This window comes from Dipodomys merriami, unplaced genomic scaffold, assembly GCF_024711535.1.
Source record: "Dipodomys merriami isolate MVZ:Mamm:240054 unplaced genomic scaffold, mDipMer1.0.p SCAF_114, whole genome shotgun sequence".
Classification (NCBI taxonomy): Eukaryota; Metazoa; Chordata; class Mammalia; order Rodentia; family Heteromyidae; genus Dipodomys; species Dipodomys merriami.
Window position 1 is genome coordinate 2929811 of NW_027202427.1, and position 139359 is coordinate 3069169.

Sequence of the window (139359 nt, forward strand, 5' to 3'; positions counted from 1 at the left end):
GCCAGGCAAGGAAGTCTGTGAGACTTTTATCTCCAGTTAACCACAAAAAAACTAGAAGTGGAGCTGTGGCTTAAGTGGTAGAGCACCAGCCTTGAGCAAAAAAGCTAAGGAAGAACTAGAGGTTCTTGAGTTCAAGTCCCAGTATGGGGGCAGAGTAGTGATTTATATTTATGCTAACACTGCAAGTATCAGAATCTAAGTTGAAAACTTAGGTGTGAGCTGGAAACATTACACACTAGCAATCTTTTTCTTTGTGTAGGAGGGATTACTTAATCCTGAAAGCAGCCACTGAAAATGTTGAGTCATTCTTACCCAAGGGAAACACAATATTTGGGGTGTGACCAACAGACAGGTTGCTATGGAAACTACATTCTCTCCGTTTCTGCCCAGAGCCTGACAAGCTTCCTAGGGCAAGTGACTGCTTTTTGGGGTTTTGAGGCCAGTTTACGGAGAGAGAACCTATTCAGGCCAATGTCAGTTCCTAGGAAGCATTAAGGAAATCAAACACTTAGATTTTCAGAAATTAATAGGTTTTGGAAAATTATTACTGCCTGTAACAAAGCTGAGAACTTCAAAGTAGGGAGGGGAAAACTCGGTGCCGTGAGTGTGGGCACCTCACCGGCTTGCCCCTCCTGGGTCCTGCAGCAACCCTTGCATGGGAAGAAAGGCATTGTCCACTTCCCACACGAAGCCGAGGCTCTCATCAGTGGAGGCTGGTCTGTGTGAACTCAAGGCCAGTGCCTTGTGCACCAACGCACACTCCACCAGTCCTGGGGCTTGGACTCAGGGCCTAGGCACTTGTCCCTGGGCTGCTTTTGTTCAAGGCCAGCACTCTACCATTTGAGCCACAGCACCACTTCCAGCTTTTTCTGTTTATATGGTACTGAGGAATTGAACCCAGGGCTTCCATGTGTTCTAGGCAAGCACTGTACCACTAAGCCACATTCCCAGCCTTCATACTCCACCTCTTCTAGCACATTCTGAAGGCTCACAAAGCATGAATCATTCATTTTAAATACAGCCAAGACAAAGTAGGCTTTATTTAGTGCAAAAAATATGGAATTGCTCTTTTAAAAAGAATGGAAACCCATTTTAACCACTAAGAACAACCTAGAACTGAAATTCATCCAGTTCCTAAGGTTGATGTCTGAATTTATATGAATGTTAACAAAAATTCCACCAATCACCAAATCAAAAGCAGGCTAATTGCAAAGAATACCCTATGCCAAAAGATATATAGTCATTTATTTCAAAGCCTTATGAAAAATATACAGCTAATACAAATTTTGTGGTGGTTTTCCAAAGTCTTCAGATTATACCTTTTTCTTTTTAAGGACACTTGAAATTGGCAGGTAAGATCCATATAAGGAGAGAAAAAAAACATGAACCGAATCCTAAGGATTTAGTCTTAGCCGTCATTAATGCTGTGCTTATTTTCCAAGAACAGCTTTAAGAGGTTGAAGAGTGCGTCCATGAGCGTGGCGGCAATGAATGCTTGTAGCCCTCACCCAGGTATGTCATTTGTGGAGCTGCCATTTTCTGCAAGAATCCTGATTCATAGCCCAGAGTCTGTAGAACAAGGACCGTGACAGGCCACACTGGCTTCACACGTTTTCATCTTGTTCAGCTACCAAATATTTTGTTGCCAAAGCAACCACTCCCAGCAAAGAACAGAACAGTTTGCAAATAGAAATGAGGGCTGTACCAAGCCTGCTAGCACAGCAGGGTGGCAGCATGCTTTCAAAGGGTGGAAGAGTAATTGGGAAACTTAGAAACTAGGTGAATTAAGTGTGTGAATTTCAGATAGGACAAAGGGATGGGCATTCAGCACCAAAGAAATGACTCAGAAGCTGCCACTGGCGCCGGGGTCACCACCAAGCTCTCCACATGAGGCGTCCAGCCTTGGCCTTAACATGATTGAAGGCATCTTCAAGTGAGTGGGTGTCTTCTGACAACAGGATGACAGGGCCTGCTTCGCCCCTGCCCACAGTGGACACAAATCTGTTGTGACCATCTGTTTCAAAGCACTGCAGAGCGAAGCACACAAGCGACCCCAGGTAACTTTTTAAAGTCCATGAAGTCTACCCAACTGAATACCTTTCCCATTTAGCTCAACTGAAGGGTATTTTCAGTAACATTCTGCCTTGCTAATTGTTCAGTGGGGGGATTATTTTGAGTTTTTTCAACCTTAACTCCTTTGTGAAGTAGGAAAACAGAGCAGCCAAAAAGCAGAGCCAGGGCTGCTGGAGGCTTCGCGATGATTCTGTCAAACTGTGGTGTGAAGTCCAACGAATGTTTTTATCATGATATCTTGAGTATATTTTTTCTGTGTCAGTATTGGGACTTGAACTTCGGGCCTTGAGCTCTCGCTTGGCTTTTTTGCTCACAGCTGGTACCCTACCACTCCCAGCTTTTTGCTGGTTATTTAGAGCTCAGTTTTCAATTTTATCTGCCCTGGCTGGCTTTGAACTGTGATTGTCATATCTCAACCCCCAAGTGGCTAGGATTACAGATGAGGGGCACTTGTGCCCAGCCTTTTTTGGCATCAAATCAAGTTCTACCAGCAGATTTGGTTTTGGCAGCACTCACTGTGCCAGGCTGAAAGAGTGAGTCTTGGCAACCCAGCGCAGCCTGGCAGCGGTGGAGGCCGCCCTGAGGCTCGTGTGCAGCCATGGCACTTGTTTTGGGGGAGGAGGTGACAGGGCCGAGCACTTCACTAGCAGGTCTGGGCTGACAGCCGAGTGAAATGCCAACACCCACTCAGGCTGGTGAGGTTGGGTCACCGTGCTCACGTGGGTCCTGCCACCGGCGCCGCATACTATCAAGAAAAGGGGCGGGAAAGATGCGTGCTGGCCAACACCAAATCTGACACGCAAGTTGCCAGTGTGGCCCGTGAAGAGTGAGGTTCAAAGGGCTGTTCCGGTAGGGAGCTGAGCAGAGATGAAGGGAGGCCCTGAGGCTCACGCAGGTGTTGGTGGGTGCCAGGCTTCCTTCACTCCAGCTTTTTGGCTGGCACCCGGGTCCGGGCAATGATGATAGGCACCAGGGCGAGACAGCCGAACAGAAGGGCCCACAGGGGCCGGTAGAAGAGCCAGCCAGCAGCCACGGTCAGCAGGGTCAGCGAGGTGGCCATGCAGAACGCAAAGGCCTTCAGGCCAATGTTGACCAGATCTCGGAAGACGGGAAACCAGTCCACTGTGGAGGGAAGAAGGACTGTGAGGCCCAGAGACCATGTCCGCACCTCCCGTCTGGTCACCACCCTGTGTGGGAGGGGCAGGTGGGGAGGCAGGAGAGGTACAGCCCCTGCACCACCTGCTCTGCCCAGTCCCAGAAAAGGAGAAATGTGGAGTCCGTCTGGATTCCAAAGCTCATGCTGCCGTTAGTCTGAGGCCAGTGTTCTTGGCCGCACCATCTCCTGCGTGGTCAGAGGCCAGGACTGAGTCACACTGCTACACCTGCGGAGGTCAGGCCTTGTCTGTCCTGCTCACTGAGGTCTGGGGCTGGAGCAGAGTCTGACAGCACGTGGCTGCTGTGTACCCCACTCCTGCGGGCCCCTCCTGCTCTGCTACTGCCTGAGAGCAACGCCGCACGCAACATGCGAGGAGGGCATCCGAGCCAACGGAGGGGCCCCCGGCGCCAGCAGGAAGTGGCCTGTCCCCAGTCACATGGCCAACACAGGACTGGGGCCCCAGGGGGGGCTGGGCTCAAGCACAAGGAAGCCGCCAATGAAGCCTCCGTGAGAGAGGGAGGCCTAGCGTGTGCCGCAACCCGGCTGCTTCCCTGGCCTGTGCTGGCACCCAGGGAAGGCTGGGCGGAGCACAATGAGGCAAAGGGGGCAGTCCCCTCGGTCCACCGTCTCCTACACCAACCGTCTTGACTCAGAACACACCCCACAGCCTGGGCACTGGGTACCACACCGGCTGGTCACTTGGACTCAGTGGGCTCCCTGGTGCCAGCCAGCCTCAGGCCGTCAAGCAAGCCCACGCACTTCCTCCTCTACCCATTCTTGCTGGCCACCCGCACCTGGTCCGGGCTGTTGCAGGGAGGAACCACAGCAGTTTTTGAGGGTTTATTTGCCAAGCATGTCACGAATCTCCCAAGGTAGATAGGAGGGAAGAAACGCTCCAACTAGAGACAGCATGGCCTGGGTAGCCGGAGCTGACTGGACAGCGTTCAAACAGCCCCAGCTCCCTCCAGAGCTGGCCAGCGTGGTCACCGTGGCTGTGACTGTGAAGCAAAGGAATGAGGCGAGCGAGCCAGACCTTCAGATCACAGGAGCCAGGGCAGCCTCCCCAGAGGCGGCCAGCCTGTCCCTCTGCTGCCTTTCCCTGCTGTCACCTCAAAGCTAGTGGGGACAGAGGACCATCTGCCGTCTCTAACCATCAGGCCAGAAAGGCTCAGAGGAGTATGATACGTACAGGGTCTGTGGGAAGGGGGCTCCCTGGCCTTCACCCCACCTTGCACCTACCCAGGGTATAGAGGATCCGCGTCATGAGGTTGAGGCCCAGGAACATAGCCGTCCAGCCCGCCGCCCGCAGGCCCCATGTCTTCATGGAATTGCTCTTTTGTTCTCTACGAAACACCTCCTGCAGGACAAGGTGGACAGTGTCAGGACCGTGAGGGGTGCTGAGGGAGCTGTGCCATTTGTGAACAGACCACGGAGATGGCAAGCCGCCCACCCACTGCTAAGTGTTGTCCACGTGGCACAGGACATGGCACAGGAGACCTTGGTAGAAGGCACTTGCCTCTCCAGGGGAGCTCACCTGTACTCCCTGGGGATGAGTGCCACCCTCTGCCACACAGCAGCGGTCTCCTAGGGGCCACCACCCACCTTCCCTGAGCAGGTGACACAGGTGCATGCTGGCCCTGGGCCGTGCTGCAGAGCTGAGGCCCCCACCTCAGCCCACCTCGGCCACACACCTGAACAAGCTGAACCCGTGGGCTGCACACGGCCTGCTTCTCCCCTCACATGCCAAGGGGCCATCCGGGTCCTGTTAGCTGTCTGTATCCACATCCCATGAGCCTCTCCTCTGCCCACCCCAGCCTACTCCCTCACCGTTCTGCTCTTAGCCCCCACACGGCCCCCTGCATGCTCTGCCTGCCACGTTCCACACCCAGCAGCCTCCCCAGGCCCTGCCACCCTCCAGTCCCACGGGCAGCCTGTGCCAGACCAGGTCATGTGTCCAGTCACCTCTGGGCCTCTGCACAGGTTGACTGCTTTGCCTATCATGCTCACCCACAGCCGTGCCCAGGAGCTGCGCACAGGCCCCCAGCTCAACTCAAAATGCATTTCCTCAGAGCCTTCCCTCACCTACATCATACCTGTTTCCTGTCCAGTTCTCTACGCCAATGGTAAAAGCAGCGACCTGTCACTTGACTAACCAACACTGTCACTAGCTCCTCAGAATAACTCAACACTAGGAGCTGAGTCCTCAGCTCACTTGACATGAGATGAGGCTTGGAGAGGACTAGCAAGCAAGAGGCCAGTGCTCCTGGCAGTGGGGCCAGGGCTGGGGCACCCCTGGTGTTCAACACACAGCTGAGTGGACAGCCCTCAAACAAGGCAGGGCCGGGGCTGCTGCTTGGCAAGCCTTGTGTACAGGTGACGAAACCGCCTGGAGAAGACAAGAAGGGGAGAGTGGCTTGGGGGCCCCTGGCCTCTTGATTTGGGAGTGGGGGCTCTCTCAGGACCCTCTGCAGTGGAGAGCCGTCCCTCTGCGAGTCACGCAGCTAGCTCCACACCTCACTCTGAGGGCAGCTGAGACCTGGGGCTGTCCAAGCCCCCGGAGAGAACAGGGACCTAATTTTAGAACAGCCCTGGTGACTCACGGCCCACCAGGCTGGCAAGTGGCAGCCCCACCCTGAGCCTGGTAACTAAGCCCTGCGCAACAGCATCACCGCACCGCACCCTGTCCCGGCCAGGTCAGGAGCGAGGCTGATGGGATGTCAGATGCAGCCGAGGGCCCAGTAACAGGAACAAGAGGGCTCAGCTAATCCCTGACGCTTGCACACGTTTACCAAGGAGCCAGCACCACGCTTTTCTTCCTGCCCAGCAGGGGCTCTCCACCTCTTCCACCTTTGCCACAGCGAGGTGGCGGCTCTCTGCCCGTCCTGCTACCACGCAGGTGAGCAGGCAGCGGTGACTCACCTCTGCCGAGAAGTCACCATGGTGCAGCAGCAGCAAGGTCTCCCCAGACTTGGTGGAGTACGGGACCAGCTGGTCACCCCGCTGCCGGGCAATCACGGTGACCTGGCCAGAGAAGTCAGGGTTACGAGATGAGTGGGTTGGGGGGGAACCAAAGGATGGGGCACAGGGCCGCACCAGAGCCCAACCCCTGGCTCTGTCACCCAGGGAAGGCAGTGGGGAGCCTGTCTTCACATTGCTGTTCTCCCTGTCCTGGGAGAACAGCCGAGGCCCGGGGCTGTCGTGGGCAGGGAGGGGCAGGCTCTGGGACAGTGGGTGCAGATGTGGGGTGTGCATGGCGGGGCAGGGCCGTCATCCCGGAGCTGGCGGTGGGTAGGACGCAGCGCCGTGGCAGGGCGGCCAGTGCAGCCTGGCCAAGCCCACATCGCCACCTCTCCTCCGTCACCTGGCCAATCTGGGCCCCAGGTGTGCTCTGCTGTTTCCTGGGTCAGATCCGGGTGGACTTCCTGACTACATTCCCAGGGTTGGGGACCAATTATGTGTTCACAGGTGACATTTGGGCTGGGGGAAGGGTCTCGTGTGCCTGAATTGAGTCAGGTGGAATTCCGAGGCAGATTCCTCAGGAACAGCCGCGCTCGGCTCGGGGCCAGCAATGCGTGTGGGGAGGACGAGGACTCTGAGGCTGACTGTGTGAAGGTGAGTGGCATGTGCGTTCCCCAGGGAGGCCCACAGTGCACAGGGGCGGCGCCCAGGGGTGCTGTGAAGCCCTCAGCTGCCCCCAGGAAGCCAGGTTACCACATGGGCTGGGCCCAGGGCTGGATCATCGCTGCTGAGTCCTGCGTAGGAGAAGTAGACGCGCACATCACCGACCTGGGGGAAACAAAGTGAGGGGGCTGAGGAGCAGCCACTTCTGCCCAGGCTCCCCTTCTACCTCCAATGTCACCGGCCCGCCCGGGCTTGGTGCCCCATGCTGGCCTTGGGGGAGGCTGCTAAGCCCTGGCTCCTGGCCTCTGCCCGATGGGCAGCCTGTGCCTCCCAGCCTCCGCCAGTGGGCAGCCATGGCTCCTGGTACCTCCGGGTACTTGGGATTTTCACTGTGGTAGAAGTAGTCTCCCCGGCGAAGGATGTCCACATGGGGGTCCTCCAGCTTGGCCAGGCTCAGTGGCTTGAAGTTGTCGATCTTGTCAATGAGGCCTAAGAGAAAAGTAGGTAGAAGCCATGGGGCCCATCGAGAACTCCCCAATCTGCAAGCCCTGCAACTTACGCCTTCCTGAGCCAGCCATCACGGCCAGGCCACCTCTCCCCAGCCCTTCACAGACACGCCTCTCCCACCTTTCTTATTATTGTTACTTATTTTTGAGACAGAGTCTAGACCACGTGCCCACGCTGACTTGGAATTTCCCATCTTCCCACCTTGGCTTCCCAAGTACTGGGACTGCAGGTGTGTACGACCACACACAGCTGGAGGACTTGTTTCTGAGTCCGTGCTCCCAGGGTTTCCCAGTGCCCAAGGCAGGCCATCTCCTCTACCAGCCCCGCATGGCAGTGCCCCTGCACCCTTTCCCTCCCAGGCCAACTGCCCCAGGGCCTCCGGGCTGCACGGGGTCACAGGGCAGAGACTTACCCGCCGAGAGGAAGAACCTGCCGATTTGGACGAAGGGGGCTGTTGCGGTGAAGGATTCCACTGCCATGGCACTGTGGGGGAGGGGGCATCGTGCTGGGCATGGTAGGAGCTGCCAAGCTCCTGTGCTTGTGTGTGCTGGGAGCCCCGCCCCGGGCTTCTTCACATCTACACCACCTCTGAGGGCTCCTGTCCCTGCCCTGGGCTGAACACCCCGGCTCTGTCCCCGTCCCCTAGAACTTCATGTCACCCTCCTTTGCAGAAGCACTGGCCATGGCCACGAGTGGCACGCTCGCTATTCCTGAGCAAGTCACTGCCCAGGCTGCAGAGCCTCACAAGGCCCCAGTGCGTGCCGCCACCGCCTCAAGGCTGGGCAGGGCTGAGGTGCTGAGCATCCTTCTACAGGATCGCCTGGCTGACCCTTAACAAAATGCTTTCCTAGACTACAATCCCGTCAGGCTTGGTGATTGTTGGGAGAACCCTGTTTGGGCCTGTAAGGTCAGGTCTCATTTAGCTCGGGCTTGGCCTTAAAACCACGTCATACACCCTCACCACTGCACGAGGCAGGACTGACTCAGCCAGAGTTGGATGAAGAAACTGAGGCTCCCGTAGAGGGAAAGGCTGGGCCTGAGCTCGGGCCAGTGCATACCTGGGGTTTTTATGGCCAATCTCTCGGTCAAAGTTTTTGCTGTTGACGACTTCTGACCTCCATTCCGTGTCTGCTCGGGGAGAGAGACAACTCAGAAGCAGGTAAGAGTGCTACGTGGCTGCCACCGACCCGCCCAGGTCCTAATTGAATCTCTAGCACTTGGGGGCCAGGGGTCAGCTTGTGGGATGTCCTGGAGGGCTGGCCCCTAGGGCGTCCCAAGGCTGGGGCTGTGCTCAAGCCCCACTGTCTTCCCCCATTGCCAGCCTCATTGATGGGCAGACTGCAGATGCGTGGGCGCGTGCCACGGCCTCGGCGGGGCCAGTACTCACTGTAGGAGTACCTTGTCTCCTTCTTCACCTGCCCGTCCTCCGTGTACTCCCTGCAGAGAGCACAGACACCGCGAGTCAGCCAGGCATCGCCAGACAGGAGCCACGCTTAGGGCCACAGGAAGAAGCAGCCCTGCCTGCAGGAGCCCAGCACGGATGCCCTCCTCCTGTTGCAGGTCAGACTGGATCCCCCCCACCCCCAGCTGAGATCTGGCCCGCCCTTAGCTCCTAAACAGCCCGGCAGGGGCTCCAGGGTGAGGCCCCAAGGGCTGCCCTTCTCCAGCCTCCAGCCATTCCCACACGGCCCAGGAGGGGCTATGCTCCACGCCAGCCCCTGAGAACCTGCCCCGGGCCTCCCAGTCACACTGGAGCCGGCTGTGGGAGGGGGCTGGGACCCCTGAGCGCAGCGGGGCGCCGCGAGCACGCTCACCGTGCCGGGCCTGGGTTCAGTCATGCCTCCAGCTGTGTGTCCTTGTGATCTGGAGCCACTCTGCACTGGACTTTTTTTTTGCCACCTCCAAAAAATATCACTGGTACTAATTTTGGAACAGTTGACTTTTTTTTTTCTAATAGGAAATTTGGAGGTGTCAAAATAAAAGCCATTTCATTTTATCCTAGTGCTTGCATCTCCTCTACCCCAACTGATGCTTCTCTTCTGGCGCCTCACCTGGACTCTTCCGACTCCACCCACTGGTACATCTCCACGTGCCGCCGCAACTTCACAGCTGGAAGATGGACCCCATAGTTTGGGTCAGACAAGAGCTTCAAAAGGAATCAAACCAGAAAAATAAAGGTAAGACTCCCAGCAGCCAGAATCCCTGTTTTACAGGAAGCCAGAGAGGAGACACAGAGGCAGGGAATAGGACCAAGAATGAACAGCCACACGTGGGAGGACCCAGTGGAGCTGCGTGCCCCAGGCTCCACACGCCAGGCAATGAGTGTCATCCTGGAATATCAGGCCGGGCTGTGTGCACCCCAGAGCATCGCCAGCAAGTACTGGGCACTGAGGTTACTGCAGAGCTGCAGGAGCCAGAGCAGTTCCCCTACCCCACCACGGAGGTGGTGCCACCTCGGACACTGGCGCCATCCCCCTACAGACCCCATCTGACGGGAGCCACACCCATGCCCTGAGCCGAGGTGCCAGCAGCCTACCTTGGACGTTCGCAGGGCCCCAATGATGTGCACCAGCCTCCCCTCATTTTCAGGAGCCACGACGTGGATGCTGTCAGGAGACACCACGAGCGACAGCCCCTCCGCCAGTGAAGTGGCTGTCTTCAACGCACGGCCCTGCGGGCGGAGTAGAGCAGGAATGGCTGACACTGCGACTGCTTTGCCGCCTCAGGAGCACAGACCCAGCTCCCCATTCTATTGTGAACTGAGGCCCACCAAGTGCAGAGTCAACAGTGGAACCCAGGATTCCTGGCAGACCCCTCCCCTCTGCCCCCTGGCTTGGCACTGCACTCATGTTGGGAAGGACTGGTGGTTCTGTTGCCCAGTGCTCACCCCACCTTTCCTCTGCTTTCTACAGTCCCACGTGGCTTACACCAGCCAGCCTGAATCATTGTCTGGATCACGTGACCTGAGCTCCATCCATCAGAACACGTGCCCCCTGGCCACAGCACTAGTTCAGAGGACTAGCCCCAAACAGGGCCACTGGGAGCCCCTAGAACTTCCAAGAAACTGACTTAGAGATAGAGATGACAGTGCCTCTTTTCTCCAGGACTTCTAGGCAACCTGGATATGAGCCTAGAAAGGTCTGCTCAAGAAAAATGCCACAGCAGATTTTTGAAATCATGGAGATTCCTGGTGACCAGGCAAAAACACTCTGATCCAGCCAGGTGGGAAGTGGGGTTTTCAGGCGTGTGAGCCATTAACCCCTTCCTCACTGCCGTTTGTTATGAGGTGGGTCACAACTGGAAGAATCAAGATCCATTCGCCCTCCTCTTCCTTGTCTGGGAAACCTAGGCCTGTTATTACCAGGTGCAAACTTTGGGTTCAAAGCCTTTGTTCCCTGAATCTGTGGGGACCCTCACTCCACACAGGGGCACCCCAGACATTTTACCTCATTAGTGAAAATTAAGTAGAAAGAGAGCAGGAAGGTCATGAGCCCCACAAACATGCCTCCCGAGGTCTCACTCAGCCGCTCCAGAAAGCCTGGCTGGGGGTCGGACGTAGTTTTGACATGTTCTCTCCTGGGACCAGTACTGGAATACTAAGGAAAACAAGCACGTTAGGAAGTCTCCCTCACACACACCAAAAAGGAAGCAAGAAACCACGGTCCTACTGTGTGCTCACCTAGCACTGAGACGACCTAGCTTCCATCCCAGCGTCAACACAGCTCATCAGAATGGTACTTTAAAAAAGCACTGGTAGCTCATGCATGTGACCAGAAAAGGCTGGGTTGGAGGTATGGCTCAAGAGGCAAAGCATCAACTGCAAGCCCAGCAAGCTTCGTGTGTGTGTGTGTGTGTGTGTGTGTGTGTGTGTGTGTGTGTGTGTGTGTGTGTGTGTGTGTGTGTGTGTGTGCGCGTGTGTGATTGTGTATGTTCACATGTGCATGCTCTTTATTTACATTGCTTCTCTTAGATTAAGTTCTAATTACACACAATAAAAGCATACACACAGTGTATAATGGGTGGATTTTGATCATAGATTAGGGGACCAGCAGGGGCTCCTGAAACAAGCACCCTGAAGACATCAAGCGATGACACTCCTGGCAGTGGACCTGCTGTGACTGGCCGGGGCACCAAGAGGATGTGCTTATTTAAGAAGCTGCCAAGCTATTTTACAAAGAGATTGCTGGAAATGTGTTCTTACTGAAATTGGACAAGTACTGGCTATGCTTTCTAAGGCTGTGCCACCCCTGTGGGGTCAGAAACAGACAGGTGACAGCTACAACCAACACCAGGAGGCCATGCTGAGAGAGGTAGCCCGTGCAGGGGAGTCCCTTCCAGCTGGATGGCAGGCAGGCTGACTGGAGGAGGGGGGCAGTGGGTGGGATGAAGAGGTAACCCCTGGGGATGGATACCTGGCAGGGGAAGTGAGGGAGCAGGGAGTGGTCTGGGGAGCAGTGCTATCTGTCTGGCTGGTTGTGGAAAGTGGGCGGGAGATAGGGCAACCCGGCATGTCTGGGCAGCTCCTGGTAGGCCTCACACTTCAGGTCAGTGGCTCAGGCTCTGCCCAGACTGTACCAGGGGCAGGACTGGAGTTTGGTCTGCCGCTGATCATAGGGTCATCACAAAGGGCAAAATGCCTGAGCTTAGATCCTTGTGCACACTGGTACAGGCCGAGAACCTGAGTGTACCATTACTAGGCATTCTCGGCCCCACACCTGGTAAGTCCTGTGTAAGAACTAGCTAGCAGGAATGTTGTCAGATTCTTCACAACTGGGTCTGAGGCTGGCAGCCAGGCTGGGGGTGTGCTGACAAAAACCACAAAGATGCAAAGAGGTTCCCAGGTAAGCAGGCAATCATGGCACCAGGTGGGGTAGTGTCAAGAGCAAGGACTCGAGTTAGTCTGTGAGCAAAACCGGTGCTATCTTCTCCTAACTGTCCTGACCACCACCAGCTAGGGCCTGCCAGGGGCAGACAGCCACAGCACCAGATGAGCAAATCCCTGCCCAGCAAGTAACTGACCACATGGTCACTAAGGAGGGCAAGGGGTACAAATCTTGGCAGACGCGTCACTCTCCTCTCCCCTTCTCCAGACTGCCTCATCTCTTGGGCTGTAATGTCAGTGGTACTTTGGGTGTCAGTTGTAGAAGGCACCCCTTCCTCCTGGTCCCTCCTCAGCCAACACCAAAACAAGGGAGTTTGGATAGTAAGCACACCTTGCAGGGCAATTGTCATGCTAAATTAATTCAGTGCCTCTGCTCCACCCTCTGTCTTCAGATCTTCCCACAGATGTGCCCAGCTACTGGAGGGACGGGCACACATGTGCCCAAGTCCAAACACATCCCAGATGCGGTCTCTGCCAGGACCGCGGGTGCTAGCCTGTGAGGACGGCTCACACACAGAGTAGCCGCCACGCTCAGCATCCTGGCTAGAACGTCACAGCCACAGATCCCATGAAGGAACACACACAGCTGTGGAGTGGAGAGTTAAGAGTCGCCCCCGAGGCTGCCTTTGGCACATTCCCATGCCCAGCTGGCTGAGGCACCGACGGGGCAAATTCTCCCTCTCAAGTCCGGTGGTGGCAGGAGGGGGGTGGGGGGCGGGCGGCGGGCACCGCTGGGACCCTGGGAGTCCACGATGCTGGAGACCCCGAGTCTCACAGGCCAAGCTTCTAGACCCTCGAGGGTTCTGCAGGTGGGGCGGCCAGGGCAGAGGTGGGGCAAACCCTGGCCCCCCCCGGAGGCGCGGGCCGAGCGGCCCGGGAAAGCGGGTGTAGCCAGCCAGGGAGGGCGCGTCCGGGCTGGCGGCGCTCCGAGCTGGCTCCGGGGCTCTCCTCGGAGGCGGCCTGAGTCACCGGCCTCCCCCAGGCCCCGCGCCCGGCTGCGGTGCGGCTTCGTGGGTTGAATGAACAAGCAGGAGGTCGGGCGGGCAGCCCCGAGGAGACCCCGGGCCGCGGGCGGCCGGGCAGGGTCCGCTCTCGCGGGCGCCCGGCCTGGTGGGCTCCGGGCCGGCCGCGGCCCGGGCAGCTCCGACGCTCCGGCAGGGCGGGGACGGCGGCGGGCCCGGGGCCGCACGCACCGACCAGCCGGCCGCGGGGCGGCCACGGCCGCAGCCCCGGCGACCGGGCTCTGGGCGAGGTCCGGAGACCCGGAGACACTTACGTTCGCCGCCATGCTGGGCCTCGGCTCGCCGCTGTCCGCACTGCTCCGCCAGGCAACGAAATGACCGACGGCCGGAGCGCGGGGACGCACGGCTCCCCGCCCGCCTCAGAGCTGCAGAGCTGCTCGTGGAATCCGGGACTAGGCGGGACCCGGGACTAGGCGGGACCCACTGGCCGTTGCCGCCCCACGGGCGCCGCGGTGTCGCTGCGCACGCGCGCCGCCAGGCCTCCTGGAAAATGTAGTCGGGGGGGGGGGGGGGGAGGTGGTCAGGTGCTTTCGACACAAAATTGCGACCCGCTCCGTAACCCATGGATGTGCCTGCGCGCCTCAGGGTTTCTGGGAAATGTAGTTCGTGCGGCCAGGAAAGCCGCCGAGCGGCGCGCGGCCTGCTGGGAAGTGTAGTTCCCGTCGGAGGGTCCGGGCCGGGGCTGTGAAGGTGTGGCGGCAGGCGCACGGCCTGCTGGGAAGTGTAGTTCCCGTCGGAGGGGCCGGGCCGGGGCTGTGAAGGCGCGGCGGCAGGCGCGCGGCGGGCAGGCCTGGAGGGGGCGGAGGCGCGCGGGCCTCTGAGCCGCCCGCGGTGCCGGAGGAGAGCGAGGTCACGGCGCCCAAGTGTATCCGCTCCGGCCGCCAGAACCGCCGCCTCTGCGAGGTCCCAGCGCCAGGCGCAGCCATGGCCTACTGTCGGCAGGAAGGTAGGTCGGGCGGCTGCCATGGAGAAGACCCGCGGTCCGTTCGACCCGCTCAGGCCCCTCAGCCCCTCGGCCGGGCGGGCGACCGGGGCGCCGCCACCGCCGGGACCCTCGAGACCCTGCGGCGGGGCCGGGCGGCGGGGTCGCCTCCGCGTTGGACCGGCGAGAAAACCGACGTTCCGGAAGGAACCGGCTGGCCCAAGGTCACGGCGGGCCGCGGGCCGGGCCTCGGGGCCGCACGTGGGGCCGCCCCAGCCGGGCCGCGGGGCGCGGGGCGCGCGGGCGCCGCCGGGAGAGGTTTGGGGCGAACCGCTGCGGACCCGCGGCGCCACGTGCGTCCGCGCCGCGCCGGCCCCGTAACCGCCGGGGAGGCGGCGCGGCCGCGGCGCCGCGGGGCGTCCGTTGCGCTCCGCCTCGGGCCGGGCGCGGCTCACCTGCGCGGAGCCGCTGCGCGCCGCCCCGCCGGGCTGTCGGCGTCCACGCGTCGGGGAGGCCGGAAGCCGGGCTGTGCGGGGCCGTCCGCCGTCCGGGTCGGACACCGCCCCCCGCACCCCTTAACGGAGTTGGGGCCTCAGGTCTCCTCGCGGCTTCCCTCCACCCGGCGGCGCGGGAGAATCGGACTGCCACCGGGCCCGCTCCCGCTCCCAGTCTCGGGTCTGGCGAATCGAGAGGTCGGGAGCCATTCACTTAGCAGAATGAGCTCCTGGCCGATAGTCCGACGCGGCAGTTTAAGGTAGCGAAACTGAAACCCGCAGCGCGAGGCGACCCCCGGAGGTCACCCAGCCAGTTCGAGCCCGCGCCGGCCGAGCCTGCCTGCAGACCTGCCCCCTTCCCCCACCGCCCCCTTAGGTCTCTAGCCTCCGTTCTTACTTGGTCTCTCCAAATCTAACTAACTTCCTCTGCTGGCGGGTTGATTTTGAGTCTTTGCATCAATGGGCTCTGCACTTAAGGATTTCCCCTCCTTTTCTTGGAGGGTTTTAGAGTCTTCATTCTCTGGAAAGGAGGACCGGGTCCGGCTGGCTGCTAACACAGCAGAGATCAAGAGGGAAACACTCACCTAGGGGCTGGGAGCCTGGCCAAGTCATAAAACCCTTGGGTCCCAAGTTCAATTCCACCAGCAAACAGGATAGAACTGCTCACTTGTAGACCTTCCCTAGCTTTTGTCTTGTCCTTAGAAAGTGCTTTTTCTTGTTCTGCTTGGTAATCTTTTTTCTTTCCTGTGGGATTTAAGAAAGCGCTTGCCTGCCTGCCTCTCAGCCTTACCCTTTCCCACTGTCTACCACTTGGTCTTTTTTGCCAGTGCATCCTTTCCCGAACTCTTCCTACTTTGGACCCTGTTCTTTAATGTCTAACTAGTTTAGATGTCTCCTCCTCACCCTTTGTGTCTCTCATGGCTTTTTTTCTGTTTTTTCTGTGTTACTGGGGCTTAAACTCTGGGCTTTGCTCTGTCATGAGCCATGCCCCCAGCCCTGTGTCTTTTATGAGAATCCTAAATTCTGAAATTATCTTGTATATTTCTTTTTATTTCCTTTTAAAAAATTTAGGCTTCATTATTTATTGGAGGCAGAGAGATTTCACTGTTATCTTTCTACCCTGCAGACTTCTTGTCACTGCACCTCCTGCCTCTCCTCTACCAAGCTGAGGGCTAGCCAGTGAGGGCTTCCCCTAGAAGCAGGGCACAGAAGATAAAATGTCAGCACTTCCCAATATTGTTGTTGGAATCTGCCCCTGGGGCCGCGAGGGTAGCTGAGGTATCCTGGGCTGTGGTCCTCCCTCCCTTCTGGCCATGATTAGTTTGCTTCCAGTGCAGTCTTGACCCTGGATGTCTGTCCCTCCTGTGGCCTATTCCTTTCCGAGGTGGGTCCTGGGGCATTTCCCATAGGCTGGCTTCCTACAGGAGTAGTGCTGGGTGGGCTGCGTGGCTGGCAGCCCGGCCTCCACATCACCATACACTTAGTTTGTCCAGGTTCTCAGCCATCTTCAGGCTTTCTGAACCCTGTGGGAAAACTCCAGGGGTACCAGAGAGCACATTTTTCCCTTTTTTTGTTCCAGATTGACACCATGCTTTGAGTTGCCTGTGCAAAGGAAAACAGTGGACATCTCTGTCATATTCATGTGAAAGTACTAAGGGTGTGCATTCTGTAGAACTGTCTCATGCTTATTTTGTATCCTGAGGGTTGAACACTTTCAGTATAATAGTATAGCTTTTTGGGTTGTGTCTGCTTAAAATCCTGAACCAGATGAATGGGTCTAATGAAAGAACTTTGAAGTCAAGGAATGTCACAAACTAAAACCGTAATTTCCATCCTCCCTTCTGTCCCCTCCCTCTCCTTCTTCCTCTCCCCCTCTTCCTCTCCCTCTCCCCCTCCCTATCTCTCTCCCTTTTTTGAGACTGGGACTTGGGCTTGCTATCTGACTCTTTCACTTAGTGGCTGGCACTCTACTACCTGGGCCACATCTCCAGCCCCCTGATTTTATTTGGTCTCTCAGCCCTTCTCTCCAGCCTGGGGAGTACCGGGTGCAGCACTGCCAAACCGGGTGCTTGGCTACAGGCCCTCTGAACATCCCTGGCCCTTCATCTCCAAAGGTGGGGAGGGTTGCCTGCTGGCAGCTTGGAGCAGAGCAAGGAAGGAGGGTCACGGTGGGGAGGACAGCCACAGGGCCTTGGGAATTTTCCATGGTTCTCTTTTGGGAAGAGGGGAGCACTAGTCCTTTCTTGGTGGAAGAGAAAAAGACTTGTCATTGGAGAGCCAATGCCAAGTTTGGGGGATCAGCGTTGGCTGGATTGAGATTCATCTGCTGCCTTCCTCCACGCCCACGACTGTGGTGGAGTTTTGGTTTCAGGCGAGGCTCCTAGGGGTGTGGTTTGATCAGAGGCCCCTTCTGGGGGCTACGCATGGGACAGTCCTAGACTTAAGTAAACTTCCTGCTCTCAAATGAAATGTCTCTTCTGTTCTCCACACACCAGGGAAAGATCGAATCATATTTGTGACCAAAGAAGACCACGAAGCTCCCAGCAGTGCAGAGCTGGTGGCTGACGATCCCAACGACCCGTATGAGGAGCACGGTGAGTGACCCGGGGCCTCCTAGGGAACCACGACACATTCTGAGCAAGGTATGGTGTTGACAGTTCTACTGCCTCCTTAGCCAGGCTGGTCCGTGGCCCCATCCCAGCCCTGACCGGCTCTGGTCCCGCGGGCACCGCAGGTGCTCTGCTGCCTCCCTCCAAGCCAGCTGTCGGGCAGCAATCTCTCCATGCTGAGACATTCACACCTCTTCTTTCCCCAGGGTCTGCAGGTTGCATGCTTCATGCTGATTAAGTTTGGGGGGAGTTAGTTACAGGTAGCTTATGGTGACAAGGATCCATCTGCCTGCTTAAGTGACCTTGAATTCTGCACTGGCATGCAAGTGAGGTACAGAGCCTGCTTTTTCCTGTGAAGTGGGTCACGCCACACAGCTGCAGGCCTCAGCCAAGCCAGTCATACTTCTGTGTGTTCCTTGGTAACCAAATATAGAGGTGGCCATGTGGGCCTAGAACGTCATCTGCTGGAATCCCAGCTGCTTCTCACCTGTAGAGAGTGATGGTGTGCGCAGTATCCACAGATGTCCACACATCCTCAACAGTACTCAGTTCGTGCCAGTGCCTGTGGCTCACGCCTGTAATTCTAGCTACGTAGGAGGCTGAGATCTGAGGATCACAGTTAGAAGCCAGCCCAGGCAAGAAGGCTCCGAGACTTTTATCTCCAGTTAGCCACCAGAAAACTGGAAGTGACACTGTGGCTCAAGAGGTAAAACACTGACCTTGAGTAAAAGACCTCAGGAACGGCGCCCAGGCCCCACGTTCAAGTCCCATAACCAAAAAACAGGAAATGCCCCCAAAATGTACTTGGTTTATCCACCAAAAACACACCTGACACCTATGGTATTAATTCAGGCTTCCAGAGCCAAGTGCTGAGAAGTCAGTGAAAGCTTGAAGCAGCAGCCCCCAGGATGTAGGCTCTTGGATGGAACTCTCGTTACCCCGCTCCTCCTGGGGTAGGGCAAAGCCGAGGACACATAGCTAGCACCGTCAACAACGGTGGAGCGTACAGACTCCACACAGAGCCAGAGAGCTCCAAAATGATCGCTAGAAGAGTAACAACTACAATGTGAGGCAGACCCTTGACCCCAAGTAGATCTCTCATTTTTGCTCAGATTTGACCTTGGACTATGATCCTCCTCACCTATAGCCTTCTGCCTAGCCAGGATCCCAGGCTTGTATCATCATGCCCAGCTTGTTGTTGGAGAAGGAACTCTCACAGTTTGCCCACGCTGACCTCAAACCACAATCTTCCTACTAATCTCTACCTCCTGAGTAGCTGGGTTTACAGGTGTGAGCCACTGTACGTGCTGATTCAGCATTTTATAAACAAAAATAAATCCCTTGTCAATCGCTCATCTTTAAGTCCAAATTAGTTAAGCACGCTTCACTATTTGATTGAGAGGTCAGCAGGACAAGTCAGAGTTTGCTTTGCTAGCCTCTCAGTGTTTAAAATGTATGTCTGAACTTCACTTCTGAAGCCACCATCACGTGGATTGATACTGAGTCCCTGATGAAAACTGATAGCCCGTGCTCTGTGTAAGATGCTCTCGTTCCAGCCCACTCACCCTGAATCATGAAGAGGGACATCTGCAGACCTGGTTATAATTTTTTTTTTTTTGGTCCGGTCGTGGGGCCTGAACTCTGGGCCTGGGCGCTGTCCCTCAGCTCTTTAGCTCAAGGCTAGCGCTCTACCACTTGAGCCACAGCGCCACTTCTGGCTTTTTTCTTTTTGCTTATGTGGTGCTGAGGGATCGAACCCAGGGCCTCATGCATGCAAGGCAAGTGCTCTACCACTGAGCCACCTTCCCAGCCCCTGGTTGTAATTTTAAGTGTCAATATTACTTCTTTGGGAAACTGATTGTACAGGGTTATTAGCAGATTTGAGTCTGAAGCAGAAGTGGCAGACGATGAGCTGTGTGCTTGAGAAGAGTTGCCCTGCGGCTGTTGTGGTCAGAGGCAGGACCACTGCTGTCTCCGCTGTGACTCCTCTTCATAAGGAAGGAGCAGTGGCAGCAGCTGTGGATGATCAGCCACGGTTCCCAAGCTGGAATTAGGAGGTGGGGCTCATCCTTGGACTTGGGCACAGAGTACTATGCTAAGCTCTCCCTGCGGTGAAGGATAATGCGTGCTTCCAGTGGACATTTTCAGTGCTTTCTTAGAGAGCATCTTCTGGAGTGTATGAATCACTTTTCTGTGTCAAAGCCATCATCTTAAAAGCATTAGGAAAGCCAGGAAATATTTTGATGTGTACAAAGTTCAAAGTAGATAGGACAAAGAGTCCCATATAACACAAACTAAAAACACTTCCCTAATCTTACTCCCTTCCAACAAGTGTGTGACATGTTGTTTGTCTGTTATAGGCTGGGGGTGAATCTAAGGGCCTCGTGCATGCCAGGCAACGGCTCTACCACTGAGCTGTGTACCAGCCCTCAAACGGTTTTTGTTGTTGGTCGTGGGGCTTGAACTCATTTCCTGGACTGTCCTTGAACTCCTTTTGCTCAAGTCTAGTGCTGTACCACTTTGAGCCACAGCTCCACTTCCAGTTTTCTGGTGGTTAATTGGAGGTAAGAGTCTTACGGACTTTCTTGGCCGGGCTGGCTTTGAACCGTGATCCTCAGATCTCAGCCTCCTGAGTGGCTAGGATTATAGGAATGAGCAACCTGGTACCCAGCTTGATATTTTCATTTTTATCCTTTATTTTGCTAGCATAGTTATAGAGGAGCATTTCATTGCTACATTTCCACATTTTCACAGTGTATTCCAGTCTTACCCCTTTATGGCTCTCCCTTCTCTCGGTCCTTTCTTTCCAGAATTTCAACACTGGCATATTATTCAGCAGTGCCACTGGTTTTTCATGGTATACCATAAGGATTATCGTCTTCCTCGTCTCTCCCCAGACTGCAGAGCAAGAGGCAGTAAAGGCAGGGAGCTGGGGGCGTCTGGTCCCCATGGTCTGTGTGGGAGGTGGCAGAGCAGGGCTGCTCCACCTAAGACACTGCTTCCTCTTTGGAGTAGAGGATTGCTAGCCTTGAATTCGGTAACTCAGCTCATAGCACTGGGAGGCGGTGTAGAGTACAGATCAGTGCTGCCTGTGGGAAGGATGCTGGTGGGCGCCCTGCTAAACCGAGGCGTGCTGGGTTTGTCCCAGGTGTCTAAACCTGATCCAAATGGAGAGGTAGGTCCCAAGGGAGTACCCTGCAGGCACTGTGAGGACTGGACTGGCTTTGCCTGTTTGAAACCAGAGAGAACATCTCACCTTCTCCTCGCCCATCTTCCTGTTCCAGGACTGATACTGCCAAACGGAGACATTAACTGGAACTGCCCATGCCTCGGGGGGATGGCCAGCGGCCCCTGTGGGGAGCAGTTCAAGTCGGCCTTCTCCTGCTTCCACTACAGCACAGAAGATATCAAGGGGTCAGACTGTGTAAACCAGTTCCGGGCCATGCAGGAATGCATGCAGAAGTACCCTGACCTCTATCCCCAAGATGATGATGACGACGAGGAAGGGGAAGAGAAGCCAGTGGAACGTGGTCAGGAAACGGCCCCTACTGAGGCTGCTGCCACCCAGGAGCAGGGGTCAAGCTAATGAAGGCCACAGGCACTGAGTTCCACCCTCCATGTCACAGGACACGAACCTTTCACAATGCCTTTCAGTCACCCTCTGAGAAGAAGGTGTCTTTCCCTCTTGTTCTGTGCACTGTAATGTTCAAAGTAATTTATTTTGATGATGGAGTCTTGGCTCCTTGCCATATACACTGAAAAAAAGGAGGGTTGTGTGTCTGTGTCTCTTGCACAGACCTGTCAGTGAGTGTGGCTGCCCCAAGTTCTCAGACGGCCCTGACGTTTCCAGTGTGGAATAATGTGCTGAATACCTCAGCAAGCAGAAGTCATTATAGGAGCATTTCTGTTGAGTGAACCTATTTGTTCTGATTGTGTTCCCTGTTGTAGATTTTATACCTCTCTGGGAAATGAAATAGAAGCAAAACGTTTCCTTTGCACATGCCGGCATGGGCCGCTCCTGTTGGAGGAGGTCAGCGGTCAGTGGTCAATGCATTTCTCAAGATCTGTCTTGCTCTGGAGTGTGGGAGAGGCAACTTCATTCCTGGAACATTACTTTCCTTGTTTGTATTGAGCTCTAGGCTCCAGGTTCTCTGATTCCAAATCTCTTTGTGAGTAGGGGGAAAGGTGGTTTTGCTATTCCTTGTTTTCCTGTTCTGATTGCCCTGGCTTGGGGCCTGTTCACGCAGCGTGCAGTCCTGTCGGGCATCTTCCTGAGAGTGGGGACCTCATTGTTGCCAGAACAGCAGCCAAAGAGGAAGCCGTGTGAATGAGATACTTAATTAAAAGCCAATGTGATTTCTAACTGACTTTGATAAGTCTTTTTTCTCACTAGTTGGAATTTCTGTTTGAATTCTAGGCCTTAAACATACATTCCTCTCCTGACTGGTCACCTCAAGTAGCTGAGATTACGGTGTGTCCCACATGCCCTGTTTTGATGTAAGGAAATACAAATTAGGAAAAACTCAACTGAGATTCCTCTGTAAAGATCCTAATAAACTGGCTTGAGTCTGCTAATGTGTGTGGAGTTCAAAACCAGCCAGGTTTTCTTTGCTGAGCGGTAAGGCAGGGTAGGTCCTTCCCAATGAAAAGGAGCTGCAGCACCCCCCTTCCCCCCCCCCCCCCCCCCCCGCAGGTCAGGGTAACTGCTGGGTAGTTTCAGGCCATGCCTCCTGTGACCTGAGGGGAGTAGTTACTTCCTAAAACTTAGCTGGGAACCACAAGCGCTGTCTCCATTCCCTGCAGCTCTGAGTCCTAGGCTGGTTTCCGGGGTCTCTAGCACACCCTCGTAGTAGGCTTGTTGTGGTTGCTTCCTGGTTTCACAGGGCTTTCCCAACACTGCTGGTCTGTGGCGGGATCCCAGTACACGGAATCTTGGATTGAGGGCCTGAGTTACCCATTGGTTATTGGCCAGAGACCTCCCTCAGTTCCCTGCCCGGTAGTTGGACCTCCTCACCTTAGGTCAGCTCACAACTTGGCATGTGGCTTCTACCAAGCAAGTGAGAGCAAACTGGAAGCCATGGCCGTTTTGTAACCTGGGCTAAAACCACCAAGCCACACCTCCTGTCACAGCCATATTCGAGTTGAGTGTGGCGCACAGCCCACACAAGTGCTAGCACACCAGAGAAGTGCCACCATGCTCAAGCATGCACCCCACACCGACTGGACTGGAAGGTCTGTGCTCCCACGGTTAAGAGGCGTGTGTGGCACCTCCCTGTACCTCCACATGTTCAGCACCCTACCCTGCCCCGATTTTACAGATGCTTCATTATGGAATCATGACTGGCTTAATGTTTGGCCTTCAGCCACTCATTAATACACCAAAAAATACTTAGCGGTTGCCAGGGGTTGAGGAGATAAAAACGGAGTGTTTCTTACATAAATCACAGTGCCACAATCTTCTCATCTTGACCATTATCATTAACTTAGTGGTCCTTCTGATTAAGTAGAAATAAACACTGGGCATGGCTGTGCACACCTATAAACACTGCACTGGGAAGGCTAGGCGCCAGTTACTGAGGAAGCTGTCTTCAGTGCGTTTGGGGCACCTTTGTTGAAAATCAGATGGCCATACTTGTGGGGGTTTTTTTCTGGATGTCTTGGTCTGTGTGTGTGTGTTTTTGTCAGTGCCCTGCTGTGTTCATTATGACTGGATTAGTGACAGCTGTTATTGTCATCACACCTCCAGTATTGTTCTTTGTCTTTCATGTTACCACATGATCGTGTGTGTGTGTGTGTGTGTGTGCGCGCGCGCATGTGTGTGTGTGTGTGTGTGCGCGCGCGCGCATGCCTGCACATGCTAGTCCTGAGGTTTGAACTCAGGACCTGGGCGCTGTCCCTGAACTTTTTTTTTTTTCTTGCCAGTCCTGAGGCTTGAACTAAGGGCCTGGGTGCTGGGTGCTGTCCCTGAGCTCCTTTTGCTCGTGTCTAGTACTCTACAACTTTTTCTGTGATTGGAGATAAGAGTCTCATAGACTTTCCTGCCCTGGGTGGCTTTGAACCACTGTCCTCCGATAGCAGCCTCCAGGTAACTAGGATTACAGGCTGGGCTGCTGGCACCTGACTCGGGAGCTTTTTTTGTTCAAGGCCTGGGGCTTTTCCACTTGACTCATACCACTTCTGGCTTTTTGCTGGTTAATTGGAGATGAGTCTCCTGGGCTTTTCTGCTCCAGGCTGGCTTAGAACTGTGATCCTCAGATCTCAGCCTCCTGAGTAGCTAGGATTATAGGTGTGAGCCATTGGCTCCCAGCTTCACATGAATTTTTAAGGGTTTTGATTTTTTTCTATTTCTGTGAAGGATGACACTGAGAATTTGATGGCTTTCACTGAATCTAGATTTCTTTCAATAGTGTGGCTGTTTTTACAATATAGAGTCTACTGATCTATGAACACAGGATGTCTTTCTATCTACTAGTGCCTTCTCTAATTTCTTCAATGGCTTATAAGTTTTCATTGTAGAACTCTTTCACTTCTTTAGTTAAGGTTTTCTTTACATATTTAATTTTTTAATAAAATACTACAATGGTCTCTGTGATACAAACTAAAGAGATAGAGGTCCTATTTTTTCATTGTGCATTAGATATATAACAAGTGCTCTGTATTTGGGTAAGTATTAAGGAAATGTATTGTGATACACTAATATTTCTCTAGAGTTAACAGTTTCTAAGTCTGTCACTCATAGGAGGTGGGGTTTTTTTGTTTCTAATATTTTTATCTTTAAGTAGTTGTACAAAGGAGTTGCTGTTTACTGAAGCAGTTTATGAGTACAGTGCATCTTGACCAATGCCACTCCTTTCAGCCTTCTTACCCACCCCTTATCTGTCTTTTTTGGGGGAGGGGGTAGTCATGGGGCTTGAACTCTGGGCCTGGGAGCTGTCCCTCAGCTCTTCAGCTCAAGGCTAGCGCTCTACCACTTGAGCCACAGCCACTTTCGGGTTTTTTTTGAGTGGTTTATTGGAGATAAGAGTCTCACAGACTTTCCTGCCCAGGCTGGCTTTGAACAAGATCCTCAGATCTCAGCCTCCTGAGTAGCTAGGATTACAGGCGTGAGCCACTAGCGCTTGGCACGTAGTCTTTCTTATAGGTGAAGATTTGTATTTGTCTGAAAGTTCTAATTCATCCGCTTTGTCTTCAAACCTGATATTCTGTCTTACTTCATCTGATTTATTTGAGAGACTTTCAACTGAATTTTTAATTGACTTACTGAGATTTCAGAAAATAGTATTTTTTTTTTTTTTTTTGCCAGTCAGGGCCTGGGCACTGTTCCTGAGCTTCTTTTCCTCAAGGCTAGCACTCTACCATTTGAACCACAGCACTATTTCTGGCCTTTTCTGTTTATGTGGTACTGAGGAACCCAGAGCTTCATGCATGCTAGGCAAACACTCAACACTAAGCCACATTCCCAGCCCAGAAGATTGTATTTTGATGCATTTAGAATCTTGTCTTATTTTTTAATTTCAGGGAATTGTTTTACACAGATGCTTATACACAGATGCAACTTTAGAACTTTAAGGTATATTTTTTGTACAGCTTCATGGGTGCACTGTGGTAATTTAGTATACATATATAGTGTGTAACAGTCAAGTGATAGCAATAACATTTGTCTCTTCCACCATGGGTTATTTTTGTGTGTTGGAAATGTCATGCACTTGGGCAGTTTTGCAGTGTATGGTAAGTTCTGTTAGCCATGCCAAAGAGGAACCAGCGGTGATTCCTTCTGTGTGTTCCATGCTCCCTGGGGAGCTTCATCCTGTCCCTTCCTGTGCTTCCCAGTCTGCAGTGACCACTTTCACAGAACAGGGATGACTTACATCTGACTTGTTTCATTTAACATAAAGGCCAGTGGAAACATTTATTGAACAAAGAGCATAGCATTTTAGCCATTTTAAGAGGACAGGTCAAGGGTATTAAGCACATTCATATTACTGTAAGACAAACTCTCCAGCCAGCTCTAGTGACTTTTTTCCCTACCAAACAAGAATTCCTAATCTTTCCACGTCCTGTACCCTCAACAGCTGTCATCCTGTTTTCTCTGTAAGCTACACTTTCAATTCCACCTTCTCATGCACATTCAGTGTTTGTTTTCTTGTGACTGACAGTGTACTTGAAATAACATTTTCAGTGTTTGTCTTTGGTGAACCATAAGAATTTCCTTTTAGTTTGAAACTGTATAATATTCTATGTACAATATTCCTGTATAATATTCAGGCTGTATTGGATTTATGATTCATCTGCTTATTGGCATTGAGTTTCCATTCTTGATTATTATAAATCATGCTATATACGGGCATTAGAGCTCAAATCGTCGTTTCAGCTACTATGTGCAGTTCATTTTGTCGTATCTGTAAAAGTATATCCATGGGTCACATGGTACTTTGTGGCATATTTAGCTAGACAAAATAGAGGTCACTGAGGTGACTGAGTTACTGAGGAGCACTGTGCACTATCACTATCTGTAGGTGTGTGGATCAACCCAGGACACAAAGTTTCCCTTGCCAACAGCAAAAATGTGCAGCCATGATGTTACCTGAGATAGGTTAGTAGGTAGACTGGGTCAGCAATCATATCCCCACTCATCTAACCCAGAGCTTATGTACTGCCTCAGGACTAATACTTGCAAAGCCGTGTATGAGCTGATCAGGAGAACTTCATCACTCGGCTCATCATTAAAACATTTCCTCTTGATCCCCACAAAGATTTAAAAAGTTAATCACTCGTTTGTCAGGACAGATGAACAAGCCATTGGCCACCTTCATCTGGACACAGAGACAAATTGAGTCGTTGTTCTTCATAATTCTTGAGGAGTAGACTACACAATCCAAGCATTACATGACTACAAAGAAACCCATGAGCAGCAGAATGGTCCGGTGGCCCTTTGCTCTGGGGCTGCTCTTGGAGAAAGGCTGGTGCGGTGAAGATGCTGGACCGCCTCTTGTGCCTGCACAGGAGAGTCACCATGTACCCACTGGAGAGGCCCCGGAGCCCTGGAAACGGTGCATCTCGGAATATCCTAATACAGACAACAAGGGCCTGAGGAAATAACTCATGGGTAAGATGGCTCAGGATTCAGTGATAAATATTGGACTGTGTGAGGTCAAGTTGGGGGCAGCAACAGCAGAGATAGAGGTGTGTGCGCTGAAGGACATGTGGAAGACCCACAGCACCAGAAGGAAGCAGGCTGTGGAGGGAGGATTTGCATTTGAACTTGGCCATGCGGGAGCCCCTGGGGCTGAGGGTGGCGGCCTGGGGGACACTCGGCAGGCAGCTGGCACAGTTGGCAGATGGACAGGCCTCCCGTCGACGTGTGCATGTGGGCGCAAGATTGACATTTGGTGTCATCCCCAAAACTGTGAGTCACAGAAATGTCCATAGCTACGGATCCCATGATCAGCAGCATCCCGAGGTGTGTGAGGGCCTAGAGACCAACAGGCAGGTCAGCGGGCCTCGGCCTGCACTCAAGGAGCAAGCCGAGGACACGGGAGAGAAGGGGGGTGGCATGGGCCAAGATTCCAATGCCAACCTCAGAGAAAAGGATGTTTCTCACGTTAATAATGCCATGGACTTTTTTTTTAATCTCTTGGAGCAAGTAATTATATAGTAAATGTCTGGGGAGAAAAGCAAGGGGCATTCTTTATTGCTAATATCAGCTGTCATTAATGTCAGCCAGCACTGTTGCCATCGAGAACGATGCGTCCTGTCCCTTCCACAGGCCACCCCGCCACTTCCCGGCCACAGGGGATTGTGTCTCTATGGCGAGGCGTGTTGAAATGACCACATATCACATACATCCTTACTCTACCTCATCTTGAAGGGTTTTTTGGTGGGAGTAATGTATCATTTGCTTTCATCTTGGTCATCTTGATTGTCAGGTACATAAGAAAAGCTCTACAGGGCTGGGAAGGTGGCTCAGTGGTAGAGTGCTTGCCTTGCATGCATGAGGCCCTGGGTTCGATTCCTCAGCACCACATAAGCAAAAAGAAAAAAGCCGGAAGTGGCGCTGTGGCTCAAGTGGTAGAGTGCTAGCCTTGAGCTGAAGAGCTGAGGGAAAGCGCCCAGGCCCAGAGTTCAGGCCCCACGACCGGACCAAAAAAAAAAAGAAAAAGAAAAAGAAAAGCTCTACAGTATTTGCTAATTTTATTGTAAAGACTGTAGAGAGAGGTTACAGTTACGTGAGTGAGGTAATGAGTGCATTTCCTTCCGAGCGTTGTTCCCCCTCACACTTGGGAGGGGTGTGTAAAAGGGGAGAATTAAAACCTCCGAAACACTATGTGGATCACACATCCACATCCATGTATTAATTGGTGCTGTCGTTCTGGCTATTCACTACCGTATCAGATTTAAAATATGTCAGTTGAGCAAATGTCTGTAATACTGGCTTTAAAAATAAGTTTTTTGTTAAGAACTGTGGTCTTCCATTTAGTCCAAGTTTAGCTTTGAACAGTCTCTGATGCTACACTCTGTGTATGCTGTGTGCGCTCCAATGCTTCTCCTTGCCCTTCTCACCGTGTTCTTAACACATAGAGAAGCTAGCATTCTCATGTTCCTCGGCTCACCATAACTACATGAAAAACATACTTGGGAGAAATCTGAGTAGGCATAGGCACCAGGGCAGGCCAGTGTTCCGCGGCCCAAGTTCACCTGCACACATGTTCAGAAAAATTGGAAGGGGAATTTTTTTCATGGATTAAAACACACACACAAAAAAAGATTAATCTTTTGAAGCTAGGCAGGGGAAATACCATTGTGTTTAGTGTATTCAGCACGGAATGCACTTGCCCGTCAACACCCCACCCGCTCCGTGAACGCTCCTAACAGGAGTTGGAGAGCCCAGGCTAAAGGCCAACAATGTTCTTTTGTAATTTCTGAAGTTAAAACTAGGGCAGAGAACACACTAGTGGGTATTTACCATAATGTGGGTTTAGCCTCGTGAGCTGGGGTGCTGAACAGACCGCCTCACTGCCTTCTAAAGCTTAAAAACCTTCCACTACTCAAACTATAAAGTCATTTCGGTCAATAATAGCTCTGAATAATGATGATGACAGAAGTAAAACTACGTGTATTTAATAAAAATGTTAAAACATTTCTTTCCTAATAATCAGAATATAGATAAGGAATGTTAGAAATCTCTGGATAATATATGGTTTATAACTTGAGTGCTGACATAGCTAGTTAGTGGAGGTCATTTAATTCAGAAAAGTAAATGCAAACCAAAAATTAATTAGTACTCCCTGTTAAAAATGGAATAATTTTTGGAATCTCCATATAAGGGAAATAATATCCTTAGCACACCTGCCTTGAACAGAACCCTGTGCTCTGGGCTGAGTCTGATAGAGCTACATGGCCCTTCTGTTGCTGTGGAAACTGTGGCTGGCCATCCCAGGTTTCCTCTGTCCCAGCCTGCCTAGGACCTGCCCACACGCTCTTCTCCTTCTGTGTTCAGCACACTTACCCAGACAGATGTGAACGGGAGGCCTCGCTGCACCGGAGAGGAACCTTGCAGGGCTGGGTAAAGAGCATTTTGACTCAGCTCTCCACGGGCCACACTGTCAGTGTGTGTGGGAAGGCCACAGGTCCCGCTGGGGAGCACAGGCCTGTGGCATGCCCGGTGGGCATTTCACCTGCATGCTGACTTCATTTCACTCCCTCCTGGATAATAGCAGTCTAGGGAGATCTGGGGTGAAAAGTTTTCCAAGTTCCCTTGCCGCATGTGGGTGAGGGGTTAGAAGGATCCCAGTCATGGAGACAGTACCAATTCTTATCAGATCAGGTTATACTTTTTTTGTCACAGGGCTTGAACTCAGGCTCTGGGCACTGCCCTTGGGTATTTTTGTTTTGTTTTGTTTTGCTCAAGGCTAGAACTCTACCACTTTGCACCACAGCTTCACTTCTGGTTTTCTGGTCTTTAACTGGAGATAAGAATTACTCTAATTGTAGATGTAAAGAAAGTAGAAATGGGGAAGGACAATGGAGGGGGGAGAGGACATGGTTAAAGTGTTGAAAAGCATGTGTTGTGCCTCATATTACTGCAGTAAAAGGGACAGAAGGCAGAACAAAAAATAACATACCAAAATGAACTAACATTTTCATAAATACAGAAAACCAAGAAGCATTTTTTTTCTTGCTCCCCCACTACATCAGTTTTTTTTCTTAAAAATTTTAAATTATTATTGTTTGGGACTTATGAGTTCCTTTAGCATTTATTGTGAATGTTTTTTATTTTCCAACAATTCTAAAGGATATTATAAAGGTGATGTACAGAAAGGTTACATAGGTAAAAAGTACATTTCTTTTGGGACAATATCACCCTTTCTCCTGCTCTGTCCCAGTTGTCTCTTACTTTTTAACAGTATAAACTGGTTAGTACAGTGAGGACAACCTGATTTAGGGTTTCTCTCAGTGGCAAGGTAGCTGCTCAAAGCTGTGGGCTTTTTCCTCACATGAAGGAAAGTAGAGGTAGAGTTCTCATTAATAGGCTCTCACAGTAAAGCAGGAGCCTGGGCTCTCCTAGCCACCACCAGTCTCCTGTTTTTCTCCATTTGACATGTGGTATGCTCCTTCTGTCTCTTAAGTCTCCTATCGACTCACTTTCTTGTTTTCTAAGACAGGCTCCCTTTCACTCCTTTGTTATATTTGTGTGTGTGTGCAGGGCCAGTAGCTTGAACTTTTTTGCTCAAGGCTACCTCTCTACACCTTTAACCACAGCTCCACTTCTAGTTTTTTACTGGTTAATTCAAGATAAGAGTCTCATAGATTTTCCTTCCCAGGCTGGCTTTGAATCACAGTCTTCAGATCTTAGCTTCCTGATTATCTAGGATTACAGGCATGAGCCATCAGAGCCTGGCCGCTTTATTAGCTTTTTATTTGAATGACTTATCTATGGGTGAAAGTGAGGATATTGAATTCTCTCATTATATCCATGCTAACATCTGTCATTGCTTGCAAGTCCAGAAGCCTTGGTTTGAGTGCACAACTATGTTGAAAACAGCAATTTCCTCTTAGTGCCTCATTTCTTTTATTAATGTGAAGTAACCCTTTTATCTTCTAACATTTTAGCTTGAAGTCTACTTTATCCAGTGTAAGTATGACTACTTCTATCTACTTTGGGGGAGTCCGTTTGCTTGGAAGATCCTTTCCCATCCTTTCACAGTAAGTCTGTTTTGCCTTTCCAGTAAGATGTGTTTCTTGCAGGCAACAAAAGGTTGGATCTTATTTTTTGCCATTCTACATCTTTTGATTGGAGAGTTGAGCCCATTGGCTTTTTTTTTTTTTTTTTTTGGTCCAGTCGTGGGGCCTGAACTCTGGGCCTGGGCGCTGTCCCTCAGCTCTTCAGCTCAAGGCTAGCGCTCTACCACTTGAGCCACAGCGCCACTCCCGGCTTTTTTCTTTTTGCTTATGTGGTGCTGAGGAATCGAACCCAGGGCCTCAGGCATGCAAGGCAAGCGCTCTACCACTGAGCCACCTTCCCAGCCCCCCGCCCATTGGCTTTTAATGTTACTATTGAGAATTGTGTTGTATTCTCTGATATTTTGTGCTGCTTGCTTCTTTCCTTTTCTTCCTTTGATAATCTACTTTTCTAGTAGGGTTTATTTTTTCTTGTACTGCTTTCCTTTTTTATTTTCTTCTGGTCCTGGAGCTTGAACTCAAGGCCTGGCATTGTCCCTGAGCTTCCTTTGATCATGGCTAGCACACTACCACTTGACCCACAGCACCACTTCTGACTTTTTCTGAGTGGCTTATTGGAAATATGAGTCTCATAGACTTTCCTGCCCAGGCTGGCTTCAAACTGTAATCCTCAGATCTCAGCCTCCTTAGTAACTAGGATTACAGATGTGAGCCACCAGCACCAGCTGATTTACTTTTTGATTATCTCCTTCAGAGGCTAGGGTTCCCTTAAATATCTTTTCTAGTGCTGCTCTAGTATTATAAGTTCCTTTAGCATTTAGTTGTGAATGTTTTTATTTTCCATCAATTCTGAAGGATAAATTCACTGGGTACAGTAGTCTAGCTTGGCACTTACTGTTTTTCAGGTCTTGAATTATATCTGTTTATGCCCTCCTTGAATTTAGTGTTGGTATCAAGAAATCTGCTGTTTTACTGATGGGCTTCTCATTTTAAGTTACTTGTAACCTCTCTTTTTAAGCTTTTAGTATTTTTCTTCATTCTACATATTTATGGTTTTTATTTTTTGTTTTGGTTTTTCACTATAATCTGTTTAGAACATTTATTTTCTCTGGTATTGTATGGACTTATATATGCCTCCATCATGTGGATGATATTTTCTTGAGTTTGGGGAAGTTTGCTGCCATTTTTTTAATGAATAATTTCTAGATGCCTTTTGTTTAGTTTTTTGGTGTGTGTGTGTGTGTGTGTGTGTGTGTGTGTGTGTGTGTGTGTGTGTGTGTGTGTGTGTGTGTGTGTGTGTGTGTGTGTGTGTGTGTTGTGTTGCCAGTATTAGGGCTTGAACTCAGTGCTTCCAGCTTTGCACAGCTTTTTTGCTCAAGACTGATACTCTATCTCTTGACCCACACATCCACATTTGGCTTTTAGTTGCTTAATTGGATATATAAGAGTCTCTTAGATTCATCTTCATCAGCTGGCTTTGATCATCATATCTCAGCCTCATGAATACCTAGGATTACAGGTGTGATTCAGTTGGGCCACACTGCCGTTAGTTTTTATTTCTTCCTGGTCTATGCCCATCACTAGTAGGTTTAGTCTTTTTGGTGGAGTGGTCTTATAAGTTCCCTTGGTATATTCTAAGTGGGTTTTTTTCTATTTCTTTGATTGTTTTCTCTAGCTCTTGTGCTTTGATACTCAGTTTGGTTTTGTTTTACTTCTTCTGTTCTATTACCTAGGATTTCTCTTTTGTTGTTTTTGGTTGACAGGCTTGAACTTATGTCCCTGAGCTCTTTTGCTCAAGGCTAGCACTCTACCACTTGAGCTACAGCACCACTTGTGGTTTTCTGGTGATTAATAGGAGATAAGAGTCTCACAGACTTTCCTGCCTGAGCTGACTGTGGTCAGAACTGCTGTCCCCAGATCTCAACCTCTTAAGTAGCTAGGATTATAGGCATGAGCCACCAGCACCTGACTTACCTAGTATTTAGACTGAGTTTTTGACTAATTGAGCTATTCAGTTCCTGGATTTGAGTGGGTTTTTTTTAAATTTTCAGCTCTTTATTGAATAATTCACATATACTACATTGCCTTCTTTATTATGCTGTTTGTTTTTATGATCTTTTTGTTCTTTTCATTTTTTTCTTGTTGCTTGTTTGAATTATCTTGGAACTTGTCCAGTTTATAAAGTATCTGTTTCTCAGCTGGGTGCTAGTGGCTCACACCTGTAATCCTAGCTACTCAGAAGGCTGAGATCTGAGGATCACTGTTCAAAGCCAGGCAGGCAGGAAAGTCCGTGAGACTCTTATCTCTGATAAACCACTCAAAACCAGAAGTGGTACTCTGACTCAAGAGGTAAAGTGCTAGCCTTGAGCTAAAGAGCTGAGGGACAGCACTCAGGCCGAGTTCAAGACCCTCAACCGACAAAGAAAGAAAAAGAAAGGCAGAAAGAAAGGCAGAAAGAAAGGCAGAAAGAAAGGCAGAAAGAAAGGCAGAAAGAAAGAAAGAAAGAAAGAAAGAAAGAAAGAAAGAAAGAAAGAAAGAAAGAAAGAAAGAAAGAAGGAAAGAAAGAAGGAAAGAAAGAAGGAAAGAAAGAGAAAGAAAGAAAGAAAGAAAGAAAGAAAGAAAGAAAGAATCTTTCTCAAAGCAAGGCTGTCCACTCTCTCCACTCCTCTTCAAACATTTCTAGAATTTCAATCAAGAGCAATGAGACAAGAAAAAGACATAAAAGGTATTCCAATAGGGAAATAAATCAGACTATCCCTATTTTCAGATGACATGATCTTTTATCTAAATGACCCCAAAGACTCCATCCCCACGCTTGTAGAACTGATCAATAACTTTGGCAAAATAACAGAATACAAAATTAATCCACAAAAATCAGTAGCCTTTCTGTATACCAACAATGTACAAGCAGAGAGGGAAGTCAGGAAAACAACTCCATTTATAATAGCCTTAAAAAAATGAAGTATTTTGTAGTAAACCTAACCATGGAAACAAAAGACAAATTTGAAGAAAGAAATAGAAGATGACATTAGAAAATGGAAAGACCTCTGGTATTCACAGATAGGTAGAAACCATTCTGTGAAAATGGCCATACTGCCAAAAATGATCTACAAATTTAATGCAACCCCTATCAAAATCCCATTTCTTTTTACCAGGATAGAGAAAACAATCCAGAATTTCATATGGAACAACAAAAGACCTCAAATAGCCAAAGAAATAAGAGGCAAGAAAAAGCAATTATGGGTGATATCACAATCCAAGACCTCAAGCTCTATTACAGAACTGTAACAGCAAAAACAGCTTGGTATTGGCACACAAAAAAATAGACCTGAAGATCAATGTAATGGACTAAAAGCCCTGGAAATAAAACCATATACTTAGAGAGTTATCTGATATTTAATAAGGGAGCCAGAGATCACCTCTTCAATAATTGGTGTTGGAAATATTGGGCACCCATATTCAGAAAACTAAAAGTGGATCCCTGTTTGTCATCATGCACTAATATCAACTCAAAGGGGATCAAAGACCTCAGTGTCTTTGAAATTACTGCAGGAGGGAGTAGGAGAAACACTAGAATTTATAGGTATAGGCAGAAACTTTTTGAAAAGAGTCCCAGAAGCACAGTAAATAGGAGAGAGACTTGACAAATGAGATTACATCAAAACGAAAAGTTTCTGCACTAGAAAGACAGCCAAAAGATGAGGAGAAAATCTTTACCATCAATACATTTGACACAGACCTAATATCTAAAATATACAAGGAGGTCAAAAAACTAATCCTTCCCAAAGCTAATAATCAGCCAATCAATAAATGGGCAGAGGAGCTAAGGAGAGACCTCTCAGAAGAAGAAAGAATGGCAAAGAAACACATGAGGAAATGCTTATCATCTTTGGCCACAAAGGAAATGCAAATCAAAACAACTCTGAGATTCCGCCTCACCCCAGTTAGATTAGCCAACATTGTGAATTTGAATAACAGCAAATGTTGGTGTGGATGTGGGGAAAAATGAACCCTACTGCACTGTTGGTGGGGATGTAAATTGGTACGACCATCCTGAACAGCAGTCTGGAGGTTCCTAAAAAAAAAAAACTAAACATAGACCTTCCCTGCGACCCAACCATACCACTATTGGGCATCTACCCAGATCGTCACAGTCAGGACACTATAAAGACACTTGCACATCTATGTTCAATGTTGCACTATGCATAATAGCCAAACTATGGAAACAGCCCAGATGCCCCCCAGTAGATGAGTGAGTCCAAAAAATGTAATCCCCTGTACACAATGGAATTGTACACAGCCATTAGAAAGAGTAGTATGTGTCATCTGCAAGGAAATGGATGGACCTAGAACAAACCATGGTAAGTGAGGTAAGACGAATGTATGTCTCAGAGAGACGGTGTATGTTTTCTCTTAGATGAGGAAGCTAGAGCTAACGTACATGGGGACATAATAAATTATATAGGACTCTAGGCATTCACACACAGCAAGACCAAAGGGGAAGAACACAAGGTGCAATGCCCATGTGCATCTAATCACATAAAATAATAGTTATTGAAATGAACTCCAAAAATGAAAATGAAGTTTTTCCATTGTTGTTTGTCTTGTTCATTTATCTGTCTTTGGGAGGGTAAAGGGAAGCACAGAAATGGAGAGACAAAGGTGAACATACAACAGAGGTACTCACTAGACACTGTTGAAAATGAACAGTTCAACTTGTGGGTAGGGACAGGAGGGAAAACCTGCAAGAGAGTGAGGAAAGGGGTGACACTGTCCAAAAAGAAATGTGCTCTTTACCTGACTTACATAACTGTAAACCTCTGCACATCACCTTTGCAGTAACAATACAAATGTACAAAAGAAATATACTCAGTACAAGACTATGTAACTCCTCTGTGCATCACCTTTATAAAAACAAAAATTTTTAATCTGTTTATTTTAGTAGCAATTTTATTGCTTGTTTATTGAGCTCATTGTTTACATTTTCTTCCTTTTCATTCTCACTTACGACCTTCATTGTAACCTATTGTTTTTGATGTTGATACGTTGTCTTTTTTTTTTTTCCGGTGGTGGGACTTGAGCCCTGAGCTCTTCAGCTCAAGGCGAGCGCTCTACCACTTGAGCCACAGCGCCACTTCCAGTGTTCTGGTGGTTTATTGGAGATAAGAGTCTCATGGACTTTCCCACCCAGGCTGGCTTTAAACCAGGATCCTCACATCTCAGCCTCCTGAGTAGTTAGGATTATAAGAGTGAGTCACCAGCACCCGGCTATGTGGTCTTTTTAAATAATGAATTTCACGGTCTTTCAGTGATATTTGTGCATCTGTGTCCAGAATTTGTGAATGTTTCAGTATATATGTTGCTGCATGTTATGCATTGCTGATTTCTTGAACTTCATTAAGGTGGGGTGACGGCTGCTGGGTGTAGAGTATGGCTAGGGAGTGTCAGTCTTGGTTGAAAAATAGATTACTTCAGTGCTTGAGAGACTACATGAGACTCATCCTCTCAGGATGAGAGCCTGGTTTTAAAGGTTTCTGTAGGTGGTAAATTCAGACTCATATCTGAGCAGGCTTCTAAAGAAGATGAGTTACAGGGGCTGGGAATGTGGCTTAGTGGTAAAGTGCTTGCCTAGCATGCATGAAGCCCTGGGTTCCATTCCACATACACAGAAAAAGCCAGAAGTGGCGCTGTGGCTTAAGTGATAAGAGTGTTAGCCTTGAACAAAAGAAGCTCAGTGACAGTGCCCAGGCCCTGAGTTCAAGCCCCAGGACCTCCACAGCTTGCCATCTGCAGCTGAGTCCGATCCGCAGCTGCATTCGCTGTCCGTGGTGCTGAAGGGTGGAGAGGAAGGTTCGGGCTGCGTCCTCCCCTGTCCTGGCGCAGGTTGCGCGCCTGCGCAGTCTTTGCAGCCAGGGCATTCTTTATGAAGCCGGTGATCTCTGTGGTCTGTACTTGGCCTCGCGCTGTGTAATAACACACTGTCTGGTGGGTAGAGAGCAGCCTGTGCCTGTTTTCCAGTTCCCTTCTCGCAAAGTTTAATAAAACACAGAAAGCGGAGTCGTTCAGTCTTCTGATGTATTTGCTCCCATACAGTGTTCAGCTCGGTTCCTCTCCTGTTTTTGTCCTGAGGGCTCAGGGCTTGGCTCCCAGGGCTTCGGCCTCAGAGCAAAAGGCCCCCGGCTCCTCTCAGAGCTGTGAGCCAGCTCAGCAGGAGTCTGGGGTCTCGCCGGCAATCCCTGCAATCTACCCCAGAACGATTTCAGTGTCTTGTCAGCCTGGGACAGAGCTTTAAGCCCAACACTGAGTTTTGAAATCTTGAAGGACACCGGCCAGGGAGACTGGAGCCACAAACCTAAGAAGAGGGCAGGCCGCAGGGAGAAGACACCCAAAGCCTCGGGAGTCCACTTGAGGTGCCAGAGTCACTCCCCCAGAGGGAGAAATCACAAAGCGAGAAACGACTTTGGACTCATTTGGCAGTGTGATCAACAAGAGCACTTGGGCTCTCCCCGGAGGGGACTCCTCTGCTCCCTCTCCCACATGTGGCAAGGGAAGCTAGAGAAAAGTTCTGAGCACAGCTCTCCCCGATCGCCATGTCTGGGAGAGAGGGAAGTAAACCGCGAGCAGGTGAAAGGTCCCCCTGGGGGCACCAAGGCCTGCGCTCCCCGGCGAGATCTTGTCACGGACTGACAGAGGACTACAATTAGAGGCTGCAGGGGGATGAGCCAACCACCTCACGCCCTTAAAGCTGCGCGGCTCCTCTCAGCGCACAGACTCCCTCGCGCCTCAGGTCGTCGGTGCTGCTCTGTGTGTCAGGTGGAGGGTGCCGGGCAGGTGGGGCCCCTGTGCGGGACGGGAAGGGAAGTGCGTGTTGGGTGTCGGGCCTCAGATTCAGCCTCCATCTCTGAAAGTCCTCATGGCTCAGAGGACGTGTCCTCTAGAATGCAGACGGAACATTTCTTCTTAGGACATCTAGACCTTAAATTTGGTAGCTCATAATATTAGTAGACTCTTTCCCTAGGTAAGAGGCAATTTCTATTTTTCTGGCTTACATGATTTTAATTGACTTGCACTCAAATGATTAATTTCCTTTTTATTATGTAGGAGTTTTAAACTAGTAAACACTATTCATACACATATTACCTGGAAAACCATGTCTTCATTTCACATGATTATTAAATATTCTCAGGTTGAATCCTCTTCACATGTCAGAACAGTTAACGATGTGTGTATGTTATAGTAGGACAATAACGAGTAATTCTAGATTATTTAGAAGAAAATGAGGTTCTTTGTTCAAGACCTCGTCGCATGGAGCCTAACCTCATACTGCCGCAGATATCTCCTAGTAGTTCTCATGCAATCTTGTTTGTTTGTTTGCTTGCTTGCTTAAACTCAGGGTTTAGGTGCTATCTCTGAGCAACTTTTTTGCTCATCGCTAGTGTTCTACCACTTGTGCCACAGTGCCACTTCTGGCTTTTTCTTTGATTAATTGGAGATAAGAGGCTCATAGATTTTCCTATCTGGGCTGGTTTTGAACTGCAATCCTCAGATCTCAGCCTCCTGAGTAGCTGGGATGACAGGCGTGAGCTCCTGCAATCTTGTGCATGTGGTTCTGTCTGGTACTGAGGCTTCAACTCAGTCTTGTGCTCTTGCTTGGCTTGCTTGCTAATGACTGGTGCTCTGCCTTCAGCCATGCCTCTAGCCCAGCTTTTAGCTGGTTAATTGGAGCTGGAGTCTCTTGTACTTTCCAACCCAAACTGGTTTCAAATTGTGATCTTCCAGGTCTCAGTCTTCTGAGTAGCTAGGATTACAGGACTGGCTCTGAGGAAATCTTCCTTGTCTCCATCTTATTTTCATAAGTTACAGATCAGTGGAGTTGGCCTTCAGTGTGCTCCCGACTCGGTCAGCAATGTCAGGTGAGAGTGGTGTGGAGCTTGGGGCCAGGGCACCGCATGTTACACAGGCCAAGGGAAGAGGTGGCAGTCTCTTCTGACCGCCACCGACTCAGGAATGTGAGTCCTGTAACATTTCCTCCGTGCACAACTCATTTAGAAATACCTCTTCCCTCAGCTGTAATAATGGATATGCCTTAATGCATTGCACTTGAAGGAGAATGGAAAAAAGTTGTGCCCTGTCCCCTCTCTGCTGAGGTTTTCTTTTTTCCAAACTATGTTTTCATGAGCATATCTGTATGCATGGATAAATATAAACCAACTTCTGGGAATAAGATGCAGTGAGTTTGATAAGAAGGGAAGGCCAAGGCTGTTTAGCAAGAATGCATTTTGCCTCTGATTCATCCCTGGGCTTCTCAGGAAGCAGCTGTCTGCAGGTCTGTCTGGGTTTCCCAGGCCACAGCCTCCTGTCAGGGATGGCACTCCTCCGGCTTCCGGTCTTCCCTATCGAGAACTCTTCTATGGACGTCTCCCAGAGCAGTTTCACACATTAACGCTATAGATAAAGTGTGAGCCCTGAGTTATTCTTTACCATTCTGTCAGCTTACAAAGTCGTGCACATTCTCATCCTGTTTTTCAGAACTAGCTGAAAAACCAACCATTTTCCGGACATTTCTCTGGTTATTGCCCCTTACCGGCCGGGCTTCCCTTGTGGCCTCTCTGGGCACAGGGCTGGTGTCTGGCGGGTGTTTTTCCTTCCAAGGGCTGGAGCCATCTCTCCCAGGTGCTCTTCTAGTTTCCAGGGTCACCCGTGTGAGGCTGGCAGGATCGCCTTCGTTTGTGAGGTTATGGTGCTGGTGTCAGTGGTGAAGCGGAGCTGTGGTGGTGCCAGGAACGTGTGTGCTTTGTGGTGTGCCTGGGTAGACGTGAGTTCTGTCACTCTCCTGAATGTCATCTGCAGTAGCATCTTTATTTACCCAGCGGATAAGCGCAATTATGTTGGTATTGCAGACGAGAAGCAGGTGTGCCTCCCTCCCTCTCTCCATGCTGCAGTCTGTCCCCGCAGACGTCCCCGCCGTGCCCGCAGTGCCGAGGCAGCCATCCTCCGCCTCCCGACGCTCAGGGCGCTGCCCCGGGCCTCCACCCCAGAGCATTTCATAAGCTTGCCTTTGAACACAATGACGTCCCGCAGCCCCAGTTCTCAGCTGAAACTTGCTAGAGTTTTATGAAGAGTTGTATTTATTTATTTTTTCATCGATTGTGGGGCTTGACCTCAGAGCCTGGGCACTGTCCCTGAGCCTCTTTGAGCTCAAGGCTAGCTCTCTACCTTGAGCCATAAGGCCACTTCCAGTTTTTTTGAGTGATTAATTGGAGGTAAGAGTTGCACAGGGAAGCGGGGCACCGGTGGTTCATGCCTTTAATCCTAAGTACTCAGGAGGCTGAGATCTGAGGATCACGGTTCAAAGTCAGCCCGGGCAGGAAATTCCGTGAGAGTCTTCCAATAAACCACTGGAAAACCAGAAGTGGCGCAGTGGCTCAAGCAGTAGAGTGCTTGCCTTGAGCTGAAGAGCTCAGGGACAGCGCCCAAGCCCAGAGTTCAAGCCCCATGACCGACCAAAAAAAAAAAAAAAAAAAAGAGTTGCACGGGGACTTTCCTGCCCGGGCTGGCTTCAAACCACGATCCTCAGATCTCAGCCTCCTGAGTAGCTAGGATGACAGGCGTGAGCCACCAGCATGTGCCTTGTGTTTGTAAGGCTCCAGTGTTTAATTTTAGAACAGTTAGAATTCCACTTGTTAAACCCTTGTGTGTACCTGTTTTCTTTTAAAGCACTGTCAGTGTATATTTTACGTGGTACGGAATTGATGTCCAGACTCAGTGAGCCCTATCATAAGCACACAGACTTCTCCGAATCTCCTTTAGAACTGTGTTCCAGTGATTGCGTGTCACCTTAAAGCGCAAGTAATACTTCTGTGCTGTGTTCTCTGGTTTCATGGGAACTAACCCAAATATGCTGAGTGTGTGAATGAAGCATCTTGATCACTTTTTGGGAAATGGTTAACATTTTATAGTATTACTATGATACATTTCATTTTAGAAAATTCATGTCTCACTATTTTAACCCTGAGTTCACCTCAGCTCCAGATTCTGAAATGGAATTCCATGGTAGTAAGTCTTTCCTGTTTCTGCCTTTGTATTATATGTTATATTGTACAACTATAGGATTTAAGGGACCATGCAGTAATTCCACTCTATATCTTTATATCTCATATTTAAAGGATTAAGTGTATAGTTATGTTACAGAGATACTACACAAGTCCACCATCATCAAATGATCTCAGAGAATTCATCCATGGGCCTCTTGAGACTGGAAACATGTCTCAGCCCCCTGAAAGGGAGATGGAGGCTGATTCCTGGGAGAATGTCAGGGCTGATTGGAGACATGTCTTTAATCACCCCTGGAAGCGGAATAGCCTGAATCTATTTTAATTGTGGCTCCACAAACTTCCCTGACTCCACCTGCCTTCATAGGAAAGACTTTGGCATAAGTACCGATGAATGTTTGACAAGACCCTGCTCACATAGGAAAATTGTTCTGGCACACTGATGACAATGTAAGATGTGTAGTTACTTTGTAGTGTTCAGAGAAAGGTCCTGGAGCTCACTACTGTAGAGCTACTCAAGTTTATGCTGGTAGCAAATGGCAGGTGTTAGGTATGACTTCAGGCCACCTATCTTCACCGTCTACCTGTATCAATCCTTGCTTTCTTCATATATTAAGGACGTTGGGTCTGACACTTAAGTGAACCGGGGAACAGGGAATAACCCTGTGTGTGTCCAACCTGTGGAGTCCTTTTGCTGCAGAGGTCTCCCTGCCACTTCTGTGCAATCCTCATTCTAACTCACCAAATTTGTAGAGCACACACTAGATATTGCACCCAAGGCGATGCAGATTGGATGTTGGGGTATGGTAGTGACAGAGTGATTGCCCGCATGCACGCAAAGGCAGATTCTTGCCCAGTACAGAAAAAGATGCTGCATATGAAGCCCAGCAGAAACATTGCTCTCAACCCAGAAAAAGCTCACGAATGACAGAATGAAAGGAAATAAGTTCCGCAGCACACCGCGTCTAATGTTCCAGTGATCTTCTGTAGCTAGGGGACCCAGCAATGTGTGTATATATCTGCCCAATCTGGAAGAGGCGCGACTTCCGGAGGCATGAGATTCACTTGAGTATTAATGGAAAAGTGTGTGAAAACATTTAATGTGCGGTGATTGCATTCATGCTCTGAATCACGCTTTCTTAACTTCCGAACCTCCACCTCCCTCTTTTAAAAGTTTTTAGTGGTTTCTTTATGCTAGTTTCATGCACACATGCGGTATCCTTTGATCATACTTAAACCCCTTCACACACTCCTTTCTCCCGCCTCTTCCCACTGGTTCCCTTCAGATAGCCTCTTACTGCCATGTCTTCTTCCTCCTTTTTCATTCCTTCTCCTCCTCCACATCCTCCTTGTTGTCTTCTTCCTCCTCCTCCTGCTTCCTCCTCTTTCTTATTTCTCTTTTTTCTTCTTCCTCCTCTTCCTTCTTCTTCCTCCTGTGTTTCCTATTCCTCCTCCTCCTCCTTCTCCCTACTCTTCCTTTCCTTCTCCCTTTTTCTTTTTCTCCTTCACTTGATTATATTACTATTTTGTCTATATTCCACATGCAAGCAAACACATGTGATATTTGTCTTTCTGAACTTGGCTATCTTATCTAGCATGTTGATCCACATATTTTGACAAAGTAATCGATGTTAGTTATGATTAACTCGTGGTTATATTTGTCATAATAAAACATTCTTTTTCTCCACAGACATCCAATATATGTTTCTTTGTCATATAAGATGATTAAATACAAACTATACCACAATGCTGCTGTAAGAAGCACTCTTTTCACTGAAGTTGCCATTGGAATCTTGACCAACATCATTCTTCTCTTCCACATCTTCTTCCTTCTTGAACACAGGCTGAGTCCCACCAAGCTGTTCATTGGGCTCCTGGCCCTCACCCACCTAATGATGCTGATAATCATGGGGATCATAGCTACAGATATTTTTATGCCTTGGAAGAGCTTCTGGAATACTATCATGTGTAAATCACTTGTCTACTTATACAGGTTGGTCAGGGGCCTGTCTGTTTGTGTCACCTGCCTGCTGAGTGTCCTCCAGGCCATCACCCTCAGCCCCAGAAGCTCCTGTTTGGCAAAGTTCAAGCGCACATCCCCACATCCCTCCCTGTGTGCGCTTGTTGTGCTGTGGGTCTTGTACATGTCAGTGAGCAGTCACATCTTCATCTCCATCATCGCAACCCCCAATCTGACCTCAGACAGCCTTATCTATGTCACTGAATCCTGCTCTGTCTTGCCCATTTCTTACACTCTCAGGCAGGTGTTTTCCTCACTTCTGACCTTCCGGGAATTCCTCCTCATGGGCCTCACGTTCCTCTCTAATGGATACATGGTCCTTCTCCTGTGTAGACACAAGAGGCGGTCCCAGCATCTTCACAGTGCCAGCATTTCTCTGAAAGCATCCCCAGAGCAAAGGGCCACCCGGACCATTCTGATGCTCACAAGTTTCTTTCTGGTGATGTCCATTTTAGACTACAGCATCTCTGCTTCAAGAATTATGTGGAACAATGACCCAGTTCTGTACTATGTTATTGTTCTGGTGGACCATAGCTATGCTGCAGTAAGTCCACTGGTGCTGATGAGTACTGACAAACATGTGATCATCTTTGTGAGAACTGTGTGGGGAAGGACAGTAAATGTCTATTCAGGAATGGATATAGTCTCAAAGTAGTGGAATGAACTGGCTGTAGAATAACTGAGAATGAAATATACCGTATGCTCTAATAGGAAGTTGTGCTTTTCCCATTAAACTTATTTTGTATGTATGAACGGCAAATATATAAAGACAATCAAAACATACCTGTCTTGAAATACATTTTTTTTCCTAAATGGGTCTTCAGTGGGAACCTATCAAAACTCAGGTTAGCCCATTGCTATAGTTCAGACCTGAACTATCCCCAATGTACCATGTTTTAGCTTTCTCTAGCACAAGACATTATTAAGAGGGTGGGCCTGGTGAGAGGAGGTCAGCTGCTGGGCCAGTACCTATTATGGAATAATAGAACACTAGCTGCTTCCCTCTTTTTGTTTCTCATATATAAGAAAGAAGAAATTTTACCCTACCACTCTGCTCTGGTTACTGCGCTACCACAGGCTCAGAACAACAAGGCCAAGAAAGCATGGACTGAGTCCTTGAGCCAAAATATGTATCTCTTATTGACTGTCTCAGGCATTTAGTTCCAGCAACAGGAAGTGGACTAGCTGACTCACACTGTGAATGGATAGGTGCGAGTTTATGGTGACAGTTAACTCAGTAGTCTTTGTGATCTCCATTTTATCTACCAGGAGCATGAACAGAATCATTACCATATAATCCAGCATAGGAAGCCATGGGGTTTCAAGCAGGAGTGTACATCAATGCTCATAGTACTTGACTTGTTATAATCACACTCACCGTTGGGGAAATAGTCCAATGACATGAACAAATTGGCCCAGAGCATAGGGTAAAACATTAGTAAGATTCACAAAAATTATGGCCTATGGTTCAACACAGATGGAGCTTCCAGATATAATGCTGATTGAAATTAGTTGCTTCTTGAAATTACTTATAGAAGGCAGTAAGATTCATAAAACAGAAAATAGAATGGCCAGGGGATAATGAGAATGGGGAGTTCTTTTTGTTGTTGTTGGTGGTGGTGGTCATGGGGCTTGAACTCTGGGCCTGGGCACTGTCCTTCAGCCCTTCATCTCAAGACAAGCACTCTACCACTTGAGCCACAGCAGCACTTCTGGTTTTCTGGTGGTTTATTGGAGATCAGAGTCTCACTGTCTGCCCCGGCTGGCTTTGAGCCATGATCCTCAAATCTCAGCCTTCTGAGTAGCTAGGATTACAAGTGTGAGCCACCAGCACCCAGTGAGATTTCTTCTTTAGTGGGCACAACATCATTTCAAAAAGAAAAAGTTTCCAGAGGTGGATGTTCTAATGATTGCTTCATAATGTGAATATACCAACTCCAATGAGTTGTACCTTAGACATTATTAAAGTAGCAAATTTTGTTGTCTACTTTATACAGCGCATTGTTTTCAATGATCTGTGGTCAACCATGAAAAAAATAATCACTCTGAAATTAAAAAAAGAAAATTAAGTCAAGAGATTGTAAATTTTCCAAAGTAGTATTTTCTAATAATTAAAAACAGTAAACTTATGCTGAACAAAATAATATTTTTATACAGGTCCAAATCTTATTTTTACTTTCTGCAAAAAAAAGAGAGATTATCCTGGTATGGGTTCAGCCATTTTCCACCCTGTGATTGTTGGTAGTAGTTCTAATCTTTTAACTTTCTAGATAATGTGTTTATACTATTGCACATCCCTGATTTAAACAGTAATGTAGTGCACAGAAATTACTTAGTCTGATACATGTTCAAGACATGGAATTTAGGGCCTCAAAATGTTCTCTTTAATTAGTAAATGATATGATGACATAAATAATATCAGGTTGTGCTTTTATCAGGTTGTGGCTAACATTATAAGTCTTTCAGTATTTCAAAAGAACTCTCGGGGAAATTTTGCAAAACCAGATACCTTACATTCAATCATTCCTCCTGCTTTCTTCTGGGTAAACAGTGGGGAGGACATAGTTAGCATATTCTCTACATTTTCAAGTGATCAGAGCATAGTCAGAGCACTGAGTTAAGAAACTGGAATTCTGCTAACTAGTTCCCATCAAAGAACACCGGGCAGCCATTGGAATGCCAAGAAGGCATCTCCATGAGAGGAGCAAACAATACCTCTGATTGCTGAAGAGAAAACACTGAACAGAGTCTTCACAGCTGACAGACGCAGGGAAAGATGTTTAGGGAACACCGACAGTAAGACTGCAGCTAGGAGCTCATGCCCTCCCCACAGTACCCACGCCAAATACTGCTGGTGCGCTTACAAGGGTTTCACGGGATTGTAGGTGGGATACCAAATGATGTCATCTTTCAGGAAAACAGTGTCCAGCTTTTTATCCTTAACCCTGTGATCTTATGATGCAATAGCCATATGTCTGTATTTTACCCAAATTAACTGAAAACTTGGGCCCACAAATACACTGTATCTTAATCTTTATAGTGGCATCATTAATAATCATGATACATTGATAAACTGATGAGTAATCTAGTTTGACAGTTATTTTATTTGAAGTTTTGCCATACATCACTTAATGCTCTTCTTGCTTTTAAAGTGTCTATTAAGAAATCTGTGCTGGGCGGTAGTGGCTCACGCCTGTAATCCTAGCTACTCAGGAGGCTGAGATCTGAGGATCATGGTTCAAAGCCAGCCCTGGCAGGAAAGTCGATGAGATTCTTATCTCCAATAAACCACTAGAAAACTGGAAGTGGCGCTGTGGCTCAAGTGGTAGATCACTCACCTTGAGCTGAAGAGCTAAGGGATAGCACCCAAGCCCAGAGTTCAAGCCCCACGACTGACAAAAAAAAAAGGAAAAAAGAAAAAAGAAATCTGTTATGCTGATGGTTCTGACTTCATATGTGACTTACTTCTTTTTTGCAACTTGTAATATTCTTTCTTTGTTGTAACTAATGTTTTAGTAATAATGCACAGTGAGCTAGGCACTGGTGGCTCATGCCTGTGATTGGAGCTATTCAGGAAGCTGAGGTGTATATTTCGAAGCCAGCTTACACAGGAAAGTTCATGAGACTCTTCTCCAATTAACCACCAGAAAACCAGAAGTGGAGCTGTGGCTCAAAGTGGTAGAATGCTAGCTTTGAGCAAAATTGCTCAGGGACAGCAACCAGGCCCTGGGTTAAAGCCTCATGACTGACAGAAAAATACACTGTGGACAAGTCTGGTCTTGTTTGTGGTACCAGGATGACCATCTCTTTTTGAATTTTTGGGTTTCACTGATTTTCTATACCTTTTCCTTGAACCTCTTCTCCTCTTAATATGCCTATGATTTGGTCTTTTAATGGTGTCTTAAAAGTCTTGTATGTGCATTCATACATCTTTAGATTTTTTTTAATCTTTGGCTGTATGTTTTAAAATAATTACCCTAACCACTTTGTCTTCACATCTGATAGTCTGTCTTCAGTTTGATCTAGTCTGTTGATCAGGTTTTCAACTCAGTTTCACCTTTCATGTACTTAGCTGTATATGTACAGAGTTTCAATGTCTTTGTTGATTCCATGTCTGGCACCTGCATTTTCTCCCTTATTCATTGTACTCCTTGGGTTTCCTTGGAATCCAAGTTTTTCTCTCTTCTTTAATTCTACAAATCATTCTTATATTCATTCTTTTGAATTCTTCAAGATTTCATTAGTTTATTACTGTAGAGTTGTTGAGTTTGGAAAGAGTCAATATTATCTAGTTTTTCATTCTGTTTGTGCACTGGAATTTGTGCACCTGAGGTCTAGTCATTGGTTGGAAGTTTTTGTTTGAAAAAGTCTCAGTGTTCATGCAGGTTGTTTAGTGGCTGTGTTGAGATGCCCTTCCTTACTACTGGACTGGTGCATGGCTTGGTAGCCAATCATTCTCTCACTTGCTGAGGGCACTGGACCTGGTGCCCAGTATCATTCCAACTGAGGACAACTAGTAGGGTCTCCATAGTGGTGTCAATTTTCCCATTCTGCACTCACAGTAGGAGCTTTCCTTCCTGGTATACTTGAAGCTGCTGCTACTGGCAGGGAGCTTTGCAATCTTCTCATCAAGTAGATTTCCTCTTGTTCCCTGAATCCCTACTTTGTATCTCAGGGCTAGGGGGATCCCAAATTCACTGAGTGGAGCAGCAGACAGAGCAGTGAGTCCTGCACTGCCTCCAGGGAAAGTGAGGAGCCCGGGCACTTTCCTTGCTAGTCCCCACGTGTGCAGCCCCGTCCAGCAGTCTTCACTGAGGGGGGGGGGGTAGCTGAGGACCTCCTTTGAATCAGAGTGTCTAGATCACAGACACAGAACGTGCACTGCGATGCAAATGTCAGTGGTATGAAATATAAATGTACACGAGGGAGTATTATATATCCGATACAACAGGTGGAAATTTAGTTCAGAAACAATTGGAAACTTTGATGAACTAAATGGAAGCATAATTATGTCATCCCTTGAATCTGATCCTCAGACAGAACTAGTTCAAATCTATTTCATACTTTGTGCTACCTCTGCTCTGGGGTGTGGCCTTCCTTGTGGCTGCCATGAGATGGGCCCGCCACACAACACACAGCAGGCCACGATTCCCCGAGCGTTCTTACATGGAGGACCTGGTTTCCAGGTAATGATGACTCTGAGGGTTGAAATGAGTTGCTGTCTCCATGACTGGGATCCTTCTAACCCCTCACCCACACGCGGCAAGGGAACTTGGAAAACTTTTCACCCCAGATTTCCCCAGACTGCTATTATCCAGGAGGGAGTGAAATGAAGTCAGCATGCAGGTGAAATGCCCACCGGGCATGCCACAGGCCTGTGCTCCCCAGCGGGACCTGTGGCCTTCCCACACACACTGACAGTGTGGCCCGTGGAGAGCTGAGTCAAAATGCTCTTTACCCAGCCCTGCAAGGTTCCTCTCCGGTGCAGCGAGGCCTCCCGTTCACATCTGTCTGGGTAAGTGTGCTGAACACAGAAGGAGAAGAGCGTGTGGGCAGGTCCTAGGCAGGCTGGGACAGAGGAAACCTGGGATGGCCAGCCACAGTTTCCACAGCAACAGAAGGGCCATGTAGCTCTATCAGACTCAGCCCAGAGCACAGGGTTCTGTTCAAGGCAGGTGTGCTAAGGATATTATTTCCCTTATATGGAGATTCCAAAAATTAACAGGGAGTACTAATTAATTTTCGGTTTGCATTTACTTTTCTGAACTAGATGGCCTCCACTGATGGGCTATGGCCACACCCACGTCACATGCGGTACATTGTTAGTTATTTAAGACACGTAGTCTTCAACTGATTGATATTTTAATTTCATATTTTAACTAACTGCCCTCATCCTTGCTTAGAACCTTTACAAGTCAAATAGAACTATTAGTTCTATTATTAGTCTAAGTGAATTCTGTGGTTTGAGTAATTTAAAATAACTGAGTTTTTAGAAATAAATGAAATATTCCTTCAAAACTTCGTAAGAAGGCAACCTCGCATTTCTACAGAGTCACTAACATTTGTTGCCCTGATTTAGTTCCATAAATTACAAATTAATGGGGGCCTTTGGTGTGCTTTCCAGTGGTCAGAAACTCAGAGACAATGGAGATGCGCTGATGAGATTGCAAGGTCACCAAATATGAAGTAAATGAATGAATGTGAGGGCACTCTCCACTTCCTGGCTCCAAAGGACCCAGGAATATAATTTGCAGGAGCCCTACAGAAACAGTATTTGTCTTCGTTAAATTTTTCTCCATAAAATGTTCATCAAAAAACAAACCATTTTAATTTCTCTGATAAATAGAAATGCCCAAATCTCATTTTGTTTGGTGGAAATTTGGGGGTCAGTGCCCAGTCCTTGAGTTCAAGCCTCAGGACTGGCACAAAAATAAGCCCTGAGCGGCAGCCACAATCTTTATAAGTTACAAAAAATGAAAACGTAATTATCACCCTATTTTCCAGAAACAGCTGCCGTTCATCTGCCCAAATCCCCTCAAGCCTTTGTCCACTGCGGTCTGGGCTCGGCTTGCTTTGTGGGGCGCTGACGTGGGTGACAGGTTTGTCTTTCCTGGGTGCAGCCATCTCCCCTCGTCCCATCCTGGCTTCCAGTGGAAGCTGAGCCACAGGGGGCAGGGCCAGCGTGCACTTCATCCCCACGCCTGCACAGAAAGCAGGTCCAGCCTCGCCTCCGAGGCTTCGCTGCCCACTCTTACACTAGTGATAACAAAGGTGGTAGTGCCCAGCCGTGTGTGTGTGTGTGTGTGTGTGTGTGTGTGTGTGTGTGTGTGTGTGTGTGTGTGTGTGTGTGTGTACTGGGGCTTGTATTCACAGCCTTGTATTCTTGCTTGGCTTTTTAGCTTTTTTTTTTTTTTTTTTTTTTTTTGCCAGTCCTGAGTCTTGAACTCAGGGCCTGGCCACTATACCTGAGCTTCTTTTGCACAAGGCTAGCACTCTGCCACTAGAGCCACAGCGCCACTTCTGGCCTTTTCTGTATGTGTAGTACTGAGGAATTGAACCCAGGGCTTCATTCATTCTCGGCAAGCACTCGACCACTGAGCCACCTTCCCAGCCCTTTTTAAAATTTTTTTTATTTTATTTATTTATTTTGTAAATATTTTATTGTTATTACCCAGGTGATATACAGAGGCGTTACAGTTACATAAGTCAGCTACAGTGTATACTTCTTTTTGGACAATGTCACCCCTTTCCCCTTCTCTCCCAGTTTTCCCCTCCTGTCCCACCTGTATAGTTCACTCTCAACATGGTCTAGTGAGTACCACTGCTGTGTTTGAGAAACTCACATTCTTAAATGCTTTACCAGCTACCCCCTCAGCTCTGAATCTAAGTGCTTTCCCACACTTGTGAATGCTTCACGTTTTTGCTTCCCTTCGCATCTTATTTAACACAGCCACATGGTCTAAGCAGCCTCAAAATGATCATACCTTACACCTGCGAACTTCACAAATGTGTGACTGAAAACATTTACAATATTTTGTACCTTACATGTACGATGAGTCACCTTGAGCAAATGCATGCATGCTACAAGAAATATTCTACCAGTAGATCATTCACCAAATTTCCTAGCATAACTTCTATGACAGGCCTCTTGAGTCTGGAGAGCAGTGCATATTTGAAGGAGAAACGAGATCTTACATTTGTGTGAGACCTGTCTTTCAAGCTTTAGTTGAACACCTTTCCTTTAACTAGAGCCTCAAAGTAGAATGACTGACCCTCCGTCTATTCAATTATATTTCGACTTACCGTTCTATTTCACATGCCTGACAAGGAAGAATTGGCATCTGTCCCTGCTTGTACTTGATAACTGGCCTCTTCCTGCGCTAGCTAGTTACGTTGGCCCGGCATCAAAGCAAACACAGGACACACGCCATTCCATCGGGAGATTCAAAAGAAAGATTGAAAGTCCCACCAGAGCTTTTGAATGGGGATTGCTCAGATATTCTACTGTTTTTGAATGTTTATCTTTTCCGTTTCAGGAAGAGACAGAGCTGATCAATCATTAAAATAACTGCATTAATCCTCCCAGATCACATGCCTGAGGAACTGCATGGTGATAAAAACAATTGGCATCAACATGTGCCAGAAACACCTCCAGGTTTGGTATGCACACTTCATCTTCTCCCATGCAGAAAGTCTCCAGGATGTAGCCAATAAAGCCAGCCATATTTTGTAGAGCCTCACAGAGGCAGATCCTAGTTGTAAATGTGGGCAGTCGTATTTCAGAGTTTACATTCGGCACTATATGCCCTGCTAGAATATTCTTAACAAGCAACAGTCTGACAACAGCCAACAGCATACAGTCAGCCCCGAGGGAAGGTCACCTGACGCGGGCCAAGCCCATAAATGTGTCTTTGAGACGATTTTGCTCTTTTATGTCATCCTTCTCATCCCAATTCACCAAAATCTGTAGAGCCACAACCTGCCAGAAGCTCGGGCCGCGCAGGGGAGACGCCGAGCTTGCCTCAGGAAAACTTGTGCGGAAATCTTTGCAATGAGACGGCAATTTTAAAAGATCTTCATTTTCATTAGCATGTATGAGTTGTACGAGGGAGTTTCGTGGAGTCCCGCCCTGCCTCCCCCTTGCCGGTCCCCCCACCCCACCCGGCCTCCCCTTATTAGACCATCCCAGCAGGCTTCACCAGCTCCCACGCGGCTCACCCTCTTCGACCCTCCCTCTCCTGCTGACACTCACCCCCCCCCCCCAGCCTGCTCTGCTCCGGTCCTGCATTTTTGATATGTATGCTAATTGTATCAGGCATTTGTCTATTATCTGCCATTCCCATCTATTCGATTGTTATCAGAATAACCTCTCTAGTGTGTTCTCCCCACGCTCCCTGCCACTCTGTTGTTCAACATCTCCCAGTGAGATTTTTTAGGACGTCCTCATCCGTGGACGTGATGCTCCACGGTGTAGATGCGCACGGGTGTGTGCACATGCCTTTTAGGTCTACCGTGTACGAGTGAGAATAAATGACTTTTTGATCTTAGCTTATCCCACTCATGATAATCTCCATGGTCATCCATTTCTTGCAAATGACATAATTTCATTTCCTTTACAGCTTTGTAATGTACCATGTTCTCTTTATCTGTTCATCAGTAGTTGGACACCTCAGCTGACTCAACAATTTGGCTATTATGGACAAAGTCACTGCAAACCAGGGTATGCAGGTATCTCTCTTGTGCACTGATTTATACTTCTTGGCATACATTCCCAAGTGCAGTCTGGTAGGGTCATACTGTGGTTCTCTTTTTAGCATTTTGGGAGCCTCCATACTAATCTCTAGAGTGGATGTACTAGCTCACCATCCACTGGTGTGGCTGCGGGTTGCTATTTCCCCCACATCCTTCTCTGTATTGGTTATGGTTTGTGTTTTGATGATTGCTATTCTGCCTGGGATGAGATGGAATTTTAGTGTAATTTTGATTTGCATTTCTCTTATGGCTCAGGATGTTCAACATTTAAAAAATATATCTATTTGTATGTCTTTTCTGAGAATTGTCTTCTCAATTCATTGTAACATTTATTGGTTGGACTATTTGTTCTTTTCTCATTTAGGTTTTGAGTTCCCTATATATTCTGGATATTAATTCTTTGTCCAATGAATAGTTGGCCAAGATTTTTCTACCATTCTGTGGGCTGTTTCTTAATCATGGTAATTGTTTCTTCTGATGTGTAGAAACTTTTTGATTTGATGCTGTCCCATCTGTCAATTTTTGCACTAATTTACCAAGCAATTGGACTCCTATTCAAAAGACAGTAATTCCCTGTGCCTATATCTTCTAGAGTTTCCCCTCGGTTTTCCTGTGATCGTTTCAGTTTCGGAGCTTACATGCTGATCTTTAACCAGTTTGCAGTCGGCTTTTGCACAGCAAGTGAGACAGTGTCTAGCTTTAGTCTCCAGCATAAGTTGTGACCAGTTTTACCAGCAATGATTATTGAAGGGGCTGTATTATTTTTTCCAGAGGATTGTGGGGGGGGAGGGTTGGTTGTGTGTGTGTGTGTGTGTGTGTGTGTGTGTGCATGTGTGGTATGTTTGTTTTTGGTTTTTTGATCCTATCAAAAGCTAGATGACTGGAGCTGTGTGGTTTTATTTACAAGTCTTCTATTCTGTTTCTTCATGTCCACTTTTGCCACTACCATGCCGATATGTTACTAGAGTTCTATAGTATAATTGGAAGTCTAGTATCATGATACCTCTAGCATTGCTCTTTTTGCTCAAGATTGTTTTTGCTATCTGGTGTCTTTTATGTTCTCTTACTAACTTTTGGATTGATTTTTCAATTTCTATGAAATAGAAAAGTGATCGAATCTGTAGAATACGTTTGGTAGTATGGCTAGTGGGTGATACTAACTCTGAGAATCCAGGAATATGAGAAGTTTTTCCTCCTGATGTCTTCCTTGATTTCTCTTCTTCCACTGTAGAGGTCCGTTGCTTCTTTAGTTTACACATGGGCATTGTATGTTTTGTGGCTGCTGTGAATGGGATCGCTCTCTGGCTTCTTTCTCCGCGTGCTCATTATTGGTGTGCAGAGCAGCTGCTCACTTTTGTGTGCTGCTTTCGTGTTGTGCTATGTTGCTGAAGGTGTTTATCAGTTCTAGATGTTTGAAGGGGAAGCCCTGAGACCCTTTACATATAGGGTCATGCCATCTGCAAATAGGGATAATTTGACTTCTTCCTTCCCTATTTGAATCCATTTTGTTGTTTCCTCCTACTTTTTGTTCTGGCTAGGAATTCCAGTATAATATTAAATAAAAGTGGGAGAGTAGACATTCTTGTCTCATTCTTCACTTTAGAAGAAATGACCTCAGTTTTCCCACATTTAGTATGATATTGGCTATAGATCTTTCATATATAGGCTTTTTTGTACTAAGGTACATTCCACCTATTGCTACTTTCTTCAGAGCTGTTATCATAAGAGGATATTGAATTTCACCAAAGGCATTTTTCCTGCATCAATTGATATCACTAGTGATTTTTTTCTTTTGATGCTAGTACTGGGGCTTGAATACTGTCCTTTATCTTTTTTGCTCAAGACTAGAGTTCTTCCAATTGAGCCATACCTCCATTCCAGCCTTCTGCTGGCTAATTGAAGATAAGAATCTCATGGGCTTTTCTGCCTGAACTGCCTTTGAATGGTAGTTCCCGGATCTCAGCCTCCTGAGCAGCTAGGATTACAAGTGTGAGCCACCAGTGTCTAGCAGCAATGTGATTCTTGTCTTTGAGCCATGTACTATCTCACATACTTTGATTTTGGTTGAACCATCCTTGCATCCATGGAATGCAGACTACTTACTTGATCCTCATGTGTGATCTTTTTAATGTGTTGCTGCATTGGGTTTGCAAGAATTTAATTGAGGACTGGGAAGGTGGCTCAGTGGTAGAGTGCTCACCTTGCATGCATGAGGCCCTGGGTTCAATTCCTCAGCACCACATAAGCAAAAAAGAAAAAAGTCAGAAGTGGCGCAGTGGCTCAAGTAGTAGAGTGCTAGCCTTGAGCTGAAGAGCTGAAGAGCGCCCAGGCCCAGAGTTCAGGTCCCACGATCGGACCCCCCACACACACACAAAATTTTATTGAGAAATTTTGTGTCTATATTCATAAAAGTAATTGGCTTATAAATCTCTTTTTTTGTCCTGTCCTTGTTTGGCTTTGTAGTGAGTGTAATATGGCTTCAAAGAGTGAGCTGGCAGGGTCCTTTTTCTGCCATGGAAAAGTTTGAGGAATATTTTCTGTAAAGGTTGTTTTTTTCTTAAGGTCTGATAGAATTTGACAGTGAATCTATCAGGTCATGGCCTTTTCTTTGTTAGGAGACTTAAAATAAATTTTACTGCTTCAATATCATTGTTCGTTATAAACCTGTTTAAGTAGTTTGTATCTTCATGGTCCAATTTTGATAGGTCAAATGTATTGAAAAATTGGTCCATTTATTCTAGATTTTTTTTATTAGTTTGAATATAGATTTTCAAAGAGTCACCTTGTCATCTGGATTTTATTGGTGTTTATTGTGAGAACTTTTCTTTAATCTCTAATTTTATTAATTTGGGTACTGTCCTTCCTCTTTTTGCTTAGATTAGCTACAGGTTTATCAATTTTATTTCTCAAAGAACCAACTTTTTGTTTCACTGACTCTTCATATAATTTTTTCAGTCTCTATTTCATTACATTCTGCACATTCTTTGTTTCCATCTGCTCAATTTAGGTTTGGCTAGCTCTTTTATTTCTAGACATCTGATGAGCATCGTTAGTGCTCTGGGTGTTTTCTTGTCATTCCTGATGTTTTTAATATGGGCACCCATAGCTATATAAACTTTCCTCTTTTTACTGTCTTTGCATATTCTAATAGTTCCAGTAGGTTTTCTTTCATTGGGTTGATTTTTTATTTCTCCTCTTTTTTCTTCAAAGACTGCTGGTCATTTAACAATATATTCTTCAATCTTAATGTGTCCAAGTATTTTCTGTAGTTTCATTTGCTATTGAATTTTCGTTTAATTCTATAATGGGATTAAACCTGATAGAATACAAGTGATTACTTCAGTGGTTTGTATTTTCTAAGACTTACATTAAGTCCTAAATTAGGATCTATTTTGTAGAAAGTTCTGTGGGTAGCAGAACAGAATGTGTATTGTATATTTGTTATGTTAGATAAAGCCTTCTGTAGTTTGTCAAGTTGATGTGATCTGTACTGTCTCTTTTTATTTTTGTGTGTGTGTGCCTGTTTGGATGACCTTTCTACTGGTGACAGCAGAATACTGAAGTACACATTATTATTGTGCTATGGTCTACCAGTGCTTGTAAGTCCAAAAGTGTATGTAACACTGTAAATGAACATTGGGTGTGTGTAATGTTAACAATCACTATTTCCTCTTGATTATTCACTTTATTAATATGATATCACTTTCTTTGTTTCCTCTAATTTTCATTTGAAATCTGTTTTATCAGACAGGACTGGCTACTCCTGCCTGCTTCTGAGGTCCGTTTACTTAGAGGATCTTTTTGTAACCTTTCATGCTAAGCCTATACTTGTCTGTGTGAGATATGTTCTTGTAGGCAACAAGTAGTTGGATCTTGCTTTTTTAAAGTCTTGCTTGCCACGTGTCTTTTCACTGATCTTCTGTCTTTGTTGTTGTATGATACCTCCTTCTTTCCCACTCCTTTGTTTATAGAAACCTCACAGTGGAACAGGTAATTAAGTCACATAGAACTTGCCGAGATGGGGTGTGCCATGGGTTTCCAGAGGTGTGAGGTGGAGCTGGGTTTTCGTGTGGAATAAGTCTTGGAGTCTTTATACTTTAATGAGGGAAATTGTGTTGGCAGAGATTCACAAAGCTGAATTACATTTGTAACATTTTCCTTGTTGTTATTGTTTTTTCCTCAGATATTTATCATATGCTTCTTTTCCCCACAAAGATGAGTAAAAACAACAGAATGTACAGAAACATCAACATAAGAAACACCTTTTTCTCTGAAATTGGCTTTGGCATTTCAGCCAATGTCATCCTTCTCCTCTTCCACGTCCTCATATTTGTTCTCCGACTCAAGCCCAAATCCACTGACCTGCCTATTGGTCTCTTAGCCCTTGTACACTTAGCAATGCTGATAACCACAGGGTACACAGCTATGGACATTTTTGGGTACAAGAATGATTGGGATGACATCACCTGTAAATTTCTTATCCTCATATACAGGTTGGTCAGGGGCCTGTCTGTCTGCCTCACCTGCCTGCTGAGTATCCTCCAGGCCATCACCCTCAGCCCCAGAAGCTCCTGTTTGGCAAAGTTCAAACATAAATCCCTACACCACAGCCTGTGTCTCCTCCTCCTGTGGGTCTTCTATATATCCATTAGCAGTCACCTCTTAATCTCTATTATTGCTACCCCCAATTTGACCTCAGAAAATCTTATGTATGTCTCTGAGTCTTGCTCTCTTTCACCCTTGCCTCACCCCTACCAGCATGTATTTTCCAAACTGCTGACCTTCAGGGAAGTCTTGTGTATGGGGCTCATGGCTTCCGCAAGTGGGTACATGGTGCTTTTCTTATTCAGGCACAAGAGGCAGTGCCGGCATCTTCATAGGACCAGCCTCACCTCAAAGACTTCCCCAGAGCAAAGGGCCACCTGGACCATTCTGCTGCTCCTGAGTTTCTTTATGGCCATGTCCATTTTGGATAGCCTCATCTCCTACTCAAGACTTACATTAAGTGATGATCCAATATTTTATTGTATCCAGCTTCTCGAGGCCCATAGCTATGCGACAGTCAGCCCCCTGGTGTTCATCAGTACCGAAAAGCGTATCATTATCGTTTTGAGATCCATATGTAAGAAGAGAGTAAGTAGTTGATTCTTCAGTGATAAGTAAGTTTCCTTAGGATGAACAATGTCAGGGCATCAGAACTAACTCTTACGGCACAAGGGATGTGCTTCAGTTTATGTGAAATTATAGGGCTATGCTTTTTCTGTTAAATTTATTTAGCTTGATACAAGTGGAAATACATAATATATGTATGGAAAATACATAAAAGAAAGTTAAGTCACACACTGACTGGCTCTCCGTGGGTCCTCAGGGAAGACCTATGGGCTGGGTTCCACGTGACATGGCTTGGGTTGGTTTGTACTGCTTTTAATATGTGATCGCTTAGGACACTTTCCAATAATTAAGTTTCTCTAGTCAAACTAGGTATACAAACACTAGGTATCATCAATTATGACAAGACCCAGGAAATACACATAGGCCGAGAGAACTGTATTGATTTGTACCATGCTGTTAACAAGATGATTACCAGTACTCAAAGACAGAAACAACCAGTGTCGGGAACCATCAGAATATGCACAAAATGTAGTTTCTCCTTCTAGTGGAAGATTATTCAGTCTTAAAAACAGAAAGGCATCCTGGAAGCTGACATTACTGAGCTCAGTGACACAAGTCCATCATGGAGAAACAAGTAGCATTTGAAGCTACTCTTTCAAAGAAGAACCTCAAAGTAGTCAAAAGGCAAAATCCTCAAAGGCAAAAAGGGAATCACATGTTCTAGAAGCTAAGAAGAGGGTTTGTGGCGGACGCCCATGTGGCAGCAATGGAGATGGCTTGCTCACGCCTGCCTGGTGTCATGAGGACATGTAATGGCACGCGCTTGCACATGTGTGTGCTGTATGTGCTTTGCCATAATAACAATACCTTCAATTACCTTAAGCCAGGGGAAAACATTCTCTCTGAAATTAAAACCGGAAGTGACAAGCTTCTAAGAGTGCCAAGATATAACTGTTCAATGGTTTTGAAAACATTTATAGCAAATTTGTTCCAGTGATTTAAAAATGATTGCTAGAAGTCTGAATCTTATTTTTCAGTTTCTTCAAAGAAAAAAGAGAAATTCTTCCTTTAGATTCAGTTAGGCAGGATCAAAAGCTTTTTGTATGTAAGGTCAAAACTCCAAATTTACAAAGTAAATCAGATATTAAAAAGAATCTACCCTTGATATCAATTAATGCCATGAAAACTATGTACTTGTAATATGCTTTTCAAATAACAAAAGGCGCAGGTGGCTCATGCCTGTAATCCTAGCTACTCAGATCTGAGGATCATGGTTCAAAGCCAGTCTGGGCAGGAATGTCCTTGAGACCCTTATCTCCAGAAGTGGCGCTGTGGCTCAAGTGGTAGAGCACTGGCCTTGACCTGAAGAGCTGAGGGACAGCGCCCAGGCCCAGGGTTCAAGCCCCACAACCGACAAATAAATAAATGAATAAATAAATAAAATATAAAATATTATCAGAGATATAGTTGTAAATGATAGTATATGTTACTCAGTGTTTCAGAGGAGCGATTCAGGAAATGTTATAAAAACAATATTTCTTACATCTATCACAGTAAAGTCACTAGTCAGGCTTCAGTATCATTGTTTTCCTTTTAGGATTTATTTAGAAAGAAAATTGAGTGATGGAGTGATAGAGAACTGCAGGCATGGTTCAAGTGGTAGAACACCAGTGGTCAGTGAGAAAGCCAGGCAGCCACACAGGCTTAGATTTCAAACCCCAGTGTTGGCACAAATAAAATTCGGGTTAGGACAGGCAATTTGGGAGATTTTATATATATATATATCAAGGGCCGCAGGGAGGAAGGGACGAAGGGAAGGAGAGAGGAAAAAAGAGACAATTAAAAGAGACATTAAAAAAATAAGAGGGGCTGGGAAGGTGGCTCAGTGGTAGAGCGCTTGCCTTGCATGCGTGAGGCCCTGGGTTCGATTCCTCAGCACCACATAAGCAAAAAGAAAAAAGCTGGAAGTGGCGCTGTGGCTCAAGTGGTAGAGCGCTAGCCTTGAGCTGAAGAGCTGAGGGACAGCGCCCAGGCCCAGAGTTCAGGCCCCACGACCGGACCAAAAAAAAAAAAATTCAAATAGCAAATAAAGCAAGGAGCCTTAGGAGTAGCATGGTACTTTCAAAAACAAGAGCCAGCAATCATGGGGAAATTTTGCAGCCCTTCCAGGAGAAAGAACAGACTTGTAACTCATCCAAACCCCATTCTGAGAACTGTCAAATCCTCCAGATCACAGCCTCCCCTGCGGCTAGGACCACAGGTGTGAGCCACCCACACCGGTGCAATGAAAACTCTTAGGATCACCTACTGAGCCTGATCTGGCGGGGCCATGCCCCTTCCTCCAGAGGAAACCGTTCACCCCCAGACCAGGCCTCAGGACTCGCCCAACTGACGGACAGACATGGGTACCAATAGGAGATACGCGGGTTGGCAAGACTCAGCCTCAGAGCTGGCAACAAGGGGACTAGACACTGATGCCAATGGAGATAAGTGGTCTACAAAACTGCCAAGAAATCGGGTGCCGGTGGCTCACGCCTGTCATCCCAGCTACTCAGGAGGCTGAGATCTGAGGATCGCGGTTCAAAGCCAGCCCAGGCACAGAAGTCCATGAGACTCTTATCTCCAATAAACCACTAGAAAACCAGACATGGCGCTGTGGCTCAAGTGGTAGAGCGCTCGCCTTGAGCTGAAGAGCTGAGGGACAGCGCTCAGGCCAGAGTTCAAGCCCTGTGACCACCACCACCACCAAAAACAAAAACTGCCAAGAGCTTGGGGTTCCCCTTAAAAAGCCATCCTCCTCCTCAGGACGGGCTCTGCAGTCTGGGACTCTAAACCCCTGCAAACCTTCATTTGCCAGCCAATTCATAAACTCTTCATTGCTTTTCCTCCCAAAGCCTGTCGTCATTATTCTGATCAGCATAGAAGTTCGGGCAACAACAACACCCACGGTGGCAAGTTCGGGGAGCCCCTCGTGGGGCCTCCTCGCCTCCCGGAGCCCCTCGCTGTGGCTGAGGGTTTGAGAGGAGCTGATGCCCGGGCTCTGCTCAGTCTCACGCTCACAGGCCAGAACCAGCACTCTCCGGCCAGAACAGTGCTCTCAGGTGCCAGTCCTCCAAGGCCATGTCCTGCACCTTAGTAGGGAAGCGGGGAAGCGGAGGGCTGCCGATCACCTCCCACCACTAGGAGGCGGCCATTCGCCTGTGTCTGCTGGGCTCCTGACCCTCCCTGGTGGCCGCCAGCGCGTCCTGTCAACACATTGGGTTTATCCCCCACTGGCTTGGGACTTGCGACTGTACCCTGCCTCTTCCTTAAGAAAATCCCATCTGGAGAAGAGAAGGGAGCACTGCCCGCCTTGGCCTGGGTGCCCAAAGCACCCAGGGACAGGAAGGAGCGGGAGCGGTGCCGGCCCCTCCCGGCACCACGCTGCCCTGGACAGTGGCACTGAGACGCTGGAGAGGAAGTGGATATTGGGAGCTGCTCCCAGGCTGCTTGTACAACTCCCAGGGGCTTTCTAACGTCCCAGCGGCTGGGCCGGTGGCCAGTGGCCGGGACTCAGGGGCCCCCTGGTATCTCCAAGTGGCTACACGCTTCAAAATGGAAACAGCCCTGAGAGACGCGGGGAGGGGATGGACCCCCGAAGGAGGAGGCAGGGAGAGGAGGGAGGGGCAGCTCCTGAGGCCGGCAGGGGAAATAGCCCTGGGGAGGGACGTGGAAGCCCAGGCTTCCTTGCCCTAGCCTCTGTCAGCTGCCTGGACCAGAGATGGCGCAGAGGGCGGGCCCTGGCGGGCTGCTGCCCAGCGCACTGCCCAGCGAGGAAAATAAAAGGGAGCGCTTTCCACGTCTGGGTGATAACGTAACATTTCCTGCAGTCCACAAACCAGTCCTGGAGAATTCTGGGCTGGGCGGCTTCCTGGGTGCCGACAGGGGCGTTGTCTGCATTTGCATTGTGTCGTGCAGGACCTCCCCCTGCCCCCCCCTACCCCCAGCCGCCTTTAGGAACCTCTGGCCTCTGGCCTCTGGCCCCTCCCTGCAGTGTGCACCGAGGGCTTCCGGGCACCGGCCAGGCTCAGGTGTGAGCGCTGATCTGGGCTCAACCAAGGAGCCCAGTGCTCTCCTGTTTCCAGGCTCTACTCTTTGCAGGTCAGCTACCAAGACAAGAGGGCTAAGGGAGGAGGGAAGTGAGCAGCTAGAGCCCAGCGGCCCTCCCCCCCCCCCCCACTTCTCACTGGAGGGAGCACAGTCCTGGCCATTCCTACCTGCAAAGGATGTTGGGAAATACAATTTTCACATCAACGAGAGAAAGACATTGTCTGCATTGGAACTTCATCCTCCTCACCGTACCTTTGTCCACCACCACGACGACAGCTATTCATTGTAGACAGTGTTTGAAGTGCCAACCACGGCCTGGGCACAGAGCGGCTTGTGTTCTGCGTTCCCGGATGCCACAGAGGCCTGCCCCTGCTGACGACGGGAGCACTCGCTGAGCACTTACTTAATCCCAACAGAAGCCCTGTGAGGTCGTCACAGATGAGCAAACTGAGGCTCCGAGAGGCCGCAGCTGCTCCGAGGCTCATCAGGACTAATAGCAGATCCACCGGACCTGGGCCGGGCCACGCTCCACACTGGAGCTGCGTCTTCCATTCTCCTGGAGCTCAAGGAAGCCTGGGCGTTCCGTCCGACCCGTGGGGCCGTCTGCAGGCGGGACCCAGATCCCAGCGTGGACTCTCGCCGTGGCGGGCACGCAGCTCTTCTTTTCTCTGTATTTGAAAGCAGGGCGCTGAGGGCCGGGTGGACTCCCTGCCCGTTGTCACCCAGGGCGGTGCACTTCCCCTCTGCAGCCCTGGGCACCTCTGGAGAAAAGCCACCTCCATGAAATTAGGGTTCAGGGGTCAACCTTCCAGAAAGCTCCCAGGGGATGTGTATGGGAGGGCCAGCCACGCCCGCATGGAGGCGGAAGCCAGCCCACTGCCCACACGGGTGTGGTGGGTCGAGTGGGTGCTGGGAGCCACCACGCACTTTCCCCAGAGCTGTCAGCTGCAGCTTCCTCCTGAGCCCTGCCCGAATGCCACGCCCAAGACACATCACTAGCCAGGGATGGGGCGGGGGGAGGTCAGGGGCCTGGGCCAGGGCGCAGGGGAAGCTACGTGGCTGGGGTCGTGGGCCTGGCCCAGGAGTGTGGAGCGGAGGGAGATGTTCCAGGCCTGAGTGGAAGGACCTAGCCTACGAAATGAATCAGAGCGGCGGGGACTATCCTGAGGAAGGCCTGGGGCGGGACTGTGATAAGCAGCCTCCCGGGGTGGCCGGGGGTGAAGAGCGGCCAGCAGTGCTCAGGAACTTAAAAGCACCCTGGGCAAGTGCTCAGTGGAGGTGAACTCTCTGTGGCCGGGCACCCCAGGGTGGCCTGGTGCCCAGTCCCTCACACGGGCACAGGACACAGAGAGCAAGGGCTGCCACTGTGCCGGTGTGAACGCCCTGCTGCGGGCACCCAGGAGGCTCACAGAGGGGACGAGGCCGAGACTCGCCAGGGCACACAGGCAGCTGACACTTGGTTCTGGTGGGGTGCTAGGCTTGAGGCCCTGGTCCTTCCTGAAGGGGCGTGGAGGGCAGGGGGGTGAAAGTGCCTGCCAGGATTCCAGAACCAGCCCCAGGTCTGCTGGGTGGCCTGCCGCCTCTGCCAGCCCCGGGGAGCAGCAAAGCTCTGCGCAAGGCCGTGGGAATTGCCTGGGTCTGCGCACATGCCAGAGGAACAGACGGCCAGGTCCCCCGAGGTGGGCCACACCGAACCTGGGGTCCAGGAAGTTCCCCCAATGCCAGCCAGCCACAGAGCCACATCGTGATGGGTCAGTACCCCTCCGCCCCCGCCCGCCCTCCAGGCGCACAGCACCTGTGTGTGTTGTTTACAAACCATCCTTCCTGCCCCCCCCCAGAACTCTAGCGCATAGAAGTGGGGTCCACCTCCACCTCTCAGCCATGCACACAAATGCACACAGGAGCAAGGGCAGGGCTTGATCATAAAGATGGCCCCCAGAGCCAGGCATGGCTGGACCCCGGTGATTGTGTTTCAAGTCTATTGGAACCTTGAGTGTGCCTGTGTGGAAACCGAGGCCCGGCAGCCCTTTGGGGAAGACACAGACTCAGCACTGACACCACTGAGCGGAAACAATCAAGACACAGACACAGAGCGCCTGCTGCTCTGTGTCCTAGCCTCAGCTCTCCCTGTTCGCGCGCAGGGTCATGCTGGCCACCATGCCGTGGGGTGGCAAGGAGGAGTGGGGTCTTTGGGGAGGACCTGGCCACCATGCCGTGAGGTGGCAGAGAGGACATGGGGTCTTTGGGGGAGACCTGGCTCCAGCAGGGACCACGGCTATGTGCGGGAGGCCACGCAGCGAGAGACTAGCCAGAACTCAAGCTCTGTCCACTTGGTGGTGCCTTCGGCCAGGTCTCCTACCCGGCTCCACCCGTGCTGCGTCTTGGAAGCTCGTGCCCGTCTATCAGCTACCTTTCTGGCCCATGCGCTCTGCCCTCACACAGGCAGCAGGCTGATGGCCTGGCAGGGGGGCGGGCGGCCAGCATCGCCGGTCCCCGATGCCCTGAGAAGGCCCAGGCCGTCTGTCTGCTCAGGGAGTTCTGCCTGATGCCCCGCTGGGAGGACGGGGGTAAGAAGACAGCCGTGGGTATGGGGGCCATGGCAAGGCCCGCTCTGGCGTGCGAGATTCCTGCCTCTCAACATCTCTGCTTGCTCAAGTGGAAAATGCACGTGTAGAGAAATGAGATTCGTGCGGTGACTGATGTGTCTGCCAACCATCACCAGCGACAGGTGCCCGGGCCAGCGAGGGCCCTGGGGAGGCTGCGTGGCAGTGCGAGCAAGATCTCCACGGGCGGCAGCAGATCTGAGGCGAAGCTGGGCTGACAGTCAGTGCAGGAAGCCACCTGAGGGCGCGCTGAGAACGGGGCGTTGGGGCACGGGGCGCCGGGGACACGGGGCACCAGGGGCACAAGGCTCTGAGGGCTCACGGCGCCGGGGCACTGGGCTCTGGGGGCACGGGGCGTGGGGCGCCGGGGGCACTGGGCTCCGGCCACCCTGGGGCGCCGTGGGGAGTACGCTCTGCTCCAGTGAGGTCTGGGGGAGAACGCAGCAGGCGGTGAGGCCGCGGAAGGCTTCCCCCCACCCCCCCCCCCCCCCCCCCCCGCTCCCCGGCCCACCCGGGCCGGCGCCCCCAGGGGCTCGGCAGGCCGGGCACGCGCAGCTCCCGAGGACCCGGGTCCGAGCTCGGAGCAGCTGCAACAGTCTAGACCCGGAAGGTCCCAGGGCTGTGTGCAGAGGCTCGGATCCCGGCCCACGCCTGTCTGCTGTGGGCACCGGGCGCGCGCCCGTCGGAGGCCTCCCCGGCGTCCCTGCGCCCGCAGGCGCACGTGAGCGGAGGGCGGCCCGGCTGGCTTTCAGCCGTGCATCCACCAGCGGCTCCGGATCCGAGGACAAACTCGACGGTTTCTCAAGGGGCGAAGGCCCGGAATCAGCCCCCAGAACGCCAAAACCACGCCCTGTCCTGGGTCCCAAAGCTCCCCGTGAGGGTGGACCTGGCCGCGCAGCCTCCGGGGTCCGCGTCCCCCCACGGGCCTCTCCCCGGCCCGGCCCGCAACCTCCCGGGGCCCACAACCCTCGCTGCTCCCGCTGGCGCGCTTCGGAAGGCGGCCCAGGCCCGCGCCGTGGGGCCCCGCAGGCCCAGCCGCTGCCTCTGGCCCGAGCCGGGGTGCAGGCGGGGGCTCCAGGGCCGCCGGCCTGCGCCCCGCCGTCTGGTGAGCGCGGCTGCGGGGAGCCGCGTGCGCGGGGGTTAGACGGCCCGCGAGGGCCGGGCGCCCTGGGCTGGGGCGGAGGAGGGCGGCCTGACCTGGGGCCCCTGGTTCCCAGCGCGGCTCCGCCGAACCCTGGCCCGGGGCCTTAGGAAACCGCCTCGGCCGCCGCCGGAGCCTCCGCTCCTTCGGGGGAAGCCCGGACCGCTGGCCGCGGTGCCCGGCGCCCCGGGCTGGGTCGGCGGCGCCCGCTCACCGCGTCCCGAGCGGGGCCCGGCTGCGTTGTTCGCCGCGCCCGCCAGGGGTCGGCGGAGCGCGGAGCCGCCACCCGCACCCGGCCCGCCCGGACGGCTCCGTCCGCGGCCACCGGCCCGGCTCCAGCCCGGGTCCGACGCCCGCGGACCGGGGAGCCCCGAGGAGGCCGAGGACGCAGGCGCCCGGGCGGGCGGGAAGCGGCTGCGCCCGGGCCCCGCGCGCTCCGTCCGCTCCGCCCCGCGCGGCTCCTGGCGGGCGGGGGCCCGGCGCCCTTCTCGGCACCCGCTGCGGGCGGCTCCGGCTGGCCCGGCCCTCTCCGTCGAGCGCGCGGCCGCGGCACCTGCTCGCCCTAGTCTGCGAGCCGGCGACAGGTGGGGGTCGGCGGGAGCCCCGCGCCCCTCCCCGCCCCGCGCCCCGGAGCCCGGCGGGAGCGCGCCTGGGGCCCGCGGCCGCGTCCCGCAGGCGCTGGGCGCGGGGCGGCGCTCGGGGAGGCGGGCGGGGAGGGGCGGGGAGCACGGGGCGGGGAGGGGCGGCGGCGCCCTCAGTCCCCGCGCCTCGAACACTCGCGGCGGCCGCTCGCGCGCAGCCCGTCGTCGCCCGCGCCCCTCCGCGCCCGCGGCTCCCGCGCTCCAGGCGAGGCTCCGGCGCACGGCGGACCCGGGACGCTGCGGCCGCGCCCCCCGGCGGGCTATGCGGATCGCCCCGCCGGTGCCGCCCGCGGGACCAGCTCAGCCCGGCCCGCGGCTCCCGCGGCGAGCGGCGGGGACGATGTCCCGGAAGGCGCGGCGCTGCCTGGGCCACCTCTTCCTCGGCCTGGGCATGGTCTACCTCCGCATCGGGTAAGGGCCGCGCCCCCCGCGCCCCCGCGCCCCGCGCCCGGCCGCAGGGAGGCGTGCCGCCCGCTCACACCCGTGCCTCTGCCCCGCGCAGCGCCGGGGCCGCGGGGGGCGCGGGGCACCGGCCGCCCCGGGACGCTTGGGTCTGGGAGTCCCGGCCACGGGGACGCCCGGGGCGGGGGCGGACTCTCGCGGGGCCCGCGGCCGGCGGGAGCACGGACGCTCGGGGAGCCGAGCGCCGGGCGGGCCCGGGCGGGTCGGTGCCCTCGGCACTCGGGCGCTCGGCGGCGCGAGCAGCGGCTCAGCGCCCGGCACCGCCCGGCTCCTGGGGACCCTCAGGGCGCCGGGGCCGGAGCCACAGCCGGACCCCGACAGAGCGCCCGGGCCGGGGTGGGCGGGGGCCGGGGCGGGCGCGGCGCTGGGAGCCGGGCCGGGCCGCCCGCGGCCGGCCAGGGGAAGCAGGTGGCTCCGGGGCGGCGCGCGCAGCGCATGCACGGCCGCTCTGCCTTTGTGCCGGGGCGGGCGGGCTGGGGGCTGCGAGGGGACCGGGGCGCTGGGGCGGGGGTCCACGGGCTCACCTGCCCCTGTGACCCCTGACCCCGCCCCCGCCGCTGGGGGGGGGCGGCGCGGGTCCTTTGTGCTGTGCGGCTGCGCCCGGGCCGCCCCGGCGGGGCTCGCGGCCGGCCCGGGCGGCGGGCCGGAGGCGCCCCCGGTGCTATTGATTCGCGGGCCCGGTGGCTCTGTTTCTCCCGGGCTTCATAGGCTCGGCCGAAACCCGGGGCGCGCTGCGCCGCCGCCGCCGCCGCGCGGCATCCAGGAAGCGGCGGCTCCATCTCCTTTTTAATTACAAATGGGTGGAGACACGGCGAGGGGCGAGAATGGAAAACCGCAGAACACAACCGCCCTGTGCCCGCCATCGCTGTGTGACCACACCGCCCCCCGGGAGGGGACGGCCGGTGCGGCGACCCCTGGCCCCTAGGCCGCCCTCTGGGGCACAGGGAGGCTGCGGAGAGACCCTGGGCAGGCCCGGGGCTCGGCCTCCTCGTCCTGTGGACGTGCGGGGAGAGACCCAGGTCCCTAGAGAGGGCTGTACCGTCCCTCTCGGTGGGGGGGGGGGTTCTGGGGGGTGCTCTGAGTGCATGTGGGTAGCCAAGAAGACTCCTGCACTCACCCCTGGTAACCACCAGGTCCCCGAGGATTCATTCCATGCTGGTGTGCCAGGCACCTGCGTGCCAGGCACCTGCGAAGCCAAGGCCTGTCATTCCAGGTCTCCACAGTTCCTTCCGCAGCCACCTAGGTGGGGATTGCCTAATCTTCGTCCTGAGAAGGGCGTAGGAGCCCCTTCTCCGGCACAGCACAGTCAGAAGGGAGGTCGGCAGGTTGCGGCCGACGCTGTGCGGCCATGTCCCTCTGGATGTGTGGACGGCTGCTGCTGCCGCCGCTCCATTCCAGCCGCTGGACAGGTGTTGTGTGGGCCAGCCCCCAAATGCGTCCACTTCCGGGCTCTGGGCAGCCCCTCGTTGCTGCCGGCCCTCTGGCCGCGTGGTGGATGGTTTCAGTAGATGCCGTTCTGCCAGCTCTCGCACCTGCCAGGCGAAGGCTTTCCCGCAGGTCTCAACCTCTGTCTCTGTGTCCCCCTCCAGTGGCTTCTCCTCGGTGGTGGCTCTGGGCGCAAGCATCATCTGTAACAAGATCCCGGGCCTAGCTCCCAGACAGCGGGCGATCTGCCAGAGCCGGCCCGACGCCATCATCGTCATCGGAGAAGGCTCACAAATGGGCCTCGAGGAGTGTCAGTTTCAGTTCCGCAATGGCCGCTGGAACTGCTCGGCGCTGGGGGAGCGCACCGTCTTCGGGAAGGAGCTCAAAGTGGGTACGTGCTCCCCAGACTCTCCAAGTAGGGTCTCCAGGGCTACAGGGAGAACAGAAGGACTCAGGGACCCTTAGAGCCCCCCTCACCTGCCCGTGCTGGCTGCTTCCAGGGTCCCCTGGTGAGGGCCAGCGCTCTGGCGGGTAGCCCTAGCACCTTGAGGGTTGATGGGCAAAGCTACAAACTGGCCACCAGCGGCCCGAGCACCCACCTGCTGTCTCAGGTAACACGGATGTTTCACACCAAAGCCCAAACGTAAAGATGAGCTCTTCTGCCAAAACTATGTATGGAGTGCCGGCTGCTTTCGGAATAATTGGCAGATATGCTGATCACTGAGTGTATGTCACATGATTGTAATGGCTGGCGCTGAGAACGCAGCTCCCGACTGCTACCTAGCTTGAGCAATCCCATGACAAGGCCCGCCCAGACCCTTAGCTCCTTTCCTGTGTGGTGGCTCCTCCCAGTGCGCAGGTCCCCGCCAGGCCCCTGGCTGGAAAGTCGGTCCTGCGGGCCTTCCATCAGCTAGTGTTTCCAGTCCCAGCCAGCCCGGGACTCAGCGGGGTGCTCCGGGGTCACCTTGGGAAGGCCAGCACGGGTCTGCATCGTCACCAGATCCGCAGGTGCCACGTCTGTGCGGCCCAGGCCCCTGCGCAGCGCGAGGTGGGCCGGTGGGCGGCCTCACTCTTTCCCTGCATGGGCAGAGGGCGGGGGGCCGACAGCCTCCACCGAGGCCGCAGCCTCCGGTCTGGAGAGCCGCGTCTGCCGTGACCTGCCCAAACATCCATGCCTGCCGCCCCCACCCCGCTGGCACTCTGGCATTACCTGAAACTTAGGTGCTTTCTTTGCAAGTGAAATGCTACAGATAAGGGAATTTGCGGGGAGCCGCTCACAGTCAGCCAAAGTGAGTGGCGGGGCTGGGCACCAGTGGCTCACACCCATGCCCAGCTGCCCAGGAGGCTGAGCCCCGGAGGGTCAAAGTTCAAAGCCAGTCTGGGCAGAAGTCTTGTGAGACTCTATTTCCAATTGGAAGGCGTGGCTCAAGTGATAGAGCACCAACCATGAGAAAGCAATGCAAGAGCACAGGGGCCTGAGTTCAAGGCCCAGTACTGCCACCAAAAAAAAAAAAAGAGAGAGAGAGAGAGAGAGAGAGAGAGAGAGAGAGAGAGAGAAGGAAAAGATTGGCAGGGTCTCGGGACAGGGCTCAGCTCAGGCCAGGGCCAGTCCCCGCCGCGCTGTGTGTGCACCTGCATGGCTGCGGCAGGAGGGAGAGCAGGGCCCAGGATGGAGGAGCTCCGCCGTCCGCACTGCGTGGCACCGGTGTCTTCCAGGGGGAGCAGGGCCTGGCCCCGAGGCGCGCCAGCAGGTGAAGGCAGGCGGAGGCAGACGGGGATTCTAGTCAGAAGAGACTGGGATGAGGATGCCTGGTACCCCAGGAGGGAGTGGGGGCCAGGGCCAGGCATGGGGGGCCGCCGACCAAGCCTCTGTCATTGGCTCTTGGGGGACGCAGAGCACGGGCATGACGGCCAACGTGTGGCCGAACCGTGCGAGAGACACAGAAGTGATTGGTGTGCTTCAGCCGAACCCGCGTTCTGACAGACCCATGGAAAGGTGGACGCAGAATTCACTTGGCTCATGCTTTTACCTAACCTGGACTGAGGGCCTGCCGTGGCGGGGAGGGGGCTCGGTGCGCGTGTGTGATCCGACGGCCCCCGGTCTGTGAGGGAGCCTCGCACAAGCCTGTGGGCAGGAGCGTGCCAGGCAGAGGCGCGGCAGGTGCGGGTGCCCTGGGGCAGCGGTGTGCGAGAAGTCTGAGGAGCCACGGAGCCCATCTAGCTGGCATCCTGTGGAGAGATGATGAGTTGGCCTGGTGGCACTTGTGAGGCTTGCTTTCCCTTCGTGTCGGGCAGGGCCCCGGGAGGCCCTGACTGCTGGGAGGAGAGTAAACGTCGGGGCGGAGGTGGGACCTGGCGTGGGCCTGGGCAGTTCAGGCAGGGGGTGACGGTGGCTGGGGCAGAAGCGGCGGAGGTCTACTTCAGAAGGGGAGTGCTGGGTGGAGGGAGGCTGACCAGCGGAGGCCAGCCGCCTGTGCCCCCCACATCCCCATCACTCCCCTGTAGGACAAGGGTGCCCCGCCCCACTCCCCTGCTTACACCCCATTGGTCAGAACTTCGTCGCATGGCCACACCTGGCTTGGGAGGAAGCTGGGAAATGCAGACCTTTCTTTAGAGCAGTGGTGAGACTGGCGGGGAAGTGGGGTGGGCAGCTAGCCCCAACCGAGTGTTCCCAGTGCTGGGTCCACAGGCTCCCACCCTCCCACCACCCCTCCCCGCTACTCCACCCCGGGCCCGCCTGCCTCTGTCCTGCAGAGATCTGAGGGGCCAGGGGCCCCGTGGACACAACTGACTCAGGAAAAAGAGGGAATTACAAACCCCCGGGGAGCTGGGCTACAGGCTGTGCTGCTCCGAGGCCTGGGGTCCACCGGGAGCCGCCCTGCAGCCTGCGCGCCCTCGGGTCTCCCGTCCTGTAGGAAGGGCTGGGGCTTCTCTGAGCACTGCGCGCCGGTCCCCAGGCTCACTTCCCAGCTGGCCCTTTCCCACATTAACCACAGAGGCCGGCATGGGAGCCGCACCCTGCCCTCCGGGGAGGGACTGCCCCGCGTCTGCTCGGCTGTGAAGACCACTGCGGCCCTGAGCCTCGCTCCTGGCCAGCCCGAGGCTGAGGCACAGGCGGCGGCCGCCGCTGTCCTGGGCGCTGCCCTGCCCAGTGTGGCTGGCGGGGCTCGGTCCTCGCCGCTCTTTGCTTGGCCTGTGCCCCTCTGGTGTCTCCTCTTTTTAAAGACACTGGTCACCGGGAACTAGGCCCACTTGAGTGATCGGTTTAAGCCCTTCTCCATCCTGGGGTGCCAGGCCGGGTGAGGGCCACGGCTCAGGCCCCACTGCAAGCGGCCAGGGAGCAGCACGGCCCAGGACCAGGGTGCTGTGGAGAGGCACAGGGGTGCTCAGGTGCGAGCCTGTGGTGGAGAGCGGCTGGATTCTGGTGGCCGCCCTGGAGCTGTGTCTCAAGGGCAGAGGTAAGCTCACTACCAGTGAGCACCGTCCCAGCAGAGGACCACAGAGGGCCGCAGGCGCCGCCGGCGTGGTGGGCAGGGTCTGCAGGAGGCAGAGCAGGGACCCTCAGCGACCACAGGTCTTACCTGCGCGATGCTGCCGACTGTGTGTGTGGCGTGAGATGCTGCCGACTGTGTGTGTGGTGTGTGTGTGGTGTGGTGTGTGTGTGTGGCGTGTGTGTGTGGTGTGTGTGTGTGGTGTGTGTGGCGTGGGATGGTGGGATGGTGTGTGTGTAGTATGGTGAGTGTGTGGCATGTGTGTGTGGCATGTATGTGTGGCATGTGTGTGTGGCGTGTGGTGTGTGCGGGGTGTGGGGGGTGTGGGGGTGTGGTGTATGGTGTGTGTGGCGTGTGGTGTGTGTGGTGTGTGCGGGGTGTGTGGTGTATGGTGTGTGTGGCGTGTGGTGTGTGTGGTGTGTGTATGGTGTGGGGTGTGGTATGGTGTGGGTGTGCGGTGTGTGTGTGCGTGCGGTGTAGCCTCTCTGTCTGAGGGCTGGGGCCGGGGTGGCTCTGGGGTCTCGGCGGTGCTGGCCCGTCTCGTGTCCCTGTGCTGGGGTGGAAGTGGGCAGGGGCACGGGGCACTGGCGCCGGCGGTACCTTAACCAGAGCTGCGGTCCACGCCGTCCTGTCATTAAGCAACGCGCTGAGCCCCCTGTAGACTCCCACCCGAACAGCGAGGGCGTCGATGGGGGCGGTCCTCCACCCTGAGCCTCCTCACCCTGCTCTACGTCCGGCATCTGGGGGTCTTCTTCGCTGACTGGTTCATAGTTATCAGAGAGATAGATCTCCCCAAAGTAAGCTTCACCTTCATCGTTTTTCATTGTTTCCATTTGGTGCTGCTAGCTACTGTGCTGCATGGCACAGAGCGTGCAGACCGGGGTGCCCAGGTCAGGGACTGGGCTGACACCCGCCGCTCTCAAGCCCGGGGTGCTCAGGTCAGGGACCGGGCCGATTGCCCACCACTCTCCTGGCCTGTGAGGGGCCTCATGCCCAGGGCCCCGTGGCCCTGACCTCTGCTTCCTGGAGAATGGAGGAGGCTGCAGCTCCCTGCTCCAGCTGCCCTTCCTCTCTGCCCAGTTCCCTTCCCCTGGCGATGTGAGCATGGGAGCCAGCGCTGCGTGGGGCAGAGTGCCCGCTGCGTGGGGTTCAGGCCGCTTGGGGCTCACCCTGGCGTGCCGCAGCCCTCCACCCCACGTGGTCCCATCATCGCGGAAGGAGGGTGTCCGTGTCCGCTCCTTCGTGCGCTGCAAAAGCTCCCAAAGCTCGAGGCGGTGTGAGGCGGGGCTGCCACGCGTGGCGTGGCGTGTGCTGGGTTGTGGATGGGATGAGCATGTGAGCTGCGGGGGGGAGGGGGTCTGCCCTGCTGCTGGCCACGGGCGGTACAGTGCACCCTGGGACCAGATTCCCATCCTGTGCAGTCCTTACACTGCCGTGACTTCACGGGGGCTGTCCCGGGCCTTTCTGCCCTGTCTGCCCATCTGCAGCCGCCCAGCCGGGACAGCCACACTGCGCGGCGCATCCGGAGGGCGGGAGACAGCCGCTTCCCTTCTGCCCCAGGAGGCCTTGGGCCCATCCCACATGAGCACAGGAATTGGGGCATGCTCCGGCGTTTATTCTTGCTGTGGTAGAGGCCACCGGGCACATGGATACGCTAAACTCATCAGATTGATTCCAAAACCTAAATCCGGGCCATTCCCACCCCCTCCCGGTGAGAACACTGACCTGCAGGGACGGGTGACCTCCTCCTCGCGGCACTCCCGCGACTGGTCAGACGGCCCTCCTCCCTGCCCCGTCCAGGCCTCTGCCCAAATGCCCATGTGGGAGCTCTGGATGCTGACTCCTGGATGTGCCCCCTTGGTCCCTCCCTCCTCGCTCCCCTCAGAGCCCTCCAGCGCTTGGTGTGGACTTCCCATCTCTCCCTGCCTGTCTTCCACTTGGGCCACTTCACGGCCTAGGTCCTGCTCGTCCAGCGCAGTGGGCAGCGGTGGGTGGTGCGGTGCGGGGTCGCTCCGGCGGCTTCCTGGCCGCAGACGTGCCCGTGTGGCAGGGATGGGCCTGTAGGTGGTGGGCGAGTGTGAGCATGCTAGGAAGTGCTCCCAGAGTCTGCTCTGGACTTTCGGGATCATGGCCGCCTCTCCAGGCGGGAGGAAGCTCTGTGGGGAGCCAGACTCTGACCAGAGCCTGGCACACGGGCAGCACCGAGGCTGTGGAGGCTCTGGGGGAGCAACAGTGCCCCGGATGCTGGCCCAGTCCCTGACCCTACTCCTCTCTGGGGCTAAAGAGCACATGGGAGGGGCAGCCCAGTGCTACTGGGCAGCCTGCGCCCTGGCTTTATGCAGGGGTTTCTCCTCTGGGCCACCTCCCCCAGGAAGCCTTCCTGGACCCCCCCCCCCACACACACACATGCCTGAGACAGCTCTTTCCCACATCCAACACTTTCGAAAATGCCTTTGCTTACTTGTGCAAGAACACAACCCGTGCCAGGCTGCTCCCCGAGCCTAAGTGTCTACAGAGCCTGGGCCTGTCAATCACCCCTTCTCCCTGCCCTGGCACGGGCATGGCCTGGGCAGGCAGACTCCTTTCCAGCCTGGGTGTCCCCAGGACCTCTGAGCCCCGAACCTCCCAGGATGAGGCTGAACGACGCCCGCCCCCCCCCACATCCACTTGGGTTCGTTTTAGTGGAGGCCCCATGAGTTCCGCTACTGCGCAAACTCTGCTCACACTGCCCCCGCTTCCCGCAGATGAGAAGGGCGGCGGGCTCGAGGCCGGGACGCCTGCCTCAGAGCTCGAGAGCCTCGGTTCTGGACCCTTCTCCCACCCTGCCCTTCCCTGGGGAAGGAAGCGGGGCTGGGGAGACGGGTGCTGACAGCGTCACAGCGCCCAAAGCGAATGGGACGCCCGGCAAAGTCCTGCAGACACGAGGGGCGGCTGCAGCCGGCGTGGGCGCAGGCCCCGTCCCCGCGCCTCGGCGCACCAGCTTGCTGAGGAGCTGTGCGTGCTAGCTGCCCCCTCACAATCTGTCCAAGGTACATTTACCTAACCCTCAGCACACTTCCCCACGGGCACAGCAGGGACGCAGTCTGCCTGGGATTCTGACAGGAATGGTGAGATCTACCTTAGCACTGCCTTTGCCGGTGCCTGCAGCTGTCCATGGAACTCAGACCCAGTTTTGCATCCCGGCAATGAATCACTCAAGGAAGCGTGGACGACAGGCGCCCTCCATACAGGGCAGAGCACAGACGCACATCTAAGTCTGTGAGATTTTACTTTTTGGTCCTCAGGTGTCTCTGGTTCGGTTCGTGAATGTGAAATGCTTGGGGATGCTCCCCACAACTCTCGGGACTTAGCCATGGGGAATCTGCGGCGCAAGGCCGGCGTGAGCCGGGGAGGTCAGGGCTGAAGTGTGGAAAAGTGCTCTGGGAGGAGGGGCAGGCGTGCCACCGCACAGAGCTGTCCGCAGGGGTCCCCTGATAGAGAGGCTGGACCAACGCCCAGGAGGGGAAGGCCAGGGGACAGGAAGGGCTTGGCAGTGTGACCCGGGCAGGACAGGAGCCTGTGGGCCAGAAGTTGGGCCTCTGGGATGCTGGGGTGTTGGGCAGAGAGCAGAGAGGCTGCAGGAAGAGGTGGGGACTGGGCCACCACACCGGGCTCTGGACACCACATCTGGATGGCTCTGCCTGGCGGGGGTGGGGGGGTGGGGCGCTAAGGGCCTGAATCAGGGCGGAGACAGGATGTAGGGAGATAACCGTGTTCTTTGCGTACATAAAAATTTTCTATGTCGCCACCATTATCCTTGATAAAGAAGTAGTGATTTTCCGGCTCATGATCTTTTCCACACACTCACGGCCCCGTCGGATACTCTGGCTGGAATTTTTCCAGGATGGGCACGATGGCTTAGCGTTCAGCCCCTGGTGTCCGTCCAGCCTCCTCTGTCCACCAGCTGGGAAGCTCCGATGCGTTTTGTGGCTTCTGCCTGCTTCAGTGTGGCCCCCGCTCCGGCAGGCACCCCCAGCCCAGCCCCTCCTCCTCTCCTTGGGGTGGGAGACTGGGCCCAGGCTCGTCCCCACACGGCTCCATCCCTTCCCATCTCAGGCTGAGCGGGTGCTGGGAATGATGGCCTTGAAGCCCCTTCCAAGAGAGAGACAGAGCAAGGGGCAGACCGCTCCGCTTTCTCTCTGCCGTTTCTTAACAATGCGCCGTCTTGCCCAAGCCAAAGCCCTATTCTTTCCCGCATTCTCGCTTAGAAAGCAGCCAACAAAGGGCTTTTTGTCTCGTTGGCATTTTTTTTTGCAAGCCTCAGTTCATCCTGGATTTTAGCTCTCCTGACACTATTCTTTGAGATGAGCCTTTTGTTACACCGTTCTCTCCCTAGCTTTCCTGTGATAGGCAGACCCAGACACACACCCTTGCGCGCGCGCACACACACACACACACACACACACACACACGCACACACACGCACACACACGGTCTTGTACTCAACGCTGGAGACTTCACAGATCACCCACCTAGGCCCCCAGGGCCTGGCTGGAGCGTGGTGATGACCGAAGTCAGCACAAACCCAGGGACAGACGGGCTGCCCGCATGGCGGGGCGCGGGGTGTCAGCCGGGGCCCTGCCGCCCTGTTGGTGGCTGAATCTGAGCAGGACGTGGCGGGGGGGGGGGGCGGGTGGCCTCTGAGCTGTCACCCTCCCCCACAGCACAGACGCTGACCGGCCCCCAGGCCCCCAAATCTTCAGGTTGTTCGCTGTCTCCCCGGTTTCTCTGGGTAGCTCTGTGTGTCTGGGATCCTGGCACGCAAGGCTGGCAGGGGCAGCCTGTTTCCATCTGTTTTCCAGATCGCCCTATTTCAGCCTTATCACAGCCCACTGCTCGTTCTCTGACCAGTTGGCTTTAAATAGCAAAAGAGAAAAAACAATGCAATGCACTTTGTGGTTTCCAGTGAGATACCGTAAATACACCCAGATAATATTCCGGTGCCAGCCGCGGTGCGCAGGCGGCGGGTGGAATCTTTCGGGCGGCTGGGACACCGGCGCGTTTCCTCTGTCCCTGTTGCCGGGTGGAGGGCGTCGGCCGCTTTGGGCCGGGCCTCCTCCTCCAGGACCGCCTTGCCCTGTCCCCGGAGCCTCTTCACTCCGGGGCAACTCCGGGCTCCCAGGGCAAAGGTGAAGGCTGGGGAGGCAGAGCAGCATCTCAGCCAGGGTGGGAGCAGCCCAGCCTGCGCCCCGGCCACTTCGCCCAGAGCGGCGGGAGGCTTGAGGGGTGCACCCCGGATCCCCGACTCCAGTCTCTCTCCTGAGACCTGGCGACCCTGGGGAAACCTGAGCCTGTCATTCTGGGGGAAGCCCCCAGACTTTCTGCCCGGGCCTCTGATTTAGGGGCCGCAGAGGGCTCTGCCCTGTGGGTGCGCGTGTCGGCGCAGAGGGGCGGGGCTCGTGCGTGGTGTCGGGGAGCCAGGGCAGGGTGTGGTGGAGGGTCTTCCTGTTCTCCCAGCCCCTGGGAGGAGCAGCCTACCACTGAGGGGGTGCAGCCAGCCCCCTGAGAGGCCTGGCAGAGGAGGCGGGGAGTCGGGGTGCCCGGCACAAGGCTGGGCTGTGAGCCTCAGAGGTCCCATCACCCCTCAGTGCTGTGGAGAGGCGCCGCCCGTGGCCAGTGCACACCCACAGTGCACACGTCGGCTGCCCCGCGTGCCCCCACGCACCTGTGCCACTCACGTCTCTCGTGGGACACTCTGCAGCCCGCGCCTCTCCCTGCAGCGGCCCCCAGGAGGCAGAACCGGGAAGGGGCGGCCGGCGGCTGGGGAGGCGTGGCGCGGAGCTGGAGCAGAGCGGCTCAGCGCCTGTTTCCTCCAGGCGTGCGTCCGAGCTCTCCCGGGAGTCACCGCATCTCTCCCAGCCTCAGTCTCCACACCCTGCCCGGGGAGAGGGAAGGAGTTTGCAGGTGGATGGCCTGTAGGGCTTCTCACGCCTCGAGCACAACCTTAAGGTTCCAGGACTCTGCCCGTTTCTGTTCGCCCTCATACCCCGTCTCCAGCTGGGCAAGCCGCTGTGTTTAAGTGCTTCTAGCTGACAAGTGAACGCACCTCTTGACAGGACTTCGAAGCGTTGGAGGAGTCGTGGCCTTGGCCAGAGGAGTCCCTGTCCGGGTGGGGCTGGCTGAGGGCTCAAGGCCTCTTCCCTCGGGCGACGCGGCGGAGTCTGTCCTAAAAGGATGGCTGCAGAGTGCAGCACAGAGAGCCAGGCGGGGCGCCACCCGGCACGGGCTCAGCCCGCTCCCCGTCCCCCCGTCCTCCCACCCTGCGAGCCCCCCCAGGAGCCTCGCTCTTCTCTCCCAGACAGGGAGGCTGTTAGCTCACGAGAGGATGGACCCGCACGCTCTTCCAGCGAGCGGCTGGCGCAGGCGCAGGCGGGGACCCGGGCTGCCAGCACCGCCCGCCTTGTCCTCTGCACGCTGCGCCAGGTCCGGTGGCCCACCTCGAACACCTGATGGGAACGGTGGCTGGGACAGAAGCCCGGGGCACCAGTGCACTCCAACCAGGCTGCCAAGCATCACCTGTGCGGTCAGGCCAGCTCGGGGGACCCGGAGAGGCTGGGCGGTGCCCACCGGGATGGAGGCCGTGGGGGCCGTGTACAGAATGCCGGAAGCCCTGGGCTGGCGGTGGCCAACCTGCCCTGGCCCTGAGCCCGGAGGGAGTGGGACGCAGGGGCTCGCCAGGCTCGGGCCAGCTCAGACAGCACAGGTGCATGCACCCCTGCACCTTGGAGTCATTTAATCCCTGGGACAACTCTGCCACTTTGGGGTAGCAGGGGCGGTGAGCAGCTCAGCTTGGCCACCCTCCAGGGGTGCACCGCCCGGCCAGGCCCTCCTCTGTGCCCACCCCCGACCCCGTCCTCGTAGACCCCTCTCCTGTAGAGACCCGAGCTCTCCAGGTCTGTGGGGACCTGCCATCCCCAGTGTCTAGGGACATTTTACCGAGACAAGCTCTGTGCAGACTCTGCCGCCGGCAATTCGCGCTGCTCCTCACTGCCAGCAGAATAAAATGGGTCTGACCGTCCCCCCGTTTTACAGTGGAGCATGGAGAGGCAGCTGACCCGCCCTGGGCCCGGCCGCCATCCGTGGCACAGACCTCCCCGGCCGCCTTTCCTCCGTGCCCTCACCCTGCTGTGTCTCTGCTCTCCCGGGGCTGTGTTGGGAGCGCTGCAGTCTGTGGGGTGCTTTGTCTGAAGCCCCTCCAGGGTCTCGGGGAGCCGGTCGTCCGTGGCCTTCGACCTGTGGCCGGCAGTTCCCCGGAGGCGGCAGGTCCCCCGCCCTGCTTGCTGGCCATCTCCTCGCTGCCATGTCTCCTTGCATGTGTCCCCTTCCTGAGACGCTGCCCGTCAGGTGCTGGCTCTCCCTGCCCAGCCACACCCGCTTCCTGCCCTGGTCAGTCCCCCATCCCGAGCGCCTGGCCGGGCGTTGCTGGATCTTACACGGCATGCTTGATCTCACACAAGAAAGGAGTTGTCAGGTTTCACGACTACACCAGCAGCTCAGGCTGCGTGTGGCCCCCCGGGACAGCCCGTAGGTTACACCAGCACCGTGGTGCGCACAGGCTGTCTGTGAGTCTGGAGGCACAGCCCTGGGCCGGGGGTGGGGGTGGGGGTGAGGAGGTGGGCAGAGGGATGTACTGAGCACCTGACGGGCAGTGTGAACTAGGGCCCAGAGCCAGTGGCATCGCCTCCGTCCCTCTGTGCATCCCCTCTGTCCCTCCGTGCGCTCTGGGCCCGCGTCTCAGCCCCCCCCCCCATCACAGCAGCGTCAGAACGCTCCGGCCACACCTGCGTTGTCTGCTCCGGGGCCTCTTCCCCCAGGCGCCTTCCCAGAGAGCCAGTGCGCCGGCGCGGGGGCTGGGGGGCTGGCCCGGCGGCCCCTGGGGACCCTCCTGCACATGGCGCGCCCGCCCAGGGTCTCAGCATCTGTGTCCCTCACACAGCAGCATGGTGGCCTGGACCCATTTTGCGGAGAGAGAGCGAGGCCCAGAGGAGCCAAGGCCAGGTGGCAGCACACCGGCACCCGCCCAGGACCCGCGCTGTGGCTCAGGGGCCTCCACAGCCACCAGAGCTGGCCACGGGACACACGGGAACACCGGGCCACAGGACTAGGAGCTATTTTTCCAGCAGGTTCAGTGAGCCACGGCACAGGCTGTGAGGAGATCTATCCATATGCCCCATTTTACAGCCTGGTGAACATGGGGGGGGGTCACTGGCCACAATGACCCAGCCAGGGTGAGCGCCCCTGGAAGGAAGCCGCCCCCTGGCCCCTGCACACCGCAGCCTCCAGAGACACCGCTTCGGGGTGCCATGAGCCCTGGGCAGGTTGGGGTGGCCAGGGAGGGGAGGTGGTGGAGACGGGCTGGACTCCCCTCCCCTGGCCGCCAGGACCCGGGCAGCCGGCCTGTGCCCAGTCCCCTCCTGCGTGGCCGACTCCCCCGGGCACGCACGGAATGGGTGTGCACGTGACAAGTGGGGTTTCCTGGCCCGTTAGAAACGGATGCTCGCTCAGTCTTCGGGCTCACGATATCCTGAGCTCCTGAGCCGGCTCCATCTTCTCCCAGTGCCTGGGGCAGTGGCCCCCACGGTCAGCTCTACAGAGCCCTCTCCGCTCTTCTGCCCTCTCAGGGAGCCGCGAGGCCGCCTTCACCTACGCCATCATCGCTGCGGGCGTGGCCCACGCCATCACGGCCGCCTGCACCCAGGGCAACCTGAGCGACTGCGGCTGCGACAAGGAGAAGCAGGGCCAGTACCACCGGGACGAGGGCTGGAAGTGGGGCGGCTGCTCCGCCGACATCCGCTATGGCATCGGCTTCGCCAAGGTCTTCGTGGACGCCCGGGAGATCAAGCAGAACGCCCGGACCCTCATGAACCTGCACAACAACGAGGCCGGCCGGAAGGTAGGCAGCCAGGGAGGGCTGGCGGCCCTCGCGCCCGCGCTGCTGACGGTGCTGGCTGGTGCGGGTGACCCGCAGTGACTGGCAGGGCCCTGCCCTTCACATCCTTCTGCTAATGGTGTCGGTTGCTGCTGGTCCAGGATGTGTGTTTGGCATGTATCTTGCTGGCTACAGCAGAGGTTGAAGAACCAAATCCCCATGAAAACAAATGGGCGATGGCTCAGGAAGATAGGAGAGGGCCGCGTGTGGGCTCTCATCGCAGGGTCTGCGGGGGCCAGGGCTGCGGCCAGGGCTGCGGCCAGAGCTGTGGGATCCACCGCCAGGGCCATACACCGCCCAAGATCGGGAGCTCAGACAACAAAGGAGGCTGTCCCCTTGGCACGGCCTCTTCCGATATTCCGGGTTCTCTGCCCAGAGGAAGAGAGCCAGTGGAGACCTAGCACGTCCCGGGGTGCTGGCTGGTTGGGAAGGGGCTGGAACCCCTGTGCCGTGAGTAGCCAGCCCACCAAGAGCACGAGGACCAGAGTGTCGGTAGGCCACGGGCACAAGTCAGGGGTGAGGGGGTGGGAATCACAAAGCCCCCGGCACTGCAAGCAGCTGCACCGCAGCTATTGAGAAGGGGCCAAGGGGACACTAGCAGGCCTGGAGAGGTGCCTCGGGCACCCAGATCAGCGCTGCCCAGCGTGGGCAGTGCTGGACGTGGGCTCTGGAAGGTCTCGAAGGCCGCTCCATGCCCACCTTGGAGGGCTGTGAAGCAGCGCTGTAGAGAATGATCGATGAGGCAGGGAGCAGCTGGAGGGAGGCTGTGCAGAGCCACGGCCGGCCAGGAGCAAGGCCCATCCAGGGCCCCCACAGAGCGCCGGCCCATTGTAACCATGGAGGGGTCTGGGTTCAGGGTGGCAGGACTTCCGATTTCTGTGTGCAAGCCTGTCTTCTCTAAGCTGGTCTGTAAAAAAATAGGAAAGGCAGACAGGTGCTGGTGGGTCACACTTGGAACCCCAGCTACTCAGGAGGTAGAGGACAAAGCCACCTGGGCCAAATGGTCACAAGACCCCGTTTCAACAAAAAGCTGGGTGAGATGGCGTCTACCTGCCATCCCAGCTACAGCCGAGGCTGAGAGCAGGCTTCCAGGCAGCCTGGACAAAAAAAAAAAGCTGGTGAGGCTTCATCAACAGAAAAGCCTGGGTACACCGGCCATCGCAGCGCCAGGGGGACAAAGACGAGGATCAGATTTGACCTTAAACAAACAAACAAAAAAGAGCAGAGGGTGCTGGGGCGTGGCTCAAGTGGTAGGGTGAGCATCTGAACCCTGGTTCATACCCTAGTGCTGTCCCCCTAAAAAATGGGGGAAAGCGAAGATCAAAGATCACCACAGGAACTGGAAGATTCACACACCTGCCAACTACGGACAGGTCTGCCCACGTGGCCGGGGAACGGGGGGGGAAGCGGCGGGCTCCGCACCCTCCGTGGGCGTGTGGCCTTTCTCCTTGCCCCCCTGCGGAAGGCCGCACGGCCCAGTCACATGCGTGTAAGGGAAGCCACACTCCAACCCAGCGCCGGACCTCCGCGCTCGCATCCTGTCTCCTCGGCGCTGCCGTTCTTTCCTGCCCCTTCAGGGCAGAAGTGAGGGGGAAGATGGCCAGCAAGGGACGCCAGCCCTGGCATCCCCAGGCTGAGCATGCCTGTCAAGCAGGAGAGTTAATGGCAGAAGGAAGTCGGGGTGGACGACACTGGAGCTGCCGAGGCCTCTGGATGGGCCTCCTGGAGGAGGTGGCCAGAACAGGAGGGGGGTTGGGCTGAGCAGAGCAGAGAAGGGGCCTGGGGCTTGGTGTGGGGACAATGGGTAAAGACCCGGAGGAGGGGATTGGTGGTGCAGAGCGATGCACACTGGGTGATCTGCAGGTCGGCAGTGGGGTGGCCTGGGGCCGCGTGGCCCGCGGGGTCACCCGCCGGGCCCGGCAGTGGGCGCGGTGTGCTGCTCGGGTCTCTGCCCATCCCAGCCTCTTCTCGGCGGCTTTCTGCCCGGGACCGCCAGCTTGCCAAGGACAGAGATTCTGGGTGTCTGGCACAGCAGGACCCACACCCTGGCGTGCATGGAGAGGGATGAGCGCCTGGTCAGCCGGAGCGGGGAAGGGCCAGGGGGGTCATAGAACCTCGTATGTACATCACCTTAAGGATGAAATAAATTACATTTCAAAAGGAAGTCATAGAAGGGACTGGGAGAGGACGCAGGAGTGTGCCGTGGGCCCGGCCCGGCCTGGCGCAGACACGCCCCACGCTGCGTGGGGGACCCTTGGTGGCTTCCTGGAAAAGCAGAGCTCACCCAGGGCTGTGTATTCTCCCAGCCCGTGCAGCGGGGGACCCTGGGCACACCAGGCAACTCCAGCCTGGCCTACTGGTAGAAATGGAGGCCCGAGAAGGCCCCCACTTGTCCTCAGGCCCCAGCAGGGCGGCTCTGGACGGGAGCACAGCGGGAAGTGGTCTTCCTGCCCCAAGGCCTCCCTCTCCCTCCTGCCACGGGGCTCCAGGACCCAGACACCCGTCGCCTGGGTTTGGAGTCAAGTGAGCCACTCACGGCCACGGCTCTACCACCTCTCCGGATCTCGTTTCCCTGACCTGCAGGGGTTCCTCAGTATCCTCCTGCCCTAGGCTGCCATGGGGGCTGTGTGCTGGGGTGGGGGTGTGTGCTGGGGTGGGGGTGTGTGCTGGGGTGGGGCTGTGTGCTGGGGTGGGGGTGTGTGCTGGGGTGGGGGTATGTGCTGGGGTGGGGGTGTGTGCTGGGTGGGGGCGTGTGCTGGGGTGGGGGCGTGTGCTGGGGAGGGGGCCGCTGCATCCATGGCTGGGCTGGAAAGGATCACACAGTGTTTATAGCTCGCAGCTCCACTTCTGCTTTGAGGAGACAAGTCTCAACCTGACTGGGACTGGGTGCGTCAGCCGCTGGTGCAAAGTAAAGGGGCGGGGAGCCCGGGGAGCCCGGTGCCCACCCCCACTGGCAGAGGAGGAGGAGTCCACAGGGCCACTCAGGCGTGGGTGCCAGGCCTGGGGGGCTGATGTGGCTGCAGGCCGAGGCCAGACCCTGCTGGGTCGGGGCAGGCCGCCCTTCCTTAGCTTCTGTGGACGAAGGGGTGATACAGGTCTGAGAAGGGCGGTTTCAAGACCTCGAGCCCTTCCGGGGAGGGCTGGTTTGGAGGGTGCGCTTCGGGGGCACGCCAGCCTGCTGGCTGGGGCCACAGACGGTCAGGACGGCTCGGGTGGTGAGGAATCAGGACCCGAGCTTGGGAGGAGGGGAGTCCGCAGCTCTGCGTGGAAATCTCTGGATGGCAGAGTCTTGCGTGTCTTTGAGGCCTCTCTTGGGGCGTGGGGAGGTGAGCTGGCTCCTGCCCCTGCCCTCAAGACTGGCCGTCGGGGAGTCAGGGAAGAGGGAAGGAACAATGGCGCGGGCTGCACATGCTGGAGAGCCAGGAGCCACGAAGGACCAACAAGGCACAGGTCCCGTGTGCGGTGTCTGAGGACTGCCGGGGGGACGCAGGGGTCCCCCCCTTCCCCGCGCCCTCCAGAGAGCCAGCAGCACAGAGAGGGCGTGTCGGTGAGAGGCAGGCAGAACTGCAAGGCACGCGCATGCAGAAGACCGTGGCTAAACCCCCAGAACCAGAAAGCAAGCACGAGGTTCTGAAGCAGCCCGGGAGGAGGTGCCCCTGTGCCCAGGACAAGTCCTTGAATGCAGCCCAAGGCCTGCGCTTCCTCCTCAAGTCTTGTGCCTAGAAAGCACTTGGTGAGGGTGGGCGGTGGCAGGATGCTCCTCCCTGGGGCGGGCAGGTGGGGAAAGGCCTGGGGGGCAGTGGGGCCACAGAGGGGCCGCGCCCAGCCTGGGCCCGGGCAGGGGAGACCTGTGTGGGAGGGGGCAATGCAGCGTGGGAGCTGGGGGAGCTGCAGCTTGGGTGCGAGCCCACTGGTGCCCAGTCCTTCCTCGCTGAAGGGAGGTCCTGGCTGGGGCAGCTTCCCGGGGGCCGCGGGCAGGAGGTGGCGGCCAGAGCGCGGTCTCTGCAGAGCTGCGGGAAGGGGGAGCAAAGCGGACAGCGCAGCCCGGGATCCTGGGCTTGCACGGTGGCGGCGTAGAGAGAAGCCAGGCTGAGCTTGCTAAATCAGCATGCATTTGTTGAGCAAGGGGAGGTTTCCTGGTGACACTTGCACACGTGTACGTACTGTTTTCCAGCCAACCTCAGTGGCTCCGCTCTGCCCTCAAACAGCACCAACAGGGCTCATTGTAATATATTTATAGGTCCAAACAAACCACTCCAAGCCCGGTCACCTGTGCTCACCCACCTGTTTCTCCCGCCCCTCCCCGCTGGGAGGCTGCTGGAGGCCAGGGCCTCTGGCTGTCTCCTGCTGGGGGGCGTTACCTGCTGGAGCTGGGCTGGCCCAGGCTGGGATGCGCGGTGCTCGGGGAGGGTGCACTCCCGTGCCTGCCCAGCCGCTTGCACACGCACACGGAGGGCGTCAGTTGTGTCCCTTCCTGCCCAGTCCCATCTGGTCTGGGTGCTCAGGGAGCCAGAGGGCCTAGCTGAGGCCCGGCTCTCCGTGAGGGGCTCCTTGTATGGTTGGCTGGAGAGAGGGGACGGCGGTGGCATGTCAGGGGCACGCAAGGCGGCCCCACCTTCCGGAAGCCAGCTGCAGGGCCAGGCGGGACAGGGCTGCTGTGCCCCCCACAGCTGGGCAGAGGTGGATTCTCTTCTCCAGAACAGACAGGCTCCGGCAGCCAGGACTTGGGGAGGCTTGGGGCAAACCCCGGTTTCCTGGGGCCGCGGCTTTCCTCTGCCCCGCAGCCTCGCCCAGGCCGGACCTGAAAGGAGGACACGGAGTTCTTAGGTCTCCAGCTGCGCCTGCTCGGGCCTCCCACCGCACACCGCCGCCAGCCGGGCCTGTCCCTGCTCCGAGGGCTGCTCCGGCACCTTCCCCGGAGCCCCTTCCTGACTTGCCTGCCTCAACTCATCACCGCCCTCACCTGCTCCAGGTGACGCTTAATGCAAAACGACCCCTGCGCAGTCCTCAGCGTACTTGCCGCTGTCCGCTCCACCGCGAGCTCGCAGCACCAGGGCAGGGGCGGCCCGGGCCACAGCTGTGTCTGGTAAGGGCTCAGATTCGCTGAGAATGCGGGAAGGCATGGCCGGTGGCTGGCTTTCTGGGAGTCTTCCTCAGGAGCAGCATCGCTGGACATAATGGAGGGCTTCCGTTCAGTCTCCATGTGAGATAACCAATCATGTGCACTGTATGAACGGTGGGCATACCGGAACGTGAGCCCTGGCCTGAGTGTCCGTTGTAACCAGGCTTTCGGTAGGTTTAAATAAAGTGCGCGCTGAGATACTGTAGGCAGTGCTCACGCAGGCCAAGAATGGGGACGGCTGTGCCCCCGCCCGGTGTCTCCAGAGTAACGGCCTGCAGACCCCATAGCTCCGCCGGCAGGGAGCGATGCCCACCCCGCGGCCCGCCCCCACCCCGCCGCCCGACAACCGCGCGTCTGCGCCATCTTTCTTTGTTGGTGGTGGTCGTGGGGCTGAACTCTGGGCCTGGGCGCTGTCCCTCAGCTCTTCAGCTCAGGGCGAGCGCTCTACCACTGGAGCTACAGCACCACTTCTGGTTTTCTGGTGGTTTATTGGAGATAAGAGTCTCTTGGACTTTCCTGCCCGGGCTGGCTTTGAACCTCAGATCTCAGCCTCCTGAGTAGCTGGGATTACAGGCGTACATCATCTTTCTTATGCTGTTAACCTTCAAGAAGGCTGTATGTAAGTGGAAGTGTATGTAACACAACCCCTTTGCCCAGCCTAACTCCCTTAGCTCACTCGAGCTGTTCCTGTGTTGGTAGTTCCTTTTTTTCCCCCAAGTGAGGGGCCTGGGCTTTCACAGTGCAGCAGTGCTGAACTTGTATACAGGGAGTTTTCACAGGACACAGAATTCCAGTCCCGGGGATCAATGTCCATGTGCCCATGTCCCATGGCTGCTTCACACTGAAGTGCTCCACGTCCTCTGGGAGGCAGTGCTCCTTGGGGGGAGAGTGCTCCTCATCCTCCTGGGAGTGGTGCTCCTCATCTTCCGGGGGTGGTGCTCCTCATCCTCCCATGGGCAGTGGTCTCCGTGCTCCCCGGGCAGTGCTCCTCACCCTCCCATGGGCAGTGGTCCTCACCCTCCCATGGGCAGCGGTCCCCGTGCTCCCAGGGCAGTGCTCCTCACCCTCCCATGGGCAGTGCTCCTCACCCTCCCATGGGCAGCGGTCTCCGTGCTCCCCGGGCAGTGCTCCTCACCCTCCCACGGGCAGTGGTCTCCGTGCTCCCCGGGCAGTGCTCCTCACCCTCCCACGGGCAGTGGTCTCCGTGCTCCCCGGGCAGTGCTCCTCACCCTCCCACGGGCAGCGGTCTCCGTGCTCCCCGGGCAGTGCTCCTCACCCTCCCACGGGCAGTGCTCCTCACCCTCCCACGGGCAGCGGTCTCCGTGCTCCCCGGGCAGTGCTCCTCACCCTCCCATGGGCAGTGCTCCTCACCCTCCCACGGGCAGCGGTCCCCGTGCTCCCAGGGCAGTGCTCCTCACCCTCCCATGGGCAGCGGTCTCCGTGCTCCCCGGGCAGTGCTCCTCACCCTCCCATGGGCAGTGCTCCTCACCCTCCCACGGGCAGTGCTCCTCACCCTCCCACGGGCAGTGGTCTCCGTGCTCCCCGGGCAGTGCTCCTCACCCTCCCACGGGCAGTGCTCCTCACCCTCCCACGGGCAGCGGTCTCCGTGCTCCCCGGGCAGTGCTCCTCACCCTCCCATGGGCAGTGCTCCTCACCCTCCCACGGGCAGCGGTCCCCGTGCTCCCAGGGCAGTGCTCCTCACCCTCCCATGGGCAGCGGTCTCCGTGCTCCCCGGGCAGTGCTCCTCACCCTCCCATGGGCAGTGCTCCTCACCCTCCCACGGGCAGTGCTCCTCACCCTCCCACGGGCAGTGGTCTCCGTGCTCCCCGGGCAGTGCTCCTCACCCTCCCATGGGCAGTGCTCCTCACCCTCCCATGGGCAGTGGTCTTCGTGCTCCCCTGGCAGTGCTCCTCACCCTCCCACGGGCAGCGGTCTTCGTGCTCCCCGGGCAGTGCTCCTCACCCTCCCACGGGCAGTGCTCCTCACCCTCCCACGGGCAGCGGTCCCCGTGCTCACAGGGCAGTGCTCCTCACCCTCCCACGGGCAGCGGTCCCCGTGCTCCCCGGGCAGTGCTCCTCACCCTCCCACGGGCAGTGGTCTCCGTGCTCCCCGGGCAGTGCTCCGCAGGACAGTGCTAGCTTCCGTTGCTGCATCAGCACTGACATCGCCTCAGTCAGAGGTGAAGTGACTCGGGCTCACAGTTCTGGAGGTTTCTATCCACACTAGGCTGTCCCCCCACGTGGCACCTGGAGCAGCACTTCTCAGAGGGAGGGTGGGGTAGAGCAAAACTACATCCCCCGGCCGAGGCTGAGAGGAAGCGGAGGGCTGGGGTCCTGTCCGCCGAGGACACACCCCAGTGACTGAGTGTTTGCACAGAGACCCCCGTGGCCGCTCAGCCTCCCCGGCCGGCCGGGGGTCGGCTCACGCCTAGGGGATGTCGGGATCCGAATGCGGCCGCGGCTGGCCACCTGCCACGCCCTCCCCCGTGGTGCCACCTGCCACGCCCTCCCCCCGTGGTGCCACCTGCCACGCCCTCCCCCTGTGGTGCCACCTGCCATGCCCTCCCCCATGGTACCACCTGCCACGCCCTCCCCCGTGGTGCCACCTGCCACGCCCTCCCCTCCCCCCGTGGTACCACCTGCCACGCCCTCCCCTCCCCCCGTGGTACCACCTGCCACGCCCTCCCCTCCCCCTGTGGTACCACCTGCCATGCCCTCCCCTCCCCCGTGGTACCACCTGCCACGCCCTCCCCCCATGGTACCACCTGCCACGCCCTCCCCCCCGTGGTGCCACCTGCCACGCCCTCCCCTCCCCCCCGTGGTACCACCTGCCACGCCCTCCCCTTCCCCCGTGGTACCACCTGCCACGCCCTCCCCCCGTGGTACCACCTGCCACGCCCTCCCCCTGTGGTGCCACCTGCCATGCCCTCCCCTCCCCCCGTGGTACCACCTGCCACGCCCTCCCCCCATGGTGCCACCTGCCACGCCCTCCCCCCGTGGTACCACCTGCCACGCCCTCCCCCCCCGTGGTGCCACCTGCCATGCCCTCCCCCTCCCCGTGGTGCCGGCCTGTTCTTTGCGATCGGATGGGTGTGCGTCTCCCGTGACCGTCACTGTCCTCCGCAGAGGGAGGGTGTCGGTGTCCACCACCCGTACACCTCACACCCCAGGGGTCTGCCGTGGTTTTCCCCACACCCCAGGGGTCTGCCGTGGTTTTCCCCACACCCCAGGGGTCTGCCGCAGTTTTCCCCACACCCCAGGGGTCTGCTGCGGTTTTGCCCACACCCCCGGGGTCTGCCGCGGTTTTGCCCACACCCCCGGGGTCTGCCGCGGTTTTGCCCACACCCCAGGGGTCTGCCGCGGTTTTGCCCACACCCCCGGGGTCTGCCGCGGTTTTGCCCACACCCCCGGGGTCTGCCGCGGTTTTGCCCAGTCCTCAGTTCCCTCGGGCTGCCCCCGCTCTGGACGCGTCCTTATGTGTTCCCATGGCGGCTTTTCATCAGATACGTGGTCTGTGAACGTCCTTTCCCAGTCTGTAGCTTGGTTTTTACTTCATAGCAAAAGTTTTTAACTAGGGTAGAGTCTAATTTTCTAATTTTTTCCCTTTCGGATCGCCTCTCTCTTTCCTTCCTTCCCTCCTGCCTTTCGAAAGGAGTCACAAACTCTCAGTGCTTTTAGCATTGTCTAAGACTGCCGGATCCTAAAGACTTTCCTCCATGTCTTCCACCCTAAAGGTTTCACGTTGACATCTACGTTTCTGGGTGTGGTAGCACATCCTACAGGCTCAGCGCTGCGAGTCTAAGAGGGGGGATTGGGGGCCCGAGCCCAACCTGGGCTCTACAATGAACTCCATCCTAGAGGTGCGTGCACGCATCTGAGTCTTTTCATGCGTGAAGCTCAGGCTTGCTAGGCGGGTGCCTTGCCACGAGTTCCACCTCGAGCCCTCGTTTGTGCTGGTCCGTGTTCAGCGCGGGTTCTGCGTCCTGCGCAGGCACGCACCCACGCTGCAGTCGGCCTGTTTAACCTCCCTGGCGCTGGGGTGGCGGCCGCCGCGGCTCCCAGCTCACACCCGGGCTCGTGTGGCCGGAGCTGGACCTTCCTGACCTCGGCCAGCTGGCGAGGCCTGCGGCCGCGAGCCACAGCCTGGCTTTTTTTTCCTTTTTACAGTCGACAAATTTCTTTTTCAAGACTTAAAAATAAGTTTATTTTTAACGTTGATAAAATATGCCTGTCATGAAACTGCACGTCACCATTTTCTGTGTGCACATTTGGTGGCATTGAGTCCAACAGTACTGTTCAGCCTTCACCACTGTCCATTCCAGCAGGTTCCATTGTCCCCAGCTGACACTCAGCACAGCACCCCAGTCCCGTCCCCGCCCTGGCCCGCCCAGGTTTCTCTGTGCACGCGACAGCCCGGGGCCTCACACAGAGCCCCGCGTTCCAGGCTCCGCATGGTTCACGTGTGGCCCTGCGAGGCCAGCACCCGGGGAGGCCCAGACGGCCTCTGATGGATGGAAAGACTGCCTGTGTGGGCCCTGAGGAAGACTCCAGAAAAGGACAGGAACAGAGGCCAACAGGAGGCCAGAGTGGGCGGGCCGGGGGGGAGGACCCCCGACGCAGGGCTGGGCCAGCTCCCGTCAGCAGGGCCACAGCGGCCGCAGGGGCCAGCGTGCAGAAGGAAGGAGGTGAGGTGGGGTGGACGTGGCGGGGCCCCGGCCGGCAGCAGGGACAGGCCTGTGGGGCCTGGTCCCCAGCACCCCACGGTGCTTGGCTGCGAGGACCCCTGGACTTCCAACCCAACATGCAGGCACAGCCTCGGCCAGCCACAGGCCGCCGCCCCGGGGGCCCCGGGAGCCTGTGCGGCCGAGCCCGGAGGAGGACGAGGTGGGGACCTGTCTGTGTGGTCCAGCCCCAAACAAGCAGGGAACAGGTGAAGGAGCAGGCTCGGGACTCAGGAAAGATGAGGTTCAGCTGAGGAGAGAAAGAAGCTACCACTAGGAAGTGGCGTGGGGACACAGATGGGAATGAGGTAGGTCTAAGATCAGCGCTTCAGTGTCTTCTAGCTACTTCTAGCTGCCCTCCAGGTCAGGACTCTCCCCGTATGGTGGGGAAATGGCAGCCCAGAGAGGTTAAGATAGCTGCCCAAGGCCACACAGCTGGTCACCAAACCCAGCCAACCCGCCACAGACTCGGTTGTTAGGCCCCCGAGCCATCCTGCCTGCTGGAGGGCTCGGACTCAGTCCCCTCCAGCCTCGCGTCCTGTGAGTCCCAAGTGCCGTCAGACTCTCTGCTCTCTGAAAACCCCATTCCTCCCACATTCCGGGATTGTGCTCTAGCTGCTCTGGCCGCGGGGCAGGCAGCCTCTTCCATCGGGAGGAGACAGAATGTGGCGGTTTGGAGGGGAACTCCACCCACCAAGGCCGCTGGGGCCCGGGAGGTCTGACCAGCAGACGCGCGGGCACCCGGGCTGGGACACAGACCTTGGCCAACTCCTGCCGGGTTCTGGGCCTGCTCTGACACAGGCCTCCCCTCCCCTCCTGACCCGTCAGGCTCTTCCTTCTTTTCCTTGGATTCTCCTCAGTGTCTCCAGAGCCTGGAACCTGGCGTTCCTGGAGACAAAAGACAACATGAGCCCCAAGCCAGGTTCTCGAGACAGCCAGGGAGGGCTGCGGGCGGAGGGTGGGGTGCCAGGGCCCCGGCTCCCCATGTGCATCGCCAGCTGTGCCGCACGGTTCCACCTGCAGACGCCGAGCTGACGGCGCATGAGCTGCTGCTCCGCACGGTCCCGAGCCCGCGCGGCTAGTTACATGTATGTGGATGACTCGTCTGACTCCTGCACGTGGTCAGCGGCTCCAGGGATGCTGCTGGGTGCCCGGAGCCCCCTGGCGGCTCTGACCGGGACGCCGGGGCCGTGGGGTGCCCGAGTATTCTTGAGGGCCGTGGGCAGGCCTGGCAGGGGCGGCCGCCCGGCCACTCACCCCCTGGCCTCCAGCCGGCCCAGGCCTCCAATATTGTCCATCTGGTTTCTCCCGGAAGGAGTGCCCGAAGTGGCTGCTGGCCGGGGGGGGGGGGGCGGGGTCTCCAAGACCACCAGCCCAGCAAGGGAGGTGGTCACAGCGCAGCGAGATGAGTCTCAGGCGGCCAGCGGCCACAATGGCCTCCTTTGTCCTCGGGAGGGGCCGGGAGCTCCCAGAGTTCTCACCTCTGCTGGGGGATCCTAGCGCTGGGGGCTGCAGGGCAGGGGGAGGGCGGTCCTGGAGCCGGCAGGGAGGGGCAGCCAGGTGGTCTGGGGGACGAACGTCCCTTCCCTGCTCCTGTGCACGCGTGTGCTTGGCCGATGTGCCTAACGGGAGCTCCGCGCCTGGCAAGTGCTTCTTCCACTGTCCCCCTGGGCATGACGGCAGGGTCCCTGGCTCCTAACTTCTGGGGGGGTCTTAATGCCACCACACAGGCCAGATGGCATCTGGGGCCAGGCAGCAGGGCAGCAAGCCAGGCTGCTGGGCGGAGGGCGGGGCTGTGGGGCGGGGCCTGGCTGTGGGCAGGTGAGGCCGGCCCTCCGCCGCTCACCCCACCCGCGCCTCGGGCACGCCCCGTTCTTTACGCCCTTCAGCACAGCTGTCACCGGGACGGCCCGCTGCTCTTCTCTGACAGCGAGGGGGAACTGAGGCACAGAGAACCGAGCAGTCCCGCAGGCAGAGTGCGCGCCAGAGCCAGTGTTCCCTGCCAGCAGCCCACCTTGTCACGCACCCTCCGCGGCCTGGCCCCCAAAGCCAGCAGCCTCTTCTGCACACGGGGTGCAGCCTGAGGCGTGGAGGGAAATCAGGAGCCTAACAAGTACATGTGTGAGACCCCGGAGGACACGCGTCCCCAGCCCAGCCCACGGCCAGGGGCGAGCAGACCCGAGGCTGTGCCCGCCCAGCGCGCCCCACGCTGCTCGCCCTGCTCCTCACCTGGGCCTGTGTTCTGTGCCGGGGTGGGGGTTCAATCCCCGGTGACCCTGGGCCGTCACCCCTCGCTGGGCCGGAGCTTCCTCCCTGGGAAGGAGGCGCTGAGACCGCACTGTCGGTCCTCCATGCAGGTTCGGTGAGGTGACACCCGCCCAGCGCTGTGACAGCTGTGGCGGCCAGCTGCTGCTACCCGCGCAGCACCCCACAGTCACCGTAGCAGCCTGAAAGCCAACCGAGCGTTACCCCCACCGCTCATTCTACCCCAAGGATGGAAGGTCTGCAACCCCAGCGCGTGCTGCAAGGCTGGGGAGCTGCTGTGCGCCCGCACCCCACAGATGTGTCCCTCCTGCCCACAGCCACGCCTCCCGCAACCCCCCCCCCCCCCCCCCCCCCCCCGCCCAAACCTCCCGGGCCCGCCTCTCCACTTCATCACTTCCACTTCCCCTTGGCGTCTGCTCTTCCTCCAGGCTAGTCTCCTGGTGCTCGGCAAACAGGCCTCTGCGCTGGCCGCCGCCGGCCCGGAGGCCGTCTCCCACACCCCCCACCACCTCCTGAAGCCTGTGCTCAACTCCCCGCGAGGCTGCATTTGAGGTGTCCCTCCCATCTCTCGCCGCTTCCTGTCCCCTCCTATGTTTTGTTTTCCTACATAGCACCTTGACCACCTGACACAATACTGGTGGTCTGCCTGCCCAAGAATCCCAACCTGTCTGGGAAACAGAGTGCTTGCTGGGAAACAGTTTCCTGCCGAAGGGCTCCCCAAGAACAGCCCAGGGGAGACAAGGCGCCCTCCTGCCTTCACTACTTCCACACTTGCTGGGGGGGGGGGGACATGGCAGTAAACCAGCATTTTATCTAAACCCTTCTCTGTAACTCTCATTTTACTCAGGCGCTCTCCTAAGCAGGTCATCTCTATTAATCCTCAGAAGAACCTAGAGAAGTAAGTCCTGCTCTGTCTCCCTTTTTTAGATGAGGAGTCTGAGGACAGGCCTGAGTCGGCCAGCGTCACACAGCTGACCGAGGACGGGAGTGCAGGCGGTCCGCCCTGCTCCCGTCTTGCCTCTTCCTGCTCCCTTCTGCATCTGTTCCCTCAGTCATTCATTAAATATTTATGCAGTGTCTTCTCAGTATTCGGAGAAGATTTTGGAGAAGCACTAGATAACTAAAAAATAGTTCCTGCCATCAGGGAGCCCACAATCCTGTAGGAGATGCTGAGCAAGCCAAGGGAAACATACTCAGCAACCCTTCACTGCCACCAATACATGCTAGCTCAGAAATCAGAGGTAAATAAGTCAGGGTTTTGAGAGGGTTCAGAGTGGGTTAATACCTGCATGTCCTGGTTGGAGGAAACCCCAGAAAAGAAGCTCTCCCTTTGGGGACTGGTGTTGAGTAGTTAGATGGGTAGATGGATGGGTGGATGGATGGATGGATGGATGGGTGGGTGGGTAGATAAGATGGATGGATGGGTGGATAGGTGGATGGATGGGTGGATGGATGGATGGGTGGGTGGGTGGGTGGATGGATGGGTGGGTGGGTAGATGGATGGATGGGTGGATGGATGGGTGGGTGGGTAGATAGATGGATGGGTGGGTGGGTGAGTAGATGGATGGGTGGGTGGGTGGGTGGATGGATGGATGGGTGGATGGGTAGATGGATGGGTGGGTGGGTGAGTAGATGGATGGGTGGGTGGGTGGATGGATGGATGGGTGGATGGGTAGATGGATGGGTGGGTGGGTGAGTAGATGGATGGGTGGGTGGGTGAATAGATGGATGGGTGGGTGGGTGGGTGGATGGGTGGGTGGGTAGATGGATGGATGGGTGGATGGATGGATGGGTGGGTGGGTGGGTGGATGGGTGGATGGATGGATGGATGGATGGGTGGGTGGGTGGATGGATGGATGGGTGGGTGGGTGGGTGGGTGGGTGGATGGATGGATGGGTGGGTAGATGGATGGATGGGTGGATGGATGGATGGGTGGGTGGGTGGGTAGATGGATGTGTGGGTGGGTGGGTGGATGGGTGGATGGATGGATGGATGGATGGGTGGGTGGATGGATGGATGGATGGATGAGTGAATGGGTGGATGGATGGGTGGGTGGGTAGTGGATGCCTGCATGGACTGATGGATGGATGCATGGACACTCAGATATTTGAGATTACAGGGAGGAAGTATTTGGCATGCAGCGGGATCAATGGGTGGGAGGATGGGTGGATATTCACGGATGGCTGAATGGATGTTTGGATGGATGGATGGTCAGTTCTTTGGGAGGGCAGTTGACTGAATGAATGGGTAAAAAGCTGAGCTCATTGCTGGAAAGCTGGACATTTTCCCAGTGAGATCACCAGACCAGCTGAAAGAAAAGGTTCGAAATCCATGCATTCATTTGTTCAACAAATATTTATTAAGCAGCTATTTGTGCGTCCGGTACTATTTTAGGCTCTAGGATTAGACATGCTACTTGCCTTTATGGAGTTGACATTCTGGGCTAAGTCTGACAACAAACAATCAAATGTAAAGAGAATCTATTGTTGGAGAGTAACAAATGCTATGATGGAGAACTGAAACAGGATGAGGAGGCAGGCGGCCTGGGAGGGCATGCGGAGAGGAGAGGCCTCCGGAGAAGGTGACTGTGGACAGGGAGTGGAGAAGGTGACTGTGGACAGGAAGTAGAGGCGATTGTGGACAGGAAGTGGAGGTGATTGTGGACAGGGAGTGGAGGTGATTGTGGACAGGAAGTGGAGGTGATTGTGGACAGGAAGTGGAGGTGATTGTGGACAGGGAGTGGAGGTGATTGTGGACAGGAAGTGGAGGTGATTGTGGACAGGGAGTGGAGGTGACTGTGGACAGGAAGTGGAGGCGATTGTGGACAGGAAGTGGAGGCGATTGTGGACAGGAAGTAGAGGCGATTGTAAACTGGAAGTGGAGGTGATTGTGGACAGGAAGTAGAGAAGGTGATTGAACAGGAAGTGGAGGTGATTGTGAACAGGAAGTGGAGGTGATTGTGGACAGGAAGTGGAGGTGATTGTGGACAGGGAGTGGAGGTGATTGTGGACAGGGAGTGGAGGTGATTGTGGACAGGGAGTGGAGGTGATTGTGGACAGGGAGTGGAGGTGATTGTGGACAGGAAGTGGAGGCGATTGTGGACAGGAAGTAGAGGCGATTGTGGACAGGAAGTGGAGGTGATTGTGGACAGGGAGTGGAGGTGATTGTGGACAGGAAGTAGAGGCGATTGTAAACAGGAAGTGGAGGTGATTGTGGACAGGAAGTAGAGAAGGTGATTGAACAGGAAGTGGAGGTGATTGTGAACAGGAAGTGGAGGTGATTGTGGACAGGAAGTGAGCCATTGGAGGACCCCACTTGAGTCAGAAGGGTTAGGCAAGTTCAGGAGTCCTTGGGCACAGAAGTGAGGGGCTCTGGCTCAGCAGGCTTCGGGGCTGGGGGGGTCACAGCAGGTGTGCTCCGAGGGGCACACTCACCGCCGGCTGGGGCCGTGGCACAGTGGGGACACTGGCGTGGGCTCAGCCCGCCCGGTGAGGCCGCGGCCCACACCCTGGCTGGGTCTCCGGGCAGAGCCGTCAGCATTTTAACGACAGTTCCCAGCTCTCCGTGGCCGTCAGCTCAGCTGAGACAGGCTCCGGGCAGCACGCGGCACCTCGGAGTGATTTACTTGCTCACCGTTTCTATATTTAGTGCCACCGAACGCCGTGGGCCAAGTTTTCAGGGAGAAGAGGAGGAATGTGAGGGCGTGGGGAGGGGTGGCTGGGGGGGGATGTTGATTTTTAACAGTTAACTGTCTCTCTGCTGACTGCCATGATTTCTCAGACATTGAGGGGTTGTCGGGTGGCCGCCATGGCCTGGCCGGCCCTGCTCCTCCCCGAGCTGAGCCCGAGCCATGCGTGGCTCTGGGAACCTCACGGCTGGGCGTATGGCACGGGTGACTTCTTCCTCCTCGTGACGGGGCTGGGTGCGGGGTGAGGGCTCCTCTCCCCTCCTCCATGAGGACCCGGGGCCAGGGCTGCGCAGGGCTCGGTGGGTGGCCCGTGCAGCGCCAGCCGCCAGGAGCGCTGTGTGGAGACCCTCCTCTGGGGCCTCTGGCTCAGGGCTCAGGCCCGGGGGAGGGGTCTGGCCAGCCCCTCCCAGGTGACACCCATGCCGCCTGGCACTGGGCTTGGAGTACAAACCCCGGGAGCTCAGGTGCTGGGGACGGCACCCCAAATCCCACATGGCCTTTGGAGGTGAGGCCTTGAGGGTGGGGTCCCCAGGAGGACGGTGACCTGGGCTGACAGCCCCCGGGGCGACCCCCACCCCACACAGGCTCTGGGACTGCAAGTCCAACCTCTGCTCCTTACACCTTACCCAGTCCTCGGGGATTTGGTTATGGCCACGGAAAACAAACTAAGGTACTGGCCCTGGGGTCACACTTGGAAGAGCAAGGATTCTCACCAGCACTACTGTTCAACAGAAGTGTAACACGAGCCAAATGTGCAACCTGTTCTAGAAGCCACTGGAAAAAAAAAGGATGAAAGAAGGCTGGGTGAGGCTCGGCGGCAGAACGTGTGCCAAACACATCCGCAGCCGGTTCCACCCGCGGAAGTAGGTCTCCCCGCTCCTAGGGTGCCTGCCAGCCTCAGGCCCAGGGACAGCGGGGAAGCGGGCTCGCCGTCTCAGGCCAGCTGACATTCTGGCTAAGGACAGTCCTGGGACAGGCAGGGCCGGGGCCAGGGGTCGTGTGCTCTCCAGGGTCCTGAGATGGCTTCTGTGGTCACCGAGCTCTCTCTTCCCTAGGGCGGGGAATCCGAGAGACCTTAGTGACCTGCCCGAAGCTGACCAGGCCTGCACTCGAATCAAGACTTGGAAGCCTCTTGTCTGCTGGGGAGGCTCCCGCCCTGAGCAAGGGTGTCTCGGAGGTGTCCCGAGTGTGAGGCCTGGAGGCCGGCAGGGTGGCCGTCCCAGGGGGCCTGCTGTGGGACGGGGATGGGGGGTGGGGGGGAGGGTCGAAGGGCTGGCAGGGGTGCAGGCAGGGCGGCCTGGCATACTCAGAGGCTCAGGGCGTCAGCCAGGCCTGACCTAATTTCTGGTCAGGAGCACTGTCCCGAAGCCTCTCCCTCGGGGTGGGCCAGGGAGGGCTTCAGCCTCCATCTTCTGTGGCCTAAGCCAGCCCCACCGGGGTAGAATGGCCCCGTGCGCCTGAGCTGTGGAGTTCCCTCCCCGCATCGTCATTTCCTGCTGTCTTCTCCCCCTCCCCCTCTGCTCTCTCCTCACGTCCCCTCGCTGCTCCTCCGTGCGTCCTTTCCGTCCGTCCGTCACTCCTCCATCCCCAGGGTGCGTGCGTGCGCGTCCAGCGTCTCCTGAGAGGCGGGCCTGGGCCTCGTTCACAAGGCAGCTGAGGGCTCTGCGATGGGGCAGGGAGGGAGACCCGAGAAACCACTCCACAGTCCCCCCACGCCAAGTAGCTGGGGGGCAGCAGGAGAGGGCTGAGCAGAGGTGCGCCCCGGGGGACGCGTTTCTTGGTGCTGTGGAGCTGGAGCTGAGACAGGAAGCGGCCCAGGCGGAGGCTCAGCCTCCCACGCCCACCCCGCACGAGGCCACCCGGGAAGGCTGAGAGGCCGTGGGGCTCCGGGCCCAGGGTAGAGACGGGAACCGCCCCCCCCATGCCTGGCGGTGCCGGGCTCCGCAGGAGGGGTGAGGCCCGCATCCGCAGCAGGACAGCCTCCGTCGGGCCTGCCCGCGCACCATCGGGTCTCAGTGTTCCAGGTGTCTTGCCCTGGGCCTTTGCTACCATCATACCAAACGGACGTGTCTATGGGAGATCCTCTTCCCTTGCTCTTCCAGCCCTGAACGCGCCCTCCTTCCTCAGAACCTCAGGCCACTTCCCCCAGGGAGCGCGGAAGGCCCTACTGCCCTGTGGCAGTCCGCACTCAGGAGCAATGTTGGGAGCTGCCCTGCTTGTGTCCCTGCGGGTTCCTGAGGACAGAGGACCTGTCTGACCACCTTTAACAACACCCAACAGGCTCTGGAAGATTCTGGAAGGACAGACCACAGCTCTCTCCCCTGACCTTATGTTGGAACTGCCAGAGGAGCTGTGAACACTGTCAAACGCCTGGCCACAGCCTCAGCCAATGAGCCTCAGCCTGTGGGGCAGGAGGTGGGGCGTCAGCAGGCTGGGAAGCTGCGCAGCAGGCCGGGCCACGCCGGCTGCGGTCCCTCCAGGAGAGGCAGACCCTTCCTTGATCAGTACTAGGGTTTGAATTCAGGGCCTTGTGCTTGCGAGGCAGGTGTTTAGCCAGTTGAACCATGCTCACAGCCATTCTTGCCTTCATTATGTTTTTCTCAGTCTTGGGGCTGGAGCTTGGGGCCTGGGTGCTGGCTGAGCTATTTTGCTCAAGGCTAGCACTTTACCACTTGGAGCCACAGGTCTTCTTCTGGTTTTTAGGTGGTTAATCAGAGATGAGTCTCACGGATTTTTCCTGCCTGGGCTGGCTTTGAACTGCAATCCTCAGATCTCGGCCTCCTGAGTAGCCAGGATTACAGGCATGAGCCACCAGACCCAGTACCTTCTTTACTGTTTGAACCAGCTTTTTCTTGTTTGCTTGGACCAGCCTGGACACCTCAACCATCTCACTTATGCCTCCTATGTTGCTGGGGTGACAGGCAACAGGCCACCACACTGAGATGGAATCTTGAGAACTTTTGGTCCAGGCTGGCCTTGAACTGCAGTCTTCCTGAGCTCAGCCTCCCACGGAGCTCACCTAGCTAAGGAAGGAGACTGCTAAGAGGTAGGGCCTTCAGGGAGGAAGTGAGCTCGTCAGGGGTGTGCCTTGAAGGGCCCTGGGGCCCCTGGCTCCTCCGGCTCCTGTGTCCTCCACACTGTACGGAGCCACCACAGCGCCAAAGCAGCAGGCCAGGTGACCGTTCCTCCTGATAGCATTTCACCACCGTGGCAGGAAGCCAGCCATAGTAGTTCTCTTATGGCCAAATAATACTGTAACGTAGGGAGGCTACATTCTGTGTATAAGGTAGGTCAAATGGCACCGGGGTGCCCGGAGTCCTGGCTAGTGGGCAGCAAAGCGTGGGGACTAGAACAGCGTGGGGCGGAGCGGTGCGCGCGTGCGCGGGCTGGCCGCGAGGGCTCCCCGAGCAGGCCTCCTGCACGCCATCCTGCCCCTTCTCTCCACCCTCAGGGAATGTCACCAGTCTGTCTCACAGCTCTCATGATTCATCCACCCGGGGGACAGCCGGGACTGTGTGGCCAGTATCACACGAGACGGGGTGGGTGTGGACGTGCTCAGGTGTGTGGCCCAGGTCTGGGTGTGGACGTGCGCAGGTGTGTGCCCCAGGTCTGGGTGTGGACGTGCGCAGGTGTGTGCCCCGGGTCTGGGTGTGGACGTGCGCAGGTGTGTGCCCCGGGTCTGGGTGTGGATGTGAGCAGGTGTGTGCCCCAGGTCTGGGTATGGATGTGTGCAGGTGTGTGCTCCGGGTCTGGGTGTGGACGTGTGCAGGTGTGTGCTCCGGGTCTGGGTGTGGACGTGTGCAGGTGTGTGCAGCTGTGTGCCCCGGGTCTGGGTGTGGACGTGTGCAGGTGTGTGCTCCGGGTCTGGGTGTGGATGTGCTCAGGTGTGTGCTCCGGGTCTGGGTGTGGACATGTGCAGGTGTGTGCCCCGGGTCTGGGTGTGGACGTGCGCAGGTGTGTGCCCCGGGTCTGGGTGTGGACATGCACAGGTGTGTGCTCTGGGTCTGGGTGTGGATGTTTGCAGGTGTGTGCCCCGGGTCTGGGTATGGATGTGTGCAGGTGTGTGCCCCGGGTCTGGGTATGGACGTGCGCAGGTGTGTGCCCCGGGTCTGGGTGTGGACGTGCGCAGGTGTGTGCCCCGGGTCTGGGTGTGGACGTGCGCAGGTGTGTGCCCCGGGTCTGGGTGTGGATGTGAGCAGGTGTGTGCCCCAGGTCTGGGTATGGATGTGTGCAGGTGTGTGCTCCGGGTCTGGGTGTGGACGTGTGCAGGTGTGTGCTCCGGGTCTGGGTGTGGATGTGTGCAGGTGTGTGCTCCGGGTCTGGGTGTGGATGTGCTCAGGTGTGTGCTCCGGGTCTGGGTGTGGACATGTGCAGGTGTGTGCCCCGGGTGTGGGTGTGGACGTGTGCAGGTGTGTGCCCCGGGTCTGGGTGTGGACGTGTGCAGGTGTGTGCTCCGGGTCTGGGTGTGGACGTGTGCAGGTGTGTGCCCTGAGTCTGGGTGTGGACGTACGCAGGTGTGCTCCGGGTCTGGGTGTGGACGTGCGCAGGTGTGTGCCCCGGGTCTGGGTATGGACGTGTGCAGGTGTGTGCTCTGGGTCTGGGTGTGGATGTGTGCAGGTGTGTGCTCCGGGTCTGGGTGTGGATGTGAGCAGGTGTGTGCCCCAGGTCTGGGTATGGATGTGTGCAGGTGTGTGCTCCGGGTCTGGGTGTGGACGTGTGCAGGTGTGTGCTCCGGGTCTGGGTGTGGACGTGTGCAGGTGTGTGCTCCGGGTCTGGGTGTGGATGTGTGCAGGTGTGTGCTCCGGGTCTGGGTGTGGATGTGCTCAGGTGTGTGCTCCGGGTCTGGGTGTGGACATGTGCAGGTGTGTGCCCCGGGTGTGGGTGTGGACGTGTGCAGGTGTGTGCCCCGGGTCTGGGTGTGGACGTGTGCAGGTGTGTGCTCCGGGTCTGGGTGTGGACGTGTGCAGGTGTGTGCCCTGAGTCTGGGTGTGGACGTACGCAGGTGTGCTCCGGGTCTGGGTGTGGACGTGTGCAGGTGTGTGCTCTGGGTCTGGGTATGGATGTGTGCAGGTGTGTGCTCTGGGTCTGGGTGTGGATGTGTGCAGGTGTGTGCTCCGGGTCTGGGTGTGGATGTGCTCAGGTGTGTGCCCCGGGTCTGGGTGTGGACCTGTGCAGGTATGTGCTCCGGGTCTGGGTGTGGACGTGCGCAGGTGTGTGCCCTGGGTCTGGGTATGGACGTGTGCAGGTGTGTGCTCTGGGTCTGGGTGTGGATGTGTGCAGGTGTGTGCTCCGGGTCTGGGTGTGGATGTGCGCAGGTGTGTGCCCTGGGTCTGGGTGTGGATGTGCTCAGGTGTGTGCTCCGGGTCTGGGTGTGGACGTGCGCAGGTGTGTGCCCCGGGTCTGGGTTGGGCGTGTGCAGGTGTGTGCTCCGGGTCTGGGTTGGGCGTGTGCAGGTGTGTGCCCCAAGTCTGGGTATGGATGTGCTCAGGTGTGTGCTCCGGGTCTGGGTGTGGACGTGTGCAGGTGTGTGCTCTGGGTCTGGGTGTGGACGTGTGCAGGTGTGTGCTCCGGGTCTGGGTGTGGACGTGTGCAGGTGTGTGCTCCAGGTCTGGGTATGGACGTGCGCAGGTGTGTGCCCCCGGTCTGGGTGTGGATGTGCTCAGGTGTGTGCTCCTGGTCTGGGTGTGGATGTGCGCAGGTGTGTGCCCTGGGTCTGGGTGTGGATGTGCTCAGTTGTGTGCTCCGGGTCTGGGTGTGGACGTGCGCAGGTGTGTGCCCCGGGTCTGGGTTGGGCGTGTGCAGGTGTGTGCTCCGGGTCTGGGTTGGGCGTGTGCAGGTGTGTGCCCCAAGTCTGGGTATGGATGTGCTCAGGTGTGTGCTCCGGGTCTGGGTGTGGACGTGTGCAGGTGTGTGCTCCGGGTCTGGGTGTGGACGTGTGCAGGTGTGTGCTCCGGGTCTGGGTGTGGACGTGTGCAGGTGTGTGCTCCAGGTCTGGGTATGGACGTGCGCAGGTGTGTGCCCCCGGTCTGGGTGTGGATGTGCTCAGGTGTGTGCTCCGGGTCTGGGTGTGGATGTGCGCAGGTGTGTGCCCTGGGTCTGGGTGTGGATGTGCTCAGGTGTGTGCTCCGGGTCTGGGTGTGGACGTGCGCAGGTGTGTGCCCCGGGTCTGGGTTGGGCGTGTGCAGGTGTGTGCTCCGGGTCTGGGTTGGGCGTGTGCAGGTGTGTGCCCTGGGTCTGGGTATGGATGTGCTCAGGTGTGTGCTCCGGGTCTGGGTGTGGACGTGTGCAGGTGTGTGCTCCGGGTCTGGGTGTGGACATGTGCAGGTGTGTGCTCCGGGTCTGGGTGTGGACGTGTGCAGGTGTGTGCTCCAGGTCTGGGTATGGACATGCGCAGGTGTGTGCCCCCGGTCTGGGTGTGGATGTGCTCAGGTGTGTGCTCCGGGTCTGGGTATGGATGTGCTCAGGTGTGTGCCCTGGGTCTGGGTGTGGACGTGTGCAGGTGTGTGCCCCGGGTCTGGGTGTGGATGTGCGCAGGTGTGTGCTCCGGGTCTGGGTGTGGATGTGCTCAGGTGTGTGCCCCGGGTCTGGGTATGGATGTGCTCAGGTGTGTGCTCCGGGTCTGGGTGTGGATGTGCTCAGGTGTGTGCTCCGGGTCTGGGTGTGGACGTGCGCAGGTGTGTGCTCCGGGTCTGGGTTGGGCGTGTGCAGGTGTGTGCTTCGGGTCTGGGTTGGGCGTGTGCAGGTGTGTGCCCTGGGTCTGGGTGTGGACGTGCGCAGGTGTGTGCTCCGGGTCTGGGTTGGTCGTGTGCAGGTGTGTGTTTTGGGCCTGGCCTTCGTGCTGTGTGGGAGGCATTTGTTCACCCGTGAGGTCCACCTTCCAAAGTTGTGCCTGAGTGGCCGTGCCGCAGACCCCGGCTCTGCGTCCCCGGGTCCGCCGGCGGGTGATGTGGAGCTGGCGTGGCCCTGGGCAGAGCACTGCCAGCTCATTACCCAGTGGGCCTACAGGGCCAGCCCCTGGAAGATGGCTGCGCCCTGGTTCCCGCATGGCTCTTCCTGTTTAACGGTGGCTCTGCCTGGCTGATGTCGTCCAGCGTCTACTGAGACATCAGGTCTGTGCTCGGGGTGGTCACACGAGACCCACCGTCCAGAGGGGGGACTGAGCTCATGGAGCCCAGCCCGCCCGCCCAGCTCACACGCTGCTTCCCGTTCCTTGACTGCGCTGAGCCCGTCCATGCGAGGACGGGACCCTGCAGTCCACTTCCTCCTCTACCCCGCTGTCAGCTCGGCCCTCATCCGTGCGAGCGTTGCTAGTCCAATGCTGAGCACTGTGTCCCTGCCACTGTCAGCCACTGGAGTCACGGGGACAACAGGGTCCCTGTCCTTCGGCCACCTGTGATCTCCTGGGAGGCACTGACTGTTCCCTGCACCAGCTCCTGTTTGAGGGAGAAACACAGGCGAGGGGGGGTGTCACTGTGTCTGAAGCAGAGGAAGAGGGAGTGCCAGGCACAGTGCCATCAGGTGGAAAGGGCCTGCGGCTCGAGCACGCAAGGACCCGCCGCGGCCAGTGCCGTGAGCAGCGCGTGGAGGGCTAGGCCCACGGTGCAAGGGGCGACGCCAGGGGAGGGGTGGAGCAAAGCGAGGGGCCCAGGTCCCACCCCGGCTTCCCGCCCCCCCCCCCCCCCGTCAGTGCTCATCAGCAGTGCTCCACAGATCCGCGAGGCTGGGGCACGTGACTCCATACGGGCCGAGTCCGTCAGCAGTAAGGAGCTGTGAGGGCAGACTCGGGCCGTTCTGAACAGGCACCCCATCTGTGTGGACCCCCTTCCACACACCGCGCTCAGGCAGGCTGTGGACAGGAAGCCGCTTTCCTTCACAGCCTGGCCAGTGGAGCTGGCCTCCGTCCTGTGCCCAGTGTGGTCACTCCCCACTGCAGAGCCGGCGGGTCTTCTGGCCCCTGCCCCCTCCTCCGGCCTGGCTCGGGGCAGGCACGTGTGCCATGGCCCCGGGCACCGAGGGTGGACATCGGGACATCTGTCAGTGCAGGGGAGGGGAGCGGCGTTGGGCGGCAGGCAGAGCGGGGTGCCCCCCCGGCTCCTCTGGGTGCGCCCCACTGTTGAAAAGGCCCTGAGGTCCTGCGAGGGCGGCCAGGCCTCCGTGAGCGGCTCACCGGCCGGGTGGGAGGGTGCACAGTGGACGTGTGGACGCGGGGACAGACGGTGAGACAGCCCGCACACACGCGTGACTGGGGTAGTGCCCACGTGTGAGGCCGTGTTCTGTGCGTGCACACAGCAGGGGGTACTGGATGAGCAGAACTCTAGAAAGACCCATCTGTAGTCAGGGGCTGTTTGTCTGAGACGCAGGCCTTGCTAAACCCCAGAACTGGAGCGAGGTCAGCCCACCGTGGGGCGGCTGGGGTGCTGGCCCTGGTGACCCGGAGAGGGCCGGGCCCAGGCCCCTCCCCGGGGTGCCCGCCAGGCCCCGCGGAACGCAGCCTGGCCTGCGCCCACCTGAGCGGGAAACAGTTGCCTAATGTCGGTGCGTCCGTGTGACTTAAAGAATGTAACCAAAGAGAAGATACCCAAACGCTTACAGGAGGAAAAAAGGCCACCTTCCCAGTTCCATCGGAGTTGCCCAGAGGAATGCGGCAGGAGGGAAGAGAGGCGGGGCGGGCAGAGCGGAGGGAGGGAGGGAGGGAGGGAGGGAGAAGCAGAGGCTAGGGCAGGCACGCGACGTCGGACCTCTGATCGGACCAGAGGGGGCCTCACAGCTTTCTGTGCAAGCCTCTAAACTGCAATCCTTCCTGTTTCTGCCTCCTGGGAAGCTAGGCTTGTAGAGCCCTCTGGTTCTCAAAAGGCCTTTCTGAGTGCTTGGGAGAGCTGCTTTCCATGGTGCCCATGGCTGGGACTGGGCAGGAGCCACCGGCCCCCTCCCTCGAGACCTGTTCCTTCTCCAGGAAGTTCACTCTGGCTCCTCCGGGCAGCCGGAGCCGGGTGGACGCAACAGGCCAACTTAGATACCATCTATTTGGCAGGATGAATCAAGGAATTTTCTGGAGCCAAGTTTCTTCCCAGGCCCCTCCTGCGCCCGAGAGCCTCACCTTGAGTAATTCTGGGTCGGGGCAGCATCTGGGGCATTGTTGCACTTCCTGGGGGACCTGTCAGGAGGAGATTGATATTTCTCCCTCCAGCAGTGCGGAAAGTCCTTCCTGCTGCTCCAGACAGGTGTGGGCCATGGCTGCTGCGGGCAGGGAAGGGGTTGGGCTGCAGCCCCACCCCTGGGCCCAGGGGCCACCACCCAGCAAGGTCTGCTTCCCTGGGCCCCCATCCTCTTGGGGTCCCTCCTGCTCATGTCCCAGGACGGGCCAGCAGAGCTGTGGAACAGCACCAGGCGTCCCTGAGACGGACCTCTAAGCTCAGCAGCTCCCGCCCGCCCCCGCCCCCAGCCGGGCTGCCTCTTTTTACTTTTTTGAGACAGGGTTTCCACTGTCGTCTAGGCTGGCCTCAAACTTGATACACAGTGTGTCGGGCCTTGAACTCACCATCCTCCTGCCTCAGTCTCCCAAGCACTTGGATGCAGGTGTGTATCCATACACCCAGCGGCTCTGTTTCCGCCAATCTGTCCAGCATACCCTACCTAGTTCTAGGAATCACAAAGGAAGACCAGCCTCTCCCTCACTGTGCATTAGCTCTGACCATGCGGCCTCCACCCACTGACTCTTTAGCCAGTAGGCATCTGAAGCTCAGTCTTTCTGAAGTCCCTCCCCGTCATTTATTTACTTATTTTTAATTTTTTGGTGCAGGTACTAGGCCTTGAATACAGGGTTTCACATGGTTGCTTGCCTTTGTTTTGCTTATAGCTGGTGCTCTACAACTTGATCCATGCCTCTAATCTGGCATTTTGCCAATTGAGAGGAGATAGAATCTTGTGGACTTTTCCGCCTGCGCTGGCTTGGAACCCCAGTCCTTCAGGTCTCAGACTCCTGAGTAGCTAGGTTTATGGGTGTGAGACACCAGCACCGAGCTGCAACCTGTATTTCGTATGGGAAGTGGTAGGTGTTCGCCTCTCTTCTGTCTGCACTGAGCACGGTTCGGTCTGGGAAGGGCTGCATCCGCGTGACCGGCAGGTGCGGAGGCCGCGCGCAGTGCCCTCTGAAGATGTCCCTCTCCTCGGCTGCCTGCTGCGCCCTCCGGTGCCTGGTGTCCTCCCTGGGGGCAGCTACCGCCCCCCCCTCTCCTGTTGGACCCTGTGACGATCCTGTTCTCCAGGAGCACGGGGTGCAGGTCTCTACGCTTCCCTAGCCCCTGCTTTATCCTCTTCACAATGCGCCTTGCAGAATGGCCCTCACTAAGTGCAGAGCCGCCCCGTTCTCCTCAGCAGTCCTGGGTGGTCTGGTACACGGCCCTCTCGCTGTCCCTGCGGGTCTGTACATTCTTCTAGCCTTTCCGGGTCTCCATGAGACTCTTACCACAGCGCACGCCCAGTACAACTGTGGCATCAGGTTGTGAGTGGGGATAAAGACTGGCCTTCCAGATCGGGACGCAGGGGCACGGCCGAGGCCTGGGAGGGCACGGCTACTGCAGCGGGGCGGTGGGGCTCAGAGGCCAGGGGTGCTCAGCCCCGTGGAAGCACCAGGAGGATCCCCACAGCAGGGCCATGTTGGGAATAAAGGAGAGTTTAAACACAACCCGCATCAGGGGCTGAGTTCAGCCGTGACAGGGAGGCCGTTCTGACACGGGCTGCAGCTGCAGTCGGGATGAGACCTGGACACCGTGCCCGGTGACAGGCGCCCAGCGCACGGACAGCCAGCTGCTGGCCAGGCCTGGGGGAGGGGCTGAGGACCGGCTGTGAGGAGAAGGGTGAAGAATTAGACGGTACGGATGTCCGCACAGCTCCGGGCACAGTGTGGAGATACTGCACTGCGCACTGTAACTGGGTGAAGCCTCCGCTCTTGAGCTGTATGGCCGTGGAACTGTTTTTAAACAGTGTGCAGTCGCACGTGCTGGGTGCTCCGTGGACGGAGGAGGCCAGGGTGTACGGAGGTGCTCGGGTGTACAGAACGGAGGCCCCCGCAGGAACGGGAGCCTGACAGAGCTCAGCCGCCCTTGGGAGCGTAGCAGGGAGTGGGCAGTGACAGGACTTTCTCCCTGTCCCCTGGCCTCCCGAGAGACGTGCACGGGCCAAACCCCAGGGGTCAGGCCTGTGGGGCCGGAGCCAGCCCCAGGCACGTGTTCCCTCTGTGTGCTTCTGTGTGGTGGAGGTGGGAGCTACGGAATGGGACCGGGCAGCCCTGCTGCTCTTTACCAAGGCTGGAGGGTGGCTCGGTTATGGAGGGCTGGTGAAGCACACCGGGGCACGTCCTGAACACCTGCTACGCGCCAGGCTCTGGGAAGGGGCCAGGCTGGGCCATCACGGGGATTCTCAGCCCCAGACCCCCTGACCCTGAAGTGCCTGCTTTGCGGGGCCAGCTGTGATCACACCCACTAAATGAAGACACAGCGCCGTCCCTGAGGCTCTGGTGGTCACCTGACTAGAGGCCCATTCAGTGCTACCATGGCTTGAGGCTTCCGTGGTCACCGCGGAGGGAGGCGGGCCGAGGGACGTGGCGTGAGACAGTGGCATCCACACGCCGGGACCTTTGGCTCAGGGCCTGTTGTCCAGGGACCACTGCAGCAGGAACAATCACACTGGTATTTGTGCTGCTTTCATTCTAGAACTTTCTAGAGCTATGGGATGTCTTTTTCAATAAAATGGCTTTACTGGTATAAGCTACCACACACAATACAGCCATTTAAGCTATTTGATGAAAACATTCAAAATCCTCCCCTCTGGCTTTTAAAAATACACAGCACACTGTCCTTATCTGTAGCAACAGCATTTTCGTTGGTATCTGGGGGGATATCTGTGGGCCGCGTCTCCAGCAGTGACCTCAGCGCTGTGCCCGGCCCAGGGCCTCGGCTCTGCCTCCCAGCGCTATCTCCCCATTGTCCACTTCTGACGCTGGCCGCACCAGAGTGGAGTGGGTTTGGTTTTCACTTTCCTCTTGACTAAGGATACTGAGTGTCTTTTCACATTTACTGACAACTGTACTTTCTATACATGGTAAGAAACCACTTCGTGCAAGGGCCCTGAGAACAGCTCTGCTCATCAAGGCAGACTCCGTGGAGCCGCTGCCCACGTGAGAAGAGAGCACAGCAACACGACCCCCCCCCACGAGAGCCAGGGCCTCATTCCTTCACTGTCTCCCTCCACACGGGCTCCTAAACAAGTCCCTGCCCTGGCATTGGGTTCACAGGAAGCCATCCCTGGAGAGCTTTCGTGATTCTCCTCTTTCTCTGTATTTCTGGGGTGGCCCTGTCACGGTGGTGGCAAGGCCCTTGGCGGTCACGGGCTTTGTGTTCCTCTGGGCTGTGGATGGGTGGGCATCTGGATGGTGTCAGGGCGGGCACTCCTGGGGACAAGGCTGCCACACACATTCTGGGTCCTGTTCCTTGCACAAATGCGGGATGGACCTCTAAGGTACACGTCTTAGAAGTGAGACATCCGAGTCCTGGTGTGTCCATCCACCTTTGTGAGGTATCACTGAAGACCAGGCCTCTGACGTGTGTGTGTGCACGCGCACGCGCACGCGCACGGGCATGCGCACAGCCCAGCAGTGCTGAGTGGCTGAGCAGGGGGGTGGATGGCTATGCCGGCCTTGGCGCCATCCATGCAAACGGGTCGGGGCTCAGCTCCACTGGTGATTACCACTCCAGCGTTGCCCAGAAAACCTGGAAGCCTGCCTTTGAAGTGAACCCCTCCAGGTTTTAAGGTATTGGTTCCCAGTCGATCTTAGCTCTATGCAGGCGAAAGAGAACCCGTGTGTGTTCTGGACTGGGCTGAGCCTGGCACTGAACTAGGACCCAGGGGTGCGGGTCCTGGCTGTAGGCCGGGTGCCAAAGCCAAGGAGGTGAGCGGCCACAGGCAGCGCGGAGGGGCGGGGCCGCACGGAGGGGCGGGGCTGTGGGGGCGGGCCCGCGCGGAGGGGCGGGGCCGCACGGAGGGGCGGGGCCGCGCGGAGGGGGCGGGGCCGCGCAGAGGCGGGGCCGCGCGGAGGGGCGGGGCCGCGCAGAGGCGGGGCCGCGCGGAGGGGCGGGGCCGCGCAGAGGCGGGGCCGCGCGGAGGGGCGGGGCCGCGCCTGGCCTCACCCGCGGTGACGCGCGCTGTGCTCTCCCCCTCCCACCCCGCAGATCCTGGAGGAGAACATGAAGCTGGAGTGTAAGTGCCACGGCGTGTCCGGCTCCTGCACCACCAAGACGTGCTGGACCACGCTGCCACAGTTCCGGGAGCTGGGCTACGTGCTCAAGGACAAGTACAACGAGGCCGTGCACGTGGAGCCCGTGCGCGCCAGCCGCAACAAGCGGCCCACCTTCCTCAAGATCAAGAAGCCCCTGTCCTACCGCAAGCCCATGGACACGGACCTGGTGTACATCGAGAAGTCGCCCAATTACTGCGAGGAGGACCCCGTGACCGGCAGCGTGGGCACCCAGGGCCGCGCCTGCAACAAGACGGCGCCCCAGGCCAGCGGCTGCGACCTCATGTGCTGCGGCCGCGGCTACAACACCCACCAGTACGCCCGCGTGTGGCAGTGCAACTGCAAGTTCCACTGGTGCTGCTACGTCAAGTGCAACACGTGCAGCGAGCGCACGGAGATGTACACCTGCAAGTGAGCCTGCGGGCTGGGCCGCGGGCCGCGCCGCCCGCACCCGCACCGCACCGGGCTCCGCGCTCCGCGGAGGGGGCGCCGGCGGGCTCCCCGCCGAGCCCCGCCCGCCTCGGAGGCCGCTCCCCGCTCCCAGACACGGCCTTCCACGCCGAGAACGCACCCTCGGGCCTCATCCTAGCAATATTTAACAATTTATTCTGATAAGAAATACTATTAATTTATTTAATTAAAAAAATTCTCCACCTCGTCAGGATCCGTTGTCTGCAATCAAAGTGGACCCTGGCTCTCCTGGCAGGGCGGCTCTGACCTTAGGGCTGGGAGCCAAGTGGAACTGTACATCATTATTCTTGCCCAGGTGATTCTACTAGCCGATTTTGCAGTTCCTCCTTACAGTACTAGATGTTTAAGTACAAAGAGCAAAATCCTTTATACATATATATATATATATATATATATATAATACACACATTTATATTTTTTGCTGTTTGCTGCTACTTATCCAGAAGTTTAAGCCAGTCCAAATTTGGAGACATTTTTACCCAGAATACATTTCCAATTCTTGTGTCCTCCTAGTTCAAATTTTACCATTAGATGAAGGGGGAGGGAGAAAGAGAGAGAGAGTGAGCGTGTGCGCGATGGGGGACTCGTAGTAAACTCATAGCCGTCTCCGTCTTCTGAGAGCGAGCACTGGACAGGAGAGTATTTTGTGAGAGACTATTTTTCTATGACTACTTTATTTATATGGCGTCTCCTGTGTCGTCCCGCAGCTGTGCTTACTGCCGGTGCCCGCTCTGCAGCTGGGTTCTGGAGTTCTATTTGCCAAGGAGGCCTGGGGCCAGGGTGCCACCCACAGAACCGGGGGCACCAGGCCCGGGCTCGGCCTGGTGAGCTCAGGTGTTTGAGCCACTATGGAGGGCTGGGCGCGTGTCCTCTGCTGGCACCTCACTAGCTGAGCTCTGCTACTGCCTGTGTCCCAGGAGGTGGGCACGGGCCCTAGGCAGGGGGGAGGCCGTGCATGGCCAGGCTCACAGGGTCTCCTGGAGGTCTTGTTCCCAGGACAGTCTGGGGGTGGGGGGAGCCCTCTCAGCGGTACCTCAGCCGCACCCCTGGGTCTGTCAACCCAGAAACATCCTCCAGGAGGCTGTGGGTGCTCTTGTGTACACCTGCATGTGTGTGTGCACTCACACTCACACGATTGTGCCTTGACACACCCCAGGGGTATCTCCAGGAGCCTGGAGCCATGACCTGGGCTTCTGCTGGCCCCCGGCGTGTCTCTGAGGTATGTGTGCATGCAGTGAGACAGAGCGAGGGACTTCTGTGATTGTGTGGAACCATAGGAGCTGGCATCTCTGAGCTGTCCCCTGCCAGTAAAACCTGGTGACCCCGGAGGCCACGGCCTCGGACTGTGGGCGGAGCCCTCAGCTCTGACTTAGGCCGTGTCCATCCAACTCCTGGGCTTCAGCACCGGCCCGAGTCGCACGCAGCATGGAAAATAAACACGGCCGGATCAGCGTTTACCCTTGGACACAGTTTTAATTTTTCCTTCACTTGGTTGTCTGGATGAGTGGACGTGGGAGGAGGGATGGAGTACAGGGATGGCTGGGTGGGTGGATGGACAGGAGGGCGGGTGGATGGCTGGGTGGGTGGATGGACAGGAGGGTGGGTGGATGGCTGGGTGGGTGGATGGACAGGTGGGTGGGTGGACGGATGGCTTTCCCAGCCCGCAGTGCCCCTGTACTTAGCCTCGCGGGCACGTGGAGCAAGGGAGGGAGGTCCTGTGCCATTGAGTTCCATGAATGTGACCTCAGGAAAGTCACTCTCATGACCTCCTGCACTGTCCGGGGGAAGAAGGGCCTGGCGTGAGGGCGGCTGGGCCCGGGGGCTGGCTGCCGGCCCAGAGCCGCGCCCACTGCACACAGCCCACCCCCACCCCGCCACACACCGGAGTGCCCAGCTCAGAGCTACTTGAGCCTCAGTTTCTCCCTCTGTAAAACCACAACAATAGCACTACTTCTCGGGCCATTGTGAGGCGCCTCCCAGGAATGACCGCGTGGCCTCCTGAGTTGCAAGAAGATGGATGAATGCTCATTATTGTTGTTGTTACTGTTATTGCTGCTACTAACCTTCCCACAGTCATAAGATTCTTATGGTAATAAATATTTGGCTCTATTGTGAGCAAAGCTATTCCTTCTCCCCTTTGTTTTATTCCTGGAGTAGCATTTCAACATAACTGATATCAAAAGTCCAAAGCTGAAGAAGCCGAGTCAGTCACAAGTCCAGGCCTTGGACGCTGGCAGCCCAGGGCCCGGGGGCCAGTGTGGGTAAGACTTCCGGAGGGCTGCCCCACACAGGCCACCACTGCCATGCGGGAGGTGGGTTTTCCCACGTGGCCAGTGGTTTTTTCCTTCTGTGATGCCGAGGTTGAACGGGACCTCACGGGCCCGTCAAATACACTGCTGCTCGCTACACACCAGCCCCAGCTTCTCAGACGGGCTGAGCATCTGGTCGTCCGGGTGCGGCCTCCCCGTCCTGGCTTGCTGGCCAGCGGTGAGGGTGAGGCCGAACACGACGGCAGGCCGAGCCTGGCCTTCTCGTCATGGCGCGCAGCCTGACCAGGGCCCATCTCAAACGCTTGTGTTGGAGATGGAGGAGGACCGGTGTGAGGGGGGCGGGGCTCACGGCAGGTCACACGGCGTCCAGGCTGCCTGGGGGTGGACCTTCACTACCACGATGCGCCGCCCGGGGCAGGAGGGACAGACCTCCACACGCATGTGCGTGCACGCACACACACACACACACACACACACACACACACACACACACACAGGCAGCAAGATGAAGTCAGGAAGAACACACCTCCATATGCATGTGCGCACACACATACACACACACACTCTAAACTTGAGAAGACACTAGCTCAAGGCTCAAGAGAGCACTATGTGGGCTTGGGGCGAGGAGCTGGTGCCTTGACCCATGCTGCAGGGGTGTGGACACGGGGGCGGGAGGGGTGGAGTACAGTGAGGGAGCGGGGGGGGGGGGGGCGGGGGGGGGAGGGGGAGGCAGTGCATGGAACCGGGAGTGGAGACGGGCGTCCCTTGCGCAAAGCAGATGAGTCTGAGCTGTGACCTGAGCCTCCGGGAGCCGCTTTGTCCTGGTCTCAGGGAAGAGCGCGGGTGTCCCTGTGTCAGCAGAGCCCACAGCATGCACGCGCTGCGCGACGCCGCAGCCTGGGGCGGACTGGGCCGTGTTCAGCCGGGAGCGGCAGGCAGGCTCCGGGCTGCGTCCCTCCCGGGCCGCGGCGCGTGTCGGTCACATGACCGCGGCCCCTCAGTGCTCTCCTCAGGAGAGACCCTCCTGCCATTAAAAGGCACAGCACGGGGTTTCCAGTGCTGCGGGAAGGTACGATCACAGTGAACCCGTGTCCAGCCACACGCAAGACCCAACCTCAACAGGGACCAGAGCAAAAGGGCTGCACACGCCTAGCAAATATTAAATCCCTGAACTGCCAACAGACAACACAGAAACACACTGGGAGACAGTCATGTTCAGCTTCATGGTGTTGACCAAGCGATGACGAGGCTGGGCAGAGGCTGCTCCCTGGGGCGCAGCGCCATCCTCACTCGCCTCCTCAGCTCTCAGCAAGGCCAGGCGACCCTGCCAGCCGCACCAAGCTGACCCTCTGCACCTCTCCGGGCGGTTGTGTGTTCAAGTCTAGCCGTCTTCCCCGCCTCACCCCAGCCTCCTGGGGGTGGACCTGGTGGGCCTTCGGCCTGGCCGTGTGACCACCACAATCCAGACCTGCAGGAGAGCGATGTGCTTCCCCTGCTGGCCCAGCAACACCTCCCACCCTTTCCCTGATGGAGGATGGGAAGCCATGGCACCCAGGCAATGGGACAGCAGAGGGAAGGGCCCCTTGGTGGCCCAACTGGCCCAAGAGTAGCCATTAAGAGCACAGACCCTGGGGCTGGCACCGAGTTTAAACCCAGGTCTGCTTTTGGCTGGCTTTGTGCCTTGCGGTGGTCGGGGTAACCTCTCTACCGTTAAGGTGGAGGCAGCGTCCGGACCACGGTGGTGACCAGGTGAGTTCGGGCTCGGTGCCTCGGCTGCTGTAAAGGTCTGGGCACTTCGTACTCGCTGTATCTCATGAGAGCTTTCCCAGGGAGGGCCTGAGGGCCAGGGCCAGGCCGGGGGCTGCTGGCCTGCTCAGGGGCCAGCAGAGTGCTGAGCCCATCCCGGCCCCAGACACGGTCACACACACATCTGCTCCTGGACAGGGCAGCTACCGATTGCCATGACAACACCCTCGGCCCCAGAACAATGTGCTGGAGACAACAGGAAGGCTCAGCTGCCCGTTCCTGCTTAGTCCTCAAGACAGCAAAGAACGCATACCCCAGGACACGCACACACGCGCGTGCGCGCGCGCACACACACACACACACACACACACACACACACACACACACACACACACACACACACAGGCCCTCACAAGCCAGGGCTTGGGGACAGTCTGACAGCACTGCTTCTGGGAGGAGGCGGCGTGGCTGCACCGCCACTCCTGACCTGCAGCCCTGGTTCCTGCAGCCGCCGGCCCATCTGCACACACGTGTGCAAATACACATGCACATGGGTATGTGGGTGTGCGTGCGAGCATGTGTGTGCAGGGTGAGAGGACGACTCGGGCTGGAGGAGAATGAGCACCTCCCCCTCAAGAGGCCACACCAGACAGCAGACCAGGGTGTGAAGAGGGCTTCGCCTCTCCTGAGCGACACGGAGCCCCGCGCCCCGCAGAGCCCCTGCGCCAGCCCGCCGGCTCCAGCCAGGCCTTCCAGGCTGCCACACAGGCCCGGGCAAGGCTTCTCTCTCACTGGTCTCCCAGGAAAAATGCAACGGCTCCAACTCCCCCAGCCTTCTAACCATGGCAGCGTCCACACGAAGGGACCACGCCGACCCTGGCACAAAATCCCTCCTCACTTGTTTAGGCCACTTGGACTTGGTGGCTGAGTTGGACCCGCTGCTTGTGTCTCCCAAACACACACACCATTCTAGATGGGACCCCACACGGTCACAGCCTGAAATGCCGGGTGCTGCCCCTCCCAGGCCCCTGACCCCGGCCTGCTTGACTCTCCTCCTGAGCTTCTCAAACAGCCACTGCGGTGCTCGCGTGTTGAGTAACTCTGGGGAAAGCCACGCCCACAGCACGGGTACGCTCTGCGTGTGAACCTGTGGGCGGACCCCACTTCCCTTCCCCACCTGGAAGTAGTTCTGGAGGCTTTGAACCCAGACCCACCAGCTCTCTATAAATGCCACCAAGTTTCTTTCCACAGCCCCACAGATGGCTGGTAAGTTGTGGCGGCTTTATCAACAGTAATGAAGACACTGGAAGCGGAAGCGGAGAGGCCAAGAGCACTTGTGTTTGCACTTCTCCACACAGCTACTTTCCGCAGGCCCTGGTTCTACAAGCAGACGCCCCAGAGAGGAGTGGACAGAGGAGAAACACACCCATCCCACCGAGACAAGGACCCTGCTTCCCACCAGCTGCCTGATGGAGGAGCCGCAAGTGGCCGGGAGCCTGGCCAGGCAGGACTCCTTACTACCTGCCCTTCCAGCTGCCGGAACACAGGAGGTGGCCACAGCCAGGCTTCCCAGGAACAATCCAAACACAGTCCCATGCCAGACGGCCTTGCAGGCTGCACTTCCCGTGATGCACCTGTGAATACAGTCGCAGCACTCAGGCCATATCTCTATCGTAACAAAGACCCCATGTTCAAATCTCGGCACCAGCAGTGTTGTATGACCTCAGAAGAGTCTCTGGGTCAATCAGTGGTGGCCTTTCCACTTTTGACAAATTTGCTCATTAAAGAGACTCCCCATGAACGCTTGGCCTGACTAGTCTGTCAGAGAGCAGAGAACAGGGGACAATGATGGCCCTAGATAACCTCTCAGTGTCCAGAAGGGGACTTGCCTTTGCTGGGGGGTACAAACCTTTCTCACCAGAACAGTACAGCACAGGGGACTTCCTCCTCCACCTTCTGAGTGGCCCCAAGTGACCTTTCCTCTCCTCCCACTAACATCCTGTTTTCCTGCAAACCTTCAGGGGACTGAGCCTAAGACTTCCATGAGTTTCCTCCACAGCCGCCATCAGAAATCTGTCTTAGGGGAAGGAGTCAAGTAACCAGCTGGGTGATGAGGCGGTGGTGACAAGAGGTGCCCAGACTCTTAAAATCAGTGCTGCTGCTGCCAGCAGAGGTGGACGGGCAAAGTGCTCGTGTATGCAGGTGAACAGGAAGAAGGGGCAGAGGGAAGGGAGGAGGGAGGCTGCAAGCAGGACCAGTGCAGGAGAACCAGATCTAGCCATTCTCTGCAGAACAAAGCAGCGCAAGGCTGGGAAGGAGGGACAGCCTGATGCTGGCCACCTGGGGAGAACGGATGCATCCAGAAAAGGGGTGTGGTACCTGGGGGATGCATCCAGAAAAGGGGTGTGGTACCTGGGGGATGCATCCAGAAAAGGGGTGTGGTACCTGGGGGATGCATCTAGAAAAGGGGTGTGGTACCTGGGGGATGCATCCAGAAAAGGGGTGTGGTACCTAGGGGGATGCATCCAGAAAAGGGGTGTGGTACCTGGGGGGATGCATCCAGAAAAGGGGTGTGGTACCTGGGGGGGATGCATCCAGAAAAGGGGGTGTGGTACACTGGGGGCGAATGCATTCAGAAAAGGGGTATGGTACACTGGGGGGATGCATCCAGAAAAGGGGTGTGGTACACTGGGGGGGATGCATCCAGAAAGGGGTGTGGTACACTGGGGGAATGCATTCAGAAAAGGGGTGTGGTACACTGGGGGAATGCATTCAGAAAAGGGGTGTGGTACACTGGGGGGGGAAATGCATCAAGAAAAGGGGTGTGGTACACGGGGGGATGCATCCAGAAAAGGGGAATGGTACACAGTAGAAGGGGGTTCTCTTTTGTCAGAAGATGAGACTAAGAGTGTAAGAATCTCTGGTTTCATTTACAAGATCCTGTAATACTGATGAGAATTTTAATAATCAAAGTTCTGGATTCTGTGCTTTGGCTTTGAAATGCTCCCATTTCGTAATTCGAAGCCTCTCCTAGGTTCAAGCCCCAGCCAGGCTGCCAGGGCAGGAGGGTTCAAGCCAGGCTCCCACACAGCAAGTCAACCCCTACTCGTTTGGAAAACGTGAGTGGGCTGACTGGACTCTGTGCCTCGGTTTGCTGGGTTGTGGAAGTGGGGATAGCTTCTAATGGGCTCGGAATGCCTGAGAGATGGTCGAGCTGCTGATCTATGTGGAATGTGAGCCGTGGGGGCTGGCGCGCTGTGTGCAGTGGGTACAGCTGACTTTCGGCTTGGCTTCAGCGGCGGTGTGTCCAAGGGCAGCCTCTGGGCCCAGGCCGCTATTCCAGGATGCTTCCTGTGGTCCAGGCATCTGGGGCTCCAGGACCCAGGAACGCCAGTCAGCCAACCCTCCACAGCGGGCAGCTGCTGGAAAGCAAAGCAAACACAAGTGGGAAGGAAGCTCCTGGGCTGCGGGAAAGCAAACAAGGCTGCGTCTTCCAGCCGCACGCTGCGGACAGCCAACCTTTCCCAGGGCCGATCCTTGAGAGTCGTCCTCAGGCGCCCGCCTGTGTTTGGACAGCTTGATGGAGGGCGGGGGCAGAGAAAGTGGAGACGCAGAGGGCCAGGCCTCGTCAGACCAGTGAGCTCCCAGTGTCCAGCCCCAGCCGGCCGGGCTCCGCACACATCCCGCCTGTGCCCTTCTCTGACCTGCAAGCCTGGCCATCATGGGGTCAGGTCTGTGTGTGACCTCAGAAAGGGAAACCAAGCATTACCACTAATAACAGACTGGCAAATGCATCGCAGACACCCGGCCTGCTTCTCTGTGCCATAATGTCATCCTCACAGCAGCCCTAAATGCATGGTAAAGCTAAAAGCCCAGGGCAGGTCTGAGTGATCTGCAGCCTAGATTGTCTGCTTCTAGCTACCACACTGTCGATAAGGCCTACCACCTTCTGGGGGGTAAACACTTCATCAGCGAATGCTTCCAGAATAATCCACCTGGATTGTTCCTCTGGAGACCCTGAAGGACTTGATTAGGTCACTATGATCTTCATTTCGTCTTTGCTGTTTCAGTGCTGGCCTTGTGCATGCTAGGCTAGGCCCCGTCACCACGGCGCTGAGGCAAGCTACCCTGAGGTACAGAGGGGAGTGGACCAGGGGCCCAAGGTTATCCAGTTAGAAAGGAAATTCCAGCCAAGGCCCAACACGACTTCACGTTCTATGTGAGCATATGGGTTCCTTCTTGCTGCTGAAACGTCTCTTGAACTCAGGCCGTATGTCAGGGGCAGGTCTGAGCTTGGCATCCTCTCTCGGACTCCTGCACGGAACGGGGCCGGGGCAGTCCACTGTCTGGCAGGTGTGTTTGTGAAGGTCCCGCTCCAGCCTCAGAGCTGCTCCCCGTCCTCCTTCCATCCCAGGAGGAATCCTCACACCTGTGGACACCGCTTTCTCCAGCTCTACCACACCAGCATTCATGGAGGCTTGTGGGGTACGGGGTGCGCACACCCAGCCCTGGAGCATGCCAGTGGTGGGGACCGGCACCTCCATGCTGCACAGGACAAAGAGAGACTCAGCCAGGGCCCGGCTGCCCGGCTCAGGAGGGCAGCCCCATGGCTGCATCCAACCCCTTTTGTTAGTGTGGAGAACATTCTAGAACAAAGGAGCCCAGCATCTTGGGGCACAGAGGACACTGAGCAGGGTGATCTGGTGCAATGGTCACCCTCCCAGTGACTATCACCCCAGCCTGAGGCTGGGCAGCGGGAGTGGCCCAGGGCCCACAGGCCGATGGCTACCTTGGCAGAAGCAGAGCAGCCCAGTTTCACCCAAGGAACAAAGGGCTTTCATGGGGTGTAACTCAGGACGAGGGGAAAGAATGGTCAGGTGTGCTGGGGCAGGTTCACATGCAGGGAAAGGGCAAGCCATGCGGGCCCGGCTGGCACGGGGGCCCAGGTTCCGGTCTGCGCTCCCAGGGCGGCAGACGGTCGCTGGCAGCCACTGAAGGCCCCATTTGTGCAATATGTCAGCAGGGAGGGCAGGCCTTTTAAGGGGTGAGATCGTGTGGCCCGATAGCATGCCAGGGGGCCTCTCCCTGGGGGGGCCGGGCCCCGGTGAGGACTGTCGGCCATTGTTAACTGCACCTCGTGTGAAGGAAAACGGGACACTGGCGGTCAGCTGATACCTGTGCAATCAGGCCACCGGGACTCGGCTGCACTGCCTGCAGCTCCAGTTACAGGCTGGACGGGAGAGGGGGACATGCCGGCTCCAGGGAGCTGGAAGATGGAGGTCTGGGCTGAGTCGTCCCGCATGCCTGTGGCAGGCTGTGAGGAGGGCAAGGCTGATGCCTAGGGGCACAGGGGCGGGAGCAAGGTGTGAAAGTGGCAGGTGAGGTCACCCGCCGCGGCCGCCCGTGGGTGCCCAGCACAGAGGCTGACTGGAAGAAGGTGGGGGGTTGGGCTGTGCATGAGAGCCAGCGGAGGTGATGGTAACCAGCCTCACGTCTGTCACGCATGGCCGTTTCCAGGCCAGGGCATCCTACTGCAGGGGGGAGCAAGGCGCCTGCCGAGGCAGTGGATGGAGGGCTGCGAGGCGCCCACCGGCGGAGGCGTGAACTCCAGGAGCCCACGGGGAATGCGGCCACAGGGAGCATCCCCTGTCCACCGGGGAGAACAGGGTGCCAGAGCCGGAGCATGGGCGGGCGCTCTGCACAGGCGCTGAGGACAGACGGAAGGACAGAGCCACTCCCGGAACCCCCGCAGAGGAGGAGGAGGCCGGACCCAGGCAGGGCGCACGCTCTGCTCCGCTGCTCTGGTGCTGCTGCCCATGGGAGTGCAGTCTCCTGAGGACAGGCCTGCGCGACGCCCGCCCACGCCCGCCCGGCGGGGAGCAGAGCAAGTGTGCCGAAGCCACTGGCGTGTAACTCAAAGTGGACGGCAGCTCCTCACCGGGGTGGCTACGGCCCCACTGCCTCCTGAGCGTCTGCAGCACAGCGGCTTTACACCCACAGTGCTCAAAGACCACAGCCTCGCATGGAGAGCTGTAGGGAAGCCCCACCACCCTGTGACCCATGGCAGAACAGCATTGGGAGCCTGGAGTCTGGACCTATCAGGATTAGCAGCACTGCCCAGATTCATGTCCTTCCTGTTCTGAGGCCTAGGGAAGCTATTAGCAAGAAGCATGGTCACGGGTTACAGGGGAAAGCGCAGTATTTAGAAGGTAAGTAGGGAACCACTCATTAATTCCTAAGGCCAGACACAGGGCAAGTAAGAACGAGAGGGACTGAGGGAGGGAAGAGAGGGAGAAGCAAAGGAATGGAGGGAGGGGATGAGGGAGTGGGCAGAGAGAAGGGGAGGGTACGGATGTAAAGAAAGGGCCTGGTATTTGGAGGGTTGAGAAGATCCAGCTGCACCCTATTGCTGCTTAGGATGCTGGGCTGCTGTTGCCATGGTGACGGCGACTGCTGAGTGTGATCTGTAACCAGCAGTGACTCCTGCTGCACCTCGGGCCCACTGTTCCCAGGCAGAGCCCATCTGTGAGCAGGAGGGCCCTGCCCTGGGCTCCTACCCCTGTGCCACAGAGGGGCACACAGTTACCCAGGCCGTGCCTCCCAGATGCCGCAGCTTCCTGTTTAGATCAGCCTCCTCAGGGCTCCGTCTGCCTCACCCCCGGTGTCCTGCTTCCCTCCTCCAGGGCTGGACCCTGCGCTCTGTCCTGGAGAGACTCCAGCAGGACAGCCTTCGGAGACCCTGCCAACACCTCGCCACGCAGCACGGCCTCTGCAGACCAGCCCGGTCCCAGTGGGCTCCTTGGGACAGACCCAGGCCAAGTCTCAGCAGCATAACACCACAAAGGTCGCCTCCCTTATTCTACGCATAGACCTTGATTAATGAGACCTGAGTTCAGGTTCACCCATTACATAAAGGTGGGGCTCAAGCAGGGAGGTGCCATCTGAGCCCAGGAGCGAGGGCTGACTGGGAAGACTGCAGCAGGCGCTGGGGCCAGGCCTGACAGGCAGGGGAAGGGCTGAGGCTCAGGCTGCCTGGGGGAGAGCCCGTGGCTCGCCACCCGAGGGAAAAGGTGCCTCAACGTCCACAGTTCACTTATCTCGTGATCCTTTGCGAGCCCCGGTCCCCCTCTGGAAGTGGAGGTGCCATGCCATGCAAGGCGCATGCCAGGGGAGAGAGAGGAGGAGGTGTGTCACCCCCTGGCTGCCCCGGGCCCGGCTGGCATGCGCCCCGCAGCCCAGCCCCCATCCGAGGTCGTCTCTCGTGCCTCCTAGCTCAGGCTGTGGTCTCTCACTGCCTGTCCCAGCTCCGGCCCTGGAAGCTGTCCAGTCACAAATGGAAAGGAGCAGGGCCGGCAGAGCGGGCAGCCGGTGGTTGTGAGGTCAGGAGCCTCCTTGGATCAATGGGGGAAGGAGGAAGGAGCCACGCCTGCGAGTTAGCCGTACCCCTCACCCCCCGGCCTGGCAGATGCTGAGCTCCCTGCCCAGGTGCCGGGAGCCCGGACCTGCCGTCCGGTGTGATGACTCCGGGCAAGGCGTGGGCCCCTCCCTCACAGACCTCTGGGCCTAGGTCTCTGCTCCTGCAAATGGGCCTGGTGGAAAAGCTGACTGGAGGGAGGCAGTCTTTGGGATCCCCTTCCCGGGCTCTGCACTGTCCAGCTGGCTCACCCTGCCCCCCACTGCCCACAGTGCCTGTCCCAGGACAGCACCAGAAGCTGTGTGGACCCAACCGGGGCCTGGGGAGAGGACTTGTGGCAGCCACGGCCTGAGGGGGGGAGCCCCGGGCCCTCAGGGACCATCGGGTTAGGTCATCCGCAGGAGCTTCACGCTAGGCCAGCTCACGGTGCCCACAGACGGGCACTGGGGACTGCAGGAGTCAGGAGGACGTGACTCAGGCAGGATGCAAGGCCTCCGTCCTGCATAGTGCTGGAGACTCCCGCTCGGCACCACGTGGAGACTGCATGGGGGGGGGGGGGGGTGACAGCCGTAATTCCGGCTGAGTTTTACAAGTCAGACTTTTAAACTTCATCTTGGGCCTCTGGCCCGCCCTGCAGCCCGGTCCAAACCCTGCTGGCCCCTGGCTCTCGGCGTCCTAGCGGCCAGCCTAACTGCTGCTCCGCAGCTTCTGGGGCTGCCAGGAGCACACACACACACTGCTGCGGCAGCGCTCACAGACCTTCACCCTCCTGGGCCGGCGCTGGCCCTGCCATGCTGCTAGCCCAGGCCCCGAGGGGGGGTGGCATACAGCAGGGGGATGGGGCCCAGGCTTCCCCAGGGCAGGTATCCAGGCCCAAGGCAGGAGATGAGGAGTGGAGAGGCAGCCGGGGGCCCTGCAGCAGCTCAGCTCTGAGCCCCTCACACAATAGGGTCAGTAGTGAGGCCAAGGCCCGTCGCTGGGGCAGCCTGGGCCCTGTCTGCTTAGCATACCAGGCAGAGGCCCCCGCCCCTTCCAAAGTGGGCTCCAGGACCAAATTATAATGTCCCGATTGTCGCACAATACCATGATGAAGGGCCTTGTCACATTTTTGTCCCCGTTACTGGGGTCCCCATTCATGGCCACTGTCACCACTGTCAGAACAAGCCAGGCCCGGCAAACTTCTTTGCATTAAAATGGGTGAGAAATAAGCCTTCTCGCTGCTCAACTGGGCAGAAAACGGGATTAGGCCAAGGGACAGGCCGAAGGCCCATGGGGGAGGGGTGGGCACCAAAGCCAAATCCAGTGCTAGCTGATGCTTAATAGCCTGGGTTCCTAGGTGACTCAAGGAAGCTGCCTCAGTTTCCCTTGTTCAGAATAGGATTGTGGGGGGGGGTGGGATTCCCTTGAGGAAATGCACACATTTGGTGCGTTCTGGCGCTGAAAACCCCTTCATTTACAGCACAAGCTAACAAGCCACAGGACAGACCAGCACTGGCCAGTTGGGGCTGGGCGGGGGGGAGAGGAGGGAAAAAGGATGGGCCTGAATGAAAGGAAAGCGCTTTACTCCACGCTCAGTTACTGAGATTAAATACCTCGGAGAAACTGCTGAAGGTGAGAAAGGTCATTTGGCTCGCGGTGGCGGTCTGACGGACGGACGGCGGATGGCGATCCCCGGCAGTCCCCGCCGGGCGGAACCTCTGCTGTCAGCCTCTGGTAGGCATCGCCTTGTGGCAGACGCAGGTGGTGAGACAAAGCGACTAAGAAGCAAGAAGGAGACGGGACCAAGACCCCACCAGGTCCCCTTCAAGGTCATGCCCCCACGACTTGCTTCCTCCGCAGGCTGCGGACCAAGCCTGCAAGCATGGGCTGCATTCAAATTCAAACTCAACCGTCTCCAGGCAAAGCCCCAGAGGTCCTGGGCCATGGAGCGCGCCACAGGGCAGGCTGCTTCTGAGGCAGGTTAAAGGCCGTGTTTTCAAAGCTAAAGGATGCACAAGATTCCAGAGGGGACAGGCCCGGGGCCTGGCCATGCTGAGTCCATCACTGGAACCCCAGAGGATGGCAGATGCCACCGCATATGTGCCACACTTCTGTGGCATCCCTGCAAGAGCAGAGCTCGGGAACACCCACATCCACAGATGGGGTAGCTGACCATCCAAGCCAGCCGCCGCCTGGGAACCACAGAGCTGCTTGGGAGGAGTCGGGTGCGAAATCTGACACAGGAGGAGGTCTAAGACACATTGGCATATAAACAAAGACAGGAATGGATGAGCACGTGAGGGTCATTTACAGGGAACAACCATGTGGAGATGCTCTGAAGCTGTACGTGGTAAAGCACGAAGAAACATGAACAGGGGTCTAGAAGATTCAAGAGACCAAGAAGGAAAAAGTTACTTTGGACCCTAGGCAGTTCTTTACCGTCACACTGATGGTCTCCAATTAACTTATGAAGGTTTTGACTTTGTGATGATGAAAAAACCATGTGTTCAGTAGAAACTGGGGTGTGTGTGTGTGTGTGTGTGTGTGTGTGTGTGTGTGTGTGTGTGTGTGTGTGTGTGTGTGTGTGTGTGTGTGTGTGTGTGTGTGTGTGTGTGTGTGTGTGTGTGTGTGTGTGTGTGTGTGTGTGTGTGTGTGTGTGCAGCTGGCTACAGCTGAGGGCCTTATACACTAGGCAAGGGTCCTATCACAGAATGGCACTCAAACCAAAGGGGACTTTGTCCTTACCTCCACTCTCCATCCGACCATCTCCACACAGGCAAACGGCTGAGAAGACTAAGCGCCTACTGTGTGCAGCACCATTCTAACCCCTCCTCCGCACCCATGATGCACCACTGCCTCCGAGGTGGGAGCACTGCGTTATCCCAGGAGAGAAAAGAGGCGGCAGCTCAGGCACAGGCGCCCTGGGCTCGGCGGGACGGGGACCTGGACGTCCGAGCCACCACCCTCTCCGAGCCCCCGCCACTGCGCCCGGCCATCCAGCATGGGTGTGTAGCAGAGGCTTGCCCACGGCCACTCGGCTGGCAAGAAACAGAGAACAGAGAACACACTTGGACACGGGGGTCCAGCCCCTAAGCCAATTCCTCCAGCCCTAGGACTCTGCAACCGGCCCGGCTGGCCAGGCCAGGCTGAAAAGAGAGTGATGGGGCCGGGGTGTGGTAAAGGGCACACGCCCTGCCTGAGGCTTCGCACCATCTTTTCAGAGCCGGGCCAGGCAGGAGGCACTAGGCGGAGCACACTCGCACGCACCTGGGCATGCTCTGCCTCTGGGGTCCTCCCCAGGCACCCCGGGGAGAGCCTTCCCTGCCACGTCCCCAGCCCCCCAGGTTTGACCTGCGCCTTGCTGTGCTCAGTGTGGGGCCGAGAGGGGCCACGCAGGCTGAGGCGTGGGGACACGCCGGCAGCTGGCCTTTGCAGCCGGCGCGTGAGCCGCCCGCGGGCCCTGCCCAGAGGCTGGCTGGGAAGCTCCACCTGAGCACCCGGGCACGTTCGTGGTGACTGCCCTATAATTTGTATACAGTTGCAGGTCATTTCCAAGAGTACAATTAAACTCTGGCTCCCTGTAATTAGGCATTTTTATGAATTAGGTCCCAAAGTATTAATGGCAAAGTAGGTTCTGCTACTCCACAGCTTGATCTCTTTTGCTGCCAGCCAGGACTCCACTGGGCCAGTGAGGGACAGAGCCCTGAGAGGCCAGATGGCAGTCACCTGTGCGGGTTTGTGGCTGGGGCAGCCAGCACCAGAGCCCGCCAAATGCCTCTAAATAGCGTCAGCTGAGTAACCACGAGCCATCTAGCCCACAGAGCTCTGTAATGCAGCCACTGGAGGAAGCGGGAAATGTGAAGGTGTTATGTCTGAGAAGTATCAGCCAAGGAACAGGGAAAGACGTCGGTAAGGGATGTGGCTCAGTGGCACATGGGCCACTCACTGGCGTGAGCCAGGCCCTCAGTTCCAGCCCAGCACTGCAAGAAACACAGAAAGGAAGAAAAATAAAGCAAGATGTCAGTTCCTTCAGGAAGAGGCCGCTTGCCAAACACGTAGCATGCTCACTCCGCACGGTGGACCGCGCCTTCGAGGGCGGGGTGGTGGTTGGGTGCCGAGGTTAACACAGCAGACATAATCCTTAGCCTGGGGGTGCCAACAGTCCACTGACAACACCCACAGAGTGGCTGGCATAAAGAGTCCAACCACGCTGAGAGAGGGAGGCTGGCCGGGGCGGCACTGCACAGCGAGGGACTCAGAATGATCGCCTCTGCTATCACTCACCGCTTTATCTGAACCAGCCTTTCAAAACTCACTGCCTGCTTTACTGTCACAAGAGCAGTACTGTCATTAAATGGAGATGGGTTTGGCACATTGTAGCTATGAGAACAGAAAACAACTAAAGTCACTGGACACTGCCTACTCACGTCTGCAATGCGAGTCTCGGAGGCTGAGCTCTGAGGATTGTGCTTCAAAGCTCGATGGGACAGGAAAGTCTGTGAGACTCTTATCTCCAACTAACCAACAAAAAGCCAAAGCTGGAGGTGTGGCTTAAGTGGTAGAGTACCAGCCTTGAGCAGAAAAAGCCTAGAACACCCGGGCCCTGAGTTCTCGCCCCAGTACACACGCACACACACACGTACACACCTAAGGTCATCTCAACGCTGCAGGTCCCCGATACCCACTGTTTTGACAAACACTGTGAGGGCCGCTTTGCTGGAGTCTAATGCCTTTCACTGTTACCACATTACAGTCTTCAGAGCACTATGAGAATCCGCTCGCGCTGCCTTGGCTATTGTTCTCACACTCTCTATTGAACCCTGAGCACCTTGACAGGAAGCTATGGGGCTGAAGCTGGAGCATCTCTCTCCATCTCCTGGCTGCTCCTGGCCCTTCCCTAGTGCATGTAGAGATACGGCTTATTACAAGTGCGCCACGAAATCCTAGCCTGTGCAGTGGCCCAGGGGGAGCCTCAGAACTGGGCACTGTCACTGCAGCGCTGGGCCTCCTCTGGGCAGAAGCAACCCTGGCTCTCAGCCAGGCCTCTTGCTCTGCTCAGCAGTGCTGACAGCTTGTCAACACAACTTACCACTCACAGTCCTGAAGGTGAAGGCCACGATGCCAGCAAGAGCCCACGTCCTGGCTCAACCACAGCCTCACAAGTGAGACATGGCGGGCGGCTCTAGACCTCTCCTATAAGAGCGCAAGGGCACTCCAGGCCTCTTCCTTTATAATGGGAGACCTCGCTGGGGAGCGTCTGTCCAGGTGAAAGGAAGCCACCCCTCTACACTGTGGGGTCTGAGCGACGTCAGAGCCACACACACCTCCGTCCCACAGCAACCTCACCCACTGAACTTCTGCCCTGGACCCCTGGAAGGGGTCAGGAAACCACACCCTGTCCTTGGTGGTGCACCCCACGGACAACAGCCACCCCAGCCAGGGTCCACCCCACACCCCTGCTCCAGCCACCCCAGCCAGGGTCCACCCCAGACACCTGCTCCAGCCACCACAGCCAGGGTCGACCCCAGACACCTGCTCCAGCCACCCCAGCCAGGGTCCACCCCAGACACCTGCTCCAGCCACCACAGCCAGGGTCGACCCCAGACACCTGCTCCAGCCACCCCAGCCAGGGTTGACCCCAGACACCTGCTCCAGCCACCCCAGCCAGGGTCCACCCCACACCCCTGCTCCAGCCACCCCAGCCAGGGTCCACCCCACACCCCTGCTCCAGCCACCCCAGCCAGGGTCGACCCCAGACACCTGCTCCAGCCACCCCAGCCAGGGTCCACTCCACACCCCTGCTCCAGCCACCCCAGCCAGGGTCCACCCCACACCCCTGCTCCAGCCCCCAGGGCAAGTGTCCATCCCACACACCTTCTGTAGTCCCCTGGGACTTGGGAAGGAAGATGTGGCGTCACCCTGTCCCATTCTAGCACCTTCTCCTGGGGCACACTAACCAGGGTGTGTGCACACCCTCCCACGCTACTAGCTTTAGATCTCCATAAGACGAAAGTGAAAAGGAAACATATCAATGGCTGCTCACGCTCTTCTGATGGGGGGAAGCTGGCGAACCTCTCCTCAATGTCCACACAGTCCAGCGCAGCAGCACAGCCCACCAGAGCATGCTGGACGTCTCCCCTCCTGGTCCCAGGGCTTCTGCCCTGCCCAAGAGATCACTGTACCGCGTTCTCTAGGCTGGGAGAAGATTACAATCCAAAGTTAGAAGCACACTTCTACTTAATGTTTTATTGTTATCGCATAATTTTTAACATCGAAATAAAGTAATAACATCAATATAATGTAAGCCAGACCATCATCAAACTGAGGACGATCTGTGTATAAAGATTCTCATATGAAAGAGAGCGGGAAAATCCCCAGTAGATCTACCGTCCCCTTCTCCAGCCTTTCACTTGGCCTTGGCCCTCCAGCTCCCTCTCCTCACTCCACACACCCTTCAAGTCCTCCTGTGGTTTGTTCTAGGCTGTTCTAGTACTTTCCTCAAGGTGTGAGGTCATTGCTGGTACGGCCTGTCCCAGGTAGCTGTGAAGCACCCAGAGGTGGCAGGGAGGCCCTGGGGAGCAGCTCCACTCCTCGCTGCCTGCAGCCACCTCTGAAAGCATCAGTTCCCACTGCTTTAGTCTATAAGAAAGCACCTTGCAGACAGGCACCCGTGGCTCACGCCTGTAATCCCAGCTACTCAGGAGGCTGAGATCTGAAGATTGTGGTTCCAAGCCAGCCCAGGTAGGAAAGTCTGAGAAACTCCAATAAACCTCCAATAAATCACTCAGAAAAAGCTGGAAGTGGTGCTGTGGTTCAAGTGGTAGAGTGCTAGCCTTGAACAAAAGACACTCAGGGACAGTGCTCAGACCCTGAGTTCAAGGCCCAGGACCAGCACAAGAAAGAACGAAAGAACGAAAAAAATAAACAAAGGAAGGAAGGAGGGAGAGGGAGAGAGAGGGAGGGAGAGAGAGAGGGGGCACTTTTCTTCCTTGTTGGTTCAGTGGTAGGAGGGGCTGAGAGATATTTCAATTCCCAGATCAACAAACTATTTTTGTAGCACTTTTCTTCCTTAAGAACCAATTTCTCTCATCTAAGGGAAGCTAGGAGGAGGACATAGAACCAGAGCAAAATAGGGAGAAAATTACAGCAGAGGGGCCCGCTGCTCTGCTGCAGAGCGGCATCAAGTCAGTGGGGAGATCTGCGCTTTTTCAGCCCCGTCTCCCCGGCCCATGGATCCCGGCTCTGCGGGAAAACGATGTTATATATGGACATGGGCCGACCACATCCAAGCACGTTCCGCACCCCGAGGGCACCGCCGCTTTCGGGAGTCTGTCCCTCGGACGGGCACCTTCAGAAGAGCTTGCCTCAGCCCTATCTGGCCTGTTGCTTCATAAAGACCAGGGAAGTCCCTGAGCATAAGCCCTTCTCTGTCCTCCCTGGGCTGTGGAATGAGCTTGGCAGCCCCAGGAGAACGCCATGGAGGGTTCTGGGGGCCACAGACAGTGACAAGTGCAACAACAAAAACAGAGGAGGCACCAGCCGGTGACATCCAGCGCCGCCCCACCATGACAGCGGTGGTCCAGCATAGCCCACGGCCTCCCGGGGTCCAGCAGCTGTCCCAGGGGGCCAGAGAGGAGCTCCATCCACAAGATGCCAGCAGTGGCTGTAGTGGATCACGGGAGGAGCAGAATCTGCGTCTCTCTGTACGCCAGCACGGAGCACAGAGTGGCTGTCCGGGCCACTTTGCTCACGAACTGCCTAGCAACAGCACACACGGACTGCAGAGGGCTGAGGGGCACCTGCACAAGGGTCACCTTGCCCTCAGGGGCTGGGAAGGGCTCTTCCAAGGCTGCCCCGTGGCATGCATTATTTTGGGACACCTACTCCTTGAATGCCTGCGTTCATCTGGAAAGTTCCATTCAAGGACGTCATCCCAGTCTGTGCTGGTCTGCTCCCACAGCCATCTCCTCAAATCAAAATGAACGCCTGGGTCTACTGCTCACCTCCTGCCTGCCCACACGGAGTTCTCTTCCCAAGCCCAGTCTGTGGAGCACAGAGTGACCTTGGGCAGCCCTGAGGTCACCGCCGGCCCTCCACAAGCCCGTAGTGGAAGCTGAGGACAAAGGTCTGGTCCGCAAGTCTGCTTTCTTACGCTGCAGCCATCTTCTGTGGAGCACGCGGGATGAGGCCAGCCCAGTCCGCGGCTCGGGTGCTCTGGCCCCCGGTGACCGCTGCCCACGCATCTACCAGGAAGAAGCCAGCAGCAGCTCTGTTTCCGCAGGCATGTTGTTCTCTTCAGGTGACAGTGCGGGGGGGGGGGGGGCTCTTCTCTCCTAAGGGTCCGCTGCGATCCCCGCCACAGGCGGCCCCCCACCTCCCGGCCTCTGCAGCCAGCCCCAGCCCCTCGAGCCTGGCCCAGGTGACCAGGCTGCTCCACAGCAGCCCGGCCTGCCACAGAGCCCCACCCCCACCCCTTACACCGGCCACTAGAAGCCTCGAAGCCTGGGCCACATGTGCAATGTTGCTTTTAGGGTCCCAGTGGCAGAGAAGTGAAGTGCAGCCAGGGACCCCTCTCTGGCAAAGGACGGACCCGCCTTATTCCCACAGGCCAGCACAGCACCAGGTGCTCACAAGCTCGATGCAGGTGGGCCATCCCACTCGGCCTAGCTGAAAGCCCCTCACTGGGCGCTGCATTCCACTCTGGGCTGGCCAAGGGCACCCGTCCCACAGCCAGTTTTTTTATTTCCTGCTTCCTTGTTAAGACCCAAATAAGCCTGAGCCCCAATCCAGTCCCTCGCACAACCTCCCATCCCTGGGGGAAGGTTGCTGCCCCTCGCTGCTACCAACAAACAGTCCTCTCACCCGTGAAAGATGGAGGCCGACCTGTTTCCTTTCTTTCTCCTCCGTTTTCCTAATAGTAGGTTCATTTTCCTAGGCCCCTAGCACTTTCTGGCAAGTACTGGAGTGGCTTTGGGCTCCAGCCCCACCTCCTCCACAGATGTCTGAGCAAGGCATCCTGCTTTGGCCATGTCCGTGTCCTAGGTGAAGCCTGTCACCCGTGCTGGGTGACCATGCTGGGCCCCTCAGCTAGTTATGAGGGCGGGCCGCCTTAACGTCACCCTGGAGGAAGAAAGGGAAGGGCGCGGTGTCCTGCAGATGAAAACAGCGGCTGCTGGGGGTCTAATGACAAATGGAAGAATTCGGCCTGGGCTGAGAGCCGCAGCGGCTCCTGGCTTTGCTCAGAGAGGAAGCCAAGGGGAAAGGGATCTGTGGTGCAAGGACCCGCACCCACCATTCTGCGCCAGTGCAAGGACGCACTTGCTGCGGTTCCCGTGGCCCTGAGCGTGCTGTGCATGCAGGTGTGCATCCTTGCTCTACCACGCACAGCACTGGGACCCTGCGGGTGCAGCCGCCTGGAGTCACACCGCACAGGCAGTCATCTCCAGAGAGAGAAAGTCAGTCTCCTAGAGCGCGGCACACCCACCCCCTCACCCCCCCCCCGCCCCCTCCCCACCCGCCCGTCCTCCTGCCCCCTGGCTTTGGCCTCTCCTGCCACATTCCTGGGATTGCTGCAGGTGATAGATGGCTCCGAAGAAAGGCTGCCCCCAGGCTTCCGACTTGGCAGCCTCAGCTTCCTCTGCCTCTACCTGCTGGGAAAGCCCACGGGAGGGGCCTCTGACCCACCAGGAAGCCCCACCCACCCAATCCAGACCCAGGCGAGCCACACCAGCCTCTGGCTCCAGAGCATCGGAGCAGGGGTCGGGCAGTCTCTACTCCACCCCACGGTCCCTCCTCCACTCATTCAGTCACTCAACAGCCAAAGGAGACAAGCATTGAAACGTACTCCAGAGAGCAGCCTTCCAGCTGTTAGGTTACTTAGCAAACACCAGTCCTCATTTTATGGGGTGCAGACAAAATCTCTGACCTCTCTGACTAAAGGCCAGTGAAGAGTTTATTCTCCCAGCCACAGGGGTCTACCTCTTGGGAGGACATGGCCTGTGATGAATCCCAGAATGAAAAAGATTTAAAGTCAGATGGTAGGGAATAAACTGTGACACAAGAAAGAAATCTATACCTATAGACGTCTAGGTAAGTCTTTGAAAGCTGTGCGACCAGAGGAAGAATGAAGGAAGTCCTGCTGGCCAGACTCCGTTCCTGAGGAGTGCTGTTCAGGGCATCCTGCGCCCTTTGCTTTTCCCTTTCCAGTTTTCTGTCATCCGTACCTATCTACTGTACTGTTTAAGAAGAAGAAAACAGAAGTGGGGTTCCACGACGGACCCCAGCTTTACAACCATCACCTGGTGGCCTGCTTCCGGCCGCAGGGCAGGCTGTCTTCAGGCAGTGGCCTGACAGCACCGCCAGACTCAGCCTGGGCCGGAACCAGAGAAGTGGGAGCTGGGCTTGTGGGCAGGAAGAGAGCCATCGGGAGAAGTGAGGACCCGCCAGAGGGCGTTGAGGGGGAGAAGCGTGGAGGCCCTGCGCAGCTGCTGTGGGCACCCGGAGCCACAGGAGGGGGTGTGCAGGAGGGGCGTGGTCTAGGAAGGACAGCGGGACAGCCTCCAGAGTCCTCTTCCTGTCCTTCACGACATTAAAGGACCCTGTGACTTCAGAACCAGCTTTTTCTGGAAAGGCAGTGTGACTGGACTCGAACCCAAGGTCTGCAATGTCCTAGCTGTGTACGGTGACCTCAGATTATGACTAGCCTCTCTGTGCTTCAGTTAACTTTCATTTAAAAAGAAATTAACTTCACAGCAGGTTGAAATCATTAGGTGAATTCAAACACAGAACATTTGAAATGGGGCCTGGCATTCAGTAAGTGTTCAATAAAGGTATAGCTGACCCATTCCTGTGCTTTAACCTCCGGTGCTACTGCGACTCTCCCCCGAGGACAAAGGCGGCTCAGGCTTGTGTCTGCTACCGCACAGATGCTGGTGCTCTTTGCTGGACAAAGATCTGGGGGGCAGGTGGGTACCCCAAGCCCCGGGCCCTTGCTCCTGTGCCTGAGAGCCGCCGCCACCACAGCCACCTGTCCCTCCGTGTCCTTTCAGCTCCTCAGCAACACTGCCACTGTGATTTCATCTTGTAGGAGAAGCAGCCACGGCTCAGGAAGGCAAAGATGCCGTCCCAGACCAAGTCTTCCAATGCAGTTATTCTACCAAAGGACTCCAGCAGTAGTCTTTAAGGCCTGGCACCCGCTAGGCACCATGAGGCACTATCCATCTTCCCAGGTCGAAGGGCAGGGCCTGGGTGGAGGGGAAGCACTCGGTTTCCCAGAGCAGGGGCCACAGGTGGGTACAATGGAAATGAGGAGAGCGCCTTGGCTTTCCCTCTGGAGCTGTGGCCCTGCCTTCCTCCCCCGTCCCTCAGTGGGGCCCCATGATCATTCACCTAGAGCCAACCTGCTGTCTGGCAGGCTTACTAGACCTGAGAGGGGCAGGTCCCAAAAATCACCCACCTCGAACCAACCAGTGCCAAACTTTTGAAGTCCTATAAAAGCTTCCAGGCCTTCTCTTTGCCAAGCCTGGCCTGCTTGCCTGTCGCTCAGCCACCCCTCCTCCAGCCCAGCTGTGGTGGTAGCTGGGAGGCCCGGCTGAGTACCGCTTCCCCAGAGGCTGACTCTGAGCCTCAGTTTCCACCCCAGGAAAGGGCAGAGAGAGCACTTCAGTCTCTCAAGGGGTGCTCTCCATCTTGGACGCCACGCCCCCAGGCAGTCTACCATGAGGCCTTCCTGACATTTGGGAACACTGGCACCCCGGCCGGCGCAGCCCTCAGCTGTTTACCCTGCAGCAGGGAGGCCATTTGGGTGGTCCCGGGGAGGCAGCTGGGAAACCAGGCCCAGACAGCCGGCCCAGACTTTACCTGGGGGCTAGAGGACTCCGCTCTGTCCAAGCTGAGAAGAGGCTGGAGCGGTGCTCACGGGGTCCCTGCAGTGTGCCGAAATTGGCATTCTGCTGAGATACGGAGGCGGACAGGCGCTGAGACCCCAGCCCAGAGCAAAGGACATCTGAGAAAGGAAATGAGTCCCCCTGCTGCCCCGCCGCCCGCCAGAGCACAGGGGTCCAGAGCGGGGTCTTCTAGAAAATCGCAACAGAGGACTGGGCTCCTACTTTGCCCTAGAACAGGACAAGCGGAGCCTCAAGGTAGCGGCCCTCCAGGTGAGTGAGGAGGATGTGCATTCTCTCTCCTTTTCCTCTGTTTTTATCTTCAAAGTGATTTGCGGAACCCAGGCTAATTAATTTCCTCCAGAACGGCTGCACCCCGCCCCAGCCCTGGGGCGCATCTGAAGGAAGGGGATGGCAGAGGCTGGAGAGAGGGAGAAATGGAGGGGTGGGAGGGGGAGGAACAACCCAAATATCAGAGGAGATCCGAGGCAGCGCAGGCCGGCGGGCAGGCCTCCACCTGCCCGTCAGAACCAGCAGCCTGGCCCACTTTGCTCCACCCTGGCGGCAGCAGCACCGAGGCCGGACGTGGCGTGGCCGAGGAAGGGGCACTTCTGCCTCCTCCCTGGTTTTGGCAGCCGAGAGCCTTCATTCATTCACACTCACTCACTCACCGCTCGGATCGCGCTGGTCCTCGCATTCACTGGAGGACACAGGCGGCTGTGAAGCCCTGCCCCCCGCTGAAAGGAGCTCCTCTGTATCCCGGGGGCAACCCGCCATGGGTGCGGGTCGGGAGCAAGCACAGGAGACACCGGAGTGGAGACCGGAGCCTGAAAAGGCAGTACTGAGTCTCAAAGGCAGTTTTGATGAGTGAGTAGGAGCTTACCAGAAAGAGATCTGAAAACGCAGGAAGGGCAGGCGAGCGAGGATGGCAAATGCAAAAACACAGAGGAGAGGAATTCCAGATGACCAGAGAGGTAGGCGGCCACCAGACAGGCCAGCATGTCCGCAGTCAGCCGCTGGACGCACAGCGGATGGGGGGGCCCGGGCTCCACCCTGACCCTCTGTGGTATACAGTGGTACATATGGTACGTGTGTGGGACAGGTGTGGCACACGTATGGCATAGGTGTGTGTGGGTGTGGCGCACGTGTGGCATCCGTGCGGTATGCATGGGGTAATGCATGTGTGGCGTGCGCGCTGTAAGCTGGCTGCGCGGGAAAGAGGAGGCACCACTCAATGGCGGGGCCGATGCAGCGCCCACTCCCGTTAAGAGAGTTGTGCCAGGGATTAGTCCAGGCATGGACTTGGTTTTGACCAATACAGTGTAAAAAAACCAAAACCTTACTGGAAACTACCAGGGGCTCCTGGGACTGGGTTTTCACTTGAAGTGCTTCCATGAACATATGTAGCACTGGGGTCATGGGAGCTGTCATATGACCACAGGTGGAGATAGGGATACAAAGAACGGCAGGATGGGAAGTGAGAAAGACCCGGGCCCTCATGACAGCATCGAGCTGCTCAGGATGTCTGGGTCCTCACTTCAAAGGCGCCTACTCCGTGAGCCTTATGTTTTAGACAACCTAAATATATTCATCATCAAACAGGTGCCATCATCTCACATCTGTCTGTCTTCTTCAGGTCACCCTACGAATGACTCTCCTCACTTCATGTAATATTACAAGCCCCGCGTCACATTAACGCAGGAGTTACGAGGAGGGGCCTTGCCTCAGAATCTGACTGGGAGGGAGCAGTGAGCCTCTGCCGGGCCGGGTGGAAGGAGGCTCGAGGTCGCACGCAGCCCTGGGGGAGGAGTCACACCCTCAAGGGGGCTCCGGGCATCCCCGTCCACGGAACAGGCCGGAGCGGAGGGAGGCCTGGGGAAGATGGAGTGGCCACTAACGCAAACTGCAAGCCACCGACCTGTTCAAATGGGGCTGAACTGAGTATGAATAAAAAGCGACACCATCGGGTCCAGGAGTAATTCCCTCCAGGAAGATGGCGAAGAAAAGTATAGAGGAGACATGAGCACGTGGCCTGGCCACACCGGGGCAGTGTTAGCACAAGGCAGCTGGGCTGCGGCTCAGATGGTGAAGGGTGGGGAGGGAAGCAGGCCCCATGCTTTTAGGAGGAAGAACCACATGCCTGTATGTGGAACTGCTCGAGGCTGGTGGTTTTAGGCCAGCAGTTGATCTGCTACTGACCCAGGCCAAAGAGGAAAACTGCCATCATGAGAGTTTGGGGACAATAGTGACATGTTCTTTTAAGAAATACTGCACTGCTGTGGACATGAACTCAGAACAGTATTCTGTGGATTACCCTCATCATCCACAACACAGACAGCAATACACAACACAGTCAGATTTTTGAATGAGAAAAAGGTTCAGAACTAACCTAACGACCCTATTTATTCTTACACTTTTCTTTCTATGCACAAAAGTGATCAATCTATGACAAAGAGCTCTTTCAGTGACAGTAACATAACAATCCCAAGTGAAATTTTAAGGTAAGAATTATGTCAGTTCTTTCTAAAGGAGGCACCGTGTCAGAGCTGAAATGCCAGAATATTTTCTTGGGAAGTCGTCAAATGACGATACATCTCATCGTTGTGATTCTTAGATCTGATGGACCCCACCAGATTCTAAAGTGGGTTTTCCAGCTAGACAAAGGTGGGAGGACTTCTCAGACAGAGGAAACAGCAAAAGGAAGGATGGATAACGAAGGACTTGAAGAGATTCTATCACAAAGAGTATCACATAGCTCGGGCCGACAATGAAGAAAGGAATGGGGTGATGTAACCGGAGAGGGAGAGAGAGGCTGGGGGGCACTGCGCTGGGCTCCTCACTGGGGGGACTCAAGCAGTGCTGGACTGCCCTACTGAAGAGGAAGAGGAAGAGGAAGAGGAAAAGTCAGGCAACACACAGCGCATCATACAGCACGCTCCCAAATGCAGAGATGAAGACAGCAGGGTTCAGAGTCCAGAGATGGCAGTGCTCAAGTTCAATTCTGACTCAGCCACTCACTCACTATGCTGGGAGCTGGGAGAAGGCTAGACCTCTCTGCCCCTCGGCCCTGGTCTGGGGTAGAAATTGTAACAGCACCCCGCTCTGCGGCCTATGATGAGGATTACGTAGTTTGTTGTATTTTAAATACCAGTGCTCTCTGACAGAGGGTAAACAACATGAGCTGATTCTGCCTCAGTGATCCAATGTCTCAGTAAATACTGTCAGTCTCACACCTGAGATTGAGCCTCATGTTGAGACTATAAAAATGGACAGGAATTCTACCCCTAATCTTAAAGCTTACATATGTAACATCTTTTGAGGTATAACACCTTGGTGAGACTGCAAAGGAAAAAATTCAATTTAAAGCGATTTACAGGATGCAAAAAGAAATCCAGAGTGAATCAGGGCAAATCTCTTCCCCTGCCCCTTCTTTCGCTCTCTCCAGGGTTTCGACTGCTGCTTATTCTCTGTCCCAGGCTGGGAAGCCATTTTCGGCACAGCCACTGAGTGCCAAAGGTCCAGAGTCTGCCCCTGCTCTGTGGCTTGCGGGTCAGGCAACTCTGACCTGCTCCCCCCTCTCCCTAAGCTGAAGTGTCCCCCTCATGCAGTAGGGGATGTGGAATGCAGAGGTGTGAGGAGGAGGAACTGATCCTCTGGACAGGGCCAGAGGCTGTGGGACGCCACCATGAGGGCGCACGGCATGTCCAGGAGTTCTGCAGCTAGGGCTCCTGCCTTTCTTGGGTTAGGCCCTCATTTCTGATTCCGGGTGTTGTGGGTCCTGGCTTAGGGCATGAAGGCTATGTCTCTGAACTCTGCCAACTCTGCCTGTGAACCACGTCCTCTGAAATCTCTTGTGAACCAGGACAGACTGCTTTCAATCTTTGAAGAGGAGTGTCTTGTTGTTTAGCTGAAACACCAAAGGATCCCCAAATGCATGGTGCCATGAGCCTCTTATCTAAGTGCCCCGAAAACGTTCACTGGAAGAAACTCAGGGACCCTAATGCTGCCGCAGCCCTTTGCAGCTTCTACCTCTCCATGGTAGGAATGTAAACTTCGGTACCAATGATCAATAAGAGAACTCATACAAGGACCAAGCTGCTTCATGGCTTACTATGCTTACAGTTCACTCAGTGTGAATCCATTAGCAAACCAAAGACTTCTTACTTAAACTTATACTTGTTTGTATTCTATCCCTTCTTCTTCTCTTCAAATACACAGAAATGGAGTCATTTTAATAATGGTTTAATAGAAAGAGGTACTTCACAATATTTAGTATTGCAAAGCCGTTGATTCAACCTTCCATCATCCGGATTCAATACAATTTTAATCAATCCTAAAAGATTTCTCTGATGATCCAGAAAAAGTATTGTAAATTTTATTTCACACATTCACAAAAATAGAACTAGTAAACAATTAAGCAATGTTGCAGAAAGCAAGATAATATTAAAAAGTCAGTTATGTTTTTATGCACTAGCAATGAACAATCCAAAATGAAATTAAGAAAACAATTCTGTTTACCACAGCATTAAAAAGAATAAAATATTTGGTAATAAACTAAATAAAATAATTCTAAGATATATACTTAAAAAGAAGAGGAAAACCTAAATCAATGGGAAAAGATTGCATGGTTATGTATCAAAATACTTAGTATTTTTCAAATGGCAATCTTCCAAGTAGCCTAGAGTCAGCATAATCCAAATAAAAATTTTAACTGACCCTCTTGTTATATAAATTGACAAGCTAATCCTAAAATGCATGTGAAAATACATAGGGTCCAAATTTTTTTTCTAAAATAAATCCTAGAAAAGAACCAAGTTGGAGAACTCATACTTGCTGATTTCAAGGCTTACTACAGATCTATAGGAAGCGACGCAGGGCGTGTGAGTGTGAGAATTATTAGACACAATCAACAGAAAAGAACTAACAGTCAAGAAGTTAGCCTAGGGGCTAGGAATGTGGCTGAGTGGTAGAGGACTTGCCTAGCATGTATGAAGCCCTGGGTTCGATTCCTCAGCACCACATAAGCAGAAAAAGCCGAAAGTGGTGCTGTGGCTCAAGTGGTAGAGCGCTAGCCTTGAGCTAAATTGCTGAGGGACAGTGCCAGGCCCAGAGCTCAGGCCCCATAACTGACAAAAAAAAAAAAGAGAGAGAAGGAGAAGGAGAAGGAGAAGGAGAAGGAGAAGGAGAAGATGTTAACCCAGGTAGAATGCTTGCCTAGCATTGCATGAAGCCATGGGTTTGATTCCTCAGTACTACACACACAGAAAAATTTGTAAGTGGCACTGTGGCTCGAGTGGTAGAGTGCTAGCCTTGAGCAAAGAAGATCAGGAACAAGCTGGGCGCCGGTGGCTCATGCCTGTAATCCTAGCTAATCAGGAGTCTGAGATCTAAGGATCGTGGTTCAAAGCCAGCCCAGGCAGGGAAGTCCGTGAAACTCTTATCTCCAATAAACCACCAGAAAACTGGAAGTGGTGCTATCGTTCAAATGGTAGAGTGCTAGCCTTGAGCTGAAGAGCTGAGGGACAGCACTCAGAGTTCAAGCCCCAAGACCAGCGGAAAAAAAAAAGAAGCTCAGGAACAGTGCTCAAGCCTTAAGACAAGGCCCAGGACTGGCAAAAAAAAAAAAAAAAAAAAAAAAAAAAGTTAACCCATTTTGTTTTTTGCCACTTGCAAGGCTTGAATGAAGTGCCTCACAGTTTCACTTGGCTTCTTTGTTCATGACCAGTGTTCTACCACATCTCTAGCCCAGTTATTAGTTAATTGGAGATGAAGTCTTGCAGACTTTTGTACCCAGGCTGGCTTTGAACCATTATCCTCTGATCTCACCCTCTCCTGACTTACCTAGGATTACAGGCATCAGTCGCTGATGGCTGGCTAATAAGCTGATTTTTAAGGAAGATGTCAAGTCAACCCAAAGAAGAACAGTATTTAAGCAGTCAGCAGAAGAGTGAACCTGGGCCTCTATTCACACCTTACGTGAGACTTAACCACCCCAAACATAAAAACCAGAAATACAAAACTCTCAGAAGAAAACCTAAGTCTTTGTCATACTGGATTAAATGGCAGTTTCTTAAATGTGACACATTTAAACCCAAGGAAACAGTAGATAAATCAGACTTCATCAAATTCAAAAACCTGAGCCTCAAAGAACACCATTAAAAAGTGAAAAGACAATCCACAGAATAGGTTAATATATGTGTGAATTACATACCTGATAAAGGTCGAGGATTCAAAATGAAGAACTCTTACAAGTAAACAGTAAAATGACAACCTAATTTGAAATGTAAAAGCAATATGAATAAACATTTTCCCAAAAAGGACATCCAGATGGCCAACCAACACGTGAAAAGATTCGTATCCAGTCCTAAGGGAAATGCGCAGGGAAGCCGCACCCGCCTGTCTCATCCAGCCTCCAGGATGAGCAATCAACCGCACAGATGAGGGCAGGCAGCGGCAAGGACGGGTGCCAGGACCTCCCGTGCTCCTGACACACGGAAAGGAGTGCTGCCGCTACTACCAAGAACATCGGTCAGATGACCCAGCGACCAACCCCAGTCCAAGGCATGAAACAAGAGAACTGAAGACATACATTCACACAAAAGCTCGTATGTGTGAAAGCACTATTTATGAAAGCACTATTCATAAAAACCAAAGTGGCCAAAGGAAGTCAAATGTCCATCAATTAATTTGTAAAAGTAGTTAATCCATGCACTGAAATATTCTACAGACATGCCAAGAAAGGAATAGGACACATGCCACAATAGAGACGAACCTGGAAAACATTTAAGAA

The 139359-nt window shown here is 55.7% G+C and overlaps 4 protein-coding genes and 1 pseudogene across 5 annotated transcripts; 3 read left to right on the forward strand and 2 right to left on the reverse strand.

Moving 5' to 3' along the window:
- Positions 1-1016: 1016 nt before the first annotated feature.
- LOC138822735 (transmembrane protein 43) lies at positions 1017-13679 on the reverse strand. The gene is made up of 12 exons (XM_070015651.1): positions 13516-13679; positions 10804-10953; positions 9894-10028; positions 9409-9503; positions 8745-8794; positions 8416-8485; positions 7770-7840; positions 7218-7339; positions 6941-7015; positions 6149-6250; positions 4469-4586; positions 1017-3195 (listed from the first exon to the last, which is right to left on the reverse strand). Exons 1-12 carry the CDS (start codon positions 13525-13527, stop codon positions 2993-2995), a joined length of 1203 nt encoding a protein of 400 aa, XP_069871752.1. The 5' UTR covers positions 13528-13679; the 3' UTR covers positions 1017-2992.
- A 310-nt stretch (positions 13680-13989) lies between these two features.
- Positions 13990-60709, forward strand: LOC138822737 (mitochondrial intermembrane space import and assembly protein 40-like). Of its 2 annotated transcripts, none has more exons than XM_070015655.1 (3): positions 13990-14207; positions 17173-17271; positions 59796-60709. In XM_070015655.1, the coding sequence occupies exons 1-3, from the start codon at positions 14186-14188 to the stop codon at positions 60035-60037; spliced, it is 363 nt and encodes a 120-aa protein (XP_069871756.1). In that variant the 5' UTR covers positions 13990-14185; the 3' UTR covers positions 60038-60709. The 2 variants fall into 2 exon arrangements, with proteins under 2 accessions (XP_069871756.1, XP_069871755.1); XM_070015654.1 differs by lacking the exon at positions 59796-60709 and adding an exon at positions 20571-21649 and having other exon boundaries at positions 13999-14207.
- Positions 26010-39016, reverse strand: LOC138822658 (vomeronasal type-1 receptor 90-like; annotated as a pseudogene).
- Positions 42239-43192, forward strand: LOC138822659 (vomeronasal type-1 receptor 94-like). The gene has a single exon (XM_070015441.1). The coding sequence runs from the start codon at positions 42239-42241 to the stop codon at positions 43190-43192; it is 954 nt and encodes a 317-aa protein (XP_069871542.1).
- Positions 60710-65715: 5006 nt separating the features above from the next.
- LOC138822674 (protein Wnt-7a) lies at positions 65716-110736 on the forward strand. The gene is made up of 4 exons (XM_070015455.1): positions 65716-65786; positions 67427-67653; positions 79414-79685; positions 108743-110736. Exons 1-4 carry the CDS (start codon positions 65716-65718, stop codon positions 109220-109222), a joined length of 1050 nt encoding a protein of 349 aa, XP_069871556.1. The 3' UTR covers positions 109223-110736.
- The last annotated feature ends 28623 nt before the right edge of the window (positions 110737-139359 follow it).

What these genes read in the sequence shown, in the direction of transcription:
- LOC138822659 (XM_070015441.1), top strand. Translation starts at nt 42,239, where the DNA reads ATGATTAAATACAAACTATACCACAATGCTGCTGTAAGAAGCACTCTT.
- LOC138822735 (XM_070015651.1), bottom strand. An exon ending in GTGGAGTCGGAAGAGTCCAG is followed by an intron (nt 8,795 to 9,408) that starts GTGAGGCGCCAG and finishes TGCTCTCTGCAG; the next exon opens with GGAGTACACGGAGGACGGGC. An exon ending in ATGGTGACTTCTCGGCAGAG is followed by an intron (nt 4,587 to 6,148) that starts GTGAGTCACCGC and finishes CTTGTCCTGCAG; the next exon opens with GAGGTGTTTCGTAGAGAACA.
- LOC138822737 (XM_070015654.1), top strand. Translation starts at nt 14,186, where the DNA reads ATGGCCTACTGTCGGCAGGAAG. An exon ending in GGCCTACTGTCGGCAGGAAG is followed by an intron (nt 14,208 to 17,172) that starts GTAGGTCGGGCG and finishes TCCACACACCAG; the next exon opens with GGAAAGATCGAATCATATTT. An exon ending in CGACCCGTATGAGGAGCACG is followed by an intron (nt 17,272 to 20,570) that starts GTGAGTGACCCG and finishes TTCCTGTTCCAG; the next exon opens with GACTGATACTGCCAAACGGA.
- LOC138822674 (XM_070015455.1), top strand. Translation starts at nt 65,716, where the DNA reads ATGTCCCGGAAGGCGCGGCGCTGCCTGGGCCACCTCTTCCTCGGCCTG. An exon ending in ATGGTCTACCTCCGCATCGG is followed by an intron (nt 65,787 to 67,426) that starts GTAAGGGCCGCG and finishes GTCCCCCTCCAG; the next exon opens with TGGCTTCTCCTCGGTGGTGG. An exon ending in ACAACGAGGCCGGCCGGAAG is followed by an intron (nt 79,686 to 108,742) that starts GTAGGCAGCCAG and finishes CCCACCCCGCAG; the next exon opens with ATCCTGGAGGAGAACATGAA.